Source organism: Rhinoderma darwinii, chromosome 5 (assembly GCF_050947455.1).
Source record: "Rhinoderma darwinii isolate aRhiDar2 chromosome 5, aRhiDar2.hap1, whole genome shotgun sequence".
Lineage (NCBI taxonomy): Eukaryota > Metazoa > Chordata > Amphibia > Anura > Rhinodermatidae > Rhinoderma > Rhinoderma darwinii.
In genome coordinates, this window is record NC_134691.1 from 290,189,635 (window position 1) to 290,333,813 (window position 144,179).

General features: G+C 40.2%; 2 long non-coding RNA genes across 3 annotated transcripts; one reads left to right on the forward strand and one right to left on the reverse strand.

Annotated features, from left to right (window-relative positions):
• The first annotated feature begins 18,195 nt into the window (after positions 1–18,195).
• LOC142652944 (uncharacterized) lies at positions 18,196–118,116 on the forward strand. 2 transcript variants are annotated; one of them, XR_012847989.1, is made up of 3 exons: positions 18,196–18,364; positions 72,715–72,818; positions 118,054–118,116. It is a non-coding gene; the product is annotated as an uncharacterized LOC142652944 (long non-coding RNA). The 2 variants fall into 2 exon arrangements; XR_012847988.1 differs by lacking the exon at positions 118,054–118,116 and adding an exon at positions 82,842–83,380.
• Positions 70,670–82,575, reverse strand: LOC142652943 (uncharacterized). The gene is made up of 3 exons (XR_012847987.1): positions 82,469–82,575; positions 78,735–78,867; positions 70,670–71,227 (listed from the first exon to the last, which is right to left on the reverse strand). It is a non-coding gene; the product is annotated as an uncharacterized LOC142652943 (long non-coding RNA).
• Positions 118,117–144,179: the final 26,063 nt, after the last annotated feature.

The following is a 144,179-nucleotide window of genomic DNA, read 5'->3' on the forward strand; positions in this document are numbered from 1 at the left end:
TTCTGCCAACAAAGTGCGGTATGAAACAAAACTGATCACCTTTGCTATCACAGCAGGTCGCTTACACTGCCTGCATGGAATGTTTTGCCTTGGATCTGAGAAACATTTCACAGGCCGTCCTCCAGCTATTTCATTTCCCAAACTTATCCCTGGCTGTTAGGCCATAAGAGTTTAATATCGCAGCAGGATGTCAGAGCAGACCCCCGCTTTTTTTTATTTCAGGACTCTTAATGCTACTGAAACTTTTTGACGCACAGTACATCAATTATTCACACACACTGTGTACACTGTGTCATTTGTAGCCTCACTGTTCTAGATCCAGACTTGAACGGCTACATCTTTTGACTGGGATCTTGCCACAGACTTCCTTTCTTCCTTTCTTTCTTTCTTTCATTTCTTTTTTTTTTTCTTAACATTTGAGAAGAAACAATTCAGCATGCTGTGATCACCCACTGAAACAAAAATAATGAGAAAACCGCAATGCAGTGATTGCCTTCACTAAAAAATACACATTTACAGAACTTACTTCAAAATGAGATTCCAACACAATATGCCTATTATTTACGGACAGGCTTTGACTTTCCGTACAATAGTAAAGTTTATCCCTGTGCCCAAAACACATTTAGTTGCACATTTAGAAGGGAAATGAACATTTTACATGAGAGAATTAATTATTCATTCATTTTGTAGTATGCCTTTCATTGCTCAGCTCTTTATAATGGTAAATAAAACAAGTAAAAAATCATGAAAATCTCCTATACTCAAATTAACAAAACAAAATAAAAATTTAAAAAATCGTTTTGGTTGCAATTTGCACCAGTCCATTACTTAAAATTTAATTCCCCAACAACCACTACCCTTTACTAATCTAACAAAACCCCTAGTTCTATGCACATTACCACCTTTATTTCCACTTATCTTCATTTTATCCCCTAGATCATGCATATATCCTCCCAAAATAGACCAGAACTAGGAGCATTCTTCCATAATAGCTTCTGGTTTCACGGTTGGAGCCTCTCTGCCCTATTCTCTCCCAGGCCCCTGTGTGAATTATTGCCTATGACCAGGACACTTAGGTCTGTTAGGAGACCAAACAGAACGTTATATGGCTCTGAACTTAGGCTTTAGATAGAGTGTATGAGTCTTGGGGTTGGTGGAGGATTTTTCTATTTCTTCAGGATGCACTGGTGACTGTCCTCCCATTGCCATTGATGTATGTTTCACACAAACTGAACTTTAGTTTTGGGCAGTATATTCCTTTAAATTAAATCTATGGTGTCTCTTTTAGTTTGGCAATTGTCAGATATCAGGACTCCGATTTATATGTGATGATTTCTAGAAAAGAAAATCAAATTTTAAACATGGGAGTCTACATTTTTCTCTATTAAGCTAGTTATGAAGTACCGTAATACATTTTCGACTCCCACATTGGTATATGGTGAGGCCGATTCTGGGGAAGCTGGGTTATAATCCCGGCAAAAGCTGTATCGGTGGCCATATTGGTTGTCACTCTGTTGTCTTAGAAAAGTATAGAACAGTTTTAATTTGTTAAAATAAAATTTACAGTAGAGAGACACTGGTTCTTTGCTGCCCCCTGCTATTTCTTGCATATTTGACCCCTGATCTTAAGCACTGACATATTAATACTTTGATAATTTACTTAAAAATCCAGGGGGCATGGCAGTAGTGCTGGTGCCATGTGAACAATGAAAACTAATCAGCACTTTTGAAGTATAGAGGATTACCATGCTGGTCTCCACAAAAGTGTAATGATCCAGTGTGGTCATCTCCAGCTACGGGGCTGTTGCTAAGTAGCCACCTGAACTAATTTGGACTTGCAAAGTGATTATTTCATGATAATCCATAATGAATAAGTAGAATGGGAACCGTCATTTGTCACCACAGTACTCCTTTCTAATTTGCAGACCCACTCATAGACAGTGGAGTTGTATTTTCACAACAGCTGAAAAGCCATAGGTAGCAGTATGCAGGTGTAGCAGTCAGGACTGGCCTAAAGGCTAAGAGCAACAGGTATGGTCAGATTAAGCGTGTCCATTGTATGGAGTTGTTTTTTCTTGGGCCCACCCAAAGATCCCAGGTATGGATGTATTTTTTCAATGTAGGGCTTGACATGGCACAGCAACAATTTCCCCACTTTTCTAAATTGTTAAGCCATACTCACAATACCATCGGTTCACATATATTTTATAGCACTATACAATGCGCCCGCATAGTGCCAACATAGATATGTCCCTGACAAACTCTAGGATGACATGATCATCAGTAACATCATCAAGGCAGTAACGTCAACCGCCATCATCACCCACTGATGCAAAAAGCCTCCTGTATGGACCAACCCTCAAGCCTGGCTGCAGCTGTTGTGACTCTTTGGAAGCTGTTGGTTCCGTCACTCCATTTATAGTTCCAGCACCACTAGTGACATCATTGCTCACCACACCCCCATTTGTTCAATCATCTGTGACCTCACCACCCATTCTGGAGCCTTAAAAGGGACAATCAGGCTATATCATTGACATTGTCCAATATTATGTCACTTCCCCAATGAAATCATCCCTTCGATGACATCATCATCATCACTGTGACCTCATTACATGTACTATTACCCTACAATTTGCCATGCCTCTGACAAGGCAGTGAGGATGGCTCCTGTGGCCTCACAACTGCAATGTCATCAAACGATCTTTAGGACGCAGCTCATTTTGACCTTTGCATTCCGGGTGACATAACTTTTGTTTTTTCATTAACATTGCTGTGTAAGGTCTCTTTTTTTTTTTTTACTTATCGGGGTATATTTGTTTGCTTGCTTTATTAACCGGTACATAAAATTTTGCATGAAATTTATATTATTAAGAGGAATGAGCAAAAAAAAAAAAAATCTGTCATTGTTTTTTTGTGTTTTTTTTTTCATAGTTCTCCAAACACTTTAAGTTATATTCTAAATTTATTTTACAGGTTATAATGATTAAGAGGAAAAATATTTATTTCTTTATGTTATAAATTTTATTTAATATTTTTTTTATTTATTACAACACATTGGAGTAACCATGTATTTGAATGCATTGCCGCCTGGTAGCTGTTAGGGCAAACCTTTAGCCCCTGCTATCACTGGGGCTGTTGATCAGGGAACACAGTTAGCCTCACTCCCTTGTGATGCCGCGATCTATATAGATTGCAGCGACACAAGGGTTAAACGGCTGGGATCTGTGTCTTCTACAATTCCTGCAAGGTGGCAGAGTGCTAGGTGCTAAGAACTGTTTGCAAGGGCCATAGAGTATATTTATGTCGCTTAGCGCCAAAGGGGTTAAAGGTGGCACACAATGCCTTTGGTATGGGTCACCACTGCTCTGGAGCACAACCAGTCTGCCATCAGTAGGTCCTGGCACTCAATTTATAAGACTTGCACTCTTTGTGACATCACTACATGCCACACCCCCACATGTGCTGTCAACTCAGATGACTGCATCACCCGTTTTTGGGGCTTAGAGGAGACACGTCTGGCAATGATTCTGAGATTTCCCATTATGACATAAACACCACTGTGAAATCATCACCCCTATTTCATCACCACCCCTACAATATTATCAAAGGCACTGGTGCCCAACTGCCAACTCCCCAGCCCATGTCCCTAATGTCATCAATGGTGATATCACCAAGGCAGTGACCTCGCACCTGCAGCATCATCACTCAAGAGCCTTAAAGGGGAAGCATCAAGGCTCTGGCATGGAACACTCTGTTTCCTGATTCAACCACCACAGATTTTTGGCATCTGCGGGTCCCAGCGCTCAATTTATAGTACTAGCACCCCTTGTAATGTTAAGTCCACCACATCCCCACCTGTGACATCATCTTATTCAGGGACACATTATCATGCAATATCACTAACATTTCCAATGATAACGTCATTGATCCTGTAAGGTGATCACAGCCACTAATGCCCTACAGGGAACCCACCACCCCATGTCCGTGATCTGCCAACCATGACCCCCACCTGTGACATCACCAATAAATTCTCTATTATGACAGCACACACGTCCGGATAAATAAAAAGTTTGTTTATTGTCCAAACAACTTAAAATAGCAGACTTTAAGGCCCATAGTGCAGTTAGGCCTTTTTCAAGCTTGAAATACTTAATATGACAGATATTTTTAAATCAAAATATAAGATATTGTTCAAGTTTATTTTGTATATATAACAAGACTACTTTCCCATTGAAGCAAGGATATTGGTGGTTATGATTTTATGGTAGAAATTAGAGTAACAAGGGATCCTTCAAAGCTGAAATGTTGAATGAGTGGTTTCTACAGCTCCACCTCTCTGCACATTTAACAATTTTTTAAAATAAACTTGCTAGAAACAGTTGTTAATAATTATCCTTAGAGATCATGAGCAGTGAACAGGGAGCCTTTATGACAGAACATGGAGTCCCTACTACCCTGTACTATAGAACCATATTCCATCCCTACAGCCCCATATTACAGCAGTAATCCTCCCTAGACACAATTATTTCTGTAATATGGCATCTGATAGGACATGGCACTCCACTTTCATAGAAATCCAACGGAAAAAAACTCTTTATAAAATTGGAGGCATACAGGGGTACAGTATGACCTCCAAACACTATAGATGCTGTAGTATAGCTGCATAAAACTTGGAGCTTGTACGAAGCCGATATATGGCTATCTACATGAGGCCTTACATTTATGGCGCTGAAATGATTAGGGACAGTCCATCAAAATACCTATAATATACAATAATAGTGGATCATGTATGTGGAGCTCTCAAACACCACAAACTAGCAGGACTTTTCCAACATGCTCGAGAATTTTTTCTGGAGCTTATCCAACCCTTCAATTGAAAAGAAAATAATTCGACCCTTGATATGCCACTGGCATCACCTCGACGATGTGCATCTGAGTCCTATTGTCGATGTGATATCTCATTATGTAAGGTCCTCATACTCTACCTATGATAGACACAAAGCAAAACAGGTGGATAAATATAAATGTTCATCAGAATATACAGACAGAAATAAATGTTCTATAGTTAGATATTTTGGGAATTACACAATCTTAGCTCCATATACTGTTTGAATGGTATTTTTAACTGTTTTTCACCTTACTTCAGAATTAATGCTGTTACAGCTAAATGTCTTAGCCATGATCCATGGTTGTCATCCAGTATATTTTCAGAACAACAGCACCTGTTTGTAGAAGTCATTCTTCAGAAGGCGCTGGGATATCAGAATTCCAGAGAAAGGGATTCCTAAAGAGAGCAGTGGAGTTTTCGGTGACAACCACTGATATCTTTATATAGTACCAGTTGTTCATTGACCACAGACTGAGAAGCTGCTGAAATAAGTGAGACCCTGGGACTCATACAGTATTTGAATCTATCTAAATGCATATTTTACCCATACAACACATGCATTTAAGTGTACCCTCTTGGGAAATGTTGATATCAAATTGTTAACTGCAGATATTAGCACTAGAGGGGATGATACAGGAGATGACTGTAACAAGTTCTAATAATCTTACCAAAACTTTCCCTTATTGAATTTCATTGTGTACATTGCGAGTGTTGCTGTAAATATATACTGTTTTACCCTAATCACAAATGTGTCCCTCTTTTTTTTACATTTCTTGCAAATTCATTGTTGAATAAAAGAAAAAAATCTTCCCATCCAACCTTTAAATAAGCAAAAATCAAAACAAGCAAACAAACAAAAAAAAAAGAGAGAATTTATATTGGATTCAGCAGTGTACACACCCAGAATTCTGCTGACTGGAGGATGATAATATAAGGCACAGGAGAATCCCTTTGGCCTTACATTTTGTTTCTTTTTTACAGTAGGGAAAGTGAAGGCTACTGTGCTTTTCAGAAATTCTGGAATGGAATTTAATAGTGAATGTATGGAACTGCTTCGTACAAGCTCCAAGTTTTATGCAGCTATACTACAGCATCTATAGTGTATGGAGGTCATACTGTACCTCTGTAGGCCAACCACAATGCTGTCTAAGGGCAAAATAGGGGAGATGTAGGAAAAATTTACCTGGTGGTGATGGGTAAATGAGGGCACATTCCAGTAGTTAGTCCCAGGACTATACCAACTGGAACTGATGATGTCATAACACTGTTGCTGTGTCTGACGCTGATGATAGGTGGGCAGACTTTAAGGTACACTAGCACATAACGATTGGGCGCATGACTGCAGGCCCTATATGGACCCTTTTTTAAATATAGGTAGAGACGGAGTAGTGTGGTAAGAGTGGTTCTCTATTCCTCGCAGACTTGTTCCTGATTGATGGGGAGAGAGGTAGCTAAAAGTAAGACATAGCAGAAGGACAGTCAGCAAATATTACAGCTCCCACCCAACCTATGATATATTGTTTCTTTTTTTGGTTGCCAGATTCGTTTTGGGCACACCTTGCTGTAATATCTCAGGGAATATTCACAGCTGGCAAGTATTGCCCTTGATGGGAAGGTTTAGTCATTGAAGCACATGCCTGTAGGAACTTATGGCTGGCATCCTGTTAGTGGGCACACCAAAAGTTCTGTTTTTTTTTGCGTAAAATAGATGGTTACTCCTATTTTTTTTAAGTTTTACAATTTAAATTGAGTATTTAAAATTTAGGACATTTAAGAAGGCTTAGCATTTTCATTTATGGCCGACCTCAGCGTCACCCCATTCTAATATTTAGTGTCTTATTTATTGATATAAAGGTTACTATTAACTATAATGGGGACAGGTGTGAGTAAAGTAAATTGGTTCACTTCCAGCTGAATATGAGGGAGGCACTGCAAGTCAAACATTCACCAGTGGTAAATTTTAGGAAAGTGGACTGTAGGTCCTCTGCCACTCAGAGTCTTATGGCATTGTCCAAATGCCTATGTGGTCAATCCGCCCCCGCTGATATGTCAGCGCCCTATAGCACACCACTGGACCTAGACGAAACGTAATATTATGCCACAAGCTGCGGATCTATGGGGCTTTAAAGGGGTTATCCGGAGACCTAAAATGATTTACCTTTCATCTGATGATAAGAAAATAAGTCACTCACCAAATGTCTTTGATTTTAAGTAGTGTCCCAAATCGCCCAGCCAGAGCCCGGTCACGTGTAGTTTTCTCCTATCTGATAACGTGCCGACACAGCACCTTCCCCTTCAGTTCATGTTGGCGCGTCATCAAGCAAAAGGTCTTACACTGTGACTGCTCCTCTCTTTAGCCAGCCCCTTACTTGTTCCCTGCTGTCTCGGCAATAGAGCTTCAAAGCGCATCCGCCGGCAAAGGGGAAAAATCATTAGAAAGGAGAGCGGTGGGCGAAAAATCATGCTTAGAGGAGAGGAGTGGATTTGTAGTTTTACAGAGCGAACTGAAATTCTCGCCTCAGAAGAAGAATTTGGAGACCGTGTGTGCGCCGCATTCTTGGCATTTGGTGAGTACCCCTAAAATACGTTTTTCTCACTGAAAAACATTGCTAAAGATGAAGGAATCTTTCTAAAAGTATTTTGGGACTATAATTTTGTATCCACTCGTTTAATATATAAATTATTTGCTAGGATTTCTCTGACAGCCAGTCTTGGTTTTGTCTGCTATTTCTGTGCTCTCCATGTTCTGCTTCAGTCATGACAGTTGGTCAAAAATCAGGTACTGATGAACAAGGGACAGAGGGGACTGGCTGTTGCTTTAGTTATGTTTTACACAGTAGGTGTTAACAGACTGTAGTCATATGAAGACAAAGACGACATTAATGGAGCCCCTATAAGGTGAACAAGATACATGATTCATTAATGTCTCATTAAATCTGGTCAAAAGTAAAAAAAGATTTACCAGTTGTCCGTCATAACTACTTTAAAAAAAAAAAAATAGCGTTAGACACAAACTCCATATTTCTTTATGATAATACAGAGAGGGGAAATTAGAACTAATTGATAAACCAATCACAGAAATAAGATTTTAATTACATGGCTACATGTTTAACCCAAATAATGGTAGACAGATGGTTACATTTATTTAGGCCAGTGCCACCAATAGGACAAAGGGTTAGGGCCTCTAAATTCCCTATCATGTCCATCAATCTCTATCTTGTACCATATGGCATATATTTGGTGGGCACTCGAGAAAGGCTGTTATAACCAGGGGCGTAGCTAGGTGGGGGCAGGCGGGGCATGTGCCCCGGGCGCAACTTAGAGGGGGCACCAGTGCCACCCCCTCTTGCACTATAATTGAACCTGTGTCTATAGGACACAGGTATAATTAGAAGCAATGAATGGCCGGGTATACGTTCCGTGCCAAGCCATTCAGCTCTTTTCCATGAGAGAAACGGTATCGCGCTTCCGTCTATGAAAGTCGCTGACTGACAGGGAATGTCATCTTGCCCAGCCAATCAGCGCCTTTCATAGATGCTTCGTTCAACCCCCAGGAGACCTGCGCAGAAGAGAGCAGGTCTCCATTGCTGCTGGCCGGTGTGGGAGCGGGATTAAGGTGAGTTTGAATAGTTTGTTATTTTAATTGTAATAAAAAAGTGTGTGGCTTTATCTACAGGGGGGGCTTTATCTATGGGGGGTTTATCTACAAGGGGGCTTTATCTACAAGGGGGCTTTATCTGTGGGGGGTTTTATCTATGGGGGGGGGCTTTATCTACAGGGGGCTTTATCTATGGGGGCTTTATCTACGGGGAGCTCTATCTATCAATGGAGCACCATATACAGGGTTGGGCTATATCTACAGGGGGGCTATATACAGGGGTGGGTTATCTATGGAGCACTATATACAGGGGTGGGCTATATCTACAGTGGGGGCTATATACAGGGGTGGGCTATCTATGGAGCACTATATACAGGGATGGGCTATATCTACAGGGGGGCTATATACAGGGATGGGCTATCTGTGGAGCACTATATACAGGGGTGGACTATATGTGGAGCACTATATACAGGGGTGGACTATATGTGGAGCACTATATACAGGGGTGGGCTATTTCTACAGGGGGGCTGTATACAGGAGTGGGCTATCTGTGGAGCACTATAGGGGGAGCTATTTGTGGGACACTATGTACAGGGGTGGGCTATATGGGGGCACTATCTATGGGGGCACTATCTACAGGAGCTCTATGGCAGGGACTATCTACAGGGGGCACGGTGTGTGTGTGTGTGGGACACGGTGTATGGTGCTATTATAATTAAAGGTGCAGTGTATGATGCGATTATATTTAGGGGCGTAGTGTGTGGTATAATGAGAACTTTATCTTTATTTATAGGTGTAGAAATGTTGGAAAAGTGAGAAGCTGAAGACATCTGAGCGGCAAACTGCAGAAATGGGCTGTGACCGGGAGAAGTCATCATATAGGTCTGGACCGGATGGAGAAAAAGAACTAGAATCTGAGACGTCACCGGTGAGTCACTTAATGTAAATGTTTATTCTGCCTCTAATCAGCACTGTAGTCACTGTATGATCTGCAGCGAGATGATGTGTGTTATGATTATGATATGATTTATTTTTTGTGAAACAGCAACCCCCAGCATATCCTTACCATTGTTCGGGCCATGCTGAGAGCTCTAGTTTTACGCCGTACATACCTATACGGCAGGGGTTGCACTAAATTGAGCTGTATTTGTGCTGGTGTTCTATTTATGTACTGAGCTTTGTTCTGGTGCTGTATATATGTACTGAGCTTGGTTCTGGTGTTGTGTATAGAACTATATTGCTTGTAAAATGTACAAATTTTTTTATGCTCGAGTTACATAAAAAGAAATGTGGAAAAGAAATGACACGTCATTGATTGGTAGAGAAAACAAACACGGCGAGGGGGATGGAGATGTCGGAAAAGAGGTTGGGGGGGGGGCGCCAAACTGAATCTTTGCCCTGGGTGCTGGAGAACCAAGCTACGCCTCTGGTTATAACTATATAACCTCTCAAGCCCGTACCATATTTTTAGTTGGTTCATGCGGAGGGACAGTATATTAATTCTGGCCTTTACATTTATACTTATGTGAAATAAAGGGCACCATGTTGGGTAGGAAGTTTGCCTATTGTTACCTATAAAATAGGGCCATTTGATTTTATAAGGGAAACTTTGCATCTTCCATGCAGTGACAGGTAGGTAGTAGGTTGGTGGCAGGCCAATGGTGAGTTTGGCGTTCTTGTTTGCCTGGGCCCCTGAAAACAGTACCTGCCTGATGGCAGTCCTAATAGAGATAAGGAATTGTGATGTTTTGTTATTGCATAATGTAGTCTAGTAGTGCAGTGTATCATGCTTTTAACATGAGAGAGCACAGCGGTGTGGCAGTGGTGTGTAGAAGATGCACTTGCAGCCGCCCCTTGTACCTAAGGAATAGAAATTAGCACTTATAAGACAATGGAGGCTGAAATATTGATCCATATTTCAGCCTTTCAGCCACAGGAGTTTTTTTTATGGGGCATTTACAGCTGCACAATAGGAAATTCACCGATGTTTGCAAAACAAAGTCAAAGGAAATTTCACGTTTTGCTCATTTGTACTATGCACCCAAAGGTTCCTTTGCCACATAAGAGATCAACAGTCTTATAAATGAGCCTTGTTATCTCATGTCACTAGACATAGCTATCTTACTAAAAAAAAGTAGAATTTTTGGTGTATATGCTGATGGCATCCTACAAATAAAACATGTGACAGAATTAATAGTCAGGTGAGGGGCCCAGCATGAAGAGTACAACAAATTTAGTATGGTCAGCTGAGAGAACAGAATAATGTAGGGTACAAAGGCATTACGTTACATAGGCAGAATAAAGAGGAGAATGGAGAAAGATCTGCAGAGGAGGTGGACACGAACGGTGCTTCGGTGGTGCAAAAGGGACCACCCCAGGCAGCAGTCACAGAAAGTAATAAGGTTGAGCATGCATCCAATAGGTTGGGGATGACGAAAAGAAGATCAGTGATACCAGGTGTTGGCGCATTTGGTGGTTACTTCAGGAGTCTGAGCAATGAGTTCCTCCAACCATGTCAGGGCAATATCCGCAAACCAATACTCCAGGATTAGGGTGTCTGTTAATTTCCAACAATGAGGCATGACCGGTTTATTCTTGAGAGTGAAATTGTCCATTAAGGAAATAAATCTTGGGAGAACATAATTACAGGTATTTTAGATCCACAGTACCACATGTATAATGAGGTTAACTTTAGCTGACCAAATACATGTGTTAGCTGTAAGTTAAAAGTTGTCTCTATTCATTTCTATGTAGGAAGTTGAGCACCTATTCTCCTTCGTTAATTTCAAAAAATATCCAACAGGGCCAATTTATTTCCTTCTATCAGAGCGGACACCTGATGGAGTCTGCCGGCCCCCAGCATATTAGACCATCGACAGATCTTTCCAAATGTGAAGGGATCTGCTGCGTTCAAAATAGCGCTCATGACCACTTATTTTATAAAGCACCACATAAAGGAAACAATACAAATAAATATGGCAAATATATAAGGAAAATATATAAGGAAAATTTACCTCTTGTGCAGACAATGAAGAAAAATCTTAAGATTATAAAGAAATGCAAAGTAAAAAATAATAATAATTAGTTCAAGCATATGCAATAAATAAGAAATAAAAAGTAATTTTGTAAGACTAGAGTACTTTACATCATTATTTTAAAGTCATTGGAGAGCAAATGTCTGTGTTATAGCACAAATTACCCTGAATATATCAATAGTTTATCATAAAAAAGAGAGGCAGCTAGGAAAATGGAGTGTGGGTCAGTGCAGATGTGCTGTCAAACAGTTGTACAGATGGTCCCACTGAGCAGAAAATCTAGGATGTACAGTACCTGCTTCAAAAATTAAAATGCTGCTAATGCGAGATCAGATTTCCTTTGAGATCTAAGCAGCACGTAAGGAAATGCAAAGCTGCTAACAAGGAATTTTACAAAAATAGCTGTGTAGAAACTAATCAGGTTCTGAGATTATTTAGGTTGCTGAAGTAGCTTGTGTTTTCTTTCTTGCCTATGGCAATAAAATATAATAACCTTAAATATATATATATATATATATATATACATATATGTATATATATATATATATATATATATATATATATATATATATATATATATATATATATATATATAAAATGCATTCAGAAAGTCTTCAGACACTTTACATTTTTTCACATTTTGTTATGTTGAGGTCTTGTGCCTCCAGTCTTCATAGGTGTCACGGTCTGTGGGTATGTGGACCCACTAGGCCGCACCGCCGTAGCGGGGAGGCAGCTGGCCAAAAAACAGGGAACCCCAGCAATACAAAGTCCCGCACAAGGGTACCTGGATAGTTCAGACAGTGGCTGCAGCTCTGGCACTGATGGAGGTGGTTGCCGCAGGTTGCGCCAGACGTGGTGAATCCCTCTGGACGTGGCAGATGACACATGACGTGGCGGATGACACAGGACGTGGCAAACAATAGCAGGTGCAGTAGACACGACTCCAACTGGTAGGCACAGGAACAAGTACACAGCACGGGATACAGGAACGGGTAACAACTGGAACGAGAAACACTAAGGGACAATTTGCAAGTCAGACTAGGGATAACTAACAATGCTCAGGCAAGGATCAGATGGGCTGGCGCCCTCTTATAGTCCAGGAAATCATGTGTGTAGATGATGATGATTTCTTACATGTGCGAGCGCTGGCCCTTTAAGAGTGGGCACGAGCATGCACGCGCACCCTGCGGGACACAGCGGACCAGAACGGAAGTGAGCGCTGGCATCTCCTAGGAAGGAGATGGGGACCAGCGCTCACAGTTTTATGGTTGCGGGCGTCAGGAGGTGAGTAGACCCAACAGCCCGCGGCCATGGACGCTACAATAGGTATGATGCCAAAAGGTTTATACACCTGGATTTGGGGATTTTTTGCTATTCTTCTTTGCAGATCCTCTCAAGCTTTGTCAAGTTGACTGGGGACTGTCGGTGGACAGCCATTTTCAGGTCTCTCCAGAGATGTTCGATTGGCTTCAAGTCAGGGCTCTGGCTGGGCCATTCAACGGTTGACCTTCTGGAAGTTTCTCCCATCTGTACGCAGGATCTTTGGAGCTCAGCCTGAGTGGCCATTGGGTTCTTGGTCACCTCTCTTACCAATGCCCTTCTCCTCCGATTATTTAGTTTGGTGGGGCGGCCAGCCCTAGGAAGAGTCTTGGTTCTTCCAAACTTCTTCCATTTAAGAATTATGGAGGCCACTGTGCTTTTGGGAAATTTCAGTGCAGCGAAATTGTATTTGTACCCTTCTCAATATAACACAATCCTGTCCCTGAGTTCTACAGGCAGTTCTTTCCTCCTCATATCTTGGTTTTTGCTCTGATATGCATGGTTAGCTGTGAGACCTTATATTGACAGGGGTGTGTTTTTCCAAATCATTTCCAATCAAATGAATTTACCTCAGGTGGACTCCAATCAAGGTGTAGAAACATTTAAAAGATAATCTAGAGAAATAGGAGGCCAAAGTTAAATTTCAAGTGTCATAGCAAAGGGTCTGAATACTTTTTTAAATTTGAGCTTTTAATTTTTAATAAATTAGCTAAATTTTCGAAAATTCTGTTATCACTTTGTCATCAGGGGTTGTGAATACAGAATGATGGGGGAAAACTTGAATTTGGTTTTTATTTCAGCACAAGGCCTCAACATAACAAAATGTGAAAAAAGTGAAAGGGTCTGAAGACTTTCCGAATGCACTGTATATATAAAACAAAAATGGCAGCACTCCGGTAATTTAGTGAAAATTAAATTGGACTTTATTCATCTCTGCAATGTTTCAACCCAACTCACTGGGGTCTTTCTCAAGCAATACATCATGTGTCTTAAGAGGGTATATAAAATATACAGGTGCTGATTAGTTCAATCATATTATTTCATCACATATTTGATGCAAAATTCATTATAAACAGTCAATGTAAAGTTCAAAAAGTAAATTGCTATACTAAAATCCAACAAAATCTTGTGTTACAATACATCTGTGTAGAAGCTTCCCATGTATTACAAATGATGACCCCATTTCCCATATCAATTATTAAATCCCCAATATGTATATTCAATCACAACCAGCTGTGGTATCAAAAATTGTACTCACCACTTAAGGAAATCTTATATTCCAAAGACCAGGATGCCATTCACAGCGCCCTATACTTGCTACTGCGCATAGCAGCAAAACAGAGCCACCTATATCATTCAAATGCTGGGCTAGCGTCCTTTATTCTGAAGAATACATTCAGTTTGTGGATACTATGGTCCATGTTGGGGAGTACAAACTTGATACGGATCTGTACACAAAAATAACAGACTGGAATAACTTATTATGCCAGTTGCACACGACCGAGTCCTACTCGGGCCAATTTTCACGGCATCCGGGTGGTACCCGATAGTTTTCACGGACCTATTCACTTTAGCGGGTGAATCGGGTCCGTGAAAATGGACCCAACTCTCCGATCCATGGAAAGATCACACACGATCGTGTGCATTAGGCATTAAAATTCAACAGCTATCATCCGAGGAGGGTGATAAGGTCATTACCGGAAAGTCAAATGCTGAGAGTGAGGAGATTAGTGGGAGATGGAAATAAGATTGATTATAGACTACACAATATGTGCACATAGTTCTGGGAGAAGGGTACCCCAGGAGGTTGGCTGATCAACATGGCAAAGGGTTAGATTGGATAGATTTACTGTATTGGATGATTTAAGGTCCTGACAGAATACATGCAGGATCCCCTTTATATCAACATTTCCTGAAAGTAACTAAATTACTTCAGTAATTTGCAAAAATTGTCCTTTAATGGCCATTTTCTTAAAAAGATACCAGAATTACAGGTCTTTCCTCTGATTCATACAAACTAGGAATTTGTTAGACAAACTGGTTAGAGTTGACCAGGTGAGTTCCAGGGGTGACATACAGACATGTTTTTGTCCAGTTAAGAAAGGTTGTGTGCAAGAGCACTAATACGATTTTCTGTCACATACTCCTGTATATAGTCCCTTAAGACACTCTCAAATATTTTTCCAACAATGGATGTTAACCTACTGGTCTATAATTACCCGAGAAAGACCTAGGGCCATTTTTTAAAATATGCACCACCTTTGCTTTGCATCAGTCCATTGGCACATGTCAGTCTTAGAAAATTTCTAAATGTTATCGACAGGGGTACAGAATTAACTGAGATGAGTTCTTTAGGAATACTTGGGTGCAACCCATCTTGTCCCAGGGACTTGCTCCACATACAGCCAATAACATATATTAATTGCTGTATTAACCGCCCTGGCAATGCCTACATCAGCTGCTCTTTCTTCTGTTGTATATACAGAGATAAAGAACCCATTTAGTAGCTCTGCCTTCTCTTAATCCCCAGTGACCAATTCTGTATTTTTATTATTTAGGGGTTCTACATACTCTGACCTTGCAGCGCTGCTATGGATGAGAGTCATCCGTCATGGCTGGAGGTGATGTAAGGACTGTCTTCTTGGAGTACCACTGAGTCGCTATGGTGAAGGACCTGCGGCCGGAAGTGACAACACAGCGTGATCACATGGTTGAAGCTGAGATCGCACTAGTCTGTGAAGAGGTTGATGTTGATTGGACAGCGTCATACAGTTGTCTTTACACTGCCCAGAGTGAAAATAAAATGTAGCCTCCTATTTGGCTATTAGAGCCACATTAGCATACGCATAAAAATGGCTATAACTTTTGAAAGAATAAACGTTTAAAAAAAAACAACAAATCCCACTGTAGTTATCAGCAGCAAAGCGCTTATTAGAATAGTTAGGGTATGTTCACACGAGGGCGTCCGTAACGGCTGAAAACATCCCCGTAATTTCAGCCGTAACGGCATGTGCAGGCGCTTGAACGCCGCGTCAATTACGGACGTAATTGGCGCTGCTATTCATTGGAGTCAATGAATAACGGCTCCAATTACGGCCAAAGAAGTGACAGGTCACTTCTTTGACGCGGGCGTCTATTTACGCGCCGTCATTTGACAGCGCCTCGTGTGAACAGACAAACGTCTGCCCATTGCTTTCAATGGGCAGATGTTTGTCAGCGCTATTTTCGGCGCTATTTTCGGACGTAATTCAGGGCAAAAACGCCCGATTTACGTCCGTAAATAGGCCGTGTGAACATACCCTTAGGGGATAGGGAATTAATAAACTGGTGATAGAGCCTCTTTAAGGCCTTATTCAGACGAACGTGTCTGTTTTGCGTCCGCTAAAAAGGACCGTATTTCATGCATTTTAGTTCCATGTGGCATCAGTGTGGTTTCCATGTGGCATCATTGTGGTTTCCGTGTGGCATCAGTTTTTCACATCCGTGTTTCTCCTCTGCAAGCACTTCATGTTTCTTTGTTTTTTTTCTCTCAGCATTTCGTCAGCAACTGATGCATGAAACATGGACAGCACACGGATGTAGTCCGTGTGCTGTCTGTGTTTTTCAGGCACCATTAGACTTCAATGGGTGGTCCGCAAAAACAGACCAAAATAGGACATGCAGTGAGTTTGACGCAGCGAACACTCGCGTGTGAATAGCATCATTGATTTGCATGGCTCAGTGTGCTGTCAGTTATTTCAACGGACAGCACATGGACGTAAAATACGGTCGTCTGAATAAGGCCCTACTAGAATGAGGTGAGGAGACCTATACATTTGAACGCAAGGGGGTGCTATTACAAGCAGATAATTGCCATATTTCTGCGAGGGAACATTTTTTTTTATTAACAATACTTTGCAAAGTTACACTAAAATGTATATTAAGTTTATATGTTGCCATTCTATTGATGGCACAACCCTTTAAGTTTTTAGGATTTGTTGGACTTTATTTGGCAATCTGCCTTTTATTTTGTATTTTAGCCTTCTTTATCACCTTTTTACATACTTAATTAAGCTCTTTGTAATTTTCAAAGGCTAAAGTAGATGCCTTAAGATTTGTATTTTTTAAATGCTCTTTTTTTGTAATTTATTGCCTTTTAACATTAGATATAAGCCATATGGGCTTTCATTTTAGTTATTTATATTTTTTATCTGTAGAATTAAATTTTGCAGTATAATTACCCTAAGTAGATTTAAGCACTCCCATTTTGTTTCTGTATCTTTATTTGACAACAGTTGCGCCCAGTCTATGTCTTGAAGTGCACCTCTCAACCTGGAGAAATCGGGCTTTTAAAAATGTAATATTTTTGCTGTCCCAGCTGGTGTTTGCGTTTTATAGTTTAGATAAAACGAAATGATATTGTGGTGTCACAGTTACACTACATTCACAATCTGCAGAGTATTACAGTAGCGGCAAAGTGGATGAGATTTAAAATATATCATCCACACGCTGCAGAAAATTTCTGTGCAGCAATTGATCTGCAGTGCAGACTTTTTATTCCGGAACATGTCAATTTATGCTGCAAAATGGTTGCATATTTATTACGGACTTTCCCCATTGAGTTCAATGGGGAAGTAAATTCTGCAACAAATGGCACGTGTTTTCAATTTTTGTTGCGGAAAAGCTGCGAATTTCCAGCAGAAAGTGCAAGTAAGCAGTTCCCCTCTGAAATAAACTTGAAGTCCATCTAACACGATTCGGTGCAGAGTTTCGGTCGGAAATTCCGCAGCAAATCCGACCAGTGTGAATTTACCCTTACCAAAGTTTTCATGAACAGTGACACACATTGTTAAAAATGACAAAATTCAACAGAGCATCACTTCTAGACAAAAACTTTCATGTTATCATAGGAATTGTGCATTTTATATATATATATATATATATATATATATATATATATATACATATATATATAAATCTTTTTTTTATATAAAATCAACATGTTCTGCAGCGCTTCACAACCAGGGAATGTACATATATACATGTATATATATATATATATATATATACACTGTATATGTGTATATATGAACTGTAGAGCAAGAAAAACCCTCATGGGAAGGTCATAGACCTTTGCTGTTTGTTATTGCCTAGAACAAAGTGCCAGCGTTTTGTTGATATTAATATCTCTTCATCTCTTATTAAAGCAGAAAGTGAGATGGAAGGTCAGTGTGTGCAGGAATTTGAGTTTCTTTTTAAATCCCAAACAAGGCATCATATTCAGTTTCACACGGAAGGCAGGTACTATCCTGTTGCATGTTGTCCTGACCTTTGCACACTTTGCACAATGCTCCTTTCTTGATCGAAATATAGACAGACAAACGCTGTAATTACAAAACATGTCGGAAATGGGCAGATGGTGTCTATGTACGAGCCAAATGTTTTCTAGAATGGAATCCATTTACGATCCAATGCTATGGTGTAAATGAAGGTAGTTGGGCTTATTCTCCTATTACTAATGGAATGTGCTCCAGCCATCTGGTACGTATGGACTGACTTAGAACAATTATCCCTCCAAATATATCTTGCAGTAGCATGACCATGTTTTTTATCATGTAAAATGTATCTTGCTTGTAGCACTTATTTAATTAATTGATTTGCGTTATAGAAATACTATACATTTATACATTTTGTAAGTTTCATTTGTAAAATTACAAATTGATAGGTCAATCTACTTTTGGTAAAGCACATAAATATGAACATAAAAATGTACTGAAAATACATTTATGTTAAATAGTGTTTTTATATGTATTCTCATTGTGTAAGACTTTAATGGGAATGTATCTTTTATTTACTAATTATAAATACATACAGAAACATATTTTTTTTAATCTAATCTCCATTTTTATGTTTGTGTGTATATATATATATATATATATATATATTTTTTTTTATTTTTTTACTATGGAGCCTGTCATCTTGCCTAATCTGCTGCTCTATAAACAGCAGGCACGTGGACATAGTAAAGCAGTTAGAAAACAAGTCATTGACTTAGAAGAATGTTGTGGGCATGCTCTGTGGAGAGATCACTGTTCAGGGAGAAAGGAGGAGGTGCTGTCCTCATCACCTATTGTTAATGGTGTGATCCTTTGTTATCCGCTTCAGTCACCAGGGCACAGGTGCGACTGCTACCTCTGTACCCCTAATAGCTATGACATTTATTATATATTTATATTGTTTCATTAAAAATAAAAGTTTGCAATGAATTATACAGTGAATACAGAAATGTGGAAAGTAAATTATCTATTGATACCCAGAGTACATTGTATATTCCCTCTTACAACCTTAAAGGGGTTATCCAGGGGAAAAAAATTGTTAACCTGTCATTTTCAATTCTGTCCTGAATCGTGGCTCAAAAAGCCAGGCACGTGGTGCTGGAAGCCCTCTTGTTTTCTCTTACTTAACGATGCGCCGACACAGCCCCACATGACATAGTGCTTGCTCTCCCTCTTGTTTGCTCTATTTCTAAGCCAACCCCTTTCTTGGTCCGAGCTGTCTCGTCTGGAGAGAACAACAGCGCATGCACCTGCTCCTGACCTCCCAGGCATGCCGGGATTTGTCATTTTTCAGCGGCCCCAAACATAAATAAAAAATCCCCAAAATACTTTAGTTTGCTTTAAAACTAAATGCAAACCCAAAATGGGAAGTAAAAGACCAATATGAGGGTGTGCCGCGATATCGGGGTTCGGTTAGTTGACGTTTTATGTCTGTAAAAATTGGTTAACAACGAGTGAAGCTTTTAAAAGTATTTTGGGGATTTTTTATTTACGTTTGGGGCCGCCGGAAAACCCCTTTTCTGCAACTCTATGTAATAGTAATAATGATAGGCTCTTAACAAATGATCCCATATTCTATTATCATGTATTATGATGTGATGTAATGTACTCAATGCATAAGTGACAATTTATACTAGTAAAATTGCTCATAAAAGTAATAAATTTATAAACTATAGGCTATGCTTTGCTAATATGAGTTGGAAGTACCACTGTGAATTATTGTAGCGGAGACAAGGATATCTCCCGAGCAATGACTCGTCATGACCTCTTATATATTTAGCTTGTGGAGATGTTCTTAGCCAATGGCTCAAGAAAAACAATCTCTGCCCTCTGTGCATATACATAATCTAGTAGTGTCATTGGCTTGTGTGGTCTCAGCAGACAGTGGACACAGATGTCTGCCACTGATACTATCAAGATTTAGTAATGAGCTTTGTCACTGGCACCAGTGAAGGGTGAAAATATAAGCTACTGAAAAGTGCTTCATAAGCTTTTAGGCTCCAATATCAAGTGCTGGGACAAAGAAAACATGTATTGTATATACTTTTAAAGTATATGTTACAATGTGCCTTTAATGCACCTCCGCACTAATCCAGGATGAGACTGGAAGAACTGGAATGAGTCAGCTCATACTAAAACATATAAATATACAACTACTACAGTACTAAGAAATGTAGCACTTGTCAGAATCTGTTAAAGAAATACAACCAAGCTGAGACCGTATCAAGTACCCAACACAGATGGGAAGGAAAAAAAAGAACATAAACGAAGTGCCATTATTAATCATCCTACTATAAAGCAGCACTCTACAGGGCTATACTGAGATCATGTGCCATCCGAGGACATACATTAAATACATTCTGGACCTATAATCAGAGATAAGCCAAACTCCAAAAATTTGCCTTACCAGCATTTCAATGGCAAACGAATTCCCTTTTACAGAGCTGTATTTGCCATTTATAAGACAATGAAGGCTTATAATAGGAAAAACATCCATAAGAAAAATGCCAGCAGAGTGAAGTTTCTAAGTTTTGCTCATCTCTATATATAATATATATATATCTACATATATTGAATGAAGGTTTATTTCTAAGTCACAGCCATACGAACATACAAAACTACTTTGTCCTCCGTGATCCAGATCGAGCACCTCATCTGCCAAGCCACTAAGCTAGGAAAGGCAGCTGTGCCCTATCTGAGATCTAGATGCCCAAGCTTATCCTTACCCCTGTCAAAAAGTGTTTTTATCATTCAAATAGAGCACTAATTTTAGTAATTTTGCCCATTGTAATATGTTTAAAGGACACTTGTCATTTTAGAGAATATATGACCAGTTCTTTCTAGTTGTTTTTTAATATATGTAGTTTAACCACTGACATGACAAAAAGATAAAATGAGTAGAGGGAAGTTGGCTGCCGTTCACTTGTGAAAATTGTGTACTTTACATAAATTTTTACCCCATATAATAATTCTAAATTCAAGAGCATTTGCACTTAAAATAAAAAAACAATTGACCTGTAAATAGAAGTCCTTGAGTTGTTTTATCAAAGTTTATGTGCTGTTTGTTATACCACTTTCTGGGGAAGGTAGGTTGTAATCAATATGACCTAAATGAAAACTGACACAGTTGAGCGGGATTCATGATGGCGTCATGTTTTACTGTTGCTCCTCTAGTATCAACGTCCTACTGACAGTGCTGCAAAGGGACTACAACTCTCTGCCTGCTGTTGGCTCAACCACTGTTCCCCTAGTTTTTAGGCAAGTGAACTCTGTCTGAATTTGGGCCAGTCCAGGGCAGTATGTTTGAGATTCCCATCAGGACAAGCCGCGTCCATATGCCCTGTTAAGGCATATGGATGTCATAGATGCAGTGGGTCTCGCTCTGGCGGACTTGATTATCTGACTGTAATACTACATGTCCTGCATGGAAATGCCTGTCAGCTCACGGCCTTCCACAGTAAAATCAACAATTTGCTCAAGGCCTCGCGAGTCAGACCTGCTGTGATCAGCTGACCGCAGCAGAGGCTCCCATATGAGAGGTGATGTCTATGATGACACAACTCCTTTAATAATTATTCACTGCGAGGCACATCTCACATACTACACTAGTTGAAGATTGTAGATACAAGCATGTGCCGTTATGATCAATCACATATTTTATGTGACACTTAAAGGGGTTGCCCAGGTTAGGGGCTATTTTTTATACTGATGACCTATCCAAAAGATAGGTCATCACTATATGATCGGTGAGTGTCCAACACCCGAACCCCACACAGATCAGCTATGCAGTGGTCGGAGCCGGAAGCAGAAGGCTCCGTACACTATATAGCGGCCGTTTTTGGTCACTGCAGCTCTGCTCCTATTCACTTGCATAGAAGAAGAGCTGCAGCATGGCCGCTATATAGTGGTCGGGGCCATCTGCTTCCGGCACCGACCCTGCATAGCTTCTGGCACCCGGAACAGCTGATCGGTGCGAGGTCCGGGTGTCGGACCCCACCGACCATATACTAATGACCTATCCTGTGGATAGGTCATCAGTAGAAAAAACAGTCCCTTACCTGGACAACCTCTTTAAATACAATGAAGCAACTCTGTGGAGCTCATTCACAGTTCTGGATCAAAACTGTTATAGAAATGGCATGCCTACCATGTCTTTACCATGACAGCCCCTTGTACAAAAGAAATCTTACCATTCAGACATTCTAAAAAAAATGTGTGCATTCATGGTAAAATACTTGAAAGATCTTACGATGTACCTTTCCTACAGAGTGTGTTTTAGATATCGAAGTACGGGATTTGGGGTTCACTATTGGGAGTCAAGAAACTTCTTGGAAACAAAACTTGTATATACCTATTGCTTACATATGTTTATGCTGATTCTCATTACACAAACCTGCAGAGCCCTCCATACGCTTAGGTCTCTTTGTGACATTGTGCAAAATCTGTTTGTTTTCTCCTTGACGTGATGGACACATGCAGCTGGTATTGATTTGTGGAATAGAGGCGAGAGCATGGAGAAACTAGAAAGGGAGTTTAGAAAATGAAAACACTGGGAATGTAATTACATCCATCTGACAGGATGGCTAAGTGGGGGAGGCATGCCTGAAGGGAGAGGATAAGGAAATATAGCTGAAAGTGCTTGGGCAGTGTTTAATCTTTTCCTTCTGGTGCCGGGCCACACAGATAATTGTAGTCTTCTTGTGGACTGAACAAAAAAAAAACATTTCTAAGCATACAGAATTATTATTATTTTCTTTTTCTCAGGGCTCTTGTGCCACTTTCCTGATTTTAAGGCAACAATTCTCATATAGGGATTATATATTAATTTATTTATTCCTTTCCATGTGCAAAAATTAAATCTATATGTAAAAAGTAGTGGCAAATTTATTACGTCCTAAGATGAAGTTAGAAGCAGAGGTGTAGATAGGGGTTTAGGACAGAGGGGGAGGGGTGCGAAACACATCTGAGTGGGCCCCCACACAGTATAATGACCCCTTAGTGTGCTCCAGTATAATGCCTATATAGCTGGCCACCCTGCCCCTCGCTAGCTACGCTACTGGTTATAAGCATTGAAGGTGTTTATGCTTTTAGATTATATCATATTCTGTGGTATTCCCACCAAATTCACTCCCAACCCACCATTAACTGAAGCTGAATGTTACACATCCCATAACTCATAATACAAATATATGGGAGTATATTACAAATCTATTAAGAAGGCCTTCCATATATTTGTATTGTGAGTTATGAGTTATGGGATGTGTAAATGTTTGACTATTGCATTATGTGCAGCCTTCATTTTGAGTAGACTTTAGGCTATAGTTGCCGACACAACATTAGATGTTTGGCATCTTTCCCATTGATTTGTTTTTTCCAATATGTACAAAAATCATTTAAAAGCTTTAAAAAGACAGACTCTTATTCTCAATAAGCAGCCCTTATGATCCTCACATCTACTGCTATGATCCTTACCTACAGGTAATGGATATAGCCAAGAACTTATTAACATATTGCTGACCACTGTTTAGCAGCACTGGGACAACTAGTTTGCATTTCCCAATCTTACAATGAGATTCTTCTGAAATGCCAATCTTCTCATCACGGCATTAACATTTTGTATATGTAGAACAGTGAAATATATTGCTATTATTTCTTACTATATATATATATATGTTACTATTTCCTACTATGTATTGCTACAAATTATACAGTGGCCTCTTTTGTTCTTGTTTGTCTTCACTTACTACTGTGGGCCCGCTGTAAAAATCAATAACTGAATATTCTGATCTGTATAAACATAACAACTTAGCATATTGTTAATTTATTATAACTTCAAAGTCATGGAAAGTCTTATGTGAGATGTTTAAAAAAGGATGTTTTATGGTTTAATGGTGTTGTTTTGTGCTTATGTGTCGTAGATCAGAGAAATGTTTGACTATAACTCATAGATTTGTAAATTCCAAGTGTATTTATTTTTATTTTTAGGTTTCAAAACAGTTTCACGAGTTTAAAGATTGCATCCAAATATCTCTGTTTACTCCATGTTTTCTGTTTATTTTTTATCCTTTTAGGCAGTCACCTTTATGTTGCAATTTTTCTCTTTGACTCTATGTCAACTTAGCATTTTATGGAAATTGAAGCATGAAAAGTTACATAAATTTAACTCAAATCCTTCTCAATATTTCACTTCACTTTGTCTTTACTTTCCTTAATTCTGAGGGGAACTTTGCATATGCACATGGAAACAATTATTTGAAATAATAAACCTACCCTGAGAACCTGAGCATTCATGGGCCAACAGATGTGTCAACCTACTTAACAATATAGCAAAGTCATTTATTTCAATCAAGGTGATGCAGCACATGAAAATAAATAATTGAAGCTTTAAGTACAAACAGCGCTGTAACGTGTTGGAAACTGTTGCAAGTATTGTAGCATTACGCACCTGTTTGGCCAAAGAGTAGAACAAGCAGAATGTTAATATGTTGGTCAAGAGATTTAGCACGGACTGCAGTGACCTTTTGACTACGTTCAAATTTATTTATAGCGACTTCAAGTCTTGTGGTATTATAAAATATAAATTTAAATTGGCTCGAAGGTGAATATTTGAGACAAGGAGATTAGATTGTGAGCTGCACTAGGGACAGGGAGTAATTGGCTGCAGCGGTCATGTGTTGACAAGTCACCGCTGCAGCAGGAAGAAGAGGCTAGCAGAACGGAAGCAGCGGGATCGGAGAGGTGCGTATGCCTTTTTAAAAAATATTTGTACATCATTGTGAGCTGTTTAAAATATTATTTTTATTCCCAGAACAACCTCTTTAAGTTCTTGTGCACATGGATGTATTTGGGATCTAATTTACACGGGCAGCAATTATTATGCCCATAGCCTGCTGTGTGGCTCTGATTTTATATGGGGGCACACAGAGAATGTTTAATAACAGATTCTATGGGGATCTTTGATAAAGAAACTTGAGGCATGTTCCATTCCATGTCATATTAAAGAGGTATTCTCTTCTGCAAGTGTTGTTTCCAGATGGGGCAAGGGTACATGGTGCCTCATGGAGTAGTCATAGGCCTGTAAAATTTGCCTATAGACACTCTGTATGTCATATTGATGTTATAAGAAACCAATTAACCGATCAGTATGTTTTTGGAGTTTTGGATGAAACTGGAGTATAGGGAGGACACCCACACACAGGGAGAACATACCAAAAACGCAGATGTTGACCTTGGTTGGATTGAAAATCAGGACCCCAGTGCTACAAAGTGACAATGCTAAGCACTGAGACAATGTGCTACATACCAGAAATTATAGTTAGACATTATATATATATATATGTGTGTGTGTGTATATATATATATTTATATATATATTTCTTGAATTATTATATATAGCTATCGCTCATATATGACTGTATGGTCAGTCACAGTCATTTAATTAATGTAATGACCAAACTTTGGTGTAACTATGCCCTCTGCCCAATGGCATTAGTAAAAGGAAGGAAACAATAATTATATCTGCTTTACAAAAACAGTCTTTCAATTTTGCTTCAATCTGTTGAACTCCGAGTTCCTCCAGCTTGGCTAATTAATTGCATGTCTGGGGAAATAATTCAGTGTTTAATGCTCAGAAAGTAATCGCAGGCAAATACCCAATCTTGTTTTTATCCCATTATCATTCCTGCACTGCTCAGTGATTTTCCAAATAGAGTGAGGAGTCTGCCAGAACAGAATCAAGTGATGCTTCTGTCCATTTTACCAACCATTAAATCTGAGTTTTATCTCTGATGTTATAGATTTCAATATTCTGTTGGGTATTGCAAAGGATTGGGCAGAGAACAGTTATGATTAGAAGGAAAAATGTACTTCACAACCAACCCATCAATACTAATAAAATAAGAAATGAGACCTTATATTGAGAAGAAATATGTTCCTGTTTCCATGGGCCATCTTTATTGTGTGTGTGTACTGGATCTACATATCTACACACATAAAGTTTGAAATATATTTTAAAAGGAGAAAAATGTAAACTCTCAATGATAAACACTAAAAACTGAACACAATAGGAATAAGGTATAGAAACAATTATGCCAGGCTTTGATAATGGCTGAAAATGTGGATAGATTTTGGAAAGGTTTATGGATATTCCTGGAGAAACACAATATACAGAATTTCTGGTATTAATGTAGAATGTTGTTCTGGGGATCTCTCCAATTGTCGGTACGGATCAGAAAGTAATGTTTCCACTCAGAGGCAAATTGGTCTATGTTGGGTGGTTTTTGCTTCCCTCTGTTATGTAACTATGTAGTTCTCTGGAATAATTTTATTAAACAATAATGGCGTTCGGAATGAGCAACCAGATGTATGATTGTCCAGCACTTTTTTCCAACACTAACAACTTTTTCCAAGTGCGACAGACACTTTTCTTCTTTGAAAGTGTCAACAAATAACACTAGATGAGGCTTGGTGTTGATCTGTACTATGGGCTGTTTTGCCCAATAGTTGTGTAATTATGTGAGCCCACTTGCCACGGCAAGGCAACCTCTTTTAAGTGGGTTCCTAACATAAACTGACACCTTTATCCTGGGCCTAAGCTTGCAGAATGAACACTTGGTAGGTAGGAATGAAGCTGTTCCTACTTATCCTGAGTTCATTTGGCAGGCTTCGGCCTAGGAGAAAGGTGTCTGTTTAGGATAGGAACCCACTTAAAAGGGGTTGCCTTGCCGTGGCAAGTGGGCTCACACAAGTGAGCTAAGAACCTCCCATATGTAAGTGTAGTGAACATAGCAGTAATGCGATTTAAAACCAATACAATGCATTTGGTGGTCTTGGCCCTCGAAAGTACTGTTGCAATGGTGTTTTCATACTTCGTTCCATCTGTCCTTTACTTTATGTTAATATACATGTTAATATACATTTGGCATGTTAGTAAAAAGTAAGGGATAGATGGAAGAGAGAATGACTGCAGAATCAGCCTACACAGACTTTGTTTGTTGTCTGTTAGCATGGTAACGCATAGGTCTGCATAGGAGCTGTAGACACCAAATTATATAAATGATAAATTAATTATAAAATAGGAGAATCATATTATACCCACATACAGATATATTTTATGTAAGAAGACACTTGGCACAATGTTAAAATGCCACGCAGCACTTTACACCATGAGCGCCTTCATACAATTTTGCATCAACGAGTAACATTGTGTAAAAAATGCATAAAAAGTCATGTGTGCGGCTGAAAGTCTGACCCAAGCAGAGCTTGAGAAGCACAACACCTCCTAAAAGTAAAAATTAAGGATGTACAGAGTTCATACATGCCACTTACGCCTATGTCTACATACACATTCTATATCTTAACATAATCACCAGAACCAAATAGACCAAAAATCCTTGCGATCCAGATGTCAGTAAAAAGAGTCACATAATAAAAAAAATAGTCTGATTAGGTGCAGGGGCTGATTATATTTGTAACTACTCATCTTCTAACCCCTGTAATAGGGAAAAAGATACCACGTAAAAGGTGACAATCAGAGAGTACATATTCCCTTTCATTGGTAAGGAATGGTGATAACATGGAGAAAGTACCCCTAGGGTCACTGGAGGATGTGTAGGGGGAGTTATGACAGCAACAGGTTGTGTTCGTCCTTCCTGCTCACACTTATGGCTTCCTCCACTAACCTACAATTAAAAAAATATACATTTAGTCGTAATCTAATTGGGAAAAAAAGTACACAAAAAGAAGTCAGTTTTGACCACTTTCACACGGGCGTACTTTGGTCAGTATTTTGCCAGTATTTATGTGTCTAAGTCAAAACCAGGAGTGGACCCAAAAGCAGGGCAAATATTTCAATTATGCTATTTCTCTGTTTATGTGTAAGAATGTGGAAGTGACACCCATTCTTAAAGGGTCACTGGGTATATATTTTTTGCACTGTATACAAGTCCTATGTAAATACCATTGTGCATTTGAAAGCATTTGCAGTTAAATATGCTTTTCTCCTTTGGGTTGGAGTTCCAGAAGAAGACATGTACCTGATGTATATTGCATAGTCATGTATGATTTGTACTATCATGTATATTGTATTGGTTGTGGTTTACAAGCAGTTAATGGCTTGCTGCTTTTGCTGCTTTCAAAGCATTTAGCGCTAGGAGAAATGCCTCAGATGCCATCTACGTTAGTTAGGTTGTATTGTCACGCCATAACAGCTTTGGGGATGTGACTCACGCTGGGGGGTAGTCCATAGTGCAGAAAAGGCGTCTATTCCCGCCTTACGCTTTTCAGTGCACAGGCCACAACTCATTGACAGCAGAGGTGTTGCTTCATAGTGCCAGGAGGAACCAGTGTTACATGAGGGTCCTGAGTATTAAAGAGCGTACGGAGTGGCAGTGGGTGGCGGGCAGGAGCCTCCCTGCGTGGATTACTGTGTCAGATGACAGTAAAGGTTGCTTCCCTGTGAAAGACAGCGTATGAGTGGCAGGTGACAGTAACAGTAGACTCAGCAAGTAAATTTGGATAGGCTGCGAGCCAGGTGGTCAAGTAAAGATATACCCCTGTATTAGGGAGGCCTGCCATAGACTGTCCCACAAATGAGTAGTGAGCCCGCCATCATTGCCTTACCAAGTTGTACCACAGACTGTACCTCTTGTGTATACTGAGAAGTGTTTTGTTGTTGTCTGCTGCGGTCGCGCATGAGTATAATATTGGCCTAAGTAAAGAGACTTTGTTTTTAATCTTCGTTCCATCTTTCTGCACACATGGGCCTTGCACCACCCTACATTACATTTGTTCCAATCCTGGTTTTGGCTTAGAATTACTGATGCAAAATACTAACCTAAAAACTGCCCCGCGAAAGTGGACTAAAAAAAAGTATATAGAGACCTATGAATTGTTTACATTATAATTTTGGAATTTATATAGCTTCTTATAGGAGGCTCACACTCTTGTGATTGGCGCTACAGATGGTTATTCTCACAATGCGAATAACACCGCATTCTCCTGATCAGAAGTTTGATTGCAATCAATACACTGGACTTATAATGAAGAGTCTGGGGTCTTCTTTAGGTACTAAATTATTTTGTGCCATTTTGGCTACTAGGTGAACAGAACCTGCAGCTGTAATATGCAACCCTTAAGGCAGCATATTGAGCTGATAGTTCTGCTTTAACCTCTTGGTGAGATCTACATTTCCGGCACTGGCGCTACGGTATGTAGTGACTTTATTTTTAGGGGCACATTTAAATATGTTTCTGCGATATAAATAATACATAATTAATAAATAATACAGAAATAATACATTCATATAAAATAACAACAAAAAAAATACATAAAGTAGGAGAAAACAAGAACTTATCAAAGAGGAGACTGGTTTCCTTCAGCTGATTAACATGATCAGCAGATGTAAAGGCATGTTAAACAAAAACAGAAAGGGTGGTCAAAAAAGTTTGTAAAAAAAAAAAGGAGAAAGTTATAATTTACATTTCATATGCCAAGAAACAAATGAAAAGAATGTGCTCTTCTGGATCAAAAGCAGACTAATTACTCTATGATGAACAAAGAATGTGACTGACTGAGCTTTTGCTGAAGATCATTTACTATCTAAGTAAGAGGATTTTAGGTAAATGAACTGTTTCAAGCCACTCAGCAGATGGCCCATAACCCATAACAATTAAGATCATTGATGATGTGATAAAACAGTGTAACAGTGGTAAGGTAATGTCCATCACGAAGAAGATACTGTAGGACAAAGATTCAATGATATCAAATTAAAGTACATGAAGCAAATGTATTAAGAAGTATTCTAAAATAAAAAGGATACTATGGAAAAACAAAGCCAAACATTTTTAACCCCTTCCCGACATTTGCCGTACATGTACGTCATGGAAAGTACTGACTTCCCGCATCTTGCCGTACATGTACGCCAAATGTTTGGGACCGGCTCAGAAGCTGAGCCGGTCCCATCATCACCGGATCTCAGCTGTATCTTACAGCTGACATCCGGCTGTAACGGCGGGGACCGAAATTAGCTTCGATCCCCGCCATTAACCCCTTAAATGCAGCGCTCAAACGCGATCGCTGCACTTAAGGTGTTTTCAGCTCATCGGAACCCCAGTAATGAAATTGCCGGGGTTCCGGTGGCTGCAATGGCAACCGGAGGCCTAATACTGGCCTCCCGGTCTGCCTAGCACCGAAGCCGGTCAAGATCCGCCCGGCGGCGGAGCCTGATCGGCTTCCGTAGCTGTCGGCAAGATGGCGCCGGGTCAGGAGCTGATCCGGCGTCATCAGCGGTGGAAGTCAGCTGTACTGTACAGCTGACATCCACCTGTAACGGCAGGAACCGGAGCTAGCTCCGATCCTTGCCATTAACCCCTTCGATGCAGCAATCGAAAGCGATTGCTGCATCGTAGCGGTTACTAGCAGATCGCCAGCCCTGACAGGCAATCGGGACTGGCGACTGCTGTTATGGCAACAGGAGACACAATGGTCTCCTGCTCTGCCATTACGGAAGCCGATTTAGGCCCCGCCGGGAGGCGAAGCCTAATCGGCTTGCTGTCAGTGAATGACTGACAGATCTAATACATTGCACTACATAGGTAGTGCAATGTATTAGAAAAAAAAAAATCTGACCGTTGGAACTTCAAGTCCCCTAGTGGGACTTGAGAAAAAGTGTAAAAAAAGTATAAAAAAGTGTAAAAAAAAGTGCACAAAATAAAAGTTTGAAAACAATAAAAGTTTCAAGTAATCAAATAAAACACAATCCCCCTTTTACATTTATCAAGTCCTTTATTATTGAAAAATAATAATAAACCATATGTATTTGGTATCGCCACGACCGTAACGACCGGAGGTATCAAAATATTATATTATTTATTGCACGCGGTGAACAGCGTAAAAAAAACCGTAAAAAACGTTACCAGAGTTTCTGTTTTTTGGTCACTTTGCCCTACAAATATTAGAATAAAAAGTGATCAAAAAGTCGCACGTATCCAAAAATGGTACCTATAAAAACTATAGCTCGTCCCGCAAAAAACAAGCCCTCATACACCTCCGTCGACAAAAAAATTAAAAAGTTATGGTTCTCACAACTTGGCGACAGAAAAAATACATTCTTTTTACAAAAGTAATTTTATTGTGCAAAAAGTTGTAAAACATGAAAAAGTTCTATAAATTAGGTATCGCCGGAATCGTACTGACCCGCAGAATAAAGTTAACATGTAATTTATAATGCGTGGTGAACGCTGTATAAAAAAAAAACGAAAAAAGCTGTGCCAGAATTGCATTTTTTTGTTTACCTGGCATCCCAAAAAATAGGATAAAAGGTGATCAAAAAGTCACATGTACCCCAAAATGGTACCAATAATAACTACAGTTCGTCCCGCAACAAACCAGCCCTCATACCGCTACGTCTATGAAAAATAAAATTAGTTATGGCTCCAATAAGTCAGGAAATAAAAAAATATGCAGTTGTGCCCGAGGGGAACATTTCTTCTGTTTGAAGAGGCGATTTTTCAAGGACCTAAAATTAGAGAACCAGGAAGGGGAGAGCCCAAACATATCCGCTGGAAGCGACGGTGCCCGTATTATACCAGGACAACACTTTCCCAGCAAAATTCCCCAAACTACAAAGGTGCCGAGTGCGGACCAAAAGGGGGATAAGAAATGACACCATTTATCAGTGCGACACCGGCCGGTGCGGAAAGGATTGCTTCACAGCGTAACACACATCTATGGATTATTTTATTGTTTTTTTTTACCCCGTTATTATACCACCTGACTATGCCCCTTATATACTCCGCCCGGCTTACATATGCCCTACATTATAAACGGAAACACCAGTAAGACTCCAAACAAAACTACTACCAAGCAAAATCCACGCTCCAAAAGCCAAATGGCATTTCCTCCCATCTGAACCCTACAGCGTGCCCAAACAGCAGTTTCCTTCAACATATATGGCACCGTCATACCCGGGAGAACCCTTTTAGCAATTTTTGGGGTGTGTGTCTCCAGTGGCATAAGCTGGGCACGACATATTTGCCACTGAATGGCATATCTAGGGAAAAATATAAATTTTTAATTTGCACCATCCACAGCGCATTCATTTATGGAAAAGATCTGTGGGGTGAAAATGCTCACTACACCCCTTAATAAATGCCTTGAGGGGTGCAGTTTCCATAATGGGGTCACTTCCCAGGGGTTTATTTTTATTATTTCACATCTGAGCCTCTGCAGTTGTGAACCAATACTTTGTAAATCGCCAAATTAGGCCTCCACTCCGCATGGTACTCTTCACTCCTGAGCCCTGTCATATGTCCAGACAAAAGATTAGGGCCACATGTAGGGTGTTTCTAAAACCAGGAAACCCAGCATAATAATTAGAGAGCTGTCTTGTTATGGTGGCACAAGCCGGGCACCACATATTGTCCACATATCTGTGGAAAAAATCCCATTTTCACTCTGCAACATCGAGTTCACACTAATTTCTACAAAACACCTGCAGGGTTAACATGCTCACTACACCCGTAGGTAAATGCATTGAGGGGTGTAGTTTCCAAAATGGGGTCACTTCTGGGGGGTTTCCACTGTTTTGGGCCCACAGGCGCCCAGAAACCAATCCAGAAACATCTGCACTCCAAATGGCGGTCCTTCCCTTCTGAGCCCTGCCGTGTGCCCAAACAGCAGTTTATGACCACATATGGGGTATTGCCGTACTCGGTAGAAATTGCTTTACAAATGTTGGGTTCTTTTTTTCCTTTATTTGTTGCGAAAATGAAAAAATTTGCGCTAAAGCTACGTCTTATTGAAGAAAAAGGATTGTTTTTATTTTCACTGCCCAATTCTAATAAAATCTATGAAACATCTGTGGGGTCAAAATGCTCACTACGCCCCTAGATGAATTCCTCAAGAGGTGTAGTTTCCTAAATGGTGTCACTTTTTGGGCGTTTTCATTGTTTTTTCCCCTCAGGGGCTTTGCAAATGAGACATGGCCGCCGCAGACCATTCCTGCTCAATGTGATCTCCAAAAGCCAAATAGCGCTCTTTCCCTTCTAAGCCAAGCCGTGTCTCCAAACAGCCGTTTATTACCACATGTGGGGCATTGTTTTACTCGGGAGAAATTGCTTTACAAGTTTTGTGGTGCTTTTTCTCCTTCAGTCCTTGTGGAAATGAGTAAAAATAAGCTAAACCTACATTTTCTTTGAAAAAATGTTGATTTTTATTTTCAGGGCCTACTTCCAATAATTTCTGCAAAAAACCTGTGGGGTCAAAGAGCTCACTATACCCCTAGATAATTTCCTCAATGGGTGTAGTCTCCAAAATGGGGTCACTTGTGGGGGGTTTCCACTGTTTTGTCTCCTCAGGGACTTTGTAAATATGACATGGCCTCCGCAAACCATTCCTGCTAAACTTGAGCTCCAAAAGCCAAATAGCGCTCTTTCCCTTCTCAGCCCTGCCGTGTCTCCAAACAACCGTTTATTACCACATGTGGGGCATTGTTTTACTCGGGAGAAATTGGTTTACAAATTTTACGGTGCTTTTTCTCCTTCAGTCCTTGTGGAAATGAGAAAAAATTAGCTAAACCTACATTTTCTTTGAAAACATTTTTGTCATTTTCAGGGCCTATTTCCAATAATTTATGCAAAAAACCTGTTGGGTCAAAACGCTCACTATACCCCTAGATAATTTCCTCAATGGGCGTAGTTTCCGAAATGGGGTCACTTGTGGGGGGTTTCCACTGTTTTGTCCCCTCAGGGGCTTTGTAAATGTGACAAGGCCTCCACAAACCATTCCTGCTAAACTTGAGCTCCAAAAGCCAAATAGCGCTCTTTCTCTTCTCCGCCACGCCGTGTCTCCAAACAACCCGTTATTACCACATGTGGGGTATTGTTTTACTCGGGAGAAATTGCTTTACAAATTTTACGGTGCTTTTTCTCCTTTAGTCTTTGTGAAAATGAGAAAAAAAATCGCTAAACCTACATTTTCTTTGAAGAAATGTTGATTTTAATTTTCACGGCCTACTTCTAATAATTTCTGTAAAAAAGCTGTGCGGTCAAAATGCTCACTGTACCCCTAGATAATTTCCTTGAGGTGTGTAGTTTCCCAGATGGGGTCACTTTTGGGGGATTTTGACTGTTTTGGCACCGCAAGAGCCCTTCAAACCTGACATGGTGCCTAAAATTTATTCTAACAAAAATAAGGCCCCAAAATCCACTAGGTGCTCCTTTGCTTCTGAGGCCGGTGCTTCAGTCCAGTAGCACGCTACGGCCACATGTGGGATATTTCCTAAAACTGCAGAAACTGGGCAACAAATATTGAGTTGCATTTCTCTGGTAAAACCTTCTGTGTTATAAAAAAAATTGTACTAAAAATTTATTTCTGCAAAAAAATATGAAATTTGTAAAATTCACCTCTACATTGCTTTAATTCCTGTGATATGTGTAAAGGGTTAAGACATTTTCTAAATGCTGTTTTGAATACTTTGAGGGGTGAAGTTTTTAAAATGGGGTGACTTTTTGGGGGTTTCTAATATATAAGGCCCTCAAAGCCACTTCACAACTGAACTGGCCCCTGTAAAAATGGCCTTTTGAAATTTTCTTGAAAATGTGAGAAATTGCTGCTAAAGTTCTAAGCCTTGTGAGGTCATAGAAAAATAAAAGGATGTTAAAAAAACAATGCCAATCTAAAGTAGACATATGGGGGATGTTAATTAGCAACAATTTTGGGTGGTATAACTGCCTGTCTTACAAGCAGATACATTTAAATTGAGAAAAATGCTAATTTTTGCAATTTTTCGCTACATTTTGGTGTTTTTCACAATTAAATACTGAACATATCGAGCAAATTTTGCCAGTAACATAAAGTCCAATGTGTCACGAGAAAACAATCTCAGAATCGCTTGGATAGGTGAAAGCATTCCGGAGTTATTACCACATAAAGTGACACATGTCAGATTTGAAAAATGAGGCTCTGTCAGGAAGGTCAAAAGTGGCTAAAGAGGGAAGGGGTTAAAAGACTTGTAAACTATTTATTTTCTAATGCTATATATTGTAGTTTGAGTTATGAGTTTTATAAAAGGGAATATATGAAATAACAACTGCCACCAATTCAGCCACCTTCACCCGGCCGTATTATAGTCAGTATTTTGCATCAGTATTCGGAAACCGAAGCCAGGAGTGGGTCGAAAACACGGAAGAGATACAAATGTTTCCATTTTCACTTTTTCTCTGTGTATCTTCCACTCCTGATTTAGTCATACAAATACTGAAGCAAAATACTGACCAGAATACTGTCGTGTGAAGGAGGCCTTCACCTGTAATTGATGTACGTGACAATAATAAGAAGTCCTTCAAGTACTAAGCGAATGGAGACGTGACTTGTGGAGGGACGAGGCCTTTAATAGATTTGTCGCATACATTTTTTTTATTTTTTTTTTAATAGAAAGTTTCTTCTAGTCATATGTTCCCCCTACAGTGGCTGCTGCGTGAAATGTAGTACTACATGCCAACCATTCCAATTAATGGCCCACCATGTAATACATGGACAGGCTTTGTCCACCAGAGTTAGGGACCCCCCCCCCATGACATCAAAATGCAGAATATGGACTATAGAAAGGGGGTGTATTGATAGGACAACCCCATTAACTCTTGCAGCAGTTCTGTCTGTATTATTGGATTGGTGTAGGTAAGGCTGCTTCCCCATTTAGATGTTGGAAGCCGACTGTGGGAATGGTGTTTTCCTGAAGAGATTGTGTGGTTTATCAAGAAATGTAACTTCCTCTCTCATTCTCTCTTCCTCTTTCTCTCACCAGTACACATGGCAGAAACATTTACTACCCGGCCCTCTATTATTTTTAACCCTTTAGTGTCCAGCCTATTTTAGGCCTTAATGACCAAGCTATTTGTTTTTGTTTTTCCATCGTCTCATTCAAAGAGCTATAACTTTTTTATTTTTGCATCAACTTAGCTGTATAAGGTCTTGTTTTTTGCGGGACAAGTTGTATTTTTTAATAGCACCATTTTGGCACACGTATAATTTTTTGATGAACTTTTATTAACTTTTTTTTGGGGGGGGGGGAATAAAAAAAACCAGTAATTTCTCAAATCTTTTTTGCATCCTAAATTTACACCGTTTACCATGTGGTATAAATAACACAATAACTTTATTCAGCGGGTTGTTATGATTGCAACAATACCAAATTTATATCGTTTTCTTATGTTATGTTTTCAAAATTATTTGGTTTTCTGTCTCCATATTTGAAGAGCCATAACTTTTTTATTTTTCTGCTGATGCAGCTGTATGCATTCTAGCATTGGTGGGTTAAATAATGTAATAGCTTTATAGTTGGAGTCGTTATGGATGCGGCGATACCAAATATGTGTAACTTTTTTACTTATTTTTCTTTTCTCACTATAAAGCATTTTGCAATGGGAAAAAGTGGGTATTTAATTATTTTTTTACTTTGGATTTTTATTTATTTATTATAAACTTTGGTTAAACTTTTTTGAACTTTTTTATTTGTCCCACTAGGGGACTTCACTATGCAATGATCCGATCGCTTTTATAGTACACTGTAATGCTTCTGTATTGCAGTGTATTACTGCCTGTCCATGTAAAACGGACAGGCATCTGCTAAGCCATGCCTCAGGCATAGCCTTGCAGGCATTAATCAAAGGCAGAACTGGGTGCGGTTTCATGTTTGGGGGAGTTTGTGTGTGGGGGGGGGGGGCGCTCGACGGAGCAGCGGTGCTCACCACTGATTCTTCTAAACAGCTGATAAGCGGCTATGAATGATCAGCAGCGCCCGTGCGCCCCTGATACTCCATAGCCACCAATCAGCTATTTTGAAGGAACAGCCCTCCCACACACAAACCCCACCAAACATGCAACCGCGCCACACACAAGCCCCCCACACACACCTAACCCACGCACGCACACACACACACACACACACACACATACACACATACACACACACTCACTCCTTACCTGCATTCGGCCGGTCTTCATCAAAATGGTACTGGCTTTCCCCCTACAAATGATCTTCCATGCTGGGTCGCTCTGAACTGCGCATGCGCAATACAGAGCTAGACGGCCGAGGCAGAGGATGTAATGAATGGCTCCCTTTCATTATGTCCTATGCACTGTGGCTACCGTATTCCATCTGTGTATGTGTCGCTAAGAGACACATACACAGATGAAAGAAAACATGGCAGCCCCGAGTAGTGTAAAAAAGTGTTAATAAAAAAAATTTGATGTGAAAAAATAAATAAAGTAAATACAATATTTTATTAAATAAAAACACATAAATTAATTAAAAAAAAAATCATGACACCTTAGTTACTAACATGTATAGCAAGATGACTCAAATGTATCATACAACGTGCACCACTGTTATAAATTTGATGCATCTTCTGACTGCCTGGTCTAAGTTTACGCTGTCTAAATCTTAAACAGGATTAGTAAATCTGCCCTAATGTCTCTTCATGAGTTGGGCAAAAAAAGTACAATGTCACAAGAAAACTGGATTGGAGTATGGAGAATAATCATTATATAATCTTCATCGTGCTGATCAACTGGGGTCCCAGAGATTGTACCTGCACCAATCAAACACTTATGGCCTATTCTAAGGAGAACCCCTTTAATCTGAATGCTTTTTATTTAACCTTTCAAATGTTTTTATTTCCAATTTGCATTATCAGCTATTTACTTACCTGTTATTCTCGGTGGTCATGTTCCCACTCTTTTAGCAGATATAGTCTTTTTCTGGTGAACATCATCCATTAGGGGTGGTAATTCATAAAGCTGCTCTGCACAACATGCCAGGACAGAGCTATGAATGCTGTAGTATAATATCTACAATTTTATGTTGTTATACATTATAACTAACTGTTACCTATCCTAGTATGCATTACAGATATAATCATTTGTAGTAATCAAAAATAGATCAAATCAGGGAATAAGAACTTCGCCATCCACCAGGGACCAGGAACAAGACATAACAAATCCAGCGGGGAAAGTGGGTTATTATTTAGCATTGATAAATGGCTGTTTTGCTGGTAGTACATTTTACTTTGATATAATGTAACCCTTATGTATTGATTTGCGGTTATCTTTAGATTCATTCCATGCTATCTGTGTCAAGCAGAGACCTCTCATATAGATGTCTGATACTAAGGTTGGTTTCCTTGTATTTTAGTTGATTAAATGGGAAATGAATCATGTTGCGTTGTTAAGATTTATGACTTAACATTTGATACCTGTTCTTTGACAGCGGTAATTTTAAACTGTATGCATTAGAGGCAGAACTTTTTTTTTCAAATTTCTAGCATATTCGAGAAGTATATTTTTCCTGGCTTACCCAATCAAAATTTATATTGTCTGAGAATATTCTATAACAGATCATATATTTTCAAGGTGGTCTGGTAATATGGTAATGCTCTCAACTTTATACATTTTCGCAAGAGCTCCATAGCTGATTACATTTCCATATAATTACTACAGTTCCTAAATAAAAAAAAATCTACGTTAAGATTTGTGGTATAAAGAATTAATGTTCCAGAATTTTGAGAGTAGTATAAAAAAAAAAAAACTACATTTCCACTTACTAAGGATATCGTTTTGAAAGAGTATACCCAATTCATCATGATCTTTTTGCATTTCAACGTCTGGGATAGGATTATGCTTTTCTTCAAATTTAAAGGCTTGATTTTGGAGTCCACTACAAGAACATACATTGATATACTGTGTAGTCAAATATATGTGGACTTTCATCACATCTAGTTGTGAACACCTCACTTCAAAACCATAGGCATTAATATAGAAATGACATCTCTACTATGCTTTCATGGCAGCCTTCACTCTTTGACACTTCTATTCTGCTAAAAGACCATTGTCAGGTTGGACACTGGTATTGGGTTATACGTACGATCGGGCTCTCCGTCAGTTTTATTCATTCTAAAGATGTTTAATATGGTTGAGGACATGGCTATTTGCAGGCCAACCATATTCTTTCCCCTGGCATGAAGTTGTTCAACCCAAACTATTAAAACAGCCCAAGTCAAATATTTTTCCTACACCAAACTTTCCAGGTAACCAAAGAACATTTATTTATTACTTTTATTATGAGTTATTTGAATGGACTAGTTTATTGCAATAAACTTTTATTCCTGAAAGTTAATTTGTAACTCAGTGGAAAATCTTATGGTCGACATTTGCAATGCTCACAACCAGACTGTCTGGTTGTAAAGCATGATTCATCAATCTACAGACAACACATCACAACCAACTGTTGCCATTGCACACGGTTCTTCAACCTAGGACGGATTACTTCTCCATTCAGTGTAGTTGAGAGCAATTTCCCACTAAAGTCATGCAGAGGTCAGAAAGGTGAGATAAATTAGACTTCATTTTTAGCAACTTGACAGAGGAACGCAAGTATTTATATTTTTACAGCTACTGTGGGACCCTCTCTCCATTGTGGGACTCTGTGAAATCTATTATTAGGCAGGTCACTGGTCTTACAATATCCTTGGATGATGCTCTTTTCCTTCTCCCTCACTGAGTGATCCTAGTGCGAATCTATAAGAAGTCCTTCCTCCGAAACTTGGTTATGGCTGCACGTGCTTGCATCCCTCTTCTATGGAAACAATAGGATTCTCCTTATCTCTCCCCTTCGTTTTCCAAGGTGAATGATATCATGCTCATGAAGAATCTAACTTCTTCTGTACGGAATACCTCTGCCTCATTCTACAATAACTGGTACCACTGGTCTGCTTCTTGTGCGGAATGCCGGAATACCTTGCTGGATCATGATGTGGCCTTCTAAACCCTTGTATTTCAACAACTCCTGCTCCACACATACATCCCCCCCCCCCCATTTCTCTCTCTCTTTGTCTCTCTCTTTCTTTTCTTTCCCCCTCTGGTGTATTCCCCCCTATTCTTAGGTTTCGCCACCACCATAAATTTTAAGGACCGTTGCCGGTCAGCTGTTGTCCCCAGCAGAGTGTAGTTTGATACATAGCTTATATATATTCCTGTTATCTGTTTCATGATCTATGTATCATTGGATCTGTCACTTGTCTAGCTGTGGGTATCTGCTGTTAGTTGGCTCTTTGTTCATAAAGAAAGAATTATATTAACAGATAATAACAGCAACAGAAAGTACCATTAGCAGTAAGTGGCTACCAAGTCCCACCACTTCTCTGTCTATGTGGCAATTTAGCATTAAGATGTGATCTCAAACACACTAGTCACACAGCTACCTGGCAAACCCATTAAAATGTTGTCGTTGTTATCCATAGCAACTAGACTGTCAACCAGACTTTCACGATTCAAAGCTGGATTCAAATTATCATAACAGAAATGCAGCCATGCCGATTCCCATCTCCTGCAGCCTGCATTATTATTGAGATTATTCTAAATTAATACATTTAGGTGGAGCAGTTAATTTGGTATATAGACAGCTAAACTATGTACTTAAAATATGACAATGTTCATCAATATAGAGCGTGATGTATAATTGTTTGGTTGATCTAGTTCCTATTGTGTCTATTCTGCATTTCGAGTCCAGGTTGGTGAGTAAAGAAATGATGAAGAGACCAGTACGGTCGATTACAACAAAATAAAAAAACTTTTAAACCTTACCCCAACACTTCCGGTAATATCTCTTTGTGCTTGTCAGATTTTATCTTGTTGTCATGACTCTATGGAGTGCCGCATTTTTTACTCGTTGTAGTAACTATTGTGTCTTTTTGTAAAGGGGTATTACTGTTCAGCAAATAAAGCTTATTCATAGTACAATGAAAAAATATTCCGTTTTCCTATATACTTTCTTAAGCAATTTCACATGCTTTTCAATCTATGCTTGCACTCATTGATACAAATCTGTCCTGGTCATGTGATGGACTCACAGGTGCTTATTACAACAGGAACAGTTATCAGAGCTGTGCACCTGTGTGTCCATCACGTGACCAAGACAAATTTTAATCCCCTGGTATTAAACAATGAAGATTTTTTTATTGACTGACTGCAAGCTGAGCCATGATCGTAAGAAAGTGATAGAAAAAGCATATCAATTTTTTTTTTAGAAATATTCTTTAAATAATGGATAATTATATACTGAAACTTTAATTCCTCTATAATTTCACCTCCTACATACTGGCTAGCTTCTGAAAATAAACCTATTTTCTCATTAAAATTTGTGTTTTTCAACACTGTCAGGTGTAATAGAACAGAATTTATTAAATAATCCAAAAGGGCACTTTGTGTTCTTTTCTTAACACATTATTCTTGTTGCTTTTGTTTCAGATATTACTACAATTATGATTCTGAAGCATTAACCTTAACTCTAGGACATTCACAAAGGCAGTCAAATTATAATTTCTCAAGAGAGATATCATTTGTACTCCAGCTGGTTCTAAAAATTGTACTATAATTCAGCCTAATCTAACTGGAATAATGACTGGAGACAAATCAGTTGTGTAATTCAACGTCAGAATTATTAACAAGGAATCAAATGTACTAATCATCTTTTTTCTGGAAGGGAAGCTTGATCGGACAGAGAACGGGGCTTTTTCTAGCTGGTGATTTGATATCAGCTCTGATATGGTTGAACTAGCTCAAACTTTATATGGCTGAGGCTCGATTTCTCTTTTCATTCATCCACAACCCTCAACAAAGGTGACATCTAATCAAAGTAACAGAATGCAATCTACCAAAAAAACCTGTGTATGTGATATGGCGATGAGCCAGTCCTGTCTCTCTCCTTGGTGTGCGTGGATGGCTATAAACAGTATTACATACACACCAAAAAGAGAAAAAGGACCAATAATATAGAAGATAACATAGAAGATAATATAGTAATATAGATAAGATAATATAGAAGATAATATAGATAATATAGCTAAGATAATATAGAAGATATAGAAGATCTTTATTCAGATATCAAAATTCATAAAAAACATATATATACAGGAATACACTACCACAAGTTAGTGATTCGAGATCAGTATATCATCACTGACGCGTATAGGGTAAATATATATATATGTAAGTGAGTCAAGCCTATTGTATGCATAGTAAGATCAAAAGGAAATAAAGCCATCAAGAGTATGGAGTTATGATCACTTTACATTATAGTACAGTGAAAGGAGGATATTACAGATAAAAATGCATAATGACAGGTATGCCGACCAGAGTAGACACCGCACACTCCTCCGCGCGTTTCGCCCTTGCTTCATCCGGGGGTGTGGGTGTACACAGTATTATATAGTAAATAGAGATGCATAAATCAATTCTACATGAATCGAATTTGGTCTGAAATTTACCAAAATCCCAAACTTTTGTGGTTCGTCACGCACGAATTGCTGCAAAATGGAGGCAGCCGGTGAGCAAGCCATTTAACAGATTAGAAAAAGGATCACATGAACTCGAGGGGGGCTTCCCAGCATTCATTTTCTGGTGCGGAATCACAGGTGAAAGAATTATATGAAGCTTTATTTTAGGATTGCGCACCAGGAAATTACACACACACAGTGCATTACAGCAGGAGATGCTGATGGGCAGAGTCACGTCATGTGCCCCTCCATCAGTAGGCATTTTCTGGATAAGAGCGCGAAGGGGTTTCCCAGGAAGGAGGCCTCACCCTGCCTACACATATGTTCAGACTTCAGCAGCCTGATGAATGGTTTAATGACCTGTTTTGTTGCTGCTTTATATAATTATTGAACGCAGAAGTGGTGTTGTCGTGGTTCTGAGTAGAAAAAGTGTAAAAAAAAAATAGCTTGAAGCATATCCCATGCTTGGAGTGCTGTTCCATTCTTGTATATATTGGATCTATGGCCTTGCTTGAGAAATAAGGCTTCTTGCTTTATGTTTATTTGTGAAGGTGTTTTTGAATTTGACCCGATGATTGAATTTTAGTGCATCCATATTTTTTTTTACATCTATCTAGAAAGTTAAACATTTTATGCTAATTATTTATATGCTAAGAAACATGTTAAAGGCAGCTGTGGGGATGCTCAACCTAGGGCAAAAGTTAAAACAAATAGTGTGTTGTCTGACCTTTTCAAATTGGAGAGGGGCTTTCATCAGGGATGCCCTTTATCCCCATATATCATTACACTGGCTATTGAATCCCAACCTCCCACCGTCTCCAAGATTTTTCTTGTGCTGCACCCATCCTCTAGAATGCGCTACCACAGACAATCAGATTAATTCCCAATAGCCACAGTTTTAAATGTGCCCTGAAAACACATCATTTTAGACAGGCCTATAACATTCCCTAATCCGACTCCTTTCCTGGGCCCCATTAGTCATCAGAATAAGATTCCCTCACACTCCTTGCACCCTAATGCACTTCATGTCCGTCATACACGGATACTGGCTGGTGATCGGCTCATGCAGCTTTATGTGTACCACCCCATGTGTATAAAAGATGGCTGGACCATTGTACTGAACAAACACTTTTACACTTTGTGTCTCCATTATTTCCTCATAGATTGTAAACTCTTGCGAGCAGGGTCCTCACTCCTCTTGTTTGAATTGTAAATTAGCTTTGTCACTATGTAATATCCGATATTGTCTGTTTATGTTCCCTCTAAATTGTAAAGTGCTGCGTAATATGTTGGCGCTATATAAATAAAGATTATTATTATTATTATTATTATTATTGTTATAGGCTAGATTGGTCCAGATATCCTCAGAGATTATAGAGTTTAAAGGCTATGTAAACCTTTAAAAGGCAACATTTCTATTTTTTAATAAAAAATGTGTATCAGTGTGTTTTGTGTAACTTTGTAAATACTTTTTATTAAAAGTAATTTTTACTTTTTTAGATACAGCTGCTCTGTATTCTGTAAACAGAACAGCTGTATCTAGCGCTATTTACTCAATCCGTTAGTCCTGACAGGTTCAGTGACCTGACGGGTTCAGTGTCGGCGGGTCCTGCGTGTCTCTGACATGCAGGATCCACCTGTTATCTATCACATATAAGTTCATAACTTAGATGTGATAGCTTACAGGTGGATTCTGCGTGGACCCGCTGACACTGAACCTGTCAGGTCGGCGGGACTGACGGATTCAGTGAATAGCTCTAGATAAAGCTGTTCTGTATACAGAATATTGAGCAGCTGTATCTAAAAAAGTTAAAATAATTTTTAATAAAAAGTATTTACAAAGTTACACAAAACACACTGATACACCTTTTTATAAGAAAAATAAATTGCCTTTCAAAGGTTTACATAGTCTTTAAATACAGCTCTATTAAAGAGCGAATAGCTCTATATGCAGACGGCATACTGCTATTCTTGGGAGATGCGCAGCATTTACTGGAGCTAGTTATGAGACTGTTTGCGAATTTGGATGCTTTTCTGGCTTGTTTATAAGTTGGGATAAGTTCATAATTCTTCTGCTGGATACCACCCCCCTCTCTACTAAATATATGCATCAAGGTTCAAATAGTGTTCTCCTTCAAGTATTTGGGTGTGCAGATTTTGGCCCGCCCCCAATACTACATAGTTCTTAACTTAGTCCCGATGTTAGAAGAAAGATTTAAAAAAGTTCATACATGGGTGCAAACTGCCATTATTAGTTGTAGGGAGAGCAAATTTGGTGTAAAAGGGTTCTAATGCCACCGTTTCTTTACAGTATATATTACAGAATCCCCTTATATGGATTCAAATGCGTCTCTTAAATAAAATTCAAAGCCTATTTTGCTTGCTCAAGTGGAAAAAGTAATAGGCCAGAATATGATTTGAGAGCCTACAAAGGAATAAAGATAATGGTGGTTTAGCGCTAGATGTTTTTTTCTTGTTAGCTGTATCTAATATACATGACTGTATATTGAGAAGGTATATGGACCTATTCTATGTGTCTACCTGTATGTTTTATGAAATTGTATATACTTGCCGATTCTTGATGACTCTGTATTTACTTTGTGATGCTGTACTATTCCTTGTCTCAGGGTGTTGTTTGATGTATGAAATGTATTTCTGAAATATCTATAAAAACGTATCTGATTTAAAAATGTAGGGGGAATTGTAGTATTACATGCTAGCCGTTCAAATGAATGGCCAACCATGTATTAGATGGACCGGGCGAGTCCACCACAGCCGGAGCACCTCTCTAGAACCACCTGCTTAATATTGTGTAATTCCCCCTTGTGCTGCCAAAACAGCTCTGACACTTCGAGGTATGGACTCCACAGGACCTCTGAAGGTGTCCTGTAGTATCTGGCACCAAGATGTGGGCAACAGAACAGATCCTTTAAGTCCTGTAAGTTCCAAGGTGGAGCTTCCACGGATTAAACTTGTTTTTTTAGTACATCCCACAGATGCTCGATCGGATTGAAATCTGGGGAATTTGGAGGCCAAGTTAACACCATGAACTCTTTTTCATTTAACTCAAACCATTCCTGAATAATTTTTGCAGTGTAGCAGGAGCATTATCCTGCTGAAAGAGTTCACTAGTTTTAGGGAATACCACTGCCATGAAGGGGTGTACTTAGTCTACAACAATGTTTAGATAGGTGGCACGTGTAAAAGTAACATCCTTGTGAATGCCAGGACCCAAGTTTTCCAAGCAGAACTTTGGCCAGAGTATAACACTGCCTCTGCAGACTTACCTTTTCCCATAGTGCATTCTGGTGCCATCTCTTCCACGGGTAAGCGACGCACACAGCAGTCCACCAGACCAGGCCACCTTCTTAAATTGCTCCATGGTCCAGTTTTATAGCACACGTGCCCATTGTAGGCGCTTTCAGCGGTGGGCAGGGGTCAATATGGGCTCTCTGACCGGTCTGCGGCTACACAGCCCCAAACGCAGAACAGCTTCCTATCATAGACATCATTTTTTTCAGCAATTTGTGCTACGGTCGTTTCTCATTGGGATCGGACCAGATGGGCCAGCCTTCGCTACCCACGCACATTAATGAGCCTTGGGCTCCCATGACCCTGTTTGCCGATACACGGGCTATCATACCTTGGACCACTTTTGGTAGGTAAAAACCACTGCATATCAGGAACACCCCACAAAACCTGCCATTTTGGAGATGCTCTGACCAAGTTGTCTAGTCATCACTTTTTGCCCATTGTCAGAGTTGCTAAGTTCCTAAATTTTTCCAGCTTCCACAAATTGACAGGCGCCATTGTAACAAGATAACCTACGTTATTCACTTCACTGACTGTGGTTTTAATGTTATGGCTGAACGGCGTATAATGACGCTTACGTTATACCGCCATAGCTAATTTATACTAGCAATGACGGCAACATGTTATGCAATTATAATAGCAACAAATATGGAGAATGAGGGTTAAACTTAAACAGAGACAGAAATTACCATCACAAATTCTTAGTGGACTATGTTTGGCTTGTTCATCCATGTGATGTCGCTTCCAAAAGTTTGGAATTGGATCATTAACAGTTTGCAAATTATTTCACAGATTGATTAAATTATGCCAAACTTCTAAATAAGCCAGATCAAGAAGCACATTGTAATTGCCCTGTGATTGCCATTTTCAACAGGTGCATCTATATGGAATGGCACATGAATTTTGACTGATATAATACACTCTTCTCTGTAAGATTGCTACAGTTGTTTTTTTTAATGTTTACAGGTGATATAGTTCCATCTATGAGTTGTTGAAGATAATACACATTTAAGTTCTTTATAAAAATTGCTTAAAGAGGCTCTGTCGACTTCCGGTTCCGGCGCTGGCGATGCAGGACGCGAGTGACTGAGCTCCCGCTCCCGTCCAGCCTGTTTGATCGCAATAGTCGCTTCGGCGTCGACAATCAGCGGTGAAGCCACCAGCCCTACACACGGAAACATACCTGGTGGTGCCTGTATGGACAGGTACCTCCTCAGAAGCGCGCAGAAGCCAGCCATGGAAGATTCAGCCGCGGCCGTGGTAAAGGGAGGTAAGATGGCGGCGCTTCCCGCCACTGCGACCCTGCTATACACATTGGAAGATGAGCTGCAACACCATCAGTCCCAGCTTTCAAGCCCGGCAGAACACATAATGTCCTCTCACCCTGCAGCCATTGATTATGTAGCCCTGGCCCATGAAGTAGCCAAACAGATAGCGCCAGAACTGCAAAAGGCACTGGAAAAAACGGTGCAAGATTCCCTAAACCGCGTGCAGGCGGAGCTGGCACAAGTCACTACCAGAGCTGATGAGCTAGAACAGCTTATGACGCTGCTGGAGGATGAAAATGAGCATCTGCAATCCAAACTGAAAGGGGTGCTGTCTGTTACTACGCAGTTGGGGGACAAGGTGGAGGATCTGGAGAACCGCTCCAGGAGGAGCAACCTGCGACTGGTGGGGCTGAAGGAAGCGGTGATATCTTCTCATTTACAGCGACTATGTGAGAGGACATTGCCAGCAGCTTTAGGTCTTCCCCGTCCCTGCCGGGTGGAGAGGGCGCACAGAGTGGGGCCGGACCCCAGAAACCTCCCAGCAACAGATGACTACAGTTCGCTTCGTCCCAGACAAGTAATCTTTAAGCTGTTGGATTACAATGACAAGGTGGCACTCATGAAAGCTTTCCGCAGCAGATCGCGTCCTTTGGAAATAATGGGCATGAAAGTGCTACTTTTTGAGGATTTCTCTGCGGAGGTTGCAAAACGAAGGCGGGCCTTCAGCAAGATCTGCACCACGCTGTTCCAAGCGAAAATACGCTTTAATCTGCAGTACCCAGCCATCTTACTGGTGTTTCAAGAGAACGGGCGGAACAAGGTTTTCACCACGCCACAGGAAGCGGAGGACGCACTTACAGAGCTTTGCAGGCACAGACCCCAGCAAGAAGAGGAGCGTCACAGTCCAGCATACAGTCCAAATCGCAAGTCAAGAGAAGCCAAACGGAACCGACAAAATATGGAGCGAACCTGGGCAGAAGCTTTAATGCCCACACCAGGAAGATCCCGGGGGGGTCGAGCCGGAAATGGAGGGGACTCTCCGAAGCCGCAGAGGCGAACGAGGGACCGCACCCGATCTATGTCTCCTGATTGACGGACAAAGTTCTTTTCAGCACCATTTTATTTAAGCTGATGTGATGATGATTCTGTGGACGCTGTAGACCAATTGCAGATTCCGACCGGCTACAGATAAGTTTGCAGATAATTTGAAAGTTTTGAGGGCGATATTTGGCGGTCTTATACGGCACTCTGTATCGGTCAACAGCTGACCTAATGTTATAATGTTACAATGTTGAAATGTATGCATTTTTGATATTTCCCTGCATTCTCGCTACAGGAGATTAGTGAGGGAGTTAGATCAGGTTCTGAGATTTTTCCTTGTGGGCGGGATCGACCGGGAATGATACAATGCCTCCCCTACGCAAGGGATTAGTTATATCTGCCACAGATGGCAAACTGGGGAAAGTTGCGGTAGGAGATCTGGGAAAAGGAGGCAGGGAAACCTAGAGGTGAAACAAGATTTATGTGGTTATGTGAGGATATAATCCAAACGGACTCTAGGTTGTTAAACCGACGGTATGAGAATGTATAAATGTGTGCACAGGCGACAAAGGGGTAATGAGGTGGTAAGGGCAGGTGCTGCTTCCTCATTGAAGGAGACATATATGCAGGTCTGGGGGGGAGGGGGAGGGAGGGGCGTGTTTTGACACAACAGAAAAAAGTGAAGTCACTTACACCAGTGGGTATTAAGGGGCTGATAACCCTTGCCGTAGGTGATTTTATGGTTTTGTTAGATAAGGCCCGGATGGCCTTGACATGGAGTTTGATTCTGGTTTATAAGCCGGGTTTTGGTTATGTTATTAATGTTTATACATGGCTCTTGGAAAAAAGCGGATCTGACTCCCCGAACCTATCACGACTTTTAGGCATTTTAGCTCATCTTATGCACGGCCCAATAACATGAAAATAGTCTCTTGGAACGTTAAAGGGCTGAGATCCAAACGGACCAAACTTTTGCGACACATGAAACGATTGCACCCAGATGTGGCCCTATTACAGGAAACTCACCTTACCGAGCCAGAGTTTAAGTATTTGCAAAAATTCTGGGTGGGTCAGGTTTTTGGCTCGTCGGCAAGGGAGGGTAAGGCGGGAGTTATAATTTTGATACATAAAAATTTTGCGTTTACGCTGGTGTCCCAGGAACGGGATGACGAGGGCCGTTGGATCCATCTAGTGATGGAGCATGCAGGGGAAACTATCAGTATTCATAATGTGTATGGCCCAAATACGATTAACACAGGGTTTTTTTGTCATTTGGAAACCCAACTCCAGCAGGATCGCACTAGGTTTTTGATTCTGGGGGCAGACCTTAACACTGTGAGGTCTTCAAGGGAAGATAGGAGCGCAGGGACTAGTTCGCAGAGAAATAGAGATAGGATCTTGCCCGAATTTTTAAGACACACGGCCCTAATAGATGCGTGGAGGAGTCTACACCCAGATGCGCGGGAATATACACATTTCTCCCATGTTCATCAGTCATGGTCGCGTATTGATTACTTGCTAGTTAATGACGCATTATCGCGACGATTACGTGAAGCGGCGATTGAATATCTAGTTATTTCGGACCATGCCCCGGTTACCATTACCTTGGCCGACACAGTAGCTAGAGGAACGGATTTTATCTGGACTTTTCCCGCCTTTCTGGCAAAGGATGAGGGCTTTATACAGAAGCTTAAGGGGTGGTGGATGGAATTTGATGGGGATAATGTATCTCATCGCTCGGAACCGTCATTGTATTGGCGTACAGCCAAAGTGGTAATAAGGGGGAAAGTTATGCAATTTATGTCTAATCTTAAACGCAAAACGACCAAAGGATACAAGGCAGCGAGCGACAGATTACGGTGTGCATACACAGCATTTCTACATTCTCCATTACCGCCATTGGGGGAGAAATGGAGGGAAGCCAAGCGACAGTTTGATCAGTGGTTAGACAAAAGAGAGAGTATTTACCGGTCCCAATTTGATGCCGATCTAATGCGTTTCGGCAATAAAGCGGGCAAATTATTAGCGCGATTAGTGAAGGGGAGGTATGCACCGTCACACATTTCAACACTTAACGAATTTAATGGAACTTCTACCTCAGACCCCAAAAAAATCAACACCATATTAAGTAAATACTACCAAGCCCTTTACTCAGAAACACCCATAGATCTCCAAAAAGGGAGGGAATTTTTGGAGAAGGTGAAGCTGCCAGGGCTCACTCAGGAGCAGAACGGTCACTTGAGCGCAGAGATTACATTAGAGGAAGTTCGGAGTGCCATTAAGACCTTATCTAACGGAAAGGCCCCGGGTCCAGATGGATTCACAGGAGAGTTTTTTAAATCTCTGAGAGAAGAAATCAGCCCTACCTTGGTGGCATACTATAATATTTTACTAAGGACGGGTGCTTTACCAGCAGAGGCCAAAGTAGCGCATATAAAGGTGTTACCCAAGAAGGGGAAGAATCCTCTTGACCCGGGGTCGTACCGTCCCATTTCACTGATAGACCAAGATCAGAAATTGCTCACAAAAATTTTGGCCAATCGGCTGGCTATGTATCTACCCACACTGGTGGGGAAATCCCAAGTAGGATTTGTAAAGGGCAGGGCAGCAGTGATGAATCTACGCAAAGTGTTGACGGTGCTAGAAACAGTCAGGCACGATCCCCAGCCAGGTACCAGGCCGGCACTATTAGCGTTAGACGCAGAGAAAGCCTTTGATAACATACAATGGGAATGGCTGGGGATGGTGCTGGACAAAATGAACGTTCAGGGAGACTTCCGGGTCTTCCTGAAGGGTGTCTACAATAACCCGCAGGCACGTGTTCACTCCTCAGGGTTCCTGCCAGATCCCTTCCAATTACATAAAGGAACACGACAGGGTTGTTCCCTGTCGCCCCTGTTATTCAATCTCGCATTGGAACCTATGGCTAGATTTCTGGAGGAATCGGATATGTTCAGAGGCATTCAAGTAGGGTCTCGGGCAGTGAAGTTAGCCCTGTTTGCTGATGACATTATACTTTTTATGTCAAATCCTCAAGAACATTTAAGGACGGTTTTTCAATTTTTGCAGGAATTTGGGCAATGCTCGGGATATAAAGTCAACCTAGCTAAAAGCGAACTGCTGGAGTTGGGCAGGCCATTGCCTAAGACCTTTTGGCAATCCTTGGGGTGTGGGATATCCCCAGTTGAACATTGCATTACTTATCTGGGTATCAGAATAGGAAGGATACCGGACACCCTGTATGGCCTAAATTATCCCCCGTTAATTAAAAAAATACAAGCGGAACTCACTAGATGGGGTCAATTGCCGTTGTCCCTCCTGGGAAGGTGCCACCTAATTAAGATGGTTAGCTTCCCCAGATTGCTATACCCCTTTCAAACAATCCCTCTCTTATTGAAGCATGTGGATGTCTCTAAACTGACGGCCTCATTCACTAAATTTATATGGGCAGGAAAAAGGCCTCGCATCGCACTTACCAAGCTCATGATGGGCAAACAAGAAGGGGGTGTGAACTTTCCGAATGTCAGGGGTTATAACGTGGCCTGTCTTTTTCGTCATGTAGTAGATTGGCTTCACGAAACGAGCAATTATTCCAACTTAGATCTGGAGGGGGAGTATGCCTTACCCTGGAACTTGAAAGCTTTGTTACATTGTAGAGTAGCTTCTCTTCCGTGCCGTCTCAAAACCTCCATTGTATTGAGAGATACAGTCCTAGCTTGGAAAGTGGTACGTAAACAGTTTGGGTTACCTCACCTGGTATCGAAATATATGCCGTTGAGCGGACACCCGGAATTTTTACCGGGAGTAGGCAAGGGGGACGGATTTGCCTCATGGGGGATGGTAGGCATTGACAACGCAGGGGATCTTATGCACATAGAGGAAAGGAGGTGGTTAACTGGGGAGGAAATTACCACTAAACTCAGACCCATAGAAGGTAGGGTCAATTTTTTACAAATACTTCAGGTACGAGCATTTTGCACCTCCAGGCTCAGGGATTTGAGTAAGGAAGCTACCTCGCACACTCTAGATGAGGTCATAGGTCCAACAACTGGGCGGGAGACCATTTCAGGGTTGTATAGAGCACTGAGAGATGGTTTTGTTCATCCGCAATCAAGGGTTAGTTTCAAAATCTGGGAACGGTGGACCCAAGATCCAGGTACAGGAGAGATCATACTGGGGGGTTGGGAGACGGTACGGAAGAGTGTTATAAATGAGAGCTGGAGGGAAACCTATTTTAAGTTGATGCATTCAGCTATATATGGCTTTAATATTCTGCCTTCACAATCCTTCCCTGACCGCATTACGTGTTGCCCCAAATGCAATACACCTCTGACGAATTTATGGCATGGAGTGTGGAGGTGCGTACATACGAAACGATTTTGGGGGATGGTACAAAAATATATTGAGGATCTTTGGAAAGCGAACCTCCCACTGACGCCTCAAGCGCTACTATTTCATCAGACGAGGCCGCCAGAGGAAGAGGGTGCTCGAGGAGTGAGATCACCTCCAGCGCTGGTGCACACGATTTTACTGGTAGCCTTGAGATGCCTGCTGAGTAAATGGTTGGAGGCAGACACGCCGGGGTTAGAACTGATTGTGTCACGGCTGAAACAGTTATTAGTTCTTGAGAGGGTGGAGGTGGAAAGGCGGAAGGAAACGGGAACCAAGAAGCTACTTGATAAGTGGCAAATATTCATAGAATCGCAATGTACAGCAGCCGAAATAGCGGAAATTGTTAAGCCTTTCCAGCACACAAAGTGGTACTGCACACAGCTCTTGGCAGGCACTTTAGGGGGGTTGCAACTTTGAACTAGTTGGGGGATAAATGATAAGTAGATACTCATTGATGACCTAGGTCTTGTCGGGGTTGGGGGAAGTCATGTTTTCGGTCCATATGAAGATCGACACTTATGCCATGTTTATATGTTATGTTATGTTGAATTTAATTCAAAGTTAATTCAATGACAGTTGAGTGCTGCGCACTCATGATGTAACTTTTATGTGAAATGTTTGTAAGAAAATGTGAAAATTGACAATAAAAAGGATATTTTAAAAAAACAAGTGGCTCTGTCACCAGATTATAAGTGCCCCATCTCCTACATAATCTGATCGGCGCTGTAATGTAGATAACAACAGTGGTTTTGATTTTGAAAAATGATAATTTTTGAGCAAGTTATGAACAATTTTAGATTTATGCTAATTAGTTTCTTAATGACCAACTGGGCGTGTTTTTACTTTTTACCAACTGGGCGTTGTACAGAGGAGTGTATGACGCTGACCAATCAGTGACCAATCAGCGTCATACACTTCTCATTGTTCCAGCCCAGCTTCTTTCACTGCACAATCACGCTGGAACAATGGGCTGAGAAGTGTATGACACTGATTGGTCACTGATTGGTCAGCGTCATACACTTCTCTTCACAATGCCCAGTTGGTAAAAAGTAAAAACACGCCCAGTTGGTCATTAAGAAAGTAATTAGCATAAATCTAAACTTGTGCATAACTTGCTGAAAAATGATCGTTTTTCAAAATAAAAACAACTGCTGTTATCTACATTACAGCGCCGATCAGATTATGTAAGAGGGCACTTATAATCTGGTGACAGAGCCTCTTTAAGCAATTTTTATAAAGAACTAAAATGTGTATTATCTTCAACAACTCATAGATGGAACTATATAACCTGTAAACATTAAAAAAAACAACTTCGGCAGTGCAATAGAGCGCATGTGCGACCAGCCGCTCCATTTATTCGGAGGAAAGGGACCCCTGTTATCGTGATTGGTGGGGGTCCCATCGGTCGGACCCCCACCAATCAGCATGTTATTACCTATACTGTGGTTAGGGGGTAACATTTAATCTTGGGACAACCCCTTTAAGCGCATATTCTCACAAATATTCAACTTTTTTATATCTAATTATTCATTTATATCACATTAGTAGCTATAAGCAGGATGATCCTAAACCAAAATGAATCACTAAAAAGCACAGTAACTTAGTAGTTACCAATGTTATCTTCCGCACTGGCATCCTGCATGGAGTTTGCCTATTTTTTCCATGTTTGATTGGGTTTCTTCCCATACTCCAAAAAAAACCCAAAAAAAACAACATACAGAGAGGTTAATTGGCAGCATATAAAATTGTATGCATGAATTTAGATTGTAAGCCCCACGGGAACAGTGACCAGTGTGAGTAATAACAGAATATATTGACACCATATAAGCAATAAGAAATAATATAAATCATAAGTTTTCATATATACTAAATTATTAAAGATTATAGCATTAAAGTCTAGTAATATCAATGAATATCTGGGCTATTGATGTGAAATTACATAACTGCTACAGAGCAGCACAGGCAATAGAAAAAATATATAAAGGACTGTATCTACATATCCTAAAACTGGCTAGTGAATAAAGTAGAACCTGATATTTTTTCTTTTTGGTCTTATGAAGGAAACAAAAATATTATTAGTGGGAATTAAACCTTTAATATTCCCAGTCTGTTTCCTCAAAACGAAACGTCATCTGTCGAAATACTCTAACACTTACTTTTATTTGCTAAGTTTGCCCATAAAACCTTGTTAACTGATAACTTAGCAACTCAAATAAACCACTTAACAGTTTCACTTGTTAAGCTCTTAAAAATACACTTATAAAAGATAAGTTATTAGGGGGAAAATGGCCCATTTCTACCTTTCTACCGCTCCTTTACTAGTTTTGCATGTAGTATTTCATACTAATATTCCATCACAATGATGTCATTATTTTTTGACTTTGCTTTCTTAAGCCTGTGTAATATAATTTTGACTTTTTCACAAAATTGAAGGCAAACATTAGTGTTTGATGAAAGCTCAATCGTTCTCTCCTCCCCTGGTAGCTGTTTGTTAAAAGTCTGCCATGCAGAAGCAGTCAAACTAGGAAAGTGATGTTATTTCAGCAAAGCCAGAGACCGTCTTTTCCTGTAAATATTAGTACATCCTGCTAGAACTGTTAAGAATTGCCAGCCATCCTGTCATGTGAACAGAGCCAGCTCCGACCGTAGCCAACATTCTGTCAGGTGCTCAATGCATTACATCAGCAGCCTGGTCTGGCTTAAGCAGTGGGTTTAACTTTTTATTTTTTTTAACCGTCTCCCTTTGTGTCAACATATTTTATGGGCACTGGCTTCTGTCACACTCCAAAATAATTAGGGACTAAACAAACATTTAATTTAATGTTCTAGAGAAATTTGTATTTGTAACTAGGTGCCGTCTAAGAGGAAAACAGTTTGCAAGCTGACATCATTGAAATTGTCGCAGAGCAACAACACATTAACATATGGGTGGGCAACAGAAAATATTCATCACAGCTTTGAAAATCTGGGCAAACTTTAGGGTGGAAATGTGTTTTAGACAGGAGTTCCCAAAGCTCCTTTCAGAGAAAGCAGGTAATGGTGAAATCATTCAGGGGACTTGTCACTTTACAAATTACTCATATTCAATGACATACATTTGGACTTGTCTGTGAATAATCATAAAATGAATTTTTATTAAACGAAAAAAAAAGGGCAAGTATTAAATGTTTTTGACAACAAGAACTACTAATGTAAAAAGTTAAGGCTGCTAATAATTGTTCAGTGATGAGCAATTTAAAGGGGATTTCCAGCCGATAAAAACTGATGGCTAGGCCATCAATAGCTGATGGGTCGGGGTCCAAATCCCGGGACCCCCGCCGATTAGCTGTTTTAAAGGGGGTGCAGGGCTCGTACAACCGCTGCTATCCCTTCATTTCTTCTTGCTCACTGTGAATGTTCGACACGCATTTAGCGGTGAGTTACAGATTTTGCAGCCTGTTCTCCAATTGAAGTTAATGGGGGAAAATGCTGCAATACCTGCGAATCGCCACTAAATGTATGTCAAACATTCACAGTGAGCAGGAAGATATGAAGGGGAAGCAGCGCTCGTACGAGCGCTACGGCCCCTTCAAATAGCTGATTGGTGGGGGTGCCACGAGTTGGACCCCGACCCATCAGCTATTGATTGTCTATCCTGAGCATAGACCATCAATTTTTATCGGATGAAAAACCCCTTTAATATAATGGATACATCATATCAGTGTTAGCCAAACCAATCTATTTTATTCTTCTACTGAATTGCAGCGTTGTAGTAGTGGATTATCACTTTATTTCACTTACACTACTTTTGTATTTTAACCAATTCTTAAAGAGGTTGTCTGAGATGAGCAAAAGCACCTTTCTTGTCCATGGGCTGCAACTTAGCCCTATTCAAGTAAATGGGACTGAGCTGCAGTACCAGATATAGCCTATGGGGGCTGTCTCTGGAAAAGACAGAGCCTTTTTTTTCTTATCTCAGACAACCCCTTTAACCCCTTTAGCCAATATCACATACATGTATATGGGGGAATTATGGTATATTACAGGAGCTGGGACCACGAGCCGTGCTGCAGGAACGGGCGGGATCAGACTTTACTCCAATCCCAGCCAAACCCCTACAGCATCGTGATCACTAGCAATCACTGTGCTGTCAGTGCTAATTGCCGGGGCCAGCGATCGTACACTGACAGACCGGGGACAAACAAAGGCCCCCATGTCTGTATAGCGCTGATGCCTCCTAGAACATACCTACTTAAAGTATGCTCTAGAAGACTGCTTGTCCATTGTATATGGGAAGGCAGCAATGTAATGTCATACCTCAGTGTTACATTGCATTGAAGGTAACAAATAATTGTAAAAAAATTAAAGGGGTGTCTAGGTTGGGGGCTGGTTTTTTTTATACTGATAGCCTATCCACAGGATAGGTCATAAGTATATGATCGGTGGCAGTCTGACACCCAGACTCTGCCCCGATCAGCTATTCCGGCTGCCTTCGGGCGCCGGAAGCTATGCAGTGGTCGGTGCCGGAAGCAGCAGTTTCCGATCACTGTATAGCGGCCGTGCTGGGTTGCTGCAACTCTGCTCCTTTTCACTTGAATAGGAGCAGAGCTGCAGTACTGCAGCATGACCACAGTGGGAGTCATTATTCACAAATGGAGAAAACTTGAAACTGGGGAGAACCTTCACAGTAGTGGCCGGCCCACTAAAATTTTATCAATCGATGACTCATGTAGGAGGTCACAAAAGAACCCAGACAAACAGCTAAAGAACTGTAGGCCTCACTTGCCCCAGTTCAGGTCAATGTACACAATTCCACTATAAAAAAAAATGCTGGGCAAAATTGTTATTAATGGGAGAGCTGCAAGGAGCAAATCACCGCTGACCAAAAAGAACAATAAGGTTCATCTTGCATTTGCCAACAAAAACCTAGATGAACCCAAGACTTTGGGATAATATTTTGTGGACCGATGAGTCAAAGGTGGAACTTTTTGGAAGACTTTTGGAAGTCTTGTTATATCTGGCATACAGCTACCACCGCATTTCTCCATAAGAACATTATAACATCAGTCAAAAATGGTGGTGGCAGTGTGCTGGCCTGAGGCCACTTTGCTTCTGCAGGACCAGGACGACTTGTCATAATTGATGGAACTATGAATTCTACTCTTCTACCAGCAGTTAGTGACCTAAAGTTCAAGCACAATCGGGTTATGCAGCAGGACAACGAGCCGAAGCACACAAGCAAGTCCACCTCTGAATGGCTCAAAAGAAACAAAATTCAAGTTTTAGAGTGACTGAGTCAAAGTCCTGACTTGAATCCCATTGAGATGCTGTGGCAGGACCTTAACCAGGCAGTAAATGCTTGAAAACCCTCCAATGTAGCTGAATTAAAACAATTCTGCAAAGAAAAGTGGGGTGAAATTCCTCCACAGCGATGCAAAAGACTCATCGCAAGTTATCGCAAATGTTTGATTGCCGTAGTTGTTGCCAAGGGTGGCACAACAAGTTATTAGATTTAGGGGGGCAATTACTTTTTCACATGGGTGATATAGTTTTTGAATGAATCGAGATCCTCAATAAATGGAACAATCATTTAAAAGCTGCATTTTGTATTTATTTGTGTTGTATTTAAGTTATTTTAAAATTAGTTGGATGATCTGAAACATTTAAATGTGACAAATTTGCAAAAATAGAAGAAATCAGGTGAGGGGCAAACACTTTTTCGAAGCACTGTAGGACAACAAGTATCCATATAGTGATTGGTGAGCAGAACAAGTCACATTTTAGTGTAATAATTAGTATGAAATGTTTCTGTCCCCCCCCCCCCAAAAAAAACGTAGTTCCTCAAAGGCTGGGTTCACACTGAGTTTTTTGCAGGCAGAAAATCTGCTTCAAAATTCAGTTTGGATTTTGCTCTGCCTACACGCTGATTCTCGCAGCATTTTTTTGTCCGCGGCCATTGAGCGCTGCGGGCAAAAAATGCAGCGAAATACGATTTCTCTGCCTCCCATTGATGTCAAAGGGAGGTCAGAGACGTAAACACCCAAGGATAGGGCATGTCGCTTCTTTTTCCCGTGAGCCATTTTTTCCGCTCACGGGAAAAATTGCCTCCACCAGGCTTTTTCGGACGTTTTTTTGTGCGTTTTCCGACGCGGTTTCCGCGTCAAAAACGTGTAAAAAAACTCAGTGTGAACTGACCCTTAGTCTCATCATTATGTGTTTCTTTAGATGTGTTGATATGTGGCATTTTTTTTAACTTAAAAAACACAGTATCCAGATGTTATAGCTGGGAGAAAATAATAAAATATAACTTTTCATTCACACTTTTTTTTTTATTTTTAAAAAGCATGCTATGATTTTTAAAAGGGTAATATGCCCTAGTTGCAAGAATTGTTCCAGAAATTTCATGCACTATGCTGCACATTAATCACAGCATGAAGACAGTGCAAGTACACTCTAGAAACATGGCGTACCACCTGTTAAGAAACCAAAAAATTTTCTTTTTCTTTTGGAAGGTAGGGGCTGTCGAGTGAGGTCTGAACTCAGCTCAGCAGTTTAGCCATTCAGTGTCAGTATTTTACAGCCTTCTCACTGCTGTTTTTAAAGGTACTAGGTTCAGATAATGATTTCTCTACTGATGACACTTTCCACCCTAATAAATAAGCTGCATTAACATTGTTGGTATTTTATTACACACGTATATGTAGTATGAATAAATGTATATAGGTAAAGCCTGAGTTCTATTAAAGTGTATCTAAACATTTGACAAACTTCTGACATGGCATAGTGATATGTCAGAAGTTTGGATTGGTGGGGGTCCGATCACTGAGACCCCCACCAATCTCTAGAACAAAGCAGCTGAAGTGTTCATGTGAGCGCTCAGCCGCTTCGTGTCTGTTCGGCTTTTTCTGGAAAGCCGGTGTATCGGAGTACAGGCTCATAGACTTTCTATTGAGTTCGTACACCGATACATTTATTTACGGAAACAGCCGAACAGACACGAAACGGCTGAGCGCTAATACGAACGCTTCAGCTGCTTCGTTCTAGCGATTGGTGGGGGTCTCAGTGCTCGGACCCCCACCAATCAAAACTTCTGACATGTCACTATATCAGAAGTTTGTCAAACGTTTAGCTACACTTTAAATGCTATCATGGTGGCTGCCTTTGTCTATATTTCTGTTTTATAGATTATAGTTTGAATGGACAAGAACATTTAATCCAAAGACCTGCCTCTGTTTGAGTCGTTTATGTCGATCACCTCCTCTACATGAATGTAATTTTCCCTCCAAAGCCTGGAGTCCTATTTGGTTAGGTAAATGACCAGCTTCCACAAAAATGTTCAGGTACTGTGAGCTCACATTGTTTCATGAGGACTGTGGATTTATGTTCGGAGATACGGTACTTAATTTTTTTGTACCGTCTGCCACACATGCACTTTAATAAAAAACAAAACATATACATGGAATTACAATCAAGTTGCAACTTTGGTTTTGTTCACATCTGCGTCATAGGTACAGAAGAATGAAAAAACTGAAGCACTGGAGCCATTGCATCATGGAAACTGATGGCACCCAAAGGAACCCATTGACCCTAATAGAGCCTCTGACGCAAATGTGAACAAAGCCTAAACCTTTTCTTTTTTTTTTACCTGAATGTGGATGCAAGATGTACAAATGCACAGTTCCTGAACACAGACTGTATATGCCATTGGGAACAGGAGGTAAAAATTATCGCTTGATAGTATCTGATTTACGTTTTTGGGTATGTAAAGCTCCAAGCAATTGAGTAAAAAGTAGCTATAGAGTGTCTGCACAGCACTGTACTTATATAACGCTTAGAAAGTTCCATACTTTGCCAAACAGTACTCAGAAAGTGGCATTCATTACCAACTGCGTTATATTGCCTATGTAGTATCTGCGGTGCATACATAGAACCTCTCGCTCCTCCACCATGCCCAAACTCTCCTGTACAGTTATTATATCCCCTGGGTCGCTGCCAACGGAACTAGTAATTCCTTATAGATTTTACTTGTTTTACTATACAGCAGGTTAACAAATCTTCAAGGTCCTCACAGCTGTCAGGACTTTTGAGACTTGGTGATAATGGAACTCAAAAAGCATGGGTAACAGGGGTTTGTAGCATCTTACGTCTTACCTCTATGCACTAACCTCCGGAAGAATTAATAGAGATTTTTAAAGTGTAGCTAAATGTTTGACAAACTTCTGACATGTCATAGTGACATGTCAGAAGATTGGATTGGTGGGGGTCCGAGCACTGAGACCCCCACCAATCGCTAGAATGAAGCAGCTGAATTGCTCATGTTAGCACTCAGCCGCTTCGTGTCTGTTCGGCTTTTTCCGGATATAAATGTACAGTGTACGGACTCAATAGAAAGTCTATGAGACCTCTACCAATCGTTCTAGCGATTGGTGGGGGTCCCAGTGCTCGGACCCCTACCAATCCAATCTTCTGACATGTCACACTGACATGTCAGAAGTTTGTCAAACGTTTAGCTCCACTTTCAAGATTTGTTGATCTGCACTAGTGTGGGAAAAGCATAAGAATATATGAAAACACAATCACTAACCACATTGCACTCTATGAACTTCAATAAGCATACCGTAAACTTGAGTGTGTGCCTTTTACATCAATAACTTTACTGGCGTCTTGCCATAATATCAACTTCTTCCATTAAATAAACCGTAATACACAGTCACTTTTTGCTATCGACCTATAATATTATAATGATCGGACATTTTTTCTATGGGTTCTGCTAATTTCTCTCATGTAGTCAATGACTTGTAACATTGAAATATACATCAATAGTACCTTTGCCTTATGATGGGTCCCATAAACTATGAGTCATTTTAATATGGCAGTGTGGATTGCCAATGCATCAGGAAGTAGATTTAAAGCCTTTCGAAGTACACCGTGGTCAATTTGCTGAGGAATTGTGAGCCTTTATGTATAAAAATTACTACACACCTTTTTACAGTGTACAAATAGCTAAAATTAAAACATGGACTGCTTTTCTGAACTTATCCCTAGTAACTGTATGCAGTTTTTTCCCTGTAAGATACTTCCTGTCAGCCATATTAGCTACTAGCCTTCTCTGCTGTCCAAGTTTAGTGCCTACAACCTGCTACCTGCCTCTCTTAACTCTCCCCCTTCCCCATCTATCACAGTATGAAGATATACCTGATGTAAAAGCTATGTACACAGTTGAATGTTTTTTTTTTCAGCAGATTTTTATTTGACTTTTAGCTAATTTTTTTTTTTACTTTTTACGATACAGCTTCTATGTGTCCTGTATACATAGTAGCTGCATCGTTCTCTCTCAGCCGAATCCGTCACTACAGCTGAACTGACAGCACGGCTGAGAGTGGGTCCTGCATGTCTCTGACACACGGGATCCAGCTAATGTTGATCACATCTCAGTTAAAGAACTTAGATGTGATCAATATTAGGTGGATTGACACACACGACCTGCTCTCAGCCGAGCTGTCAGTTTAGCTGAACTGACAGAATCAGCTTCTATGTATACAGGATACATAGAAGCTGTATCATAAAAAGTAGAAACATTTTTTAATAAAAGTCAATTTAAAAAGTGCCTAAAATCACAAAACACATTGATTTAATATAAAAAAGAAAGAACATTTAAAGGTGTACATAGCTTTTAATAATAAACCTGAAGCTTTTATTTTGTGCAGAGTTCAAGGCACAAGATGATTTCTAATTCCAAAATGGACACAATTCTTAGTTACAGTCTGTTGCAAACAACTTTTTACAGTGATTGGCTGTGGTGGCTTTTCCTTTAAATGCTCGTTCACAGACTCTAGCAGTGGCTTGTCAGCACAATGCTTAGAGACAGGGCCGGCCTTAGGGGTGTGCGACCTGTGCCTTTTCACAGGGCGCCTCACTCCAGCAGGTGGAAGGGGGCGCAGCGCTGGCTCCTTTCCCCTGCTTGTTTCAGAAGCGCCCGGCCCCTGTGGATGGGGATTCCGCTTCAGGAGTTTCCCCTGATGTCACTGTCCATATATGGACAGAGACATCAAGCGGAGTGCTCCAGGAGTGGAATCCCCAGCCACACGGGGATTCCGCTCCTTCAGGGAGCTACAGTGGCGCTATCTACAGGAAAGGGGGTACTATCTACAGGGGGGCTGTGTGGCAATACCTACAAGGGGGCTGTGGGCTGTGTGGCACTACCAACAAGGGGGCTGTGGAATGTGTGGCACAACCAAAGGCTCTGCGTGGTACTACCTACAAGGGAGCTGTGTGGCGCTATCTACCAGGACGCTATGTGGCACTCCCTACCAGGGGGCTCTGTGGTGCTCCCTACCAGGGGACTGTGTGGCACTTACTACCAGGGTGCTGCTTGGCTCTACCTACAGGGGGCTGTGTGGCACTACCATCAGGTGGCTGTGTGGCATTATCTAAAGGGGGCTGTGTGGCACTCTCTACAGGGAGGTCTGTGGCACTCTCTACAGGGGGCTGTGAGGCATTCTCTACAGGGGGCTGTGTGGCACTATCTACAAGGGGACTGTGTGGCACTATCTACAAGGGGGCTGTGTGGCACTATCTACAAGGGGGCTGTGTGGCACTATCTGCAAGGGGGCTGTGTGGCACTATCTACAAGGGGGCTGTGTGGCACTACCTACAAGGGGCTGTGTGGCACTACCCACAAGGGGCTGTGTGGCACTATCTACAGGGGGAATCTGTGAGTGGTGGGCTGGTGGTCATTTTACTGTGAGTGGCGGGCTGATGGTCATTTTACTGTGAGTGGGGGGCTGATGGTCATTTTACTGTGAGTGGGGGGCTAATGGTCTTCAAGTGGTTTCCACCTCTGACCACCAATTGAAATTAATGGGAGCCAGAAAATACCTGCGTCGCCCGTTTGGAGCTTTTTTGCCTGCACCTTTTGCATTAGCTTCAACGGCTTAAGAAAAAACGCAAAAAACAGGTCAAACAACGCTGTCAATTCCTGAAGGAATTTTAAGGCAAATTTATTTTGCCTTACAAAAAATGCTGTGTGAACATACCCTACGAGTGTAGTGCTTGTTTTTAGCCATTTTCTGTCTTTCTCAAAACAATTTTTGGGGTTGTATGGCACTGTCTATGGGGAGGCTGTATGGCAAAATCTACAGGGGGCACTATACTGTGTGGGGGCCACTAAGCGGATATTATACTGTTTGGGGTTAACACAGGGGCATAATATTGTGGCCACAATTAGAGGTCAAAATACTGTGTCCTTGAAGGGGTTTTAAAATATTATATTATGAAATATTATTATTTTACGGTATGGGGCACTAAAGGGGCATTATACTTTTTTTTATGGGGCATTGTTTTTTAATGATGGGTTGGGGCGCGGAAAGATCATTTCGCATGGGGCACCATCTGTCCTAAGGCTGGCCCTGCTTAGAGACGACCTAAGTAGGGATAGAATGGTTCCTTTACTCTGCCTGGTACCTCCTTGGGACTCTGATACTCTCCAAATTGCGGTCTACAGCCAATCAGTTATATTTTACTCCTCACCACTTAGGACAGGATCGCAGCATTCAGCCTTTGTCAATCTGTCTCTCAAGTCATGCGGCAACCATTACACTACCGTGGCCTTAAATGCTTAGACCCCATTCAGGTCACAATGTCTCTGGCCCCCTCTTGGCCTGCTCCGCTGTGTCACCACTTGCGACCCAGGTCACTTACAGGTACTTACTTCACTCACCAAAGTCTGATGCCCAATAGTGTTTTGTGCCATGAACACTTACTTTCTTAAACCCCCAGTTGGCCCTGCCTTCTGAACATGCATCTTCAGTATATTACTAACTTGAGGACCTTCACATCCTGGTCATGTGACCACAAGTCCTATCACATTACATATTACACAACAGCACAATATCAAATACTATTGTAGTTTGGCCACTGGAAGGCAGCAATGCACATGCTTGGTCTTGACCAGCTCTGAAATTACATAAATAAAAGTACAGTCACATTCACATTTGGTGCATCTAACACTAGCATGCCATTCATGTTGAAGCCAGTTATGACTTACTGGGACATACTGTTTTGCAAACCTAGACTGAGGAGAGTCCTAGCTACTGTAGGCTTTCCATCACATGTCGAGAAAATTCAGTTTGCTGCCCTAGCCCTGTATTTAGATACCCTTGATAAGGCTTGATGGCATCCCCCTTGCAACAAGCACCTGAGGCACATACCATGCAAGTCCCCCCCCCAGCTAGTCCCTGCCACTGATCTATATATTTTCACAACTGGAAAGCCGCAGGTTGCACACCAATCATACATGAAAAATTGGTCAATCAATGAACATTTCAACATATGAAGATGAACATTAAAAGTACACACTAAAAATAAAATTCTTAGCTCCCATGTCGACAAACAAGTGCCAACTACCTGGCACCTACCTGGCAACTGGACATTGTAGTTTACTGGTGACCTATTTTAGGTATGAAGTTACTGCATACGGGCCATTCAGGCTCCTCCTTTAATAGAAGTCAACATAATGGGCAACTTATCTGGCTAAGCTGCACCATTCTTTCTTGGTAAGATACTGAAGGTCACTGGTTTGGCATTAGTCTCTAAGAATCAGTTATACTATTACATGATGCTAAAATAGTGTATGCTATTTTGGCAGATATGTAAAGGGGGTCTTGGTTTTTATTATTTTAATAAAAGAAAATAAACAAGCATAGTCAAGTTGAGTTAATTTGGTAATTACATTCTGCAAATCACATATCCTGATATCTTACAAACCAGGATATTTACCGTAAAAGTCCTTAACATATACATATGATATAACTAAGCCTGCAAAGAAAGTATTCATTAAAGCCCAGTATTAAATCCTATGACCTATGCCCATATACTGTTGACAGGAATGTGTTTTGTAATGCATATTGTGGCACTGAGTGGCCAGCCGCCATATGGCAAGGCTGCCCTGTGGGTAAGATTGCTATTAACAGCTCACAGCTGGAGTTACAACAGCAGCACTCTGACATGTTGTAATTGACCAGGACACCCATCACAACAGTACAGGATGTGGTGTGGCCTTTGCAAATTGCTAAAGGAACAAATGCAGAACTGGATAAAAAAATACCAGTTTCACATAAGTAACTGTTGTGCAAATGTATATGAAATGCAAATAAGTTGACCTCACATATTATGTATTTAAAGACTTTTTCGATTTTAAAGTTAATTTGAAACAGCTTTGAAAAGTTCAACAGGATAAATTGCATTTAGCTGTTTATTAAGAATTCCTTTTTATTATATATTAGTGATAAGCTATGTATTCTTTAAATGGTTAAACTATAAAAAAAAGTGAGGCCTCAGGCACACTACGCTTCATGCACACTATCCTATTACTACTTCGTACAACCCCGTGTTGTAAGAAGCCATAATACGATATCAATAGAAGACTACAGGGCTCTACTGTACCTTATATGGAAGCATACAGAGGTTTTCTATATGTATTCCACAGAAAAAAATAGTGCTATGTTCCATTGGCTGCTGTATTATAGAGATATCTATGCGTGTAGGGTAGAATAGCTCCGCAATATGGTGCCATATAGAGACACCATATGGCCACAGGAGCTTCCTGTGCCGCCACACAAGCTCGAAACACATGGCTCTGCTTGAGATCTAATTTAAGTATTGCATTTTTATTCATTTTTAATCCAAATGTATATAGCACAAATTAATGTGTATAATTAATATTAACTTACAAATATTTAAATAATTTAAATAATTAGGAGGTTATTCACACAAAGGATTTATAAACCATTGTAGAAAAAAAAATAGAAATATGCCAAAGTAAATGATCAACCCATTTCAGATAATGAACAGTCAAAAAATCCAGTCTAAAGATTCAAAGAATTTCACTTGATGATCTATGGTGATCATCATCACTATACCTAAGTCTATGGAGTTGATATGGAAAAACTGTTAAGTCCTTCCTGCTATTTAGGACATTACCATACATGTGTGGAATGAATCTATTCTAACTATAGCATATCATCAGATCATTCATAACATATTTGTGCTCTTTGATAAATATGAAATAAGCAATGAATACATTGATATACACAGAATTAAGGCATTTTAACATGAGTTTTTCTCTGCACAGAGAGCCGTGAAGTTATCAAACTTTAGGTAAAATCCTATTAGAGTAATTCACAGCTAAAAGGGTTCAGCATACTGTACAAAAAGACTGAGCATTAGCTATTCCTTTATGTAATTGCTTCACCACAATCTAGTGATGAGAGGGTGATGAATGATGGATACAGAGTTCACTTCATCAACCAGCATGAGGTGGTGTGGTGGTGAAGGCTGATTGACTTCATGCAATATAGATAGGAAAGAAGCACTCAGTGCACAAAGGGATTTAGAAGTAGTTCATTTTGGTATCTGCCTAAAGGGCCTTTTACACCGGCCAACAGTCGGCCGGTGCAGCGAGCGCTGATCAATGAGACATTGTTGATCGGCGCTCGCTTACACTTGCCACAAGGAGCTATGGATGGGGACGAGTGGTCGTCACTCCGATTGCTCGTCCCCATACTTTATTATGCTGTCGGCAGCGCGTCTCCCTGTTTACACTGGGAGATGTGCTGCCGGCAACTATAAACTTTTACTTTTTTAAAACGATAAGATCGTTCATCTGCTGATCGCTGCCCTTTTTACACAGGGCAATTATAAGCAACATACGTTCTATAAACGCTCGTCTGCTCGATAATTGTCCTGTTTAAAACCCCCTTTAGCAATACAATCTACTCTTTTAGTACAGTATAGTCCATATCTGCTTGTGATTTACTGTGTAAAATATAAAAATAACTATTAGTAAATAGTTAGCATTTTGCTACTGATTTTAGTTATTTTGCTCAGTAGATTTAAAAGGGTTTCCCACCAAACACAATTATCACCTATCCACAGTTTTGATCACTAGGGTCCCCCCACGATCACTAGAATAGGGGTTGTGAGTCCCCAATTCTTCCTCACCCACACAACCAGGGTAGAGTGGCAGTCTATCATGCTGCTGCTTCCTTTAAACCGGGATCAGCAACCTTCGCTACTTCAGCTGTTGTGAAACTACAACTCCTAGCATGCCCTGACAGCTAAAGGCTTTAGTATTCCAACCAAATGCGTACGGCATGCTGGGAGTTGTAGTTTCATAACAGCTGGAGTGCCGAAGGTTACTGACCTGTGCTTAAAGAGGCTCTGTCACCAGATTATAAGTGCCCCATCTCCTACAAAATCTGATCGGCGCTGTAATGTAGATAACAACACTGTTTTTTATTTTGAAAAACGATCATTTTTGAGCAAGTTATGAGCAATTTTCGATTTATGCTAATTAGTTTCTTAATAGACAACTGGGCGTGTTTTTACTTTTTACCAACTGGGCGTTGTACAGAGGAGTGTATGACGCTAACCAATCAGTGACCCATCAGCGTCATACACTTCTCATTGTTCCAGCCCAGCTTCTTTAACTGCACAATCACACTGTAACAATGGGCTGGAACAATGAGAAGTGTATGATGGTGATTGGTCACTGATTGGTCAGGGTCATACCCTCCTCTGTACAACACCCAGTTGGTAAAAAGTAAGAACACGTCCAGTTGTCTATTAAGAAACTAATTAGCATAAATCTAAAATTGCTTAGAACTTGCTCAAAAATGATCGTTTTTCAAAATAAAAACCACTGTTGTTATCTACGTTACAGTGCCGATCACATTATGTAGGAGATAGGGCACTTATAATCTGGTGACAGAGCCTCTTTAATATTGTATTGGAGTTATGAAAACAGCCGAGTGCAGCTACTGATCTAGTCTAACCTCGATAATGCGGAATGAGCGGAATCCCCCTTCTAGTGATTAGTGAGGGTCCCAGCGGTGGAGCCCCCAGCAATGAAGTTACTAGCAAAATGGTGTTCAAATGTAAATATTTGTTTAAATAATTTATGAAGGTTTTAATTGTTGCAATAGAGTAAAACTCAGTAAATAGTACAATACCACAGTGGGGTTATAGTTTTCAAGTTACCCCTTTCTTCATTCTGTAATGAAATTAAATATATTTGTTTAAATAGTTTGTCTCAGTTTTCTGTACTTGGTTCTGTAGTACAATACAAAGTATACTGTATGCAAGCAGTTAAGGGCTCCCGTATTATTTAATATATTGCCAGTTGTTTCCAACTACAATGAAGTAGGTAATCCAAGCGTCCCCATAATCAGACCCTGTTCACTGACTGTATTAGCTGAACTGATTTGACATAATAATGTTATAATTGTCACAGGTCACAGCAAGACTATGCTTGTAAATAGGTGCGAAGCCGTTTCAGTAGTTGTGAACCCAACAAAGTAAGAGCTATCCAGTTCTGTTTTCACATTGAAACCTAATAGTTGCACATAAAGTCTTCAAACTTATTTCAATGATCCTAAACAATGACAAGCATTATCCGAAGCAGTAACACAAAATGACTTAGGGGTCTCCTGTACATATGAAAGCTCTGCAGGAGCTAACAATCAAAATTTACTTTTTTACCACTTGTGTCTCAGTCAAAGAATGGGAACTGTGTTCATGATCATGACAAGAAGGCTGGTCACAGACATATTCTAGTGGAGGAACAGTTTTAAAAGTGAAAGAAAGGGTTTCCATTATTTCAATGTGCTGTTTTCCTTACCTGATGGGGAAAAGGTCCTGTCAGAGCTCCTAGTAAATGAATATGGCTGCCTAGGGTAGGCTTAACAACAGGAATATAATAGCTCTCTGTTTTTTATTATTTGGCCCACCAGCATATTTAGAGCTTGTTCCACTCTTTTTTCTAAACATACCTAAACCTGCTTGGTGAAGGGGCCTCAGGGCTGAAAAAGGTTGATCATTTAAGGGCTCTTACACATGACCACGTGTGCCGCCTGAATCCCGTACGTGATCCGTGGAAATATAGAACGCTGAGTGCGCTCCATACGCTGCGGGTGACAGCTGCGTTTTACAGCTGACACCCGAGACGAACAGCCTGGAACAGCAATCGCGCTGTTCCTGGCCGTTTAACCCCTCAAATGCTGCGGTCAATCGCGACCGCAGAATCTAAGGTATTTAAGAGGGGGGCAGTCCCCTCTGGCAGCTCATCATGATACCCACAATGCGATCTTGGGGTGCCGATGGTTGTCATGGCAGCCCAGGGGCCTAATGAAGGCCCCCAGGACTGCCTTGACTCTGCCTCTGTTAAGTCTTACCTGTGGCATGGCTTAACAGAAGCCTGTAAAAATGACTTTACACTGAAATACACTGAAATACACACCATTTAGGCTTCATTCACATCTGCGCCAGGGTCCCGTTCTGACGTTCCGTCTGAGCTTTCCGTCGGAATGCGACCCTGACTGACACAAACAGAAACCATGGGTTTCCGTTTCCATCACCATTAATTTCAATGGTGACAGATCCGGTGACAATGGTTTTTGTTTGTCTCCGTTGTGCAAGGGTTCCGTCGTTTTTACGGAATCAATAGCGTAGTCGACTATGGTATTGATTCCGTCAAAACGACGGAACCCTTGCACAACGGAGACACACGGAAACCATTGTCACCGGATCTGTCACCATTGAAATCAATGATGATGGAAACGGAAAACTTTGTTTCCGTTTGTGTCTGTCAGGGCTCCGTTCCGACGGAAAACTCAGACAGAACGTCGGAACACAGAGCTAGCGCAGATGTGAACGAAGCCTAAACCTGGTGTTAATAACCAAGAAAGAGATCGGATGCCATCAGGATAGAGCAGTGAACGTATTCCTGTTCATGGCACTAAATATTCAGCTTCTGTGGGGAGCTATATAATGGTTTTCTGTATGCAGCATTAGTCAATAACATTTTAATACATTTATACATGCAATAAATATTTCTCATTATTTTATTTTTTAAAGTGCATGATGATATAGGACAAAAATATTTCCCTGCATTCCTAAACAGAAATTAGGGTCAATTTAGGCTCCCCATCCTGTTCTCCTAGCATTCATTGTATCACATTAGATGTTCAAAGATTTTCTGGATTTAGGGGAATAATAAATATATTAAAAGACGAAATTATTGAAATTCATATCTAACCATTTTTATTTCCAAGCATTAGATATTGAAAAACATTAAAAGTGACAATTACTATGGATGCCAGTTTGTTTGGTACCCACTGCCATTTAATAGTACAAAAATTTAATGTAAGTTAAATATTATTATTATTTGTTTGATATTTTAAGCTGTCCTACTTACTCCTGTCTATGCAGCTGGTGAGAGTTCTTCTAACTACTGGACATATAATTATGCACATTACTTAAAGGGGGTTTCCCGCTACATATTTATCACCTATCCACAGGATAGGTGATAAATGTATGATCGCTTGAGACCCACTACTGGGACCCCCTCCGCTCCATTTAATATCCATGGGGCCACTAGTGGGGCACCCAACGAGCAAACATTTATCACCGATCCTGTGATAAGTAATAAATGGACTTAGTGGGAAAACCCCTTTAAGGCTAAGATACTCTGCATGTGTAATTAACCTATCATGTTGGTTTATACATTTTAAATGGCACATCGTTTCAACAGCTATGTACAGGACATTATTAGAAAAAAATATTAAATGATGTTCAGTTTTTGGCCAGTCTTGCTGGTCACCTGGCCATGCATGCGGCCTTTCAATCCTTCCATTGAAATGAGTACAGGAACAACTCGTTCAGGACATCTGTGTAGTTCCAGCTCCCCCACTGTGAGTGTGAAAATGGCAAGATTAAAAATTGCTTAAAACATTTAAAAATGTTACATTAAAAAAAAGGGGGATTATGTTATAGAATTAGAGTTATTCTTGTAAACCAGATACACTTGATGTAGCATTGTGAAATTTACAAGAGCTAGACATTAAATACTTAAAGGAAACAGACATGAAAAGGTAAAGAAAATGTTGCTTGTAAAATCTTACAGAATGTGAAAGCAAACATGTTTAAACTATAGTGAATGGAAAGTATGAGGAGGAGTCAGGGAAAGCTTCTCTGAAAGATCATGTTTTCAGGGACTCCATTCTGAAGAGAAGGAGCTGCTCTACAAATGTCCTAGACATGACAAGAGAAGTGGTGAGCATCAGCGCCTGGGATGATTCTGTATGTATATATAGATATCTATATATAGATATATACAGATTCGACCTGGTGAGAAATATCTAAATACACCCATATATATACATATATATATATATATATATATATATATATATATATATATATATATATATATATATATATATATATATATTTATTTTTATATATATATATATATATATATATATATATATATATATTTATATCTATTATTTTATATGAAATTAAACTTTATTACTTAACTACTTCCTTTTCTTCTTCTTAACATTATTGTTATAGGCAATGTTTCTATTGTTGGTATTATATTACTGGTTACTACTAGACAATATATGTGTGTGTGTGTGTGTGTGTGTGTGTGTGTGTGTGTGTGTGTGTGTGTGTGTGTGTGTGTGTGTGTGTGTGTGTGTGTGTGTGTATTTACATATTTGACTTTTTTTTTATAAAACGCTGTATATAAAATATATGAAAAAGCATGTAGTCTAAAAACATATTTATTATATATGTATCCGTGCTATTAAAATGGAACCTTATACAATTACAAATTAGAAAACGTCTCAGTTCTTTGACTGAGCAGCACAAGGCATGAAAGAAATGTAGACCAAAGAGCCAAAAACAACAAAAATGGCAAATAAGATAAAAAATATCCCCATGAGCTGCTTTACTTTCATGTGGGGATAGAAGTTTCCATTGTGCTTTCAGTTCACGCTTCAGCCAAAAAAATGATGACATCTGAGGAGAACAAAAGAGAACCATTGTCCACAGCACAGAAAGTTCTGTGCTCAATCCACACATATTGTTTTCCCCAAACACAAACAGAACTTCAGTCTCTGATATACTGGGAACTTGTCCAAAGATCCTCAGCAAACCTTTTAACTAATTGTGCTTTTTTATTTCATTTTATTTTAGAAAGGGCCAATTTTATTCCTATTTTTACATATATATAAAACCTCAAAGTGTTAACACATCTACTTGCCATTTTTTCATTGTGAAGATAAGAGCTCATTGCCCTGGCATTTTGCACTTAGTACTATTCTACCTCTGGTTATATATGCCTAAAACCTCACCAAAAAACAAGTTGTTGTTTTTTTTTTTTCATTTAGGTGTGTTAATTTTTAGATGTCTTGACTTTGAGCTGGGCAGTGTTCTGGATGGCTTAATGTTTATGCTGGCTGATAATAAGATTTACAGAAAAAACATAGCCTAGGTAAGTACACCGTTAACTAGGAGGGCTCTGTTCTGTCTCAGATTCTTTCAGAATGGTCCTGGGTTTTGTAACTACAAATTACATAATGACATGCTACATTTCAAAGTATATTTTGACTTTGGAAAAGTCAAACTAATAAACATTGAAAACCAAGCAACCCAGAAAGATTTTTGAGCAGGCATACTAAGTAGATTGTAATTGTAAACAGCTTTTTGTTTTATTGTTCCTGCTCTAAAATATGCATAAAGCAAGAACTTATACGTGGCGTTTTAAACTCAATAGGGGATAATATTCCAAAATTAAAATATTGATATTTGAGAAGTCCTGGGGGCAGTACCAAAGTTTAGCATTCATTTGTCAATATGAAAATGAACCTTATTATTTATATAGCGCCATCAGCTTCCGTAGCACTTTACATTGCACAATATGGGGGTAACACATTGTAACAATTACAAAAGACACACAAAGGAACGAAGGGAATAGATACATTTCACAAATATAAAATGACCCTAAAAATGTATGCTCATAAATAAATAATGATATAAATGCTACTACTCCCAACATTCCACATTCTAATACTTGACTATACAATTCCGTATGGGCAGTAAAGTAGGAACAGATCACTTCGGTCTATAATTCCTTAATTCTGCTATTCACATCAGGCTGATGAATGGTCAGATCGTTCAAAAGGAAGGGATTGCTTTGAACTAACAACCGAATCTTGACTGACAAATCCTTGCCACAGGCGTTTAGTAACAGCTTGTATTTTGTCTGTCTCCCTATGTTTTGTCTAGCTAATAGTGTACTTAGGATACTCTGCCATGTTTATTATTACTAATCATGTTACTTGCAGCCTGCCACTTCTACAGTCCCTGTTGAAAACAATGTTTGCATCTTAATTTGGCCAGATCTGGTCAGAACGCTTCAATAAATAAATATATGTCTTACCTTTCAAACATCTATGATGTGTGAAATTGTAGACAAAATTATGTCTTAAAACTTCCATTCTCCCTTGACAATTTGCTATGTGTACTAAAATGTATGTACCTATATAATTCCAATATTGATCACATTTTATTACAAGGCAGTATGACAAAATGTAACAAATAAATAGGTACAGTGTATGTGCACAAATCTGAATTCATTGTACCATGCAAGATATAAAAAAAATATTATTTTATTTGCCTGCCCTAGGTATTATGAATTGTAGAATACTACTTGCAAATATTATTAATTAAAAAAATATATAGACAAAATTGATTAATAAAATGCAAAAAAATTGTTAAAAAGTGTATGAAATGAAATAAAAATAAAATCTGATAATTGTTTCAAAATGTGTTTTTATTTACTCCATTTCAATTTGTTCTCTATATGAATGTGTAGGTGTTTAATTACAAATGCACATCCATACAACACAATCCATTGCTTTTCTGCATAAATTGAAGCCTAGTAATGCAGACTAGACCAAAAACGTGGAAAATTTACTAAGCAAAATATGCCAGAATGGCGTGCACCAAATTTATTATGGATTTTTAGATACTTTTAACATCTACTTCACCAGTATTGAAAGTGCCCATGAAGGGGGAAGTGGCTAAGGGGAGATATGTGCCATTTGTGTTGTGCACAATACTGGTGTAAATGTATGCCAGCCAAAAGGTGGCATTAGGAACATATGCCTAAAGAGGATTGCTAGATTTGGCGCAGTTTTCATTGAGTCATAATTTCATACATCCTAGCGCAAAATTAATAAATCTCTTCCTGTATGTATGCCGATATGAAACACACACACACACACACACACACACACACACACACACACACACACACACACACACACACACACACACACACATCAATATAGTATGGTGTCTGATCTCAGCTCAATAACCAAATTACAATGCAGCATAAACTAGAAATCTTCAGCTTTTTCCGTGATTAATCTAATAAGGGCAATTTCATTGTCGTAAAAAAACAACTGTTTTATGTCCCTCCCTTAGCGACCTATAGAGCTGAAATATAAGTATAACATATTATAGTAAATGTCCCACAAATTCTTCATCAAAACCAGATGAATAGGAAATTGTTGGACCACCTTTTGTCTATTCACTTGAACAACTCTACACCTCACTCTAGGATGCCATAAAACATGGTGCATTGCAAAAAAAGGATTCAGTGTGAAGATAAAACTGCATTTGAATAGTCAGATATCATTATAGAGGCATTTATAACACCAGAAACCATTGGACATCCCTTGGAGCTAAACACAGTTCATGGGTTGTGGCTCGTATTGCAGCTCATCCCCATTCATTTGTCATGTTTAAAAGTTGAGGCATGCTGTCAGTCAATACTTAGTAGCAAGGTTCAGATAGCACTAGGTTTCGGCGTGGGTGCATATGTAGGGGCCCAACCCGATCAAATAGAGAGAAAGTACTATGCACATCGAAAGGGAAATTCTTTTCCAAATAACTGATTTATTTATAGCCAGTGACAGTGTGACGCTTCGGTCAATACAGCTTCACTCTAGCGGTCAGCCGCCATACAAATGCGCCAGCAAACAGGATCCAGCATTGGCAAAGTGCCTTAGGAAGGTCACGGTATTGACCGAAGCGTCGCACTGTCACTGGCTATAAATAAATCATTTATTTGGAAAAGAATTTCCCTTTTGGTGTGCATAGTACTTTCTCTCTGTCAGTCAATACTTAGTGACACCCCCCTTTGGAAGCCTCCAAACATTACTTGTAGTCAGCTAACAGTCTTTCTATCCTTGCTTTAGAAATGTGTTCTCACTCTTCCTTGCAGCATGCTTAGTTCAGAAAGGTTCTTCAGTCATCTTGCACACGCAGCATGTTTGAGATCTACCCACAGAATTTTAATAATATTCAAGTATGGGGACTCTTAGGGTATGTGCACACGCTAGCTGTCATTTACGGCTGAAATGACAGACTGTTTTCAGAGGAAAACAGCTGCGTCGTTTCAGCCGTAAATGCTCCTCCTCGTAATATACGAGGCGTCTGTGACGCTCGTAAATCTTGAGCTGCTCTTCATTGAGTTCAATGAAGAACGGCTCAAATTACGTTGCAAAGAAGTGTCCTGCACTTCTTTGCCGAGGCAGTGAATTTACGCGTCGTCGTTTGACAGCTGTCAAACGACGACACGTAAGTTACAGGTCGTCTGCACAATACGTCGGCAAACCCATTCAAATGAATGGGCAGATGTTTGCCGACGTATTGTAGCCCTATTTTCAGGCGTAAAAGGAGGCATAATACGCCTCGTTTACGCCTGAAAATAGGTCGTGTGAACCCAGCCTTAGAGTAAATCCAGACATAGCATGATAATTTCCTTCCCAGATTTCACACTATGCATTGGTTAAAAATTTGCAACATGCTCTGATTTCCATTTGGAAATTATTGCAAATATGCATTGTGTAATCCGCACTGCAAATATGCAGCATATCTGCCACATCTGGCCTTACACCAAAGGCTATACTAAATCATTCATCTTCTGCTTTTTTTTAAAAACTTTCCCTTCCTGCGGAACGCCAACATCTAATCCTCTATACTATAAAAATTATAACTGTTGCCGTTGTTCGGGGGAACTCCTAATCAGATTCCAAGGAACCCTGGTTGGTAAACATTGATTTATATAAGCAGTGCTGTAGCTATCCTTCCCCTGCGGCAAAGATTCAGAGTGCCCTTACATGCACACTTACCTAAATCCCCCATATACATTTATATAATCATTCTAGAAGTGGTAATGCAAGTTAAGTGTTAAAATGAGTTACAATTTATATAGGCAGGACTACAGTTTGGTTTGGCAGTAACACAGAAATAGTACTCTATACTGTACACATAAATAGTACTCTATACCGAACCCCACACTAAATTTATAGCCCAAATTAAACCCCCAAAATTAATTCAGACCTCAGACTAGATCCCTAAATTAATCAGACCACAGAGCAGATCCCTAAATTAATCAGACCTCAGAACAGACAGGAAAAAATCAGACCTCAGACCAGAAAAAAAATAATTCAGACCCCAGATCAGACCAAAAAAAGTGTAGAACCCCACATGAAACCATTTACTTAACCTCTTTCCCCCTCTTCAGCTCCGGTTTCGGCTGCACATTGCTCTGACGCCACCTAGCGACAGGATGTTGTGTGCGCAACACCACACACTATGTCCTGACACTAAATGGCGTTAGGGCCGAGTGCAGCGGTGACTGGTACTAAATCGGAGCCGGGAACGTGTAGGGTAAAGTAAACAGACTGGGATCTATTGGATTAATCTAATAGATAATGGCTGATTTTTTTGTTTAAATGTCCTAGGGCCCCTGCTGTGCCCCCTGCATATTCTGCTAATGGGGCAAGTGTCTTGATAGTCCCTCCAGCTACTCTCCTGGTATAAGAGAGAATGTATGACAATGCACGTAGCCTGTACGGCAGCTTTAGTTACCTTAGTAGAGAGTCGTAAAGCCACCATGAATTGCCATTGGAAGCAATACTTCTAGGGGAAATTTTGTATGGAATCCGACAACCTCTGTGGACCTGTGTATGGAACAGGAGGCATACAAAGGTACAGTAGAGGCTTTATGGACCTCTATGGCAGTCCTGTTGCGACTGTATACAAAACTGATTTTGCATGAGCCCTAACTTGGAAAATGTTACCATCGTATAAAAAAAAATAATCAATAAATAGCAGCAGGGAAGAACATAGACAGCAGAGGGCCCCTGAACAAGAACAGTATATGGGCCCCTTGATCTCCAATCATAGAGTATACTCGTTATCAGAGGACATCGCCGTTCTGTCTCTCCAACAATCCACCAATAATTGTGAGCTATGAAATGCATTAGTTCAGCCCCTTACATGCCATCTGATGAACAATAGGATGCTGCTGGCTGCTTTATAGGTGGCAGAGGACCCTCTTACCTGCTGTGCCCCTGTGTAGGTGCACAGGTTGCTCCAATGGTATGCCCCCCCCCTTGATGAGACGTATTTTATTTTAAAAAAAATTAACAATCGCTTTTTGAAGACAATTGTGCAAAAACAAACAATAAAATAAGTATTTAGAAACAGGTTAGGCTCTTCACAAATAAAGTGGTCTTTAGTCATGCAGTTACATGAAAAACATCAAGCATCTGAGGGGAGCGTGTGACAGAAAAAGTGCCTCTGAGAAGATTGACATGTCACTTATTACAAAGAGTGAGGTAAAGCTTCTGAATACTTATGTAAATCCAAATCTCACTTCTAGTGAGTTTGAGTGCAGTCTCCCACACCCACACACAATTATTGACATCTTCCACTATATGACCATGTATACAATAAAAGCTGTCAATCGAGTGTGTGGGTGTAGGAGACCACCCTCTGGACTTGCTATTGCAGAAAAGTAAGGGCTTATTCAGACGAGCGTGATTCTCGTCTGTCTGCTGTTTTCACACAGCGAATGTCCGTTGAGTGAAACTCACTGCATGTCCTATATTGGTACTTTTTCACGCACCTATTCGCCCATTGAAAACCATAGGTGCGTGAAAACCACAAACAGCGCACGGACACGCATCCGTGCGCTGTCCGTGTTTCACACATCAATTACATTGAAAAAAAAGAAGGGCTTGCAAGTGCGTGAAAACATACCACACGCAAAGCACACTGATGCAAAATGCAACGCACACGAATAGATTTACGCACGATTTTTACGCACGTAAATCTGTCACGCTCGTGTGAATGTAGCCTGTGAAAAAATAATTGAAAAAACTTAAAAGCTTATACTGCCTTGTTTCTAATAAACGACAAGTCACTCTTCTCAGTGTTGTAATATCTGCCACGTGCTGCCTCAGATAGGGCAGAAAATGAATCCCGATAGATCTCATTTTACCTTCCTGGCCTAAAAAAAACAACTGATTAGCCATAACAGTAAAATCACCTGTTTAATATTATGAAGGTCCCCCCCGTGCCGCCAAAACCATTCTGACCTGTCGAGGCATGGACTCCATAAGACCTGTGAAGGTGTCCAGTGGTATCTGGCACAAAGACATTAGCAGTAGATCCTTTAAGTCCTGTAAGATACAATGTGGGTCCTCCATGGATCAGACTTGTTTTTCCAGCACATTCCGCAGATACACGATCGGATTGAGATCTGGGGAATTTGGAGGCCAAGTCAACATCTTAGGGCATGACCACACGTGGCGGATTTCCTCCGCAACTGTCCGCATCAATGCCGCACAGAATCTGCGTTGCAGATTCTGCTGCGGATCTGCACAAAATGTGCAGTACATTGATGCGGACTAGCTGCTGCGGACTGCGGGAAAAGTGCTTCCCTTCTCCCTATCAGTGCAGGATAGAGAGAAGGGCCAGCACTTTCCCTAGTGAAAGTAAACGATTTTCATACTTACCGGCCGTTGTCTTGGTGACGCGTCCCTCTTTCGGCATCCAGCCCGACCTCCCTGGATGACGCGCCAGTCCATGTGACCGCTGCAGCCTGTGCTTGGCCTGTGATTGGCTGCAGCCGTCACTTAGACTGAAACGTCATCCTGGGAGGCCGGACTGGAGACAGACGCAGGGAGTTCTCGGTAAGTATGAACTTATATATTTTTTTACAGATACATGTATATTGAGATCGGTAGTCACTGTCCCGGGTGCAGAAACAGTTACTGCCGATCGCTTAACTCTTTCAGCACCCTGGACAGTGACTATTTACAGACGTCTCCTAGCAACGCTCCCGTCATTACGGGAGCCCCATTGACTTCCTCAGTCTGGCTGTAGACCTAGAAATACATAGGTCCAGCCAGAATGAAGAAATGTCATGGTAGTAAAACCAATACGCTCCGCAGCACACATAAGATCTGCGGACTTCATTGCGGAATTTTGACTCTCCATTGAAGTCAATGGAGAAATTCCGCCATGAGTCCGCCACTGCTCCGCAACAGACAGAGCATGCTGCGGACACCAAATTCCGCTCCGCAGCCTATGCTCCGCAGCGGAATTTTACGCCTCGTCTAAACGAACACTGCTAAATTAAAGTGTAAGTCAATGGACAAACGGCTCCGCTGCGGATTAACGCTGCGGAGTGTCCGCAGCGGAATTTAAGTGAAATTCCGCCACGTGTGAACCCAGCCTAAAACTCTTTGCCATGTTCCTTAAACCCTTCCTGAACAATTTTTGCAGTGTGGCAGGGAACACAGTTCTGCTGAAAGAGACCACTGCCATTAGGGAATACCGTTGCAATGAAGGGGTGTATTTGGTCTGCAACAATGTTTAGGTAGGTGGTATGTGTGAAAGTAACATCAACAATAATGCCAGGACCCAATTTCAAAGTTTCACTGCATATATTTTTAGAAAACCACATTTTACTTCCAAAGAATGATTCCATAGAAGATTATACAAACTTTAAAGGCTACCATTAAATTATACTATTTAATACAGTATACTCTATAAAAATGGCAATTTATGTCTGTTAAAGCAGATGTCATGAAGATATGTTGCGCTATTGAAGGGCAACAGATTGTCATGACTAGTTCAACTAGCTATTATACCAAGCACCCCCTCTCACACCTTCCCCCGCAAATGACTGATGGCTGCTCATGTATATGCCTGTATACATAGGCAGATATCAATCATAAATAAGGGGTGGGCGAGCGCAGGGCTTATTAATACAGTGGACTCACAACTATGAGTCTTCTGCAATAGTCCTATTTGGCTCTTATTCAAATAGCACATTGTTTTTTGTGCCGTTTGGTATAATAGCTAATCAGATCTGTCATTGTAATATGCTGTGCAATGTTACATCTACTTATCTGCGACAACCAATCAAGAGGATTATCCTTACCAGTGCCAGTATAGGTGCTAAATTAAGAAAGTAACAACAGAGGAACAGTGGATACATAAACCCTGGACCACATAATATTATATACAGTGTCCAAAGACTTGCATAGGCTGCTGCAGAAAAAACAAGAATCCAGATTTTAAAGATATTTTTGAAAATATGTATAAAATTTATAGCGGAAGTTACATTTGGAAAAAAAACAGTCATAAAAAGTGTTTTTTTATTTAAAACAAATTTCACTTTCTTTGTGAAAATGATTAATTGTTATATTGTAACTTCCTTTACAAATCAGGAACAATGGTCATAGTGTCACATAAATCTCTGAGATAATCTTATGTCACCACAAAACATTTTACAGCATGACAAATTGCTGGAGATTTCATTACATCTTAAATGTTTTTAAATTATTTATAAGCACCCTCATAAATGCTCATGCATATTGAAAGAGCTTATATCTTGAAATAGCTAAACACCCAAACTACATAGGGGCAGATGTAGCATAAAAGTAATAAAAGTCACACATTTTTTAGCAAAAAAAACGTGTTTCTAAATGTGCTACTTTTTTTTGCCACTAAAGTAACAAAAATCGATTAATAAAGGAGGGTCATAATGCTTAGTTATTTTATTCTTCACTGACCTGTATTGATATTTAATTCATGGCTTTTCAATCATAATTCTTAAAAGATTTATTGAGTGTCATAACGCTTTGCCAGTTCTTTAGGTAAGTAACGTGTTTCTCCCTAACCGAAAAACTCGGCTTTGGCCAAAAAAAGGTTAAAGCTATCTATAATTGTTGAATTATTGTCAAAAACTTGCTTTTTAAGTTGCAATTCATTAACAATAGGATGTAAAGGGGAAGGGTGGTGGGGTCAAAGACCATTAGGCACTTGTTCTTGGGGAAAATGTATTTCTAAGGCATTTGTGCACATAGAAGATAGGGGCATTGTAAATCTCAAACTGTGTCCCGCATTATGGGGCTAAGTTTTGCCACCAAAACAAAAACCATGCCCTTTCCAAGACTGTTTAGCCAATTCCCCATCCGCCGCAGATCTTCTGTACAAGAAAGTCCTGCAAAAGTACTTGCCACCCAATAGCAAAGAGTCCTGTGTACAGGTTGGATTTTTTCCTTTTCTATTCTATTGCTTTCCATAAAAACAAGAAGGGTATCAGGAGTTATTGATACCTCAACTACTATTTTGAGGTAACGGTTACTTCAGACAGTGGAAAGCTCCTTTGTGACAAAAGTAGTTGACTATAATAAAAAAGGTTTTCTCCAGAAAGTACACTAACAAGACATGTTATTTTATGTTTCATTTTAAACTAAAAGGGTTAATGAACAATAATTGAATATGATTATTTTTTTTCTCACATGCATACTCCTATGATGGGTCATTTAACATCCTATTTACACAACCCGACGAGGGTCGTGAAACGAGCGTCGATCAACGATGCGGTTGGTTGATCGCTGCTTGTTTGCTCCTTTCACAAGGAGCAATGATCGGTTATGTATGGGGACAAGCATTTATTACTCCGATCGTTCGTCCCCATACATTTTCATCATGTCGGCAGCACGTGTCTCTGTTTACACAGGGAGATGTGCTGCCGACAATGATGACTTTTAATGCTGTACAAAAGAGCACATTAGTCGATGAACGAGCGTTTGCCCAATCATTGGCTGATCATTGCTCTGTTTATACAGGACAATGATTGGGAACGCTCATTTGCCCAAGCATTAGCCAATATAATAGGGCCTTAACTCACAAAATAAAATGCATTTAAATCACCTGTTCATAAAAATATGAAACATGATTTGAAATAATAATAATCTGCAGTACCAGCCACGGCCTGTGGACTAAAGTGGAGGTGTTTCTGGAAAAATCCCAAGCAGCCTCTTCGAATAAGAGCATTCTTTCATGTAGAGATAAAAACAACCATCTGCTTCTATTCTGACCACAGCTTTTATAACATCCCACCTTTTGAAATGTATTAAAGTATTCAAATCTGTTACATCTGTACTTTTATTTTATGTTAATGTTTATTAAATCAGATTTAATTAGTTACTTATTTAGCAAAAAAAACAAACACAAGGGACAACCTGTACAATATTCAATGGCTGAATCTGAATGTTTATTTAACGTTTGCAATAGACCATAACATTCATGTATCATTCACCCTGAGATGTGATCTTTTCCATTCTGTTACATACAGAGCATCCAATTCTAAGGAAATTCTGCTGAAAATGTGCAAAGATGTGCTATTGAAAGACAGTTCTGTGACAGGGAGTGAAAGCCATGACAATCACCATGACATATGACGTACCTATGTAGAAGCACACAGGACGGATTCTGCATATTCTATCACATGGTTTCCATTACAAGTTAGAGCTTTGTTTTGCATGTAATGTTTTTGTAAATGCATATCATGGTTATGTCTATGTTACAGTGACAAGGAGTGAGAAAAGCGAACTATAGCCCTTGCACTTGAGGTTGTGGGAATATTTACATTATGTCAACACGGTAGGCTGTACCTCCTCGGAGACACAGATGTAGAACTCGTAACTTGAAATCTGGATTTTGAACTACCTCAGCCCTCTGCACAAGCCAACTTTTTCCCCATTTAGCCTCAGGCCTGCCATAAATTGTTGTCATGACATATCTGTAATTGTTGAAAGAAACATACCTTCAATCCTTATAAAAAGGGTCACTTTTTTCTATTCTCTAAATTTGGTTAAAACAAATCATCATGTGCTGTGCAAATGTATTGTATTTGTTTTTAAATAAAAATAGATACATAATAAGAGTTATAGTGAAGTCATAATACCTGTAATATTTCATTTAAATAAAAGCATCTATTACAGATATGAAATCTGAATTGACTGATTTAAAAGTTTAAAGCTCAGATTTGAGACTACTGTACACCACTGGGCATGCCTTCCCATCCGGTTGGACAACTGGTTCCATTGTGGCTCAGTGAAGCAGTGGGTGTCCTTGGAGGAGAGCTTATGTCCCATACCATGCTCCATTCCATGGCTCATATTTGCTCACTGACCCAATTCTTCTACACTCTCGTCTATAGTCCTTCCTATTCTTCAACTATGGGACCGAATTTTTAGGAAATGGCCTATATCTCATAGACCAGGTCACATCACTCCTTTATTTAACAATCCTGCATTCCCACTGGGAATGCGCACCTTCTGTTTTTTCTAGTTGGGGGTCTAGAGGGTTGGTGCATCTTAGACCTGTTATGCCTGAAGGTTCCTTCCTTTCCCTTTAGTCTCTTCAGATAAAAAAAAACCTAACAGGCAGCTTTTTTTGGTAGCCATATGACCAACTACGTTCATTTTTTAAGTTCTCACTTCTCTGATTCTTCTTACTTTAATGCCTCACTGATCTTGAAATAATGCTTTCTGAGTCTGCTACTGTATCCCACTGTGTCTTCATCATATACAATTTGCTCCTGTTTCTGACTAACCCAGAGTACCACCTCCCCTTTTATGGACTTGCTGGCAGAGAACTTGCACATTTAGATGATGAGGCCAAAGAGAAATTATTGAAGAAACCACGGCACTCGGCATAGGGGGTGCACAGGTAGGGTTCAACGTAATATTATAAAAGAAAACCTGGCACTCAAAAAATTTCTTCTTTGAAGCAAAACAATTTTATTTGCAATCCACAGACTTAGGGGGGATTCACACAAACGTGTATTGGGTCTGTGCGGGCCGCGTGGTTTTCACGCGCCACGCACAGACCAATACAAGTCTATGGGGCAGTACAGACAGTCCGTGCTTTTTGCGCAGCATTTGTCAGCTGCGCAAAAAGCGCGACATGCTCAATATCTCCGCGTATTTCGCGCATCACGCACCCATTGAAGTCAATGGGTGCGTGAAAACCACGCAGGTCGCACGGAAGCACTTCCGTGCGAACCGACTGAAACAGCGCACCAGCTGTTAAAAGGATGAATGTAAACAGAAAAGCACCACGTGCTTTTCTGTTTCCAAACATCCAAACGGAGTGTCTTTGAGATGAGCGAACCCGGACAACCGAACCGAACTTCACCGGGTTCGGCCGAACTCGTTTTGGCCGAACCCGGCAAAAAAAATTCCGGTACGCGACGTCAGGAGATAGTCACTGTCCAGGGTGCTGAAAGAGTTAAACTGTTTCAGCACCATGGACAGTGACTTCCGATCCCAATATACATGAACCTGTAAAAAAAAAAACGAAGTTCTGACTTACCGATAACTCCCGGTTTCTTCCTCCAGTCTGACCTCCCGGGATGACAATTCAGTCCAAGTGACAGCTCCAGCCAATCACAGGCCAAGCACAGGCTGCAGCGGTCACATGGACTGCCGCGTCATCCAGGGAGGTGGGGCCCGATGTCAAGAGAGGCGCGTCACCAAGGATGCGTCACCAAGGCAACGGCCGGGAGGGAAGTTCTCGGTAAGTACGAACTTTTTCTTTAACAGGTTTCTCGATATTGTGTTCGGCATTCACTGTCGAGGGTGCTGAAAGAGTTACTGCCGATCAGTTAGCTCTTTCAGCACCTTGGACAGTGACGGGCGTCGACTAGCCTCATCTCTATGATGGCGGCTGCGCGAAAATCACGCAGCCGCGCATCATACACGCAGCTGTCAAGTGGTTTTTGCGCGCGCAAAACGCTGCGTTGTTTGCGCGCGCAAAAACGCAACGTTCGTCTGAATCTGCCCTTAAATAGTGACATTTCAGTCAAAACAATAAGATCTTTCTGAAACTGTCGGATTGCTTTGGTAGAAATATCAGGAGCAGCGCTATACTGTGACATCAAGTGAAGGAATGAGCGCTCATGATAATATCAAAATCGCCAGGTGTTCTGCATAGTGCATTATATATGAACATAATTTAGAAAAAATAACATCTCATAAATTGTAAATAATACGGATATTATCATATTATTGAAAGGAAAAAAAAGGAAAGACAAATACGAACATTATTCATTAGAATGGGCTATATATACATTGTTACAGAAAATATGTTGCAGCATGAGAAAAACATTGAATACAGTTTCTTAACCTTACCGGATTGCGTTGGTAGAAATATCAGGAGCTGCGCTATACTGCGATATCCGCCGCTAGTGAAGGAATGAGCGCTAATGACTCGTATCCCGCAAGGTTTTTAAACTCGAGGCTGATCACATGATCAGCAGCTGACGGAAGTACGTAGTTTCCGTGAGAACTTCCTCTTTTGGTTACTAAGTAACATAATGTGTCAACTAGACGGGCGATGACCGGAAATGCATCTGTCACATCATTTTTATAAACTAAATCTCTTATTTAACAACATAGAGAGGAGTAAGTAACTCATGGATAATCTAAATGACATAACTTCAATGTAAATGGAATAATACGCACATAGAGAATGCATTATATGAACAATATGAGCAAAAAAAAAATATATTAACTGCATATATTTATTGAGTATTCCTCCACGGGAGTAAAGTGTTATTACGAGGTAAATAAAATCACAATCCGGTAAGTTATTTTCAAAAGGACAGCATCTCATATTGGAGTTATGACCAGCTTTCAGTCAAGCCGTTAGTCCAGCTCACCCGACTGAATCGGCTTTGATGGCAAAATATAGCTCCTACGTTTACAGGATACAAAGAAGCTGTATTTCAAAAAGTAAAAAAATAATTTAAAGTCAATTTGAAAATTTATTTAAATCACCTAAAACATTGCTTTATTTAAAAAAAATTGAGTTCAAAGGTATACATAGCCTTTAACAATATTCGCCAAGCTTTGGGATAAAAAAATTAAATTGTTATCCCAATGGTACAAGTGCAGAGTAATCATACACACAGGGCCGGTGTCAGCACCCGGCGAACTTGGGCAAGTGCTAGGGCCCGCTATCCCTGGGGGGGGGCTACCCCTTGGGAAGCCCCTGAATATGGACAGTGATGTCAGGAGCAGAGCAGTGTCCCAGGCAGAGTGTTAGTAGCGCTGGGACACTGTTAGTTAGTCCATATTTGGACAGTGATGTCAGGGGCTTCCCCACAGCCGAAGTACCGGAGCAGGGCCACTAGTAGCGCTCTGCCTGGGACACTGCTCTGCTCCTGACATCACATTCCATATATGGACAGTGATGTCAGGAGAAGAGCAGGAGTAACAGGCAGAGTGCTAGTAGTGCTCTGCCCAAGACTATAGCTCTGGGATTGTATATGGACAGTGAAGGCAGGGGCGTCTCCTAAAGCGGAATCCCCAGCCAGAGAGTCGGCAATGCTCTGGCTGGGGATTCCACTCCTAGAGGGAGCCCCAAAGGTGCTACCTATAGGAAGGGGGCTGTGTGGCATTACCAAGGAGGCGGCTGTGTGGCACTACCAGGAAGGGGGGCTATGTGGCACTATCAGAAAGGGGGGCTGTGTGGCACTACCAGGTAGGGGGGCTGCGTGGCACTACCTGGGAGGGGAGACTCTGGCAGTACCTGGGAGGGGGGCTGTGTGGCATTACCTGGGAGGGGGCTGTGTGGCACTAGATGAGAGGGGCGTTGTGTGGGACTACCAGGAAGGGGGCTGTGTAGCACTACCTGGGAGGGGAGGGCTGTGTGGCACTACCTGAAATGAGGGAGCTGTGTGGCACTAACTGGGAGGGGGGCTGTGTGGTACTACCTGAGAGAGGGGGGATGTGTGGCTCTACCTTGGAAGGGGGCTGTGTGGCACAACAGAGGGTACTAAATTTATGGGGTACAAACTGGTGGCCCTAACTTCTGCATGGGGCATAAACAGGTCCTAACGTCTATATGCGGGCACAAAGTGATGTTTTCTGCCATTTTACTGCCATCGTGAGTTCCCCCGCTACGGGGCCTACTAAGTCTGAGTCGACCAAGGGCCCACATAAATCTGGAGCCGGCCCTGGGTACACACATGCGCTTCTTTGGTCCCTGATACTTGGCGCTGCATTCTGAGAAAGGAGCCCTTATACATTTATGGTGGGGCCGTCTCTATTTCAATGGGCAGCATGTAATGCTTAATTTTTCCTGTCGTCGAGCTGTAGGAGAATTGAATACTTGATACTTTGTTCCCCGCAGATTATAGCTGGTTGCTGGGGATCCCTGTGCACCCTGTGATCAACTTATTTTCATGAGGACTCTTTTAGTAAAAACAGACTGTCCAAAGAATGTAGCCCCTTTGACCCCTTCCCACTGCAGCCATTTTTAATTTTTCCTCCCCCCATTCCAACAGCCATAACGTTTTCATGTTTCCATTTACATAGCCGTTTGAGGGATTTTTTCTTTTTGTGAGACAAGTTGTAGCTTTTATTGGCACCATTTAATGTACGATATACTGTAATGTACTGAGAAACTTTTCGAAAATTATTTTGTGGCATGGAATTGAAAAAAACCCAATAAATCCTCAATTGTCTTTTGTTTTTGTTTTTACAGTGTTCACCCTGTGGTAAAAAATTATGTTTTATCTTAATTCTGCGGGTTAATGCGAATACAGCGATATCAAACATACATAGTTTTTTTTATGTTGAACAACATTTACAAAATAAACACAATTTGCTAAAAAATACATTTGTTCTGTGTTGCCATATTTTGAGTCCCATAAGTTTTTTATTCTCTGTCGATAGAGCTGTGTAATGGCTTGTTTTTTGCAGGCCAAGGTGTAGTTTTTATTATTACCATTTTGGGGTACATGCGACTTATTTTTATTTTTATTCCATTGTGTTGGGGAGGCAAGTTTACAAAAAAACAGTAATTCTGGCTTTTTCTTTTTATTGACAATATTCACAGGGTGCAATAAATAATGTTATTTTGGAGTAGTTCAGGCTTTTACCGATGCGGTAATACCAATTATGTTAACTTTTTTCATAGTTTACCTAACTTTAAGGGAAAACTTTTTTTTAGTCCTACTAGGGGACTTGAACAAGCGATTGTTAGATCGCTGGTACTACACACTGCAAATTTTATGTATTGCAGTGTATTGTGCTTTTTCGTTATTCTATTAAGCCCTGCCTTTGCAGGGCTTAATAGGAGGACAAAAATGGCGGTCCAGAGGGCCTTCATTAGGCCCCCAGACTGCCATGACAACCATCGGCATGGAGTAACAGAGGGGGCCGAATCCTGTCTAAAAGCTTAGATGCCGCAGTTGCTATCGACCATGGCATCCAAGCAGTTTAAGGGCCAATATTGAAGTACCTCTGATCCTGGCTATTAGAGCAGGGTGCAAACTTACACTCGCACCGTACAAAGCGGGCTCAGCTCATGAACCCGCTCCATACTTCCTCTACCAACATCCGCCGTACATGTACAGCGGATGTCGAGAAGCCGGATTCACTTTATTTTTTTTACCTTTCAGCATTCCGTTAATTATAACTTTCTTATTTTTTACTTTCTTTAGACACATATTTTATGGTTCAAGTAGGTTAGTGTATAATTCATATGTTTTTTTTGTGTTTTTTGGAGCAAATCCTATCAACTATAGTTTTTAGTTTTTTTTTTTTTTACACCATTCTCTCAATCACCAACAACAATGTAATATAGTTGTATTAGATATGTGTAAGCCATGACTAAGGACCTAGCGAAGGTCTGAAACGCGTAGGCTACCGCCTTTCCTCTCCTTCCCTCTGTACTCTGGACTGTACCTACCCGTCACTTTATTTTCTCGTAGCCCTTGTGCTTCGATTTTTAACCGAGACTAATTAAACTTGGAAACTCGATTTCCGTTTTTACTAAAACTACACTCCCAGCGCTGGTTCCAACTTCCCTGGTTCTGTTGTATCTTCTGCGTGTGCCGACACGAGGATCCGTGCTGCTGACTCCTATATCCTTCCCGTGACAAGGTGAGCTGGAGGAGTTCCTTCATTTTCTTTCCTGTATTAAACAATTTTATGTTATGTGATGTATTCTGAATAAATGTGAAATAAAAGTGAAGTCTTTTTTTAATTATCTTTTTATTGCACATTATTTTATTACTTTCTTTTTTTTTTTTTTACATATGATCCCTTGTTTTTAACTATAATGTACAGGGTGGGCCATTTATATGGATATACCTAAATAAAATGGGAATGGTTGGTGATATTAACTTCCTGTTTGTGGCACATTAGTATATGGGAGGGGGGAAACTTTTCAAGCTGGGTGTTGACCATGGCGGCCATTTTGAAGTCGGCCATTTTGTATGCAACTTTAGTTTTTTCAATGGGAAGAGGGTCATGTGACACATCAAACTTATCGAGAATTTCACAAGAAAAACAAAGGTGTGCTTGGTTTTAACGTTACTTTATTCTTTCATGAGTTATTTACAAGTTTCTGACCACTTATAAATGTGTTCAAAGTGCTGCCCATTGTGTTAGATTGTCAATGCAACCCTCTTTTCCCACTCTTCACACACTGATAGCAACACCGCAGAAGAAATGCCTCCCGATCTGACCCCCTTAGACTTTTATCTTTGGGGTCATCTGAAGGCAATTGTCTATGATGTGAAGATACGAGATGTGCAGCAACTGAAACTACGGATACTGGAAGCCTGTGCTAGCATTTCTTCTGCGGTGTTGCTATCAGTGTGTAAAGAGTGGGAGAAGAGGGTTGCATTGACAATCCAACACAATGGGCAGCACTTTGAACACATTTTCTGCTTCTTTTTCATGTTATTAGAACTGACTCGCTGGTGCCCATGCTGCACGCTGGGTAAAGTCTTCACAGCATGTCTGTTTTTCTTTCTTGAAATCTATATTCACTATGCAGAGCCTTTATAAGGGGCCTTCTATTACTCTCAAAAGGTGCCTTACGGCAGATACATTTTTAAAGAAAGGACAGTCACGTTATGAAGATTATACATAGCATGTTGCAGAGGATTCGAGCAAATTGGAGCTTATAGAAGATGGATACAGAAGATGCCGATGAACTACTTGGCATTAGAGATAAGGGAATCTGTTTTGACACCATTTTACTGATAGGAAAATTTTCTATTATAGAGATGTATTTTCTTTATATAAAACAATGATGTCGTCCATGATTTTATATGGGGGAAATATGGCTCTGTAGTAGAAAATGTGCTCATTAGTGAAGAGCCAGCAAAGCAAATTTTTACACATTCGCTCATCTCAACTTGGCAGATTTGCTCAAGAAAGTATTCTGTCTGACTAAGCATTTTGTTTAAAATGAGGGGAACTCTATAAACTGTTCATTGTTACAGACTAAAACTAAGAGAGAAGAACAATAATAATGAAGTGATGTTGTTTAACTTATTTGCAATTAACCATTATAGCCATGTTACCCACACACGTATGTAGACATTAATGATTATTCCTTTACTTATTTATAAAATACTATAAGGCTACATTCAGACATAGAAAATATTTTCCACTGCAGATTTCACTGCAAATCTGTAGCTGATCTTGTAGCTGATTTCGCCCTTTAGCATTCTCTAAAATCTGTGAAGATTTTTACCGCCATCGCAAATTCACTACTTTTCCTCTACCATTCCTGCAAGAGCAAGCACTATTAATATTTAGAATAAAGTATTTTGTAATATATGTAATGTTGACATTGCAAATCTGCACTATTGCAGTATTACGTGCAATTTGACAAATTTCATCCTTTAGCTTCTTCCTCTTAATTAACAATTGTATTACTTTTTAGATTATTTGGTCCTTGACCAGTGGTGTACATAAAAGAGAGGGGGTCCCAAAGCAAAGATAACAATGGACCCTCATTATAGTGCTGGGTTTTACTTCTCAAAACATAAGGGCCCAATGTTTGTTTCCCCCTCCACACTCTTTGCATGACCCCTGGGCCAATTACCCACCCACTTATTTGCTAATAAAGCAGTTCTTCTGGAGTGGGGAGTCATGCACAGGTTTCTCATCACCCATTATCAAAAGGCACGGGACTAACCAGGCCAGGGCCCACTGTGTATAGGCACTTGACTTTCATTGTGTTATTTTCTAATGTTTATGTTGTTTAGAGACAGTACCAGTTTCCAAAATGTAATTGTGAGACATCAGTCGGACTGATGGATAAATGGTAAAGATGTAGAACTTGTGTAAGTATTGTGATCATTTCCTACAAAGCTGTTCCATAGTTGTCTTTTTAAAATGAAACATATTTCCAATATTTTTTAGATAAATTTATTTTGGTCTTGTCCTAACACCTGTTGGTTGTTGACCTCGAAAGGGCCAATTTTATAGATTACCGTAATATGTAATTTATGTATAATCTGTGATAGTAACATATGGATACATAACAGCTGATCATGTCACTTGTAAGTAAAGGCAGGTGATATGTTAAATGTACAGAGCACTATGCAAGTCAAAGCCCATAACTTCTGAATTACCAATGTCTCCGCTACTCAAGAATTTTATACATTTCTATGAACTGATTATATTATTTGACAATGCAATATAGTTGGGATTGCCATAATATCCAATTATAACTATTTAGATATTAAAGGCATATTGCAAACATATCGCTGTAAACTTTATGCAGACAGTTCCAACATGTGTATATATGTGATGAAAAAACGAGTTCCTCCAACATATCCAACTAAAAGGGTTCACTGTAGAGATAATACCCCTATGTTATAGCAATAAAATACATAAGAATACGTCTAAAAGGAAGTACCCTAGGAGCGAGAGTGTTTGGCATGCCGCTCATACAATTTTATTTACTGTTTGATGTGTTTGAGATCTCTTTCTTTCGTAAGCATGGAATAAAATTGGCGTGAGGAGAACAGTGTCGAAGAGTGTTGCACTATTGTTTCCTTTCTTTTCCATACTGGAGACATAGGTACTTTATTCTGGTGGAGGACGGCGGGGAACCGTTTGTGTCTACATAGAACTACAGGTGCCAGCGGTACTACCTACACCCACACTGGATCGTGAATTATCTATCGTATATAGACTGTGGGAGAGTGTTCATACTAACCACACGTTGGACTGCCTTTCACAGTGACGTTCAAGCGGTAAAAACGTTGTGTTTTGTCGAGTACCCTATCTGTTTAGGTCAGTATAATCATGGGCATAAATTAGAAGGGGAAATTTTTAGGTAAAAATAGGCGAAATGTTCTACATATTTGAAGATAATATGAAAGATATCTGGGTACATGTTATGGTTCTTTACAAATATTAGAAATAAAGTATTAGAAGGAAATAAAGCTTGGTAGGTGATTGTAAAAGCGAAAAATCACAACCTCCATCATAAAAATGACTAAATATATTTTTGTTCCTAGGTATTTTTGTAATTTGACAAAAGTAGTGAAATGGTAATTTCATATAATTAGACATAATCAATATCCACTAAGTCAGGCAATATAGCAATATAACATTGCTTTCTTTGAAGTTATGTAATGTCCACTTGCCTGAGTATTTGCTCAATAATTTTGCTGGTTATGACCTTCATAACAGTCAGAGTAAAATTTCCATAAAATTGAGCATATTTTGTATTTGGTAACATGGTCAAGGGCATATATAGGTAGATCATGCAACTGCTATATGGCCCCTGGAGGGGGAGTCCAGATCAGATTGGCTGCAATCCTGAATTAACCCAATTTTTATGGAAAGGAGATGGAGGGCAAACAAGCACCAAGTCCTCGTGTCCCAGGTGTTTAGAGATGTGGTAGTGTTTCCCAGTACAAGAAGAGGTCCCCATTTTAACGTTTGGTATGGGACTCCCTCATCTCTCCCCTGATCATAGTAGTTTGTGGGGGTGTAAATCAAACTTCTGCATGAAGTTTTTGTGTTTTCCATGTGATCCTGTGGGGTTTTTTAAGGTTGGAGAAACAAAGAAAAGGGACCAATATGAGTGTAAATATACTCTATTCAGTGCCATATCATATATAATACTAATGCCAGTACATAGTTGCCATGTACATGTAGCTGACATTCTTTAGACTAAATACCTGGTCAAGCACAAAGATGACAGACATCCCGAGTTAAAGTATACAAGTAATTATATAAAATCTATGGCACTATATAAATCAGAAATAAATAGAAAGTTCTACTTTAGATCTGGCAAGCTAACATAGAATGTACATGTTGACTGAGTCCTCTTCAGGTTTAGAGAATGTCCTGGCATCAGTCTCGCTGACCCCAGCCTTAAAAAATGCAATGCATAATAAACATGTGCACTGCCAGGCAATTACAATATAAGAAGTCTGTAAATCCATATATCTTAAGAACAAGCAAAAAAAAAATTGTATATATAATTCACACAATCCAATTTCTGACTCATCCATTCTAAATTCTAAACATTCTCCATAACCTTCATATAACTACAAGAAAGATGTAACATAATGGGACGTAAAGAAAACAGGTGCTGAACATATTGAACTTTCCATGTAAAGTATACATTCTTACCTTTGATTCATTAAAACTAATTTTCAGCAAAGCAAAGTAAATAGCCTCTATTATGTCTTTATCATCTCTTAACATCCTAACCCTTTGCATCAAGAAACGTCACTCTCTGACAGAGTAAGAAATGCATTTACATGGTTTAAACTCTTAAATTGTCTCTTTCGATTAATTCCCCATCATAGAGCAGTCTGGAAGCCATTACTCAGTAACTCTTCATTGTAATTGCTTGCAGCTGAGCATCTATTCCTTGGTAACATAAGAATGAAAGAGAACTCAGTTGGTAACAAGTGCAATTGATTCCATTTAGAAATCCCTTGGTGCCGTGCCATGTTTGGCCTGCATGAGAGGAAACAAGAGGGTTTTTTTGGGGCCAGGAAATGATTTGGCAGACATAAGATGGTTTGTATGTGGCTGGCCTTCACTTTTCAGCTGGTCCTTGTTATAACTGAGACTCGGGGGCTCCTGCTTTTTATGGTGTTTTTTTTGGTTCTAAATAAGCACAATACATTTTTTACTCAATTCTATTTAATCAAATAGCAAATTGAAGTTTTCCTTCTACAGAATCTGTTACTATCCTCCCTACTCCCAGCAGAGCCTAAGGTAAAATAAAACCAACCCAGCATTATCTAATATTCTAACAAACCCAAACTGGGATGATAGATGAATTACGTGGTAAAGTGTGTCATTTTTAAGCATAATATATATTTATAACAAATGCTGAAAATTAACCCTAAGGCTACAGGCACATGACCGTTGTTTTCGTCAGTGTGCTATCTGTTTTTTTTAACAGATAGCCCACTGTCCCATTCATTACAAAAGCCTCATAAACATGACCGTGGTTTTCACAGATTCTTATGGGGGCGGTGGAACTGAGCCGCAAAACTCAGAGCAGGTCCTATTCCTATGGGTGATTGCGGCTCAGTCTCCCTATTCAAGTGCATGGCGAGGTGAAATCCATGCCATCTGTGTTTTGCGGATCCGTTTTTTAAAGAACCGTAAAACACAAACAGTTGTGTGCATGAAGCCTAAGGTAAAGTTGGACATTTTAATTTTAAACTTTGCATTTTTAGGATTTTGGTTTTCAAGTTGTGTTAGGAATCAGATGTTTAAGTTAATTATTTTATTTATTAAAATAGTTTCTATAAAATGTCAATTAATTTAAAAAAACGGAAGAAAAATGTCCCATAAAAATGTCAGGAGACTTCATGTTTACTGAGCAATTTAAGAGGATTATCTCATGTATTTCATCTTAGATTTATTAATAAGTTATATCTGTAGAATAGAAATAATGTGTTTGTTAATTTCTATTTAAATATTGTAGCTATTTTTTTCTAAACTTCCCTGGTGACAGCCATATTAGAGGCACACCGTTCCTGGGGTGTCTGTATAGACCAGGGGTCTCAAACTCGGCCGGGTAAGTGGGCCGCATATAGAAAAAATGGGAAGTTGACGGGCCGCATCACCTTCAAATTTGATACAATGCAAAATTATTGTTAATCAATTAGTTATTTGAACTACTATAACACTATATTACTATAATAATAATAATAATAATAATAATAATACTACTACATTACTATAATAATACCGCTAGGTTTAAAATTTGAGATATTTCTCCACGTGCTTATTTCAACAATCCAGCTGCCGCAGTGCCCTCTGTGGATGCCTCCGCAGTGCCCTCTGTGGATGCTGCCGCAGTGCCCTCTGTGGATGCTGCCGCAGTGCCCTCTGTGGATGCTGCCGCAGTGCCCTCTGTTGATGCTGCCACAGTGCCCTCTGTTGCTGCTGCCACAGTGCCCTCTGTATATGCTGCCACAGTGCCCTCTGTAGATGCTGCCACAGTGCCCTCTGTAGATGCTGCCACAGTGCCCTCTGTAGATGCTGCCACAGTGCCCTCTGTAGATGCTGCCACAGTGCCCTCCGTAGATGCTGCCACAGTGCCCTCCGCAGATGCTGCCACAGTGCCCTCCGCAGATGCTACCACAGTGATATCAGGGGCTTGCCCAGAGCTGGAGTCCCGGAGCAGAGTCGCTTCTGGCACTCTGCCTGGGATTCCAGCTCTGCTCCTGACATCACTGTCCATATATGGACAGATGTCAGGGGCAACCCTAGAGCTTGAGTCCCGGGCAGAGCGCTAGTAAGCTCTTCCTGGGACTCCAGCTGTTCTCCTGACATCACTGGGACTCCTGCTCTGGGGAAGCCCCTGACATCATTGTTGATGTATGGACAGTGATGTCAGAGACTTCCCCAGAGTCCCGGAGCAGAGCCGATAATAGCGCTCTGCCCGGGACTCTGCTCTGGGGAATACCCTGACACACTGTCCATATATGGGCAGCGTTGTCAGGGAATTCCACAGAGTCCCGGAGCAGAGCCTGTACTAGCGCTCTGCCCGGGACTCCGCTCTGGGGAAGACCCTGACACACTGTCCTTATATGGGCAGCGATGTCAAGGAATTCCACAGAGTCCCGGAGCAGAGCCTGTACTAGCGCTCTGCCCGGGACTCCGGCACTGGGGAAGCCCCAGACATCGCTGTTCATATGTGGACAGCGATGTCAGGGAATTCCACAGAGTCCTGGAGCAGAGCCGATACTAGCACTCTGCTGGTACTCCGCTCTGGGGAAGACCCTGACACACTGTCCATATATGGGCAGCTATGTCAGGGAATTCCGCAGCGCCCCGGAGCAGAGCCGATACTAGCGCTCTGCCCGGGACTCCGCTCTGGGGAAGACCCTGACACACTGTCCTTATATGGGCAGCGATGTCAAGGAATTCCACTGAGTCACGGAGCAGAGCCCGTACTAGCGCTCTGCCCGGGACTCCGGCTCTGGGGAAGACCCAGACATCGCTGTTCATATGTGGACAGCGATGTCAGGGAATTCCAGTCTCGGAGCAGAGCCGATACTAGCGGCTCTGTGTCCCCCGGGCCGCAGATGACAGCCCCAGGGGCCGCATGCGGCCCGCTGGCCGCGTGCTTGAGACCCCTGGTATAGACAGTACAGCAGGGGGTGTGCGCTTTATGGCAGCTAAAATGAATAGGAGTCAAATTACAGAGAAATGTCATAGATTCTTACAGTCTCCAGGAAGAGATGGAGTCAAGTTCCCTCTAATAGAGTCCAGGGAGTGACAGAGGAGATGAAAACAGAGCCTATAGCCTCGTGCAGACTTCCGACACCGCTTCCACGGCCATTTTTGACGGATCCGTGTGCCCATTTTAGCGGCCGTGTGCACTCCCGTGTGTACTCCGTGTTTCCGTTTCCGAGCGCCGAGCATGGTACTGTCCAGGGTGCTGAAAGAGTTAATGGGCTGCACTGATCGGCGGTAACTCTTTCAGCACCCTGGACAGTACCATGCTCGGCGCTCGGAAAATACAATTGTAATGAAATTTAAATTTTTTTTAAAAAAGTTCATACTTACTTTCCTCCTGTTCGGTCTCTAGCGATGACGTTTCATCCATGTCACTGCTGCAGCCAATCACAGGCTGAAGTGGCGGTCACGCACTTCAGGATGACGTCAGAAGGCCGGCCTCCAGGGATGACGCTTCATCCCATGTGACCGCCTCTGCAGCCAATCACAGGCTGCAGCGGCCTCTGCAGCCAATCACAGGCTGCTGCATCACAAAGGAAGGTCGGAGTGGAGGAAGAAGAGGGACTCGTCACCAAGACAACGACTGGGTACATATGAACTGTTTTTTATTTTATTTTTAATCAGCAGCCTCTTTTCTCTATTAGTGATTGATAGAGAGAAGTGGCTGCCGATTAGTGTAATATTTCTGTAATGTATTTCTGCCTGCCCAGCCGTTGCTAGGCAATGGCTCTATCACACACAGACGGCACACGGATGCCTTCCATGTGCCTTCAGTTTTTTTGAAGGCCCCATTGACTTGCATGGGCCTCACGGTCACGAAATCTCGGACCAATAGGACATGCTCTACTTTGGATCGGAACGGAGCAACGGGACCATCAAAAGAACGGAAGTGTGCATGGCCCCATTGAAATGAATGGGTCAGGGTGCTAGCCGTCAGAAAAAGTGGACATGAGGCCTTATCTGTGTATATAGTGCATATTGTTACCATCCTGCCTTTTCTAGGCTTCCAGCAGTACATTAGAGTTGTTAATAGCTCGCTCACCCTATAATGATAATGAGATGATGAGGCTCATTCTGCCCCAGTCTACACAGCAAAGCTGACATTTGAGTGGCAGAAAATAAAAATTTACTTATTGTGTTTACTTTAGTGGCCAGTATGACAAATTGAAAATGTCTAGATTAGTTTTCTATAGACAGTTAAATGACAAAAAGATAAAAAACACAAGCAAAAATAAAAAAATCTGAGACACTTTTGAGTTTAGAGGCTTGTATGAACTGTCCATTGAGCTTTGATTCATACTGGTCTCACCCTGATTGTTCATATGCCTTATTTAGATTTAGACATCAGTCATCTGCATATTATTTTACAACTTAAGTAACAAATGTATGTATAATGTGCAATAATAACAATATCCGATACAATACCAAATCAGCAGACATAAGGCAAGGTCGACATTAAGCATTTGTACCAGCAGGTGCTGATGCTCATCAATGGATGCCATTTTAAAGCCCGTATCACACGTCGCAGACTTAAAGCAGATATGAGACTGAGAATGTATGAACATACCCTTACAGTTTACAGTATGCGTGCATAGTATAACTGTATCTGTCTATCCATCTGTCTATATAAACACATGCAAAGAATTACAATGCATTACGTATAATGCATTAGTCCCAAATGACATCATGTATGAGACTAGGGCTGTATGGCGTTGAAACATTCATGATAATCGTGTGTAGTAAGCATGGTAAATTGCATTGCGATGTGCAATATTTCATGCAAAGATACACTCAGAAATTGCATGTGTACATACGTTTTTATGCATCTGCTATATTGCAATCTCACAAAATCCAAGTGTGTTGGATTTTTTGCAATTATCACAGAAATCCATTTGGGACCCCTCCTCTAAATTCCTACAATTGCTACTAGCATATTCCAGACCATAGCATAATCCAGACCTGCATTTACAATTATGCAGGATGTTAGTGGTAACAGTCAGCAAGCTTGATTAAAGAAATCAGAACTGAGCTCCTCTAATGCAGTAGGAGAGTTTGGCCATACAATTAATGGCTATTTTCGGAATAATCATTTGGCCGATAATTATTCCTCTTGATTCCCCTATACACATGCACGCTTGGCTCGGTCGAGCGTACATTCGTTCTCAATAAAGAGAAGGGAGAAAGATGCTGCCAGGCTCCTCTGGTAACGGTTTATCTCCTTGTAAACAAAAGGATCGGGTGTGTTGAAATCTAACATGCCCGAGCCTTCTATCACCCATCATCTAGACACTGCCATACACATTAGATGGTCGGCCAGTCCCGCCGAAAGGTTCGTCCGACATACATCTAATGTGTATGGCTATCTTTAGTTTTTCCTACTGCAGTTCCTGGTGCACTCTTCCCAGTGTGCAAATCACAAGAGCAGGTTCTGTACGGGCTATATAGCATACAGCCTGTAAGAGAAGAGGCATTATTGTCAGTATTAATCATCAGAACAAAATATGGATTAGGGTTTGAGACAAAGATCAAAGGATAGTCAGCAAGGTTAGAAATAGTCGGTCTTTGAAAAGCCCTTAAGCTTCTTGCTCCCGAAAATCCAGCAAAGCCTTCCTAACACATTTACTTTGCAGTAGGACCGGCATCAACACCAGGCAAACTTGGGCAAATGCCAGGGTCAACAGGTTTTGGCGGGCCCATAGAGATAAGGATAAACTTGCTTCATGCATGTCAAGCTGATGGGAATAGAAAGGGATCTACTGTGACCCATTTCCATTTTGGTTAAAAGCAACACGAGATTGATTGGATGTCTCTAAAGGTAGTGAGCTTATCTCCAAAAGTAGTGAACTGTACATGAGAGTGGCTATTAAATCACATTCTAACACAATGCATTAAGGTTGCAAGTGATGTATCTTGGATCTGTTATTCTGAGCTGGAATCAAGCTAATTTGTTGCGAAGTTATGTGGAAGTTGGATGTAAAAGTTTCCCTCTTTAGATACACAATAATGCAGTTTAATAACATTTGTACAAGTTTTCCCTATTTTTACAAGTCCTGGATACTTTGGAAAACAACGACAATATGGCAGATTACATTTAACCCGTTAATTTTTTTTTTACATCGGCCATTCAGGGTAGTTCAGGGCTTTTCACGGCGGCACTTCAGAAGAAGTATTCCCGCATCGGGTGGGGTGCTCTGAAGCCCGGGCTGTTGGTAACAGCCTCGGCCCTCAGGGCAACAATAAATGACTAGATGTAGTCTTCGATCATATTTAACCCCTCAGATGCGGCGGTCAATAGCGACCGCCACATCTGAGTGTTTTTAAAGGAACTCCGTTCCTGATTCTCTTCAGCCTGGCGCCGATGCCCGTAATTAGACTGCATTTTTCTTCTTACCTTCTGACTTTAGAGGAAGGGGGCATCCTCTCTCACCCCACTGGCACCCCGCGATGGTTTCTGTGCCAATGGTTTCTTTGGCAGCTCGGGGCTAACAAAGGACCCAGGTCTGCCTCTAGTGATTGCCTTTTAGACCATGCCAGAGGCACGGCCTAACAGATGCCTGTCATTTTAGACTGACAGGCAATAATACACTGCAATACAGAAGTAATATATAAAATTATTAAAGATCGCATAGTGAAGTCCCCTAGTGTGACTAAAAAAAAGTTAAAAAAAAGTTGAATAAAGTTTGAAATAAATAAATAAGAGTCCCAAGTAAAGAAAAAAAAGAAAAAACCCACTTTTTCCCATTACAAAATACTTTATTATGAAAAAAAGTAAAAAGATACACATATTTGGTATCGCCGTGTCTGTAACGACACGAACTATAAAACAATTACGTTATTTAATGCCGTAAAAAATAAAATAAAAAACAATGCTGTTTTCTGTTCATCCTGCCTTCAAAAAAATTTGATAGAAAGTGATCAAAAAGTCGCATCTACTCCAAAATGGTACCAATAAAAACTACATGTCGTCCCGCAAAACAAATACAGCTATGTCAGCAGAAAAATAATAAAGCTATGGCTCTTGAAATATGTCGACACAAAAACAAATAATTTAAAAAATAAAAGTGTTTTTACTGTGTAAAAGTAGAAGAAAATAAAAAACCTATATAAATATGGTATCACCGCAATCGTAATGACCTGCTGAATAAATGTAATTCTGTTATTTATACCACACAGTAAACGGCGTAAATTTAAGACGCAAAAAATAATGGCGAAATTTCCGGGATTTTTTCACTATCCCACCAAAAAAGTTAATAAAAAGTTAATAAATTATATGTACCCCAAAATGGTGCTATTAAAAATACAACTTGTCCCACAAAGAAAAAGTCCTTATACAGCTATGTCGACGGAAAAATGTAAAAGTTGTAGCTCTTTAAATGCGACGATAGAAAAACGTACAAATTTGCTTGGTCACTAAAGTTTAAAATACATTCGTTATTAAGGGGTTAAAATGATTAATCATGGGAATATAAATATAATATCAGTATGGGAATGGATCATTCCAAAATCCGAAGCCATCTATTCAATTTAAAGCTTCTTTTTGAGGAATAAAGACTATTTTTGATAACTTCGTGTAAGAGTCATGATAAAAAAAATATGGAATATACCCCCATGATAATTGTTATTTTAGATGTTATAAATAAATTAATAAGAAATATTTTTCTTCTCAACAATATTAAAAAAATATTAATAATATAAATAATGTTAATACCAGTATTTGTGAAACCCCCATTTTAGGGCAGGAAGACCTTTTCTCCAGTTAAGGCAGACTGGTCTATGACTTTTTGTCATTTTCTAGAACAAATATTTATAAAGATAAATGACTGATAGGACGCATGTCTTTTTTTTTTTGCGAAAACTTTGTCATTATTTAGTACCAGAGAAATAGACACACTTATAACACATATTTTTAATCATACAACTGGAAGAGATTATAATGATTTTTATTAGGCCCATTTCACATCACATTTATGTTCATACAGTTGAAACAGAGATTCCAAGAAAAAAAAAATATAATCTATTCAACTATATGCAAAAAGAAATATGCAACTATCTGGCATACAGCTGTAGATGTCTGTCATATAGGTGTCTCTTCTTTCGGTATTTAATAAAGTGGCAGCCTGTAGGGTGTCATCCGCCGGTGGTGGTGGTGCAGGGGCCCGGTGAAGGTTTGACACGGCCATAGCAGAAAAATACAAGAGTTTGTCTTAATATGACAGGCTCAACAATTAGGCATGCTTCAGGCAAACGGTGATGTCTGGCTGCTTATCGGTGGAAGACAGAGTCAGGGGCGCCGCTTCATAATACAGGGGGTTGACTGGCAAACCCCTGGCCTAGTAGGCCGCAACTGACTGACTACTTCCCTGCTGGCTGTCCACGTAGGAAAGCTCCTGCCTGTACCCTGCACTCGACACACACACCTGCAGGGAGGCCCCAGCCGGTCACAAGCAACTTGCTTCAGGACCTCTACCACAGGCCCAATGAAAAGTGTGCTTTATACCCACGCTAGACACCGCTCTTTAATATTTACATAGCAGCTATTAAAAACTCTCTCTGTTGCGCAACACAGCTCAGGTTTCTCACAATCTTTCACCCGATACTGAACACTGACAGGTGGGAAAACCAGAGTTTTATACATAGGCGCCGACCCCAGCGTAATGATACAGCGTTGTCATGCTGCACGTTGCCACCTTCTTATAACACGGCAAAGCAGACAAAATAACATCCAGGCCATACATCCTGGCACCAACAGCTTTAGATATAAGGCAGCCAAGTTTCCTGTAAACTATAGTTTTGATAAGCCATATTCTCTGCAGCAACAATAACATATTCTTTCCCAATTTAAAACTACTGTTCCAAATGTAGCTCAGCCACATTGCAATCTTTAATATTTCTATCTATTATCTGCTGCCAAATGCATCGAATACCTTTTTTTTTTATATATACAATTTCAATTTAGCAGCAGCAGCAGCAGCTGGGATTTCTGGACGGAGCACCTGTGAACTCCTGCTGTCCTCCTATTCCTTTTCCAACTCTGACAAATCAGAGTTCTATTTTGTGGGAAAAAACACAGACTCCTTGGGCTGTTTCATTAATAGCTCCTAAATATTTCAATGTTTTATATTTTCCTACACAGCCATATTTAAGTGTAAAAACTGGAGAGCCTCAAAAATTCTACTTGACAAGACAATTTACCGTATTGCAAAAAAGTTTGACATGTGTACCCTATCCGTACCCTACTGACTTGATTTTATAATAGATTCAGGCTAAAAAAGATCTCCAGTCACCCCCATAATTCTTACAGCAAATAGTTACATATTATAATATAATTCCCGGTTCTTATTTATTATAAAATCCACTTTTTTAAATTTTTTTATCTTTCAATTTCCACCAAGATTTTTCTCTCTCTGTCTCTTTCATCATAAGGTTTCTGCTTTCATTGCTTAGTGTTGTGTGAATGAATAAGAGAGGGGCAGTACTATCTGTGCCTACACAATTTTGAAAGTTTGCCACCTAATTATAGTGAGGTGGTTATCACTGAGATGGTAGTCACCTTGCTGTCACATGGGTTTTTGCACTTTTAGCTGTTTGGAGAGTTGTATAGAGCGGCAGAACACATCCTCGACCACGGCTCCATACTAACTGCTTCTCACTGCAGACAAGCAGGAACAAGGGACTCAAGAGCCCCATAGTAATGATCGCCGGTCGTCCTGGCAGTGGGGGGTCCCAGCAGTGAAGCCCTCAGTGATCTGATGTTTATCACCTATCATGTGTATAGGTGATAAATATGGTCTCTGGGATAACCCATTTATGGATATAATGGAGTGGTAAAAAATACCCACCAAGATGAAAACATTAAATTCACACCACGTTTGTGGTACTGATGACATATACGCTGAGAAAATCGAATGCGTATAGGCAGATGTGCTTTAGACTTTAACAGGCAAATGTATTTCAAAAGGTTATAGGTTTGACTAGGATATTTTGGAATCCCGCAGCTTCAGTTGTGTTGAAAAGCATAGTTGACTGCACTTTTCTATTCAACTGTTAACAAAAAATGTATACTGTGCAGTAAATGTTTTTTTTCTTCTTAATGACAGATAATGACAGACATATGCAACTGTATGGGCATACAGATTCATACGTCTGTCTATACAATCGGTCTGACCATTTGGAATGGTCACATCCAACATAAATACCAAACGCAATGTGAATTAAGCCTTACTTATTGCGCACAGTATAACCCCTTTTTTTTTTTTTAATGACTTAAACCCATTCCCTTATCAGTTAAAACCACATAGTCTGAATTTGTGAACTCCTACAAGATAGAGCTCCATAAATGTCTGCAGACTGGATGTTGTTTTCTTGGCATACATTCACACGACCGTATCGGATTCACGCGTGTGAAAAACGCACATGAATCTGGTCCGTGTATGTTGCGTTATGCATTAGTTTGCATTGCGAGTGGCATGCATTTTTCACGCACTCGCAAAGCACATCTTTTTTTTTTTTCAATGGAATTGATGCGCAAATCACGCACAGCACACGGATGTCCATCCGTGTGCTGTGCGTGATTTTCACACACCCATTGACTTCAATAGGCACGTAGGTGCGTGAAAAACGTACCAATATACACTACTGTTCAAAAGTTTGGGGTCACCCAGACAATTTTGTGTTTTCCATGAAAACTCCCACTTACACTACCGTTCAAAAGTTTAGGGTCACTTAGAAATTTCCTTATTTTTGCAAGAAAAACACAGTTTTTTTCAATGAAGATAACATTAAATTAATCAGAAATACACTCTATACATTGTTAATGTGGTAAATGACTATTCTAGCTGCAAATGTCTGGTTTTTAATGCAATGTCTTGACTATATTTTCTAGTCATTTTGCAACTCATTTGATAAATATAAGTGTGAGTTTTCATGGAAAACACAAAATTGTCTGGGTGACCCCAAACTTTTGAACGGTAGTGTATATTTATCAAATGAGTTGCAAAATGACTAGAAAATAGTCAAGACATTGACAAGGTTAGAAATAATGATTTTTATTTCAAATAATAATTTTCTCCTTCAAACTTTGCTTTTGTCAAAGAATGCTCCATTTGCAGCAATTACAGCATTGCAGACCTTTGGCATTCTAGCTGTTAATTTGCTGAGGTAATCGGAAGAAATTTCACCCCATGCTTCCAGAAGGCCCTCCCACAAGTTGAATTGGCTTGATGGGCACTTCTTGCGTACCATACGGTCAAGCTGCTCCCACAACAGCTCTATGGGGTTGAGATCTGGTGACTGCGCCGGCCACTCCATTACAGATAGAATACCAGCTGCCTGCTCCTTCCTTGCATAATTTGGAGGTGTGCTTTGGGTCATTGTCCTGTTGTAGGATGAAATTGGCTCCAATCAAGCGCTGTCCACAGGGTATTGCATGGCGTTGCAAAATCCCTTTTACCTTGTACAAATCTCCCACTTTACCAGCACCAAAGCAACCCCAGACCATCACATTACCTCCACCATGCTTGACAGATGGCGTCAGGCACTCTTCCAGCATCTTTTCAGTTGTTCTGCGTCTCACAAATGTTCTTCTGTGTGATCCAAACACCTCAAACTTCGATTCGTCTGTCCATAACACTTTTTTCCAATCTTCCTCTGTCCAATGTCTGTGTGCTTTTGCCCATATTAATCTTTTCCTTTTATTAGCCAGTCTCAGATATGGCTTTTTCTTTGCCACTCTGCCCTGAAGGCCAGCATCCCGGAGTCGCCTCTTCACTGTAGACGTTGACTCTGGCATTTTGCGGGTATTATTTAATGAAGCTGCCAGTTAAGGACCTGTGAGGCGTCTATTTCTCAAACTAGAGACTCTAATGTACTTGTCTTGTTGCTCAGTTGTGCAGCGGGGCCTCCTACTTCTCTTTCTACTCTTGTTAGAGCCTGTGTGTGCTGTCCTCTGAAGGGAGTAGTACACACCATTGTAGGAAATCTTCAGTTTCTTGGCAATTTCTCGCATGGAATAGCCTTCATTTCTAACAACAAGAATAGACTGTCGAGTTTCACATGAAAGCTCTCTTTTTCTAGCCATTTTGAGAGTTTAATCGAACCCACAAATGTAATGCTCCAGATTCTCAACTAGCTCAAAGGAAGGTCAGTTTTATAGCTCCTCTAAACAGCAAAACTGTTTACAGCGGTGCTAAGATAATTGCACACGGTTTTTCAAGTGTTTTCTAATCATCCATTAGCCTTCTAACACAGTTAGCAAACACAATGTAACATTAGAACACTGGAGTGATGGTTGCTGGAAATGGGCCTCTATACACCTATGTAGATATTGCATTAAAAAACAGACGTTTGCAGCTAGAATAGTCATTTAGCACATTAACAATGTATAGAGTGTATTTCTGATTAATTTAATGTTATCTTCATTGAAAAAAACTGTGCTTTTCTTTCAAAAATAAGGAAATTTCTAAGTGACCCTAAACTTTTCAACGGTAGTATAGGACATGCTGTGAGTTTCACGCAACGGATACACGCTGCGTGAAAACTCCTGCATGTGTGAATGGCCCCATTGAAATCAATGGGTCCGTGTGCTGTGCGTGATTTTCACGCACAGTACACGGATGAGTTTTACGCTCGTCTGAATGAGCCCTTAGGCCGAATTCACACGAGCGTGTTCAGTCCGTGATATACAGTCCATATGTCGGCTGCATTTCCCGGACCGAACACACTGCAGGGAGCCGGACTCCTAGCATCATAGGTGACACTGTCTCTCTGCGGAACTACTGTCCTGTACTGAAAACATGATTATAGTACGGGACTGTTTTCCCACAGTGAGGCAGTGACAGCCAGCTCCACAGATAATTATGATGCTAGGAGCCCGGCTTCCTGCAGTGTGTTTGGTCCGGGAAATGCAGCCAACATACGGACCGTATATCACGGACCGAACACGCTCATGTGAATCCGGCCTAAAACTAATATTCAGGGATGGTTTTAAAATCCTGCATTTTAGGTGATTTTTTTGTCCTGGTGTAAAATTCTGCACCTTTACAAATTTCTGCACCTTTATAAATGTATGCAGATTCTGCATAGCAAAATATGTTATTTTTTTACTACACCATAGTATTGGGTTCTCAGAGTATTGGTTTCTTGGCACTGGCCAATGATGGAAAATCAGCCTGTCAGTTAATAAGCACTTTTTTGTTTGACAGTGTTTGATATCTATCCTTGGGGAAGCCCTACATGGCTAAATTCAATCATCATACCAGGAATACATTGGCAACACTGGCCCACATTTATTAATAATGGCATCTTCTGCACAAGGGTATTTGGAGAGGAAAAATGGCGAGAATTGCACCTAAGGCTTCGTTTACATCTGCGTCAGGGTTCCGTTCTGACGTCCCGTCGGAGCTTCCCATCAGAACAGGACCTGGACCATAGGTTTCCGTTTGCATCACCATTGATTTCAATGGTGACGGATCCGATGCCAATGGTTTCCGTTTGTCTCAGTCGTGCAAGGGTTCCGTGATTTGATGGAACCAATACCATAGTGGATTACTCGTTGTGAGAGCTCAGCCGCTCCGTTTCTCTTCGGCTTTTTCCGGAAATCAATCGCTTTGTTTTAGCGATTGGTGGGGGTCTCAGTGCTCGGACTTTCACCAATCAAAACTCCTGACATGTCACTATGACGTGTCAGAAGTTTGTTGAACGTTTAGTTACCCTAAAAAAAATGCTTGCATTTCAAAACCTCCCTAAAAAAGTCGGGAGGGAATTTTGAGGCAGAATTTTTTGCTTGGAACAAAAAACGCTGTGTGCACATACCCTAATTTTCTCTATACATCTGTTATGATCTTGCACAAGTTTGTGGGCTTGAGTTATTGTTTTAATATGAATCACTTTATATATTTTTTACCCGTTTTTCGAGTACTACAATTAAAGGTTATGTATTAACTTTGTGCAAATGTACCCAGTGACCCATCTTGGGCAAGATCATGCCCACGTTTCTCATCAATTTTCCATTTTAGAGAGGTGGGAAAAATCTCCAAAAAATTATGACGCATATTAAGTGCACCTAAAAAGGAGTCCTTCTGCACAGCAATCCTCAAATGTATGTGGTACTCGGTGCAGTCTCACTTGCATAACATGTTCGGCAATTACTGTTGTTCTGAACCAAGATTTGAAGCTTTATCCTAAGGCATATCTGGATCAGCAAGGCAAGACAAAAACTAAGAATAACTAGTGATACAGCATTCAATTATTTGTCATTAATTACCAGCACATCTCCACATACAAACCTCCTCACATAGCAATTATAGTTGATTTATTTTGATCGTTATGTGAGGGCAATGCAGGTCACTTAATAATACGGTCTGCCCACACACGTCTCGCACAATAATAAATTCTCATATCTAGGTTATTATTTAGCAACTTGCCTGCAGGCCATGCTTAGTCACATTCATTTTATTAATGTAGATGCTACTGTGAATATAAATCCTCGGGGTGAATGGAAGTTAAGTTAAACAGTAGCTGAAGTTTCTTTAGAAACTCAGATTGTAGCTTAGATTACTTTTTACTTCGGTGATGTTTTATTGTTTTGCGCACGTGGTGCAATTTATGGAAGGCAGGGGAAAATTTATCGTTTGTTAACTGGAACAGTTTTTGTTCAGATAGCAACTTGCAGTGAAAGAGTTTTCTTATGTCAACTTTGGGGGTTGATAAATAGAGATAACATCAAGGACGTAGATCGGGTAGGGACATGCGGAGCATGTGTACCGGGTGGTGGGGGGCGCCAACAAGCCACTCTGGCTTGGCCAGAGAATTTGAATATAGGGCCGGCTAGGGCAGCGAACTGAATCTTTTCCCCGGGTGAAGGAAAGCCTAGCTACAACTCTGATAAGAGCACATATTTATTATGTCTTGGGACCCTTCCCCCATCCCTGATTTAATTTGGGTTCCATATTTGTTTTAGCATATCCAAGCAGATTAGAGAAGAGATACATTTTAGGCTTCGTTCACATCTGCGCCAGGGCTCCGTTCCGACGTTCCGTGTGAGCTTTCCCTCGGAACGGAGCCCTGACAGACACAAATGGAAACCATAGGTTTCCGTTTCCATGACCATTGATTTCAATGGTGACGGATCCGGTGACAACGGTTTATGTTTGTCTCCATTGTGCAAGGGTTCCGTCATTTTGAAGGAATCAATACCGTAGTCAACTATGGTATTCATTCCGGTTTATCTCAGTAGGCGACTACGGTTTCCGTTTGTGTCAGTCAGGGCTCCATTCCGACGGAAAGCTCCGATGGAACGTCGGAATGGAGCCCTAACGGATATGTGAAGGAAGCCTTAGAGGTTTTTCCTTCCTTCATCAAAAAAGTGAGCTTAAAAATGCTATTGTGTCCAAGCCCTGTGCAATATGCACAAAGTAAACATCTTTCTACTTATGGTGCACAACATACTCATGCACAATAATGTATGGGCTTTCTGTAACAAATTGGCACACTTTTGCGTTAGTCACTAAATGATCCAGGATTTATACAAACATTAAATATTATACATTTCCATATTTTCACTTCAAACAGCTGATGAAACTACAATCTTAGCTCTTCATCAGCTATGACGAGAAAATGTAATAATAATTCCTGCAAAATGGACCAAGTTTGATTTTGGTTCAGTTAAAAAACGAACAAGTATCTTTACATTTATGGCGAGTTTAACACCTTCATGACCAGCGTTGTGTTGGGCCTTTACGATCAGAGCAAAATTTTACCTGTTGGAATGCTGCATTCTAAAGGTGACTTTTTTTTATTTTTTAGTCTAACCCAACATTTTTTGTTTCTTTTTTTGATACATGGGGCTTTCTTAAAATTTAAAATGATCAATTATCATATCACAGTAGATTGAAGAAAAACTGCAGCACTCAGATATCCCAAAAAGTGTTGGTCTTTATTCACCAAGCAATAAAAACTACAACGTTTCAACCCCTGTTGGGTCTTTGTCAAGCTTGATAAAGACCCAACAGGGGTTGAAACGTTGTAGTTTTTATTGCTTGGTGAATAAAGACCAACACTTTTTTGGATATCTGAGTGCTGCAGTTTTTCTTCAATCTACTGTGTGCAAGTTGTCCCGTTGGACCTGGGACATTTGTGTTGCGTGCACAATCCCTTGCTAGGGATTATCTACCTTGCTTCCCTCACAAGGAACCTTTTTGGCTATGCTGCTGATCTCTTTACATTGTACAATTATCATATCAATTCATTTTGTAGGCCTTTTTTAGGGTGAATGGTCAGAAACAGGAAAAACATTGTTTTTGTTAATTTTTCATGCTATGTTTGAAGGTTGTTTGTTCAATAACTAATATTTATCCCAAAAAACAGTGATGTCAAATATGTGTACATTATATAATGTATGACGTCGCTATAGTGCTAAGAATAAAAACCCTATATACTTTGCACCATATGGAAGAAAAAAAAATACAGCAAAAAACATAAAAAATATAATAGAAATAAGTAACGACACTTAAAAAAAAGGTTTAATTTGCGACACATTCCCTTTAAATGTATCTCCCTTAGCTTTAGACGCAGCATCTGTACATGGTTGATAATCATCCAAGTACAGAAATAATCCAAGTACAGACATTTTTTAGTAAAGGTGCAAAAGCAGATAGGGTTGTGGTAGAACATACTAAAATTGGTGGCTGGCGGTAATTATTTTATGTTTGTGCCTGACAGGAGCGTATTAATGCCTGAGCACCTCTATGCAAAACGCGATCATGTCATGTTTTTTTTGGGATGGGGGCTTTTTAATGTAATTCTTTTTTTTGTTTTATTTATTTTTACTTATTTATTACTTGCTGTATTATTATTATTATTATTATTATTATTACTATTATTATTAGTATTTAGTTTTTTACTATAAGGATACCGGTTAACAGGGAACACATGATCTATGTGTTCCTTGCTGTCACCATATACAGATCACTGAAAAAAGTTATCTAATAGTAACAACCCATTAGATCACTGTTACCAGTGATCTATATAGCCAGTGTGTAGAGAAGTCTCAGATCGCGTCTTCTCTTCATCCCACCAAGCCCCCCTCTGTACAACGAATACCTGTGACATCATTAGGGGGGATTCACACGAGCGTGTATTCGGTCCGTGCGGGCCGCGTGGTTTTCACGCGCCACGCACAGACCAATACAAGTCTATGGGGCAGTACAGACAGTCTGTGCTTTTTGCGCAGCGTTTGTCAGCTGCGCAAAAAGCGCGACAGGTTCAATATCTCCGCGTATTTCGCGCATCACGCACCCATTGAAGTCAATGGGTGCGTGAAAACCACGCAGGTCGCACGGAAGCACTTCCGTGCGAACCGACTGAAACAGCGCACCAGCTGTCAAAAGGATGAATGTAACCAGAAAAGCACCACATGCTTTTCTGTTTCCAAACATCCAAATGGAGTGTCTTTGAGATGAGCGAACCCGGACAATCGAACCGAACTTCACCGGGTTCGGCCGAACTCGTTTTGGCCGAACCCGGCAAAAAAATTTCCGGTACGCGACGTCCGGAGATAGTCACTGTCCAGGGTGCTGAAAGAGTTAAACTGTTTCAGCACCATGGACAGTGACTACCGATCCCAATAAACATGAACCTGTAAAAAAAAACGAAGTTCTGACTTACCGATAACTCCCGGCTTCTTCCTCCAGTCTGACCTCCCGGGATGACAATTCAGTCCAAGTGACAGCTCCAGCCAATCATAGGCCAAGCACAGGCTGCAGCGGTCACATGGACTGCCGCGTCATCCAGGGAGGTGGGGCCCGATGTCAAGACAGGCGCGTCACCAAGGACGCGTCACCAAGGACGCGTCACCAAGGCAACGTCCGGGAAGTTCTCGGTAAGTACGAACTTTTTCTTTTTTTTTAACAGGTTGCTGTATATTGTGTTCGGCGTTCACTGTCGAGGGTGCTGAAAGAGTTACTGCCGATCAGTTAGCTCTTTCAGCACCTTGGACAGTGACGGGCGTCGACTAGCCTCATCTCTATGATGGCGGCTGCGCGAAACTCACGCAGCCGCGCATCATACACGGATGACACACGCAGCTGTCAAATGTTTTTTGCGCGCGCAAAACGCTGCGTTGTTTGCGCGCGCAAAAATGCAACGTCCGTCTGTATCTGCCCTTACTAACGTCATTGGGTTCTCTAACAACTGCCTGAATGCAGAAGAACCTTTAAGGTAGATGTAAAATAATTCTTCAGTGTTGTATATTTATTAAGTAAGATACCGAGCAGCTTTTTAAATATATGCTGACATATAATTTTCACATCCAGAGGTACTTGACTGGTGGTAAGGCTTACCAAGAGCTTGAATATGGTATACATACTGTCATTTTAAAGATATTTTCCACAACCTGTGTAGTTTCATACAGCCCTGCAGACCTTGCAATAAAGATAAGATCTGGGGTTGGAATTAATCACTCAACATATATTGCAATAAAATAATGGTTCTTTCTAGAAACCCTCAGTTGAGCTGATCTTTCCGTTTACCAATGAGGAGCTCCCAGTGACATATAGTCAGAGACAGGGAGGTGACAGTTTGGAACCAGGGAGGTACAAGGGCCCAGACACAGAACAATATATACATTATAAGTTGGACAATGTTTTGTAGTTTTCATATCTGTGAATTTACTACAGGTAGAGATTTATTACAGAATCATCTGAGAAATATGGCAACTATACCAGTAAATCCTGGCTCTAATGACCACAATTAATATCCTTCAGGCCGGAGCAAGCAAAAATCCGGTGAAATCCAAACACCTTAAAATAAAACAAAAGTATATAAAGTTTTTTACCACTAGAACGGCACCGAGAAACACAGTCCAACTTGTAGTCTCATAGACGTTTCTGATTAGCCCACAAGCAATAGACAATCTACAATCCAGAGAAGGTGTGTGCAGTTGTTCTGCTCCTTGTAGTTCCACCGAGCTCTGCACCGTCTCCCGGTGTTCGAGCTCCAGGCAGGATAAATTCTATGACTCCAATAAAGAAAAAGGAGAAATAGTGCAACACCCTCTGTTTTTTTGCTATACGCAAGATTTATTCCATACTTACAGAAAATAGAAGAATTAAAAGCATTAATGATTTAAATAAAATCAGTAGCAGCACGTCAAACAAACTCACCCGACCCTGGGTTTCACCCTTCCGGCTTCCTCTGGGGCATGAGTAACGTACCAGATAATCATGACTTAAATAGCTCCTCAAACATTTATGTAATTGTGCTATATAATATAACAACACAAATAATACATCATGAATTAACTAAATAAAAGAAAAAATCATCAACATATACAAACATATATGAAATACATTATATATCAAATACATAAAAGATCAACATATCTATATATATATGTATAAAAATCCTCCTAGTCCATATCTTCTATGTATACTGTATACATATTAACAACAATTTGTCATATAATGAAATGTTAATAGAAAAATGACATATCTTTATATTCATACCACTAAACTGAGAACTTTCAAATTTGCCTCTATTACCAAACCCAATACTAAACCCACCAATTGGAATCAGAAAATACTTAGACCAATCACGAGCCAGCTCAAAAAATCAACTGCTCTCTTTAGGAAAAAAGGCAGGAAATTACAGCCGTGAAATTACTATAAGGAACGGAGTGATGAATTCGACACCACAATGCTGTCCACACCTTTTCTGGATTGTAGATTGTCTATTGCGTGTGGACTGATCGGAAACGTCTATAAGACTATAAGTTGGACTGTGTTTCTCGGTGCCGTTAGAGCGGTAAAAAACTTTATATACTTTTGAGAAATATGGCAGTTGGAAGTGTTATTTATTTCTTTAACTTTACATTTTTCTACGTCGATACATAAAAATCCAAAATAAATTTCTTTATTAGAGTTGAAAACATGAAAACAAACTTCACGTTGCTTATCAGGTTCTGCCTCGCAGCAAGGTCAGTTAGACTCAGGAGGAGGGGGGGGGGTAGACCTCAACCTGCTTACTTACCTTGTATAAACATTAGACAAATTAAGGAAAGACAGTGAGATTTGACAACCCCAAACCCATGCCCAATGTGCCGAGAGAAGTTCAGCTTGAGGAAAAGCCCATAATATTTCTGTCTCACATGACTTACAGGCTTCACAGTACAATGGCAGTAGTTCTGGAATAAGATAAGCCACTGGTTCAATAAATACAATGACAGAAGTAATTTCAATAAATTTTAGTTAATGTTATAGTTTGTAATACACTTGTTCATTAACTGGTATTGATTAAGTTATCTGTGTATTAATGGGACTAGATGATTGAAGAATGTGGAAAAATATATCTACCATGTACATCTAACGTTTCATTTTTTCCGCCAGGACACCTCTTTTCAACGTTTTTAAATACAAACGTTTTTACATTATTTCAAAATATTCTAGCTATTAGCTTTTTTTTTTCCATACAATATATTCTGTTTTTCTCTGCTCTTAAAGTAACAGGCTATAGAAAGAAAAAAAAGTGCTAAAAAAAAGTAATCTAAAAATCATAAAAAAATAATATAATGTAAGAAAAACAGTGTGTTGCTGCTCTCAAAAACCTACGTAGGTGTATTGTTTACATGTCTTCCTTGTCACTAATTGCTCTGTAAGGCCTCATGCACACAACCGTAGTTTTTATCCGCAATTATGGATCCGTAATTGCAGATAAAATACTGAAACATTCATTTCTATTGTCCACGTACACCTTCCCATATTTACGGGTGTGTGTCCGGGCCGTAGAAATTAACCCGCAAAAATAGGACATATTCTATTTTTCGCATTTACAGACTGTGCTCCTATACTTATTACTGTGAGCACGGTCCGCAAATGCTGACCGTAAATACTGCATGGACGTGTGTATGGGGCCTTAAGTAAAAACTCTGTCACCTGCTGAACTAAAATAAAAATACACCTAAAAAATTAAATAAAGAAGTTAACAATGGGGCTCACCATCTAATTGCCCCTATCTCAAACACATACATACAAGAGCAAATTTCATAGGATTCCATATAACCTATAATATATTTTTTGAGTGTGAGAAAGAAACTGAAGAACCCAGAGGAAAAAGACAGAAACACGAGGAGAACATAAAAACTTCATGTAGATGTTGCCCTTGGTCAGATTTAAACCCAGGACCCCTCTACTGCAAGGAAACATTGCTTACTAGATTGTGCCCATTTTTATTACTAGTGAGGTTTTCAAAGGGTCATTATAGGGTTTTATTCTTGAAAATAAATTTACTTATTACATTGTACAGAGTAAAATCTATTTTTCAGTTATTATTAACCCGTTAGTGACCGGCCCATCGTGTTTCTACGTCGGTCACTAACGGGCCTTATTCCGATGCCATAGACTTTTTACGTCGCTGCATCGGAATAAGTAAACAGAGCAGGGAGCTGTCAAATCTCCCTGCTCTCAGCTGCCAGAGGCAGCTGAGGGCTGGGAGCGTCCCTGCTCTGCCGGGTGAGATTGATATTAGTATCAATCTCACCCGTTTAACCCCTCAGATGCGGTGCACAATGGCGTGCACCGCATCTGAGTGGTTTTGGAGAGAGGGAGGGAGCTCCCTCTCTCTCCCACCGACACCCGGCGATACGATCGTGGAGTGTCTGTGTCTCCAATGGCAGCCGGGGGTCTAATAAAGGCCCCCAGGTCTGCCTGGAGTGAATGCCTGCTAGATCATGCCGCAGGCATGACCTAGCAGATGACTGTCCGTGTTAAACGGACAGGCAGTAATACACTGCAATACAGAAGTATTGCAGTGTATTATAAATGCGATCGCAGAATCGCATATTATAGTCCCCTAGTGGGACTAGTAAAAAAGTGAAAAAAAAGTTTAATAAAGTTAATTTAAAAAAAAATGTGAAAAAAAATGAAAAACCCAGCTTTTCCCCTTACATAATGCTTTACTATTAAAAAAACAAAATAAAGTTAAAAAGTTACACATATTTGGTATCGCCGCGTCCGTAACAACCCCGACTATAAATCTATTACATTATTTAACCCGCATGGTGAACGCCGTAAAAAATTGAATAAAAAACTATGGAAAAATTGCTGTTTTCTGTGAATACTGACTTTAAAAAAATGTGATAAAAAGTGATCAAAAAGTCGCATCTACTCCAAAATGGTACCAATAAAAACGACACGTCTTCCCGCAAAAAAAAAGCCCTCATACAACCGCATTGGCGAAAAAATAAAAACGTTACGGCTCTTCAAATATGGAGACACAAAAACAAATAATTTTGAAAAAAAAGCGTTTTTACTGTGTAAAAGTAGGAAAACATACAAAAAGTATACAAATTTGGTATCGTTGCAATCGTAACAACCCGCTGAATAAAGTTATTGTGTTATTTATATCACACGGTAAACGGCGTAGATTTAAGACGCGAAAAAGAGTGGCGAAATTTCAGGTTTTTTTCTATTTCCCCCCAAATAAAAGTTAATAAAAGTTAATCAATAAATAATATGTCCCCCAAAATGGTGCTATTAAAAAGTACAACTTGTCCCGCAAAAAACAAGACCTTATACAGCTATGTCGGCGCAAAAATAAAAAGGTTATAGCTCTTGGAATGCGACGATGGAAAAACTTAAAAAATGGCTTAGTCATTAAGGTTTAAAATAGGCTGGTCATTAAGGGGTTAAACCATGTTAAGTAATTGAATAAAAAGGGGCTATTATGATATTGTTGAAGTGATTTGGAAAAATGTGAATGCTGGGCAAATAAATTTTATGTGAAAAGGTGTAAGGTTATGCACTATGCATACAAATACCATCATTACACACTAAGTAATAAAAAAATAGTGAACTGACATGCAAAAATACTTAAAATATTCTGGGACAATACGCACAATTGTAGCAACAAATCACAGGCAGCAGTCAAGGCAAATAAGATCATAAGGTATAAGAAAAGAGTCATAGATGCAGATAATGAAAATATCGTTTTATTTTAATATTCCTCTCAACGGAGGGTCCAGAGAAGGAAAAACAAAGGAATTAAAGGAACGGGTGGATTTGAAAATAAAGATTACAGAAATTGGGGTTATTTAGTAGACACCTTAGGGGTCACCCAAATGCCATGTTTAAATGTAATGATCTTTATATACCTTGATCTGTAAACATAACCTTTCTTTCAATACTCACACCCTAGGGCCAATTTCATAGGAAGTTCACGACTTGATCCATATGCTTTTTGATTATGGTAGTAAACCATTGTACCTACAGAAAAACCACATCAAAACTCTACACTCGGTTGGATGTGAACCCCAATCCCAGTTCTGTAAGGAAACAGTGCTAACCACTAAGCCACCATGTTGCCCAAAATATTAAATGACTTCGGATTGGATGCCTTACATGGAAAGCATAATATTAATAGTTAATAGATTGCTTTGATATTAGTAATTGATCTAGTGGCTTATTCCAATTTCTAGATTTGGAGCCAGGAAGGAATTAGTTTGCCTTATACAAAGACAATTTTCTTACCTCAGTACAAGCTTTTGAAGTCGCTTACCATATTAATGTTTTCATTTGTAGCCAATGAAAGCATGATAAAATATATTGTTGTTTGTCTATTATAAAAGTGCATAAGAGCTTCTAAGAAGTAGGTTATATCCTAATGTCCACTTGAACTAAAAATGTCAGCCTTCCAAAATAATAGCAATGCATGAACCAAACAGACTATGGTCCATTGACTTTTGAGTGACCATTTTATTGGGGCCAAGCATGATTTACTCTACTAGCAATTTATAGTTTCCTGGCTACATGTGTGAGACCCTTTGGAATTTAGCATTTGAGAATTGCAGACTGAAGAAATGTATGGTCGTATTGGCTGCTAATGTTTTAAGACAGCAAACAGTGCACCAACATTGAATAAGGGAGCACAGCCTCTGGTTAATGTCTCCGAAACAGGCTGTTAAGACTGTTACTACAAATTAGGGTCTGGATCATTCTGAAACCAAAATAGACTTCTTTCATCTTCCAGATGGCTGTCTGATTGGGAACTGGGCAGGATCACATTTCAGGTCTTGACTTAATGATTCTGGACGATATTTATGGTTTTCCAGGGCAATAAATTCAAGGTAGGTCTTTAGCTTCATTCAGAACCAACAGAAAATAAAACAATTCATTGAGATTACTGCATTAATGTAATATTTTAGTCCTGTCTTGAACCACCCAACGAGATTATTCTGTATCTTTAATCAATACTTTGCAATATGTTGAATAAAATGGGATATCTTTCTATTGTATCAACGCATTATAGTAGAGCTAATAAAGGTTGATATCTATGTGTGACCATTTATAGAAGAATATATAAAGTATAAAAATTTTCAGTAGGTAGGAGTTCTAAGGAGCCAGATTGAGACTCGCTTCAATGTTTACAATATTCATAATTTAAAGGTAAAGGAAATAACATTCAGCATATAAAATAACAGCCTTTAATAGTTATTAACGATATAGTTGACTTTTAAGAACTGCATGTATTGTTAACACAAAGTCCTTCTATGTCTTCTGAGTAAATAAGGACAATCAAATTTTAATACAAGAATGTTAGTTGCCCAAGTAAGTTAAAGGGCTTGTTCAGCAATTAAATCTTTTATTACTCGTGTAGAACAGAACAATTTTTCAATAAAAATATTTTATTAAATGCTCCTGTGTCTAGACATACTTGTTATGGCACCCCCGGCTGTTTTTTTTCAATTTCTTCTTTGAACGTCCACTTAATATGTCCAGTGCTGGTGGTCACACATGCCCAGTAACTTATTCCCACTGCCCCGTTCTTCTTGTACACGGGTAGAGGAGGGATTCCTACTATTGTGCAAAATAAATTAGAAAAAGGAGACATGGCGCCACAAAGGACAAATGAGGATCTGATAGGGTACCGAAAGGATGATGGATGCGACAATTACGCTCACCTCGGGTGGTGGACACCATAGGTGTCAGAAAAGCTTGAAAAGCTGCAGCGAGGTCCACATCACAGCCAAACACAGTTTGCTGTCGATCTGTAGTGCGATTGAAGGTAAATAAAAACGGGACCACCGGCGCTGCTTGGATAAGGATATTACACGACCATCTTGGTAGGTAAGGTGAATAGAGGACTTTATTGTTAACAATAAAGTCCTCTATTCACCTTACCTACCAAGATGGTCGTGTAATATCCTTATCCAAGCAGCGCCGGTGGTCCCGTTTTTATTTACCTTCAATCGCACTACTATTGTGCAAGTCAGTCAATAGGAATCAGTGCACTAGAAGCAGCTTCTTCTCACCAGTACTGGACACATTAGGTGGATGTTCTAAAAATCAGGATTCTAGTAACCATATTCTAGTAAGGAACAGCAGGGGGTATCATAACAAGTATGTAACGGCAGTAATACACACAGAAGCATTTTATAATTATTCCATTTGACAAGTTGTTATGTTTTGTGTCATTTAATAGAAAAAAATATATATTTATTCATAGGAAAGCCCCTTTAAGGAGATGCCAAATTCTTGTGTTTTCTCCACCCATTAACTTTGTGGTCTAAGCAGATAATTTTGAGTAGGCATAACAGGAGTTCTTTTTTCTGACTATGTTCATATGCCCCTTTTCCCGTTTTAAGGTTTAATGGGACTTGTCTGTTTAAGAAGCACTCCCACAAAAAGCTCTCATAGGAATGACTAGAGAGGTTGACTTCCGGTCCGCACAGCAGACGCTGTAAAATTCGATAAGTCAGTGTGGGCATCACATTGTCAAACGGAAGGACCAAACGGAGGCTAAAAATAGGAGATCAAGCGCTCAGAATTTTAACCCAGTATCAGGTATACAATCATATTTACAAATAGGGAAAAGGAGGGTTTGCACAAAAAACTATTTATGGGAGTACTTCTTTAATAATGAAATGTGGGAAAAACTTCCCTTCCACTGTGATAGAAAAGCTCCACTATAATTTAAAAAAAAAAATCGGAAACAAAGGTTTTAAACAGTCATGTGAAAAAATAAGGACACACCATGTTACTTTTTTTTGTTTACATATGTCAATACAGTATATTAATATTGGGTCTTCATTAAAAAGAAAAAAAAGTATATGAAGATATCAGTGTTATAATTTAAAAAAAGTTTTACCACAATAATTTATGAAACAAAACAAAAAAATCACTGATATGCCAATTAAGTCTGTGGAGAAAAATAAGTACTAATACGTATTCCCCCCTTTTGACAGAAACAATTACTAGCTGGCAATTCTTATGACTTCTACCAGTCCCTGACTCAACTGGGATACATTCTTTCCACTCCACCATGAAGATTGATTCAGCTGTGTGATGTCTGAGGGGTTTCTTACATGTATATGTAATGTGTAGTTTCACAAGGGGTCCCCCCTTTAAAAGAACAAAATCACAGACACATAAGTGTTGAACAAGACTTTTACTAAATACAACTATTTTTACAATGGCACCAAGTCATATGGTTACTTTCTCTTTAAGAGGCACAGCAAGCTCAATGGTGACAACAATTTATGTGGCACAGAAGCTTACTAAACTTTATTAAAATAGTTAAACAATAACTTCCAATCACTAACTATCTCCTTGGGTGGGGCTCTTCCTATTTAACACCACACCCCAGCTGTGTTATCAACACACAGCTTCCGGCCTTATCATCAATTCCCACCTAATTCTTCAGGCTCTCTAGCACACTCCTTTCCAGTACTAGACATACAGGCTCAAACTATCTAATAGCTTCTGTCCCACCCTCCAGAAATATATTTTCCAGGACACCACCGTCCACTCCACCACCATACACACCCAACAGGCACTACTTTTTGCTCGGTCACCAGACCTCACTCAGGACTCCTTATTGACCCCTCCAGTCACTCTAGGATTCAGGTAGCTACCTCAACAGGGCCCTACTCTCAAAGGATCAACTGGTACCTACTCCAATGACTTCCCAAGCCTTTCCCAAAAATACAGTTATTAGGCCACGTTTCAGGCCTCCAGGGCAACGAGACCCACTGTTGACTCCTTTCCAGGACCACCTATATGGAACTCCTGGTCCTTCCTACAGACCTACACAAGGTTGGAGAATTGCACCACCCAATCCCTACTGGCTCACTTCCCTGGGCTGGGGGGATAGACAGACTTTCCAAAGCCACCACGCCAGCAAGGCAATTACGCTGCCATCAGAACCGCTTCAGCAATGGCCTGCTAGTACCAGCCTGGCCAACCTCCACGGCAGTCTGCCTTTCTTGAACAAGTCTACAAATAGTTTGACAGATCATAGTCTCGTCTGTGACTTCTGCCTCCCACTGTGCTTTACACCACAGCAGTCCCTGTCTCAGTTCTGCATAGACTTTGGTCACTCTCTGACATCCACCTCTATGTGCAGCCTCTAGCCCTCTACTACTCTTCAGCAACACAATACGCTTTGTTCACTGGCTCCTCTCTGTCGATAGGCACTTACATCTTCCTAATGCGCTCCACTCTCCTCTCTCACTTTGGGCCCCAAATCCCCTTTCTTTTATGTGGTCCTGCACTCTCCCCTCTTACCAGCCTGTTGGCACAGCATATCGCATCACTGTGCTCTGCTCTGCCAGTACTAAGCTCTTCCAGGATCTGTCAGCACCCCCCTTATCCCTGTTCTGGTTGCATTCACCTGGCCTCAGTACAAAACTAGTGTAGCGAAACGCTCATTGAGGTGTATTGTTCCCGTTGTTGCCCGCCACGCTGACACCATCTCGAGGGGTGAGTGATTGAGAACCTACAATGCTGATACTTTGTGCAGTAGCATAGTATATTATTTTCTCTGATATTTTATGGTTAGAATATATGAACTAAATCTAATTGTATATAGAGACCTATTGTCACATATCTGGATATATATTTATTATCTTGCTGGTATTTGTCCCCTTACCATATACAATACTGTGGATTTTATGTTTAGCTATTGCCAGACATTCTGTGTAATAATTTGATAGGGCATTACACTAATATTACATTCCCCATATGGGTGTTTGTGTTCTGCTTGGCGAGGCATCAGGGATTCGCTGTCCATTCCATTATAGTAGTTGGGCTATACCATCCCTTGCTCCATTCTCTTTGCTCTCTGAACTAAATGTAATTGTTTATATATTATATGACTAATCCAACACATTTTAGGTATTTTTTTTTCTGGATATACTTTTTTTTATCTATTCACAGGCATTTAATTGGTAAAGTTATGGTCAAGTCAATTTGTTATTGTTTTTTATATACTAATATATGAATAAAGATCATGTATTAATATCTCCGCATATGTTAAAATAGAAAAATCTTTACATGGGGTGATGGGGTGTCCTTACTTTTTCACAAGACTGTATATTATAGTAAGAATAGGATAAAACAACCTTGCAAAAATCAAGTTCCCCACAGCTGCCCTTCCCAGACACAATATTCCATCAGTGGACAGAACAGAGGTGCTGACAAAATAGACATCAGAGCCTAAACAGAGCCTGTATTCTGCTGATAGTCCCATGAAGAGCAGTCACCAGATATTTCATTTCACCGTTGTCCCTATTTCTTATAACTCAAATCCTTCCCATGAAATTTCTTAACATGCAAGAGAAAGTTTTTCCTTTATCTACTTTGATGTATCATAAAACATGTGTGTTTTTAATAAATGAACATAATTTGGTTGTACTAATGGGTAAAGTACAAAACTTCAAAGATACATTTCCACATGCTTTTAATTCCAGGGCCTTTATTAGTAGATTAATAAAGTACTAAATTGACCTCATGAAGCTTTAAACTTTCAGATATTTTTCATCCAGATCATCCTCTTAATTAAAAATAGCCGTAAGAATAGGCTTAAAAAGCGATCCCATACTTTGCTTACATGTCACTTCCCTTCCTCTAGACATGTCACACAAGGGCCATATTGCAGGTGGAAATACATGACTGTGTAGGACTAGAGATACAGTTCATGACTTATGGGTAATATGGTAGGATGCATTGTGGGCAAATGCAGCGAATGTTATGCGGCAATCCATGGCGTTAGCAAAGAATCACACCTGTCTGTATGGTCTGAAACCACTGGACTTATTTATTTAATCAACTATGTTACTTTTAATAGGAATGCCTGATATTGATATTATGCACCCAAATCCTATCGCTTCATCCAATTACTCTTATGGCAAGATTGGCAAGATATTGTAAATATATGAATTCCATCTTCAGACTGCTTTTTACTCTGCTTGATAATGATCCTCTTGATTTTGAGAGGATCGTTATCAAGCAAGATGTACATTTTGTGTTAATATACACAGCTCTCTGCATCCCCATGGATCACCGGAATGGAGGGGACCAGGAATGGCTTCATTCACATCTGTGTCTGCTGCTCTTTTATGTCATAGAAGCAGAACAATGGATAAAAACTGAAGCACCAGATCCGTTGCATGATGGACACCAATGACAACCGACGAGAGCCATTGACTTTGGTGGGTCCCATCGAGTGTCTATCCTGGTGGCAATCGTTTTACTGAATAAACTAGGGCAGAATGCGGAGACTCCAACAAAATGTTGAAATATAACTTTAGGAGTGGGGTGAGCACCTTCCCATCAGAGAAAGCAGTTTTTTAAGCCCCCCCCCCCAATTAATTAAACAATGTAAAGAATATAGAATCACTGTAAATCTGCCAAGAGTGGGCTACCCTGCAGTATTGAGAGACCATACTGGGAGGGCACTAGACCATTGAGATGTAATTGACAAATATGGGTGATTTACTGCTCCCTAAGATGAGGTGAGAGAGAATTTGCATACAACAACTGTTGTGCTTCATCGATTGGAGTTTGTCAAAAAGCATATGGGAGACTATAAAATGAAGTGAAAAATGGAAAAGTTCTGTGGTCTGATAAGACAAAAATTGAGCTTTGTGGCCATAATAAAAATTCCATAGTTGACATAAGTCAGTAGCTGCACCAAAAACACTCTATACCTGCAGTTAGTTATGGTGGCGGCAGAATAATTTTTTATACACTATTAAATGCATATTTTTCATCAGTCCTAACCGATCTTCTGCAGTTTCTCAATTTTTCAAAATGTTGACATAAAAATGTTAATATATAAGGCAAAATAAGCCGTGTAATGATTTTAACTTAATTCATTTTTAAAGGTGTTGTCTAGTTAGGAAAATACTCTTTTAGGGCATTCTGAGTTAATAGTAGGAAGTCCCACATTTAAAATCTCCATCAATTAGCTACAAAAACTGTCTCTCTTTTTGGCGGACCTGGAACGCCCATGCATTACACAGACAGCCCATTGATTTCAACAAGTGCTCTATAATGCTTAATTTCAACTCTGGTGGCGCTAAAAGGGCATTTAAAACTTTAAAGCTGACTTCTGGGGTATCGGCAGCGGAACATCTTGTGATCAGCTAATTTTCTAAAGAGAGGACGACCCCTTTAAGAATGTTGAATGTATACATTATATGTTTTCTCCAGGTCACTAATAGGCTCTAGTAAATACAAAAGTCAACCGCATACTATTTGAGTTTAAACCATTGTTTATTTTTGTTGCTAGTTTCACATTTTTTCTCCTTTCTACAGTATACTTTCCATATTTGGATAGGAACCATGTCATCAGAATACACTATGAAAAAAGAAACCCATCTTTGGTTTAGAAAACATTTTAAAGAAAGTTGAACTCAGAATTCTGTCTCCATTGTTATAAAAAAGAAATTATTATTACAAATAGATATTCAATGAAATCATAGATTACACTAATTAATAATAAAAATAAACCACAGAACAATACAAAGTATTTACTCATGGAGTCACTGGGCACGCAGAGATCAAAAGCTCCTACTTGTATCTACATCACAATAAACAATGTGAGAAAAAGAAGGTCATGTGTTTTCTTCAAAGTGTTGCCAATTATTTCTTAATAGCATTTAACGATGTTTGATTGTAATTGAATGGTTCTCTTTTGAGTTACGGTTTGCAATGGATACTATTTTTTTCTATCCTTCGTATATCTTTCCAGCCATGCAGCCTTTACTGGAATGAGATCAAGTGTCAAGTTCGGCTCATAGAAAGATGACTGAACCTTCTCCGTAATAAATTCTAGTACAATGCAAAGTTCATAGTTCCTTCAAGAATGGCAAGTTGATTCCCCACATATCTGCACATCATAATACTACCAATATCATGTTTCACTGTTGGTATTATGTTTTTACCATGGAACAATGTATTTGCTTTATGCCAGACATAATGTGTAGTCCAAGGTCCACTTTTGACTCATCTGTCCATAGAAATTATCCCAAATAGTTTGTGGTTTATCCATGGCATTTGTTTGCAAATATGAGAAGAGCATTGGTTTTACTATTGCATGGAAGTGTTTTTTTTTCTTGCAACATTCCCGTCCCCCCATTAATCTCACTTTTTTGCAGTCTCTTTAATAATGTTGTATACAAACAATGGTCTTAGCTGAGGCTAGAGAGCCTGCAGCTCTTTGGATGTTCTCCTGGGATGTTTTATGGCTTCTTGAATTAGTTGACTGCTAAGTTCCAGTCTTTGTCATTTCAGACTGAATGGATCCCATTGGGGTTTGATCATTTGGGAGAACTGAAAAGCAGCCAAGCAGTCAACACAAAACAAATAAATAGCAGCATAAAATTAAAAGAATCGCAAATGACGATGAAGAAATGTTTTGAAATAGGAACACCTTATGACTGATATGGTTATTACTGCCTATGTTCAAGTGAGATAATATGGAACCAGATTAAAGCTTCGGTAATTGCTCAAGGGGGATGGAATGCAAGTCTTGCTCCAATAAGATCCAGTGTTTGAACTCCCTGTGCTCGTACTAGTCTGTGAAATAGATTCCAAGTGAGTGATTTAGTAGATGTAATAATAATAATAATAATAATAATAATAATAATCTTTATTTATATATCGCCAACATATTACGCACCACTTTACAATTTAGAGGGAACATAAACAGACAATATCAGACATTACATAGTGACAAAGATAATTTACAATTCAGACAAAAGTAGTGAGGACCCTGCTCGCAAGAGCTGACAATCTATGAGGAAATAAGGGAGACACAAAGTGTAAAAGTGTTTGTTCAGTACAATGGTCCAGCCATCTTTTATACACATGGGTGGTACACATAATGCATCATGAGCCGGTCACCAGCCAGTATCCGATTATGACGGACATTAAGTGCATTAGGGTGCAAGGAGTGTGAGCGCATTCCAGAGGACGGGTGCAGCCCAAGAAAAATCTTGTAGACGGGAGTGGGAGGTTCGGATGATGGAGGATTTTAATCTAAGGTCATTGGCAGAACGTAGAGCGTGAGTGGGCTGGTAGACAGAGATGAGGGAGGAGATGTAAGGAGGTTCAGTACTGTGGAGAGCTTTGTGGGTGAGAGTAATAAGTTTGAATTTAATTCTGAAGGGGATGGGCAACCAGTGTAGTAACTGGCACAGGGTAGAGGCGTTGGTGTAGCGGTTGGTCAGAAAGATGAGCCTGGCTGCTGAATTAAGGATAGATTGGAGAGGGGAGAGTTTAGTGACGGGAAGACGACTAATAATGAGTTGCAGTAGTCAAGACGAGAGCGATGAATCAGAGCAACAATGAGAGTTTTGGCTGTGCAATGGATGTACATTACTTAAAACAAGGCAAAACACAAATATGTTTTTTCAGGGCTTGCAATATAGACAAATATTTAGGCAATATGTTTATTTCATATATATTGGTCAAAACCCTAAAATCTGCTATCTTTGTCAAAAATAATGAGAGTTGTAAGTAGTGGTAAGGTACATGGGAATCAGTAACTTTTAAGTGGTCGACTTGAAATGGATATTAGATTCTAGTGTTGTGGGTTTCTAAAAGTTAAAGTGGTAAAAATATTATATCTAAAGTAAATGAACATGTGAAATTAATTGAAATATAAATGCATTAAAAATAATTTTTCTATGCTGAAATAACTTACATTGGTGTCAGTGGTAGCACCCCCTAGTTTTTGTAACGCATCCTGAATCCTGCATCCACCTTCACCAGCAGTCAGAGGGCATGCATCCACCGTGCATCACTATTTCCCTGCCCTGCATCAGTTATGTGCATGAATACCTTCTTGTGTCACAAGGAGACTGAAGCAGCATAAATTCTATGCATAAAGAAATCGGAAAGAATGCCAGGTCTTAGAAATAGACCTTAAGAGAATAGCCTCACGTTCGAGATCTGGCCAATTTATTTTCCACAAATTAGAGATAAAAAGAAAAGTGGCCGTTCCCAATATGTAAATGAAAAAGCACTTTAACGACTCTTGTTGGAGATTTCTCATATGTAGACGTCTAAAAATTTGGTCATACAATCTCATGTCATTATTTATAGATCAGAGGATATCGAATCTTGATTTAAAAAAAAGCAATGCATGCCCTGTTTTTAGAAAAAGACGAGAATCTGGTCATTATGGCCTCCGACAAAGGGGCAATATAGTTTTGCTTAATAGACGTGATTAAATAGACAGCTTAACTGATAGAGAAATCTTTGAAATCCTTAAAGAGGCTCTGTCACCAGATTTTGCAACCCCTATCTCCTATTGCAGCAGATCGGCGCTGCAATGTAGATAAGAGTAACGTTTTTGTTTTTTTTAAAACGAGCATTTTTGGCCAAGTTATGACCATTTTTATATTTATGCAAATGAGGCTTTCTAAAGTACAACAGGGCGTGTTTAAAGTTATGTACAAGTGGGCGTGTATTGTGTATGTACATCGGGGCGTTTTTACTTCTTTTACTAGCTGGGCGTTGTGACTAGAAGTGTATGATGCTGACGAATCAGCATCATCCACTTCTCTTCACAAAGCCCAGCTTCTGGCAGTGCACAGACACACAGCGTGTTCTCGAGAGATCACGCTGTGACGTCACTTCCCCAGGTCCTGCATCGTGTCGGACGAGCGAGGACACATCGGCACCAGAGGCTACATTTGATTCTGCAGCAGCATCGGCGTTTGCAGGTAAGTCGATGTAGCTACTTACCTGCAAACGCTGATGCTGCTGCTGAATCAACTGTAGCCTCTGGTGCCGATGTGTCCTCGCTCGTCCGACACGATGCAGGACCTGGGGCAGGAAGTGAGTGACGTCACAGTGTGATCTCTCTAGAACACGCTGTGTGTCTGTGCACTGCCAGAAGCTGGGTGGTAACGAAGAGAAGTGGATGATGCCGATTCGTCAGCATCATACACTTCTAGTCACAACGCCATAAATTTAAAAATGGTCATAACTTGGCCAAAAATGCTCGTTTTAAAAAAAACAAAAAACGTTACTCTTATCTACATTGCAGCGCCGATCTGCTGCAATAGGAGATAGGGGTTGCAAAATCTGGTGACAGAGCCTCTTTAAAAAGGACCCAAAATCAGACTATCAGAAAGACCTCATACAGATCTTAATTAGAGCTAAGATGGACAAACTAACTAATGACAAGGAGTTTAACTTTTAGTGATGACGGGTGGCACAGATCACAACATTCTATGTCCTCCCGAAGATCCATAAAGAGACTAACCCCTTGATCTATATTGATAAAGTCTTGAGGCGATTTGTCACATCCCTCCCTTCTTATCCTAGGGAGCTGTCGTGTAAACTGGAAGGAGTTGTACTTGAGCCAAACACAATTCTGGCCACTATTGATGTTGAGCCCCTTTATTCTTCTATCCCACATGAGATGGGTTTTAGAGCCGTCAATTATGCTAGAGGGGCTCATTTCCAGAAACACAATTCCTTTATTTTGGAGCTTCTGCAATTGGTTCTCACAAGGAAATCTTTCCTATTTAGCTCTTTAATGACCGGGGTGTTTTGTACCTTCATGCCCAGAGCTAAATTTCACCTTTTGGAATTCTACAGGTAAATTTATTTTTTGTTTCTTAATCTACCCAGAAATGTTTTGTTTCTTTTTTGGCGGGACACATGGGGCTTTCTTATTATTTAAAATTATGAGTTAATTATGTAGGTCTTTTTTTTTTTTTTTTAAATAGGAACAAAAAAAATACAGTTTTCCTCATTTTTCATGCTATGTTTTAACCCATTAGTGACCACCAAAACGCCTTTTTTACTAACGGGCTTTATGTTGATGCTTATGCCTTTTTACGGCGCTGCATCAGACTAAGGCCTCATTTACACGAGTGTAATATACGCGCGTGCGACGCGCGTGCATTTCACGCGTGTCGTACGCGCCTATATTACTCTATGGGGCAGTGCAGACGATGCGTGAATTTTGCGCTGCGCGAGTGCGTGGCGTAAAACTCACGACATGTTCTATAATCGTGCGTTTTTCGCGCATCACGCACCCATTGAAGTCAATGGGTGCGTGAAAACAACGCATGACACACGGACGCTCCTGCGTTGCATGCGTGAAAATCACGCATCACTTGTTATGTCCATGAAGAAGAGTCTATAAAGCTGGACCAAGCAAACAAAAACCAGGAAGTGCTTGCGTTTTCACTGCGAGTGGGCAAGGCTAGTGACTGGAGACAGAAATTAGCTTCCACTGAACATCTGCTGCCATGCCGCGTGGGATGGACGTGGAGCGCCTCATTGTCCTGGTCCAGGGCCATCATGCCATTTGGGACACTCGTGCGGAGGCGTACCACGACCGCACGGTCAAGGAGGACGCCTAGGAGGTGGTCGCGAGGGAGCTATTTGGCCAGGAGTGGGAGAGTGGCCGAACCCGGGACCGCAGTCGGTTGGGTGAGTACCAGGCTTTTTCTGTCAATGCAATGTCATCCCTATTGAAGAACTGGGGCCCTGTATGTGTCTTCCGCGCATTTGCCCGAAGAACTTTTGTGGAGCAGGCGAATCACCGTGTACCACGTCATTGGCAGTGCAGGGCCCCTCATTTAAGTGAGAGGGCATAGTTCTTATGGCGTGATATTTGTTTTTACTCCAACAGTCCAAGACATCAAAACACGGTGGCGGAGCTGCCGTGACCAATTCCGCCGTGAAATGGGTGAAAAGGGACGCAGCGGAGATGGCAGATCTCGTAAGCGACCATATATGTACACGAAACAGCTGATGTTCCTGAAGGACATCATGGCGATGCGCACGTAAGAGATTCTGCTTTTGCATGTGTCTAATGTGTGTTCGCCCATGTCCTGTTTGCCATCGTGTTGTTGTGGGCATTGTTCTATATTCTGTTCTAACGTAATTTTCTCTTTTTAGAACCACCGACAATTTGGAGGATACCACAGAGGAGACGGACGTTGGCGAGTCTCAGCCGGATCCTCCTGCTGCCCATGTCCTGCCCCCTAGCCCAGAGCCGACACCCCTGGAGCCCGCCCCTGGCCAGTCTGCACGGGCCGTCGCCTCTCCGGCTGAGGAGCGCCCCGTGCGTGCCCGCACTCGCCGGCCCCGTGCTCAACAGACCTCTGCAGCTGGGCAAGTCGATGCCCGGGTCCTGGAATATCTGAGGCGAGCCGCAGATGAGGAAGAGAAACAATGCCTTTGGGCGCAGCATCGTTCCCCTACTCCGGCTGGTCCCCATGGACCGTATGGGCCGTCTGCAAGCGTCGATCGTAACGTTGATCGACGCCTCCAGACCGCCCCACAATCCCAACCAGTGCTTCACGGCCATTGAGCAGTGGCGCAGTTTAGCCATGCCGGCCACCACGCCCCAGATGCCGGGCCCATTCTATCCAGCACCCCAGATGCCACGTCCGCATCCCTATATGCGCCCTATGGCTCCCCACTTCCCTGCCCCAACATACCACGGGCAACATCAGCACCACTATGCCGGCGAGGAACAACCTCCACAGCTCCAGGTCCAGCATAGTGGTGCTGAAATGCCGGCGTATTCGTCCCCGGGCCACCAGTACACCTTTGAGTGTGTTGGAGGACTTATATTTTGACGCCATAGTTGTTTTGGCTGCAGGGATGGCAACTCGCCGTCTTCTGTCTTTTTGATGTATATTATACACCATGTTGGTGTTTTTTTGGTTATGCAAAATGTTTGTGTCTTTGCAAAACACACTATTATAAGAATGGATGTTGATTGGTTAGATTTCGTGTTGTTTTTCATTGATACCCCTCAACACAATGTTTGTGCTACATTTCCTTTGGCTATACCCTCTCACACTTCTGGCCTTTGGGCCCAATGCATACACACGTGATATGAGTTTTTAGTTAATCTCTCGGGGTTTGACATGGTTTTCAAGAGGTGCGAACGTTTAGGTGCTGTCATGGGCCCCGAAGCAAACTAAGTACACTTGCAATTGGACTTTCCTAACTTTAGGCCACACATCATTCTATCTCCAGAAAGAAGGTTGCCAACTTTCACAAGTCCTGCTCAAACCCCAACAGATGTAAGCTCGCAACCCGCGTCAAGGCTCCTCTTGTTTTGCAAGTCCCTAACCCAACACAAACCCCTAAAAATAGAGAAAACCCAGGCCACATGTGACGTGTGTAGTGAAGCCACCAAACAACCGAGAACCCGTCAAAGGTCATCACGCACCCACGGTGCGGCTCCTGATCGACACTCAAAATATGCCGCCGAAGTATCCCTCACGCGAAGGCCGGATGAGAGAGATCGGCCGAGAGGAATAACCGGGACAGTGTGGCTGCTGCCTGCATGTGTAAGGATATATTCTGCATCAAAGGTAGCATCATTAATGCGGCAGAAGTTATGCAGGCCGACACACAATTCTATAACACGTGTCACATTCTGCATGGACAATTGCATTGTCGTCAGAAATACACGCCACCTGTTCGACATAATGCCAAAGGCACATTCCACATATCGACGAGCTCGGCAGAGGCGGAGATTAAGGTGCTAAACCTGCTTCTCCTAGCAAGCAGGGGTTGGGCCAGCTGGCCTATTTGTAGGCTGGCTTGCCATGAATCCCCTCTGCGTTTTTGACGTGCGTGGCAAACCCTAGTCGTGCGCGCGTTTAAAACGCAACAACGCTGCGTATACGCAGTCAAAACACAATGCCAATGCGCGCAACACGCTGCGTTTTTTGCGTGCGCAAAACGCCCACGCTCGTGTAAATGAGGCCTAAATCTGCACTCTGGGAGCAGTAAAAGCTCCCTGCTCCCAGCTAGCAGAAGTAGCTGAGGGCTGGGAGCAAACCTACTAGAGCAAGCTGGATCGAAATCAACATCAATCCCACCCATTTAACCCCTCAGATGTCAGCGGTCAGTAGTGAGTGGTTTTAGAGGGAGGGGGCTCCCTGTCTCACCCCACCGGCACACCCACGATGCGATTGAAGGGTGCCGATGGTTTCTATGGCAGATGGGGGCCTCACAAAGGCCCCCAGGTCTACCTTTAGTAAATGCCTGGTAGGCCATGTCAGAGGCATGGCCTAACAGATGCCTGTCAGTTTTACACTGACAGGCATAATACACTGCAATACAGATTTATTGCAGTGAATTATAAATATGTTCAAATGATCGCATTAGTAAAAAAAAGGTATAAGAAAGTTAATACTAAATAAATAAATATCCGAAATAAAAAAAAACAAAACACTTTTTCCCCTTACAAAATGCTTTATTATAAAAAAAAGGAAAAAAATGACACATATTTGGTAACGCCACGTCCGTAATGACCCTAACTATACAGCTATTACATTATTTAACCCACACAGCGAACGCCATAAAAAATAAAATAAAAAAACTTTGCCAGAATTGCTATTTTCTGCTTATCCCGTCTTCAAAAACATTTGATAAAATATGATCAAAAAGACGCATGTACTCGAAAATGGTACCAGTAAAAACTACAAGTCATCCCGCAAAATAAAAGTCCCCATACAGTTGCAGCAGCGTAAAAATAAAAAAGTTATGGCTGTTAAAATATGGTGACACAAAGACAAATAATTTTGAAAGAAAAGTGTTTTTAGTGAGTAAAAGTAGTAAAACATAAGAAAACTATATAAATTTGGAATCGTTGCAAAAAATCATTGCATTGCTTCTGTCTTGTTTTCTCACTGTCCCCTGACTATCGTTTTCAGAATTTAATATTTTTAAATCAGCTTTACGCTGTATTGTTTATAGCCTGATGTTTGTTTACAATATTTTGCACATGCGCAATGAAAGCAATTTTATTGCGCATGCACATTAAAAGTCTGTTCATTGCGCTTGGGCTTTTAAATACAATTAATTGCACCTGAACAAAAAAAAAATTGTTATTTGAGCCTTTTAGATTCCGCTTTACATCTGCCATACACCCGTGTTTGAGGCATCCTATTGGTCTAAAGCCTCCTCAATACTCGCCCCGTTCTTTCTGAGATTACGCCTCAATGCGAGCACTACTTTATTTTCGTTCATGTTAGCCCTCAGTGCCCGTGCACCCCGCAAAGATGATATCTATAGTGATAATGGCACTGAGAAATAACGCGCAGGCACTGAGGGATAACATGAACGAAAATAAAATAGTGCTAGAATTGAGGCGTAATCAAAGCAAGAACGGGGCGGGCATTGAGGAGGCTTTGAACCAATAGCATGCCTCGAACCCGTGTGTATGGTCAAGCGGAATCAAAACAGCTAAAATATATATTTTTTTTGCGCAGACGCAAATAATAGTATTTGAAGGCGCAGGCGCAATGAACTTACTGTTAATGCGCATGCACAATGAAATTGCTTTTAATGTGCATGCGCTAAATATTGTAGATTACGGCGCATGCGTGAAAAATATAGGTCAGAACGCGCAGGCGCAAGGGGAAGAAAAGATGCAAGAAGACTGGAAGAGGAGTTCGTCCGGAAGTCAAGATTGAAGAAGACCGAATTAGACGTCAGAGGAAGAGAAAAGTTCAGACGGTGACGGAGTCACGTGACACCAGACTGAATTAGAATATACCTGCAACTTTAAAATGGTAAGTATATTTAAAAAATGCTTTCATAAATATTTAATTAGTATTGCTTGATAGTTTTTCAAAAGTGGACAACCCAGTTTGTTCCATGAATAATATTAACCTAAAAAAATAATCCTCTAATTTTCTCATATAACGATGTCAAATATGTGTACATTGTGTAACATATGATGTCGCTATAAGGCAGAAGACAAAACCCTATTTTAACTTTGAATGTATCGCCCTCCATTAGCTTTAGACGCAACAAACAAACATTTTTTAGTAAAGGCGCAAAAGAAGATAAAGCTGAACCGACTAAAATTGGTAGATAGGGATAATTATTATATGTTTGTGGTAACGTACATTGTATTCTGCCTGACAGGAACCTATCAATGCCTGTGCATCTGACGCCCATGCAAAACATGTTTCTGTCAGGCAGAATTAGGCCTCGTTCACATCTGCGTTGGGGTCCCGTTCTGACGTGTCGTCGGGGCTTTTCGTCAGAACGGGACCCTGAACTGACACAAACGGAAACAAGAGGTTTCTGTTTCCATCACCATTGATTTCAATGGTGACGGATCCGGTGCCCAAGGTTTCCATTTGTCTGTGTTGTGCACCGGACCCGTCGTTTTGCCGGAAGCAATAGCATAGTCGACTACGCTATTGCTTCGCTATTGCTTCCGGCAAAACGACGGGTCGGGTGCACAACACAGACAAATGGAAACCATGGGCAACAGATCCGTCACCATTGAAATCAATGGTGATGGAAACGGAAACCTCTGGTTTCCGTTTGTGTCAGTTTGTGTCTGTTCAGGGTCCCATTCTGACGGAAAGCTCCAACGGATCCCAACGCAGATGTGAACGAGGCCTTTGTGCATGTGGGTTTGAAAAGGTGTGCACCTTATTTGGGGAAGGGTTTTTTTCGTTTTTTTTTTTATTATTACTTATATTTTATACTTATTTTCTCTGCTGTCCCCATATACGGATTACTGAAAACAGTAATCTAATGGTAAAAACCTTCTCTGCATGCCTTCAAGACCCCTCTGTACAGGTAAGACCTGTGACATCACTGGGTTTCCAAGCAATCGCCCGAAGGCAGAAGCAGCGACCCTCATGCGGTTCTGCTGTAGATCCACAGTGCACATCCAAGTGTGAACAGAGTTTTAGAGAGCAGATTATTTGTGATCCAAAATAAGGGAATGAATTTGAGAAATTAAGAATATGCTCAGTAGAGAAAATGAGTTCATGAAAGTTGACAGGAAAGTAAAGAAAAAGTAAAAGAAAAATGTAATATAAAACCAATGCTACATCCCTAGACCAATGCAGCCTGTCCGAGCTTTCTGAAATGTATATGTTCTATTACACACCTGGTGGAGGGATAGGTTAAATATAAAGCATTGTACTTTGGGGATCTCCTCTTGACTTGTGGGCTGTGAAGTCTCATCGTTCAGAACTCCTGCAAATGTTTATAAAAGCATTTTCAGGGATAGGAAATTACCAATATCTTTCAACACCACTGTCAGCTTAAACTCTCCACTGCTTTCTACAACATTCTCATAGTAAATGCTCATCACATTAGTTAACAGATTGACATAAATAGTATATTAGTATCAAATGTAGGCTATCCAAAACAATGTGCAAATTCATGTCTGTTACATAAATAATTCAAAACATAGGAATTACTACAGAAAATAAAAGATCTCAGCTTTTCTAAGCATAGTAGGAAAATTAAAAAATTATGTAATAAAAAGTCACTGAAAATAATAATTCCATATAAGTGACCATTTTCTCTCTTTATTGATATATCACATAATTCTAAGAGCATCAGACATTTAGAATGAACTATATTTTTAAAAGGTTCTTATAATCTTATAGGCAGTGGATAGATAAAGGGAATACAGCAATTGCAGTCAAAGTTGGACCATGGCACCTGCACAATTGGGCAATAATGTAGTAAGGCTAGACAGAGCTAACTAACTGAATAAGTCAAATTTTATGAGATAGACAAATAGATAGATAGTAGTTTGTGTAAATTTATTACATGAGACGGAAGAGGGGGCCTTTCACAAATTTTTCATCGGGAGCAAATGCTACATCAATACCCATTTATGGAATCCACAATCAGTCCTATATGGTAGATTTAATAACATTTTTATTAAAGTGACAAGACAGAAGCTGAAAATCCAGTGGAGCTTCCCTGCCAGTCCCCAATGCCCCACCAACGTCATCTCCACCAATTAAGGGGTATATCAGTGTCTTTTTGCAGGCCACTCGAGCAACTTACCTACAAGTGGTTGTCAGAAGCTGTTTAGAAAATATCTCACAGTTATCTCTGCAGTGAGTAATTCCCAATACAGGTTCCAGGCCGAACATGACAACCGCTAACCATGACCTGAGAATGCTGGAGCGGCTTACAAATATACACTCCTAGACCTCCCAATCAGTAGGGACCATGTGGGTGAGATTTTGTGTTTAGGTAGTCATCTCTATCTGTGCTCGATTACAGAAAAAAACATTAAAAAAAATAAGAAACCAACTAGTGGGTATACTGTGCATTAATAATTTATATTGTACTATCTGATAGATCTGCTGTTTTCCGGATCTTGACATTTCTGATACATGAAAGAAAAGAGCCATGAAAAGGAGAGAAAGCTAGTACTGTTCACTTAGCAAGAAAAAGAACATATGAAACCTGTAGTAAATGTTTTTAAAGCTAATTGCCATACAAGGGATCAAATTTACAAGTCGTACTTACTAAAATAATGTCTCAATTTAAAGCAATTCTAGAGGCTGTGCAGAAAATCTCGGGTGAAGTCCGCAATGACATTATTCACAAAACATTGAAGTCAAACAAATTAAAAGTGAACAGCATATGGTATGGTAATCATCCAACGTATAATTAACAATCCTGGAATGCTTTCAGGACAAACACGGGAGAGGTTATGGTTTTCTAAATGTTAAATCTTAGGCGCAAAAATGAAAGCATATGTTGTTGAATTATATAGCTGAATTTCATTTCAATTTCATTTAAGGTAACACTTCCATACAGCCTAAGAGACTGAGAATTTGAGTAATACATACGTTAAAATCACTTTGGTACTTATACTACAGTCTTCTAATTTTCATCTACATACTGTACATATTGACACGCTGCTCAGAATATACTAGGGTTTCCAAGTGCCTCAAACACAGTAAAAGCTGAATGTAGCCCCAGTGGATCATAACCTAACAGACACCATCTTGGAATAGAAGGCTCGCCAGTGTTTAGACATATGTCTTTAATTTAGAAGCAATTCAGCAATCAATGTTAAAGCTAAACCTTGATTACACAAAACGGAACTTTTCAACTCACAAACGTAAATCAAATTCTTGGTCTTCCAAAAAAATATAAAAAATAGAAAACACAAAATCTGTACACATGCCTTTAAAGAAGTTCTCCACATACATGTATGGTAAAAAAACAAAACACAAAAAACCCCCTTGAAAATATGGTTACTAATAGTGTAGGATGAGGAATGTCAATACTTAACGGATGTAAACTGTTTTTTCTCCTTTCTGCCGTCTGCCCAGTGACAAGTTTTGAGCTGAATGTATGGCTGCTGTTAGTAAGGATATTTTAGATATGAGTGGTCAAACAGCCATTCATGTAGTACAAGGAGTTCTGGAGAGTGCGCAAAAAAGGGTTGACTCCACTGATGGTGGATGCAACCGTTGCTAGATAGATACAAGGATAAGGTTACAGAATGGCTTCCACATTCCTTTCAAGTTGGGTCATGTTGTACAAGAAAAAGTTTAAAAACCAAAACCAAAATTCAGCTTATTGTGTCTATCCATTGTCGAGACTAAACTGCTGAAGGAGCTGCTACTTTTTTGGGGGTTATTTGCACCATCCTCCCTTTTAAACTCTGTTTCTCTCATTTGGGGTTAGCCCCAAAATAAGATGTAAAGTCTTGAACAATCCACTTTAATCCTTCCTTAAAAACATCTCAATGAACAATGACATTGACCTCTGCTACCCTTCAGCTTTTACTCTGAGTCTTTCCAGCTGTTGTGCTGTTCTTGGAAAAGGCCCATTGATGGTTATTGCTGATGCCCCTTGGGGTTCTCCCTTTCTTGTTCCTGGTTTGAAACATTTAGCACCCTTTCTTGCCCAGGGGAGGACCGGATGACGTTCCTTGCAGGTGTCTACTGGTCTAATGTTTGTTCTACCTCTGCAGGACCTTAGAGATGGTGGCCGCAGATTTGAATTTCGAAAGTTTTAGAACTTTGTTGTTGTTAATGCAGGTGAACTAACTGCAATTCAGCCAATAAATGATAACTATCGATATGATAAATTATAAAAATTAAGACGGTGTAATTTTAGTGTTATATTCCCCAAATAAATAGTTTCTATGCATTTAGACCTAATCACATGTAAAAGATATTTAACTTACAATGCAAATCTTAAGGGTAAAGCGTGCTGGGACTTATGTTTAACCAATGAAGGCTGTAAGTGGTCTTCCAAAAACTTGTAATCATTGACATAGGAAACAATGATTCTTTACCGAAGGCAAAAACCGACATACCTGATCCAGATCATAGTAACTTGCATGTTCTATAGAGTTTGAGTAGAAACCTTTCCACCTGGAGCAATGTAAGATGATAGGACTGACAAATTATAGTCACATATTAGCTGTTGACACTAGGTTGTTACGATTTCTTAAACTAAATGTGGAGTCTCCTCAAATTCCTGCTGCGGTTGGATAAATGTAACCCATACCCACTCAGCCTATGCTTTGAAGTTACTAGCTGAAGCCTAACCTGTAGTTTCTCAGTTATGTATCACTGAAAACAAATAGAAGTGAACAGTATGTCTAGGGGTTCATAAGGTTGAAATCTATTAGCTTAGTCTAAAAAAAATAAAAAAATTGGATCCAGTCTGAAAGTGTAACATGTACTGAATGTTGACATTAAAAAAACAGAAATTATGAAATTAAAGACGCTAAAATACTGAGAAAATATTGTAATATCATATCAAGATGAAATATTAACCATATCCATATGTGTTGCCTAGCTTTTCTAACAAAGGCATACACACATTATTCCCATTAACATACCCTGTACAAACTCCTGAAGTCTGTCAAGATTTTTGGGGGCTGGAATATTATTTTATAAAGTTTTCAGATTAATTGGATGCTTGACAAAGTAATTTAGAATGACAGTATAATTGGAAGAACTTCATATTTCAGTGGCAATATTATCAAAGCAGTTTGTCGTTTTCATTGGAACATGTTTTCCTGAGAAGAATGTGTCATATTACTGAATTAGCAGAAATTAGGATTCATTTGACATCTTTGTGAAATAAAAGACATTGGCTGCACAAATAAACTTGATTAAAAGAGATTAAGACAGGAAATATCTCATGTTACTTTCTTTAATGAACTAGTATTCCGAAGCAAATGTATGTGGTCAAATATTAGCTAACAATCTCTTTTAACTAAACATTAGAAAAGAGATCACTCAGGCGAGAAGGAACTGTTACTGAAAACACTTTTTAAGTGCATTATTGGCTCAACGCAGAGATGTTTTGTGAATTCCCTGTAAAATTCTCCTTGAGTGTGAAATAACTAATTCATGACACATTTTATTTTGCTTGTAATATGAACATGCTCTGTGTATAAAACACAAGAATACAATAATTTGCAATAGATAGTGTTCTCAAAACTTTCCAAAAATGTCAAGGGATCTCTCGGATTTGAGCTAATTTGCTCACAGAGAATGGTTTAGCTTAGTAATGTAGTTTTCATTGCAATTAAATCCGCAGGCTAAGATTCTTTAGGAGGTGTGAATTTGTTTGCACATACAAGTCGATACAGCGAGCATTTATTAAAGTGTGATGGCAGGGTGTCCATAGTATTAAAGTTGTATTCCCATCTAAGACCTTTATAGCAGATCCACGGGATATACCACTAATGTCTGATAGATAGCTCTGAGAGCTGCCCCTATCTCTAAAACGGAGATGTCCCGACCCCTGTCCCGTAGAACCAATAGAGAGATTGGCGCAGTTCTATCCATTGATTACTATGAGTGTTATGAAAACAGCCGAACAAGCAGGCGTGGTCACCTCTTCACTATATTTTATTGAAATAAAAATCCCACACACAACCCTCATTAACCATTTTATTGAAGATAAAAAAGAAGCTGTTATTGAAGTAGTCCTCTAATCCAAAGTAGTCCAACAACCAAACTTGTAAAAAAACACAAACACACAAAAATAATAAGTAACACATAAAAAAGCAAAACAATTATTATTCTTACCTTTCCTGGGTCCAGCGCTGGAGCTGCAATGTCAACGAGCTGGGCCCTATATCTAATCCTATCATATGTGATACTGTCTATCTAATCCAATCATAAGTCTGCTAAGCCACTGTATCTAATCTTATCCATAGCTATAGGGTCGTAGTGCTATAGATATGCTGTCTCCTATATACAAACATACATGCACACATTTTTTTGGGCGGTATATGTATTTAGCCTATTCCCCCAGACGTTTCAAGACCTTAGTGACGCCCCTGGCTGCTGGTGCTGCATTGTTGGGTCACTTAGGAGAGTGTGGTACTCTCTACTAGGGGGGAGTGTGGCAAAATCTACAAGAGGGGACTGTGTGGCACTATCTACAAGGGAAGGTGTGGCACTATCAACAAGGGGGTCTGTATGGCACTATCTACAGGGGATGTATATGGCACTATCTACAAAGGGGGGTATGGCACTATCTACTATCTGTGTGGGGCACTATCTAAAAGGGGGTGTGCGTGGCAATATCTACAAGGGGGGAGGTGTAGTAGAATCTACAGCGGGGGCATTATCTAAAAGAGGAGGCTGTTCATTATATCACCATATAGTCTCATTAGCCTCAGTTATACAAACTGTTTTAGTCTGGCACTGACCTCTTTAATTTATTTTCTTTTAATTTATTGTTACGTTAACTGCCTTATATAACTATATTGTTTGTAAAATGCACCAATTTTTGTTATGCTTGAGTTACATAAGAAAAGGTGAAAAAAATGTACATCTCATTGATTGGTAGAGAAAGCAAACATGGTGAGGGGGCAGATGTCGGAAAAGAAGTTGGGGTAGGGTGGTACCAAACTGAATCTTTGCCCCGGGTGGAGAACCTAGCTACGCCTCTGGGAACAGGTGACCCCTGTTTATGGAGATAGTTGCAGGTACCAGAGCTAATTGTCTTAGATGGAAATATCACTTTTAGCCCTTCCGACTATACTCCATGCGCCATATATTAACAAAGCCGTGTAATTTACAAGTACAATTTATTAGCCAACATTTTATTACTAATCCGTTAACAGATTAAAAACATGGCCTATTTTTTGCCTCGATGACGCAGTTTTTCTTTTTTTTTTTTCATAGCTAAATTACAAGAACTGTGACTTTTTTTTTATCACTGTAGCCATATGAGGACTTGTTTTTTGTGGCCCATAAACAGGAATGCATTCTTCCAAAAGTAATGTCTCATTTAGTTACATGGATGTCTGCAGAAAAAAAGAGATTTTTTTTTTGTAGATAGAAAAATTTGATTTGTTAATTTTTTAATTGTTGTAGATCAGGGGTAGGCAACCTTTTTTGTATGGCGTGCCGATAAAAAAAAAAAATCAAAGATGAAGTACTCTATGTGCCATTCAAACATGAAAGTCATATAAGACAAACTGTTACCACATATGTGACATAAATCAATTAATCAGTTAGTTAGTTAAACTTACATTTCAGTAAGACCCTTTCTTTGCAAAGACGATTAATCTGTGGCGCATACAAGACTACTGAACGCCATCATTTGGGGGTGCATGTAGGAGTGCCTGCGGCTACAGAACAACAGCTTAAGGGCACTGCACACAGGAGAGAGAGTGACTACTGGGGAGACGCATAGGAGAGACCGTGGCTACTGATCACCAGCTTGGGCGGACGCATAGGAGAAACCGTGGCTACTGAGCACCAGCTTGGAGGGGCACATAGGAGAGACGGTGTCTACTGAGCACCAGCTTGGGGGGTGGGGTGCAAATAGGAGAGACCACGGCTATTGAACACCAGCTTGGTGGGGGGGGGGTGCACACACAAGTCTTCTTTTACAGAGTGGTTACTGAACTCCTTGTGGCGCTGATCACCAGGAGAGAAAGTAGTTCTGCATTGTGTGCTTGCCAATCGTTCAGAAGCGACAAAGACAATGAAGCACTGCTCTCTTTCCTGGTGACCAGCGCCCCCAAGTGCATAATGAAGCGCCTCTCTCTCCCTGTGTTCAGCGCCGGCAATCACACAGCAGCACTGGGAGAGGGAAGAGTGCCAGCAAACCATGTCCACGTTCCGGCTGCGGCACCAGTACCATAGGTTGCTGACCCCTGTTGTAGATGGTTATTTTTATTTTCAACAACTGCCCTTGGGGCAGCCATATTGAAGGCACACAATTCCTTCCTGTATTGTCTTTATAGACAGTACAGAAGTGGGTGAGTGCTTTATGGCAGCTTCAATGATTGGCCAGAAAAGAGTCAGTAGAACAATAGTCTCCAGGAAATGAGGAAATACAACCTAAAGACCCAAAGAGTAGCAGGAAAGCTGCATCCAGAACCTTTTCTGTGTGTACAGTATTGCTATCTTGCCTTATTTGCCTAATGTTTATAGTAAAAAAAAAAAAAGATTTATTTGATGATACATTTCCTTTAAAGAGGATTGAGGATAAAGAATATCTAGAGCATGCATGATGTAGGACCTTATATAGACTATTCAGTCATGACTACATTCTAGATAATTGTACTACTTTGTATGTTTAACAGATTATTTTAGAACGATGTCTGAAGTTTTCACCTTTTAGTCTTTACTATTATTCCTATTAGTCTCTTTAGGCTTTCTATGACAGGCAGTAGTGACGGACAGGGCTGATAGAGACAAGTGTCTGGTATGGATATTGTCTATCATAAATGTATCATTTCTGAGAGACATATTTGTAAATATCATGAATGTAACTTGAAATGGTTCTAGAGTTTTATATGTATATAGCACAAAACTGTACATAGCTTATTTTTGCACACAATACCTAAAGTAGCATTTCCGTTTAATCCAAATTTTCTGTTTACTTTTTTGACCAAACATGAATAAAATAATATGAAGTGACTGCACAGAGCTGTTAAATAGCAAAGCTGTTCCACCAAAAATATGAAATTGGAAATGTAGTTTATGAATGTGAAATAAGACTATGGTCAAACCTGCATGATTTCTTTTATTGGGTGATGATAGATCTTAATTCTTTTTATTCATGGTTGTTTTAATTCTGCCAAGAGGTAACTCATATGAAAGGCAGTAAATTCATGCCTCACTCTATTATACATGTCAGTTTTAGATGGTCAATTTATAAATCTCAAGGAACATTCCCTTGATGCATGTTGAAAATATCCCACTTCGATGTCATTGTGGTTTTTAGGTTCTCCATAAAATATCAACAACACATCCACCTCACTGCTTTACATATTTATAAATTGCTGACAATATTTTATGCATTTGCCATGACCAACAAGAAATAATATTGGTGTAATGGACTAGATTAACAAATGAACATTTAATCACACCATGTAAAGCTATTGCAAGAAATGAAAAACAAATTTGTCAGCGTTATGGCTAAATTGAATACATTTGCACCCTTGAATTTGCCAAAAGAAAAAAGTCTGTAGTCCGTCCAGTAAAGCAGCAAATTACGTATTTCCACCCCTTTACAAAACTGTCATGTAAGACAAAATAATATTATTACATGTAGCACAAAGTTAGACACACATGTCCTCTATTTCACACTAAGCAAGTCAGGGACTATATTTTAACCCACTGCAATACAGACTGTGTAAAAAGGAGATGCAAACTGTATGGGGACGAGTGATCGTATTAACGATCGTTCATCCCCATACCACCCGTCATTGCTTTATGTAAAAGGAGCAAATGGGCGCTGATCGACATGCTGTTATCATCGATCATTGCTGGGCACAAAATCTGCCCTTGTAAAATCACCCTAACTAATTTTGCACCTCTTTAGTGAGTGTCTGTGTATAAAAATGTCATTTTATATTTTATTAACATCGATATTTAAATGACACTTTAGAAAATGGTTAATTAACATAGAGGAATGAGACTTTATGCACTAAAGTCAGGAGCAGCATCCATGAAAAAGGGGTTTACCAGGACCCTATGAAACTCAATCTCTCAATTAGCAAAGTTGAGGGGTCTATTATTGGGCCAGTGGGCCAGCTCTATGGCCACAGATTCACAAATAGTGTCATACTGTTCTAGTAAAATAGTG